The 144179-nt window shown below is 46.9% G+C and overlaps 2 protein-coding genes and 1 long non-coding RNA gene across 4 annotated transcripts; 1 reads left to right on the top strand and 2 right to left on the bottom strand.

Annotated features, from left to right (window-relative positions):
- Positions 1-26879: 26879 nt before the first annotated feature.
- On the top strand, positions 26880-110485 carry DPY19L4 (dpy-19 like 4). Of its 2 annotated transcripts, XM_040433052.1 has the most exons (20): positions 26880-26937; positions 28166-28311; positions 33392-33505; positions 36734-36858; positions 55050-55140; positions 58440-58561; positions 59348-59493; positions 61531-61654; positions 62932-63066; positions 73642-73773; positions 80869-80967; positions 82030-82103; positions 82194-82352; positions 88826-88945; positions 91580-91700; positions 92480-92536; positions 94375-94457; positions 103809-103941; positions 105655-105813; positions 109443-110485. In XM_040433052.1, the coding sequence occupies exons 2-20, from the start codon at positions 28299-28301 to the stop codon at positions 109605-109607; spliced, it is 2172 nt and encodes a 723-aa protein (XP_040288986.1). In that variant the 5' UTR covers positions 26880-26937; positions 28166-28298; the 3' UTR covers positions 109608-110485. The 2 variants fall into 2 exon arrangements, with proteins under 2 accessions (XP_040288986.1, XP_040288988.1); XM_040433054.1 differs by lacking the exon at positions 92480-92536.
- A 144-nt stretch (positions 110486-110629) lies between these two features.
- On the bottom strand, positions 110630-120336 carry LOC121001841. Its single transcript, XR_005779153.1, has 3 exons — positions 120326-120336; positions 119080-119083; positions 110630-112647 (listed from the first exon to the last, which is right to left on the bottom strand). It is a non-coding gene; the product is annotated as an uncharacterized LOC121001841 (long non-coding RNA).
- A 4016-nt stretch (positions 120337-124352) lies between these two features.
- Positions 124353-129137, bottom strand: CCN3 (cellular communication network factor 3). The gene is made up of 6 exons (XM_040433055.1): positions 129006-129137; positions 127340-127559; positions 126496-126747; positions 125947-126152; positions 124705-125101; positions 124353-124554 (listed from the first exon to the last, which is right to left on the bottom strand). The coding sequence occupies exons 1-5, from the start codon at positions 129063-129065 to the stop codon at positions 124805-124807; spliced, it is 1035 nt and encodes a 344-aa protein (XP_040288989.1). The 5' UTR covers positions 129066-129137; the 3' UTR covers positions 124353-124554; positions 124705-124804.
- Positions 129138-144179: the final 15042 nt, after the last annotated feature.

Raw genomic sequence — 144179 nt, 5'->3', positions numbered from 1 at the left:
TTTATAACATAAAAACGCAATGGCTGTTTGACGCTCACACAAAGCCTCTGCTCCAGGATCACACACACTTTCCCCAGACTGACATTCTGGCCTGATTACAGCAGGCCTCACCTGCGATCACCTCAGGTAGAAGGGAATACCTATGCCGGAAGGGTGTGGATTGTCAGATCCCACTGCCAAGCCTACCCGCCAATCCAATAAAAATCCAGCCCAGAATTATTAAACAAAACTGCTACTGCAACTCTCTGGTTTTTAGTTGTCTCACCCATCTGAGGTACCTGAGTGGGACATACACTCCTTCCAGCACTGTTCACATTACCACAGTGGTAATGAACACAACCACAAATGCTGGAAACCTGCAATAGATTTACATACACCTAGCCCGAAGGCTGAGACCCTTATGCTGCACAGCGCGGAGCCCTCCGATGGATGCAGGAGGAAAGTGTGGTATTTTACCTACTGGCGGGCATGACTAAACCGCCACACCTTACCTGTTATTACCCTAAAAAAAACAAGAATAACTGTATGGATGTGTGGTACGGGTTAGCCTGTGGTGCAGCACAACAGCTTACAATCTTACAAAGCTCTACAGGATTCCCCCTCTCATAACTGGTCTTGTAGCACGTGCCTGAGTATTCCTTCTGAGCAAAACGTCAGCCTGGCTTGAGTTTGTGGGAAGTTTATCAGCTCTCCAATGTGAAATGTCACTTTAAATTATGAAGTCCTTGCAATGAACAATAGCAACACTTGTGGCCTGACACAAAAGGAGACCCTATCTAACTACAGGCCTGATCTCAGTCTCTAGGAGCCAACACTGTGGTGAGGTGTGTGCACGATCTTACCGACCCGGGTCTGCTCTGCATCCGCTGGTGACTCGGAACCAAACAAATGCCTCTCCAACAAGCATGCGGTATCGCAGTGTATGTAGCTTTGCTCTCATCAGCGTTCCTGGAAGCAATCTTCGTTCCTCTGGACAGGATCAGGGTCTTGGACACGATCAGCTTCACTTAGGTGCAGTTCTAGTCACTGAGGGATGCCATCGGATCCTATGTTCACACAGTTCTTTAGTATCAACTCCCTCTAAGATGGCTGCTCCCTTTCTCTTCCTCTCCAGGCTCTGTGTAACCCCACCTCTCATGAATATGGAAATATATGCAGTTTGTTAGCTATGTTTAGGAAACAGTGGCATCTTGTGGCCAAACAGCAGAATGTCAGTCCAGATTTAATTTAATCTACACAAACAGTGTTCAGACAAGGAGAGCTGTTTCCCCATCTCACATATGTAAAAAACAAATTAAAGCAGCTAAACTAGAGACCGAAAGATTAATTGCCAAAGAGAGCAAAACTAACCCTAAAATGTTCTTCAATTATATAAATGGTAAAAAGTATAAATCTGAAGGTGTCGGCCCTCTACAGAGCAATGAGGGGGGAGTTGCAGAGAGCGACGAGGAGAAAGCAAGCCTATTAAATACTTTTTTCTCCACTGTATTCACTGAGGAAAATAAACTGTCTGACCCAGAAAGAAGTACAACAGCGACTTAAAAAGATTAAAATAGACAAATCGCCAGGGCCAGATGGCATACACCCCCGTATCCTAAGAGAATTAAGTAATGTCATAGCCAGACCCTTATTTCTGATATTTACAGACTCTATAATGACAGGGAGTGTTCCACAGGATTGGTGCATAGCAAATGTGGTGCCAATATGCAAAAAGCAAAACTCAATGAGGCCAAGTTGGACGACTAGACCTATTTACTCCCAAAATAATATAACAAATTGCACTGATCTCCTAGGGGACAAAGGGGTAAAACTTAACATTTAATATAAATGCTTCTGAAAGTAATAGACGCTAGAGGATAGACCTCTATAACAAACAACAATGAGACAGCCCAAAGGGCCTAGACTGGACATGCGCAGTATGGTGAATAAAACCAATAAGCAAACAGGAACGTTCTCACCCAGGTGTGGAGGTGGACCAAGAGTTCTCTCAGGCGTTGCTGAAGTCGATGATGGACTTTATTGGTAGGTCGCCATGCTGGATAGTGCCAAGCGTATTAGGCCTTGTATAGCTGGAAGTCACAAGGCAATAGCCCTAGAAAACCTTATATAAGGGACAGGGGCTAGTACGCACTACCTATCTATACGAGGTACTTGCCCCGCAAGGGACGTCCCCATCCGGATACCTTTCCCTATGGGGGCGGAATCCCTAGTAAACCCTCTATGGGTACTCCCGACGTGTCACGTTTTATTCAGTGAACTCTTCAGGGGAGATAAATTTAAGTAACAGGAAGTCACGTGTCCGGTGGAATGCAAGGAAGTGAGCCGGCCTGCCAGGGCGGCGCACTCCGGAGTATGCGGCGCCAAAAGATGACGTCACAAATCAGCGGCAGCGTTTGGGGCCCATAGTTGGAGGAATCCCCTAGTAACATCAATGTTAATAAAACTGAACCATTAGAGGCAGGCTTAAGGAGACACCGGCCCCAGGAGGAGCTGGCTGACTATTTGCCTAGAGAGCCTAGATACAAGGAATAGAAGAAGGGAGGGTGGGGGGAGAGAGAAAGGAGGGAATTATATGTAGCAACTGAAATTCAACTGCTCGTTTAGGCCCAAAGGGGCCATGGTTTTTAGGTAATAAATCCAGCGGGTCTCCCGCTGTAGGATAGCGCGATCCCAGTCTCCCCCCGTCTTGGGGGCAAAATCTGATCAATGCCCATAACTGAAATGCAGGCTTTTCCATTATGGTGGTTATGGATATGGTTAGCCACAGGGGTGTCTTTGGCCTTGGCTATGTCGTTTAAATGCTCCCCAATTCGTCTGCGGAACTCGCGGATGGTCTTACCCACATACCCTCTGCCACACTCACATGACAGAAGGTATATGACACAGCGAGTTCGGCAGTTAATGAAATGATGGATAGAATATTCCTTGCCCGTGACTGCACTGCTAAAAACCTTCCCATTAGATTTTAGCCAAGTGGGTGATTATCCACACCTCACCTACCGCCGTGGCCGCAGTCTCCACGACAGGCCGGTGTCCAGTGAGTTCACACCCCCCACTCTGTCTGATTTCACTTGGCTAAAATCTAATGTGAAAGGATGTTACAGGTGCAGTGGCTGCATCGCCTGCCATTATGTGAAAACTGGGAAGGTTTTTAGCAGTGCAGTCACGGGCAAGGAATATTCTATCCATCATTTCATTAACTGCCGAACTCGCGGTGTCATGTGAGTGTGGCAGAGGGTATGTGGGTAAGACCATCCGCGAGTTCCGCAGACGAATTGGGGAGCATTTAAACGACATAGCCAAGGCCAAAGACACCCCTGTGGCTAACAATATCCATAACCACCATAATGGAAAAGCCTGCATTTCAGTTATGGGCATTGATCGGATTTTGCCCCCAAGACGTGGGGGAGACTGGGATCGCGCTATCCTACAGTGGGAGACCCGCTGGATTTATTACCTAAAAACCATGGCCCCTTTGGGCCTAAACGAGCAGTTGAATTTCAGTTGCTACATATAATTCCCTCCTTTCTCTCTCCCCCACCCTCCCGTCTTCTATTCCTTGTATCTAGGCTCTCTAGGCAAATAATCAGCCAGCTCCTCCTGGGGCCGGTGTCTCCTTAAGCCTGCCTCTAATAGTTCAGTTTTATTAACATTGATGTTACTAGGGGATTCCTCCAACTATGGGCCCCAAACGCTGCCACTGTTGTCTGAATTCACTATCAGACACTGCGGCCGCTTAGTGCCCAGTCCCGCCCTCTGTTTACACATACAACCGCTCCTACTACGGCGCACTGTTGGTGGGCGTGGCGTGCCGGTGGCGCTGCGCTCTGGAGTCGGTCTCAGTCCGATCACGTGCTACGTCACCTGATTTGTGACGTCATCTTTTGGCGCCGCATACTCCGGAGTGCGCCGCCCTGGCAGGCCGGTTCACTTCCTTGCGTTCCACCGGACACGTGACTTCCTGTTACGGGCGTCACGTGACCGGAAGTGGGGCGGCACAGGGATACTGGCGCGAGACTCGGCACGTTTAAAAGGCGCTGACAGGTAGGCACTTTTTGCTGACAGCCAAATTGGATTATACATATCCTGGGGTCAGACCTTGACTCTGACAGGTATCACCCACTGGTGAACTTGTATTCTAGCTAAGAGGGTTGCAGTGGCCATTCAAAGGCGTTGAGTCCGACTGACTATCCACCTGTGATTACATTGAATGACCTCCAGCAAACTCTACCTCTATCATCTTTGTAATGCAAGCCCCATCCATAGTCTTGACATTACTTAAATTTATCTCCCCTGAAGAGTTCACTGAATGAAACGTGACACGTCGGGAGTACCCATATAGGGTTTACTAGGGATTCCGCCCCCATAGGGAAAGGTATCCGGATGGGGACGCCCCTTGCGGGGCAAGTACCTTGTATAGATAGGTAGGGAGTACTAGCCCCTGTCCCTTATATAAGGTTTTCTAGGGCTATTGCCTTGTGACTTCCAGCTATACAAGGCCTAATATGCTTGGCACTATCCAGCATGGCGACCTACCAATAAAGTCCATCATCGACTTCAGCAACGCCTGAGAGAACTCTTGGTCCACCTCCACACCTGGGTGAGAACGTTCCTGTTTGCTTATTGCTTTTTTTCACCATACTGTGCATGTCCAGTCTAGGCCCTTTGGGCTGTCTCATTGTTGTTTGTTATAGAGGTCTATCCTCTAGCGTCTATTACTTTTAGAAGCATTTTTATTAAATGTTAAGTTTTACCCCTTTGTCCCCTAGGGATCAGTACAATATGCAAAAAGGGTGCAAAAACAGACCCCGGAAAACTATAGGCCGGTAAGTTTAACATCCGTTGTGGGTAAACTGTTTGAAGGTTTTCTAAGAGATGCTATCTTGGAGGATCTCAATGAAAACGAGCAAATAACATCATATCAGCATGGCTTCATGAGGGATCGGTCATGTCAAACTAATTGAATCAGTTTCTACGATGAGGTAAGTTCTAGACTTGAAAGCAGCGAATCAATGGATGTCGTATATCTGGACTTCTCCAAAGCATTTGACACTGTACCACATAAAAGGTTAGTATATAAAATGAGAATGCTCGGACTGGGAGAAAACGTCTGTATGTGGGTAAGTAACTGGCTCAATGATAGAAAACAGAGGGTGGTTATTAATGGTACACACTCAGATTGGGTCACTGTCACTAGCGGAGTACCTCAGGGGTCAGTATTGGGCCCTATTCTCTTCAATATATGTATTAATGATCTTGTAGAAGGCTTGCATAGTAAAATCTAAATTTTTGCAGATGACACTAAACTGTGTAAAGTAATTAACACTGAAGAGGACACTATACAGCTACAGATGGATCTGGATAGATTAGAGGCTTGGGCAGAGAAGTGGCAGATGAGGTTTAACACTGACAAATGTAAGGTTATGCACATGGGAAGGAATAATGCAAGTCACACGTACATACTAAATGGTACAACACTGGGTAACACTAACATAGAAAAGGACCTAGGAATTTTAATAAACAGCAAACTAAGCAGTAAAAAACAGTGTCAGGCAGATAATAGGTTGCATCAAAAGGGGCATAGATGCCCGTGATGAGAACATAGTCCTACCACTTTACAAATCACTAGTCAAACCACACATCCAGTACTGTGTACAGTTCTGGGCTTCTGTGAACAAGGCAGACATAGCAGAGCTGGAGAGGGTTCAGAGGAGGGCAACTAAAGTAATAACTGGAATGGGGCAACTACAGTACCCTAAAAGATTATCAAAATTAAGGTTATTCACTTTAGAAAAAAGACGACTGAGGGGAGATCTAATTACTATGTATAAATATATATCAGGGGGCAGTACAGAGATCTCTCCCATCATCTATTTATCCCCAGGACTGTGACGAGGGGACACCCTCTGCGTCTGGAGGAAAGAAGGTTTGTACACAAACATAGAAAAGGATTCTGTCACGGATGGTGTTGCAGAAAACAAGAAGTAACAAATAAAGATCCGACTGACTTGATCCCAAACTAAGGAACAAAAGGGTGAGCCCTATTAAAGCCCTAGAGCTCTCCCTGACTGCTCAGCCCATGCAAAGATCTCAATGATAGAAAGTTGCATGTCCACGTACCTCGACTGAGTGACACCTGAAAACCCTATAATAGTGAGGGGACACGGCCACCGGCTCCCTGCACTAAATACGGAGGGAGTCAGGGTCACCTAGAATCAAGCCAACAGGAAAACACAAAATAAAGACTTATCTGAGGAACCAGCAGTAGCAACTTCTACCAGTGAGCACAATCCAGGAAGTAGTATAAACCGTAAAGTGATGCAGTATGGGAGGGGATATAAAGGGATGCAATCAGTGCAACTAGATGACAGCTGAGAGAGGAAAATGAGATGACAAAACGAAAGCAAAACAAAAGAACCTCAAGCAAGAGGTACTGAAGAACGTCTGTCAGAACTTCTCAGATATCTGGCGGTGACAGTACCCCTCCTTCTACGAGTGGACTCCGGACACTCAGAGCCCACCTTCTCAGGATGGGACCTATGGAAAGCCCTGATGAGACGAGTGGCCTTAATGTCCGTCACTGGGACCCACATCCTCTCCTCAGGACCATAACCCTCCCAATGAACGAGGTACTGGAGAGAACCGCGGGCAATACGAGAATCCAAAATCCTAGAGACCTGAAATTCAAGATTACCATCAACCACAATCGGAGGAAGAGGCATCACAGTCTTCCCCGAGGAACGAGGCAGGTCCGTAATAAAGTTCATGGACATATGTGTCCAAGGACGGGAAGGAATGGGTAACGGGAGGAGAGTACCTGATGGCCGTGAACGAGGGACTTTGGCACGAGCGCAGGTCTCGCAGGCTGCCACAAAACCCTCAACCGACTTACGAAGAGCCGACCACCAGAATCTCCGAGCAATGAGATCCACTGTGGCTCTACCCCCCGGGTGCCCAGCAAGGACAGTATCGTGGTGCTCCTTAAAAACCTTGTGTCGTAAAGCGAGAGGCACAAACAACCTCCCAGGAGGACAAAGATCAGGAGCCTCTGCCTGGGCTGCCTGAACCTCTGTGTAACGGTCGCGTACACACACACACAGGGGGGAGGGAAGTGACCACTGCGCTCCACCCTTACCCCTGGCCCTGCCTACTTGCCTCGCGAGTCCTAATGACAGGGGACAACTGGACGGCAATCCCTAACTTGGAGTAAGTGCAGGGATGACAGACAGACAAACAACAGGACGTGAACGGACCGAGTCAATACCAGGAAAGCTGCAAAGTACAAATGGAGCAAGCAGAGAATTGTCAGGAGAAGCCGGGGTCATAAATACCAGGAGAGCAGAGAAGTACAAGAGGAGTCCTAAGAGAGTAGTCAGGTGGGAGCCGAGGTCACAATACCAGGACGGATGCGCAGTACAGGAGGATCAGGCAAAAGGATGGTCAAGGAACAGGATCAGGTAAGTATTCAGCAGTCCAACAAAAGCCAGGAACCTAGAAATTAACAGGCAACCTGTAGCCAGCAGGCTGCCTGTATTTATAGTGGGGAGTGAGGGTCATGTGACGTGGCCAGCGTCACATGACCGACAGACCAACCAGTCGAGCACCGAGTGATCAGCTCGGCGCTCAAGGCAGACTTAGGAGCAAGGAGCCACCCAGCTAGTAAAGCCGCCCTGGGAATGAGGTCAAACACAGAACCTCATTCCAAAAGCTAAGCAACAGTTCTGCGGGCAATGGGGGACCGAGTGCACCTTCGGAACCCTGTGACAGTACCCCCCCTTTTACGAGGGGCCACCGGACCCAAGTCTTCAGGCGATGGCTTTTCAGGGTGTTCTAAATGAAATTTACGAACAAGTCTAGGAGCATGAACCTCCCTGGCAGGTACCCAAGATCTCTCTTCAGGTCCATACCCCTTCCAGTGAATCAGGTACTGCAAGGAATTACGCACCTTCCTGACATCCACTATTTTAGACACCACATACTCGACAGCATCATTAACAAGAACTGGCGGAGGCGAGGCTTTTGATGGTACTACCGGTTCAAAATATTTTTTAAGCAGAGATTTATGGAACACATTATGAATGTGGAATGACTCAGGCAGCTCCAACCTAAAAGATACCGGGTTAATCACTTCCGTGATCTTATATGGTCCAATAAAACGAGGAGCAAATTTTTTAGAAGTTACCTTGAGAGATAGATTCTTGGAGGACAACCATACTTTATCCCCAACCTGAAAGTTTACCCCCCTTGAACGTCTCCTATCGGCCTTGAGTTTTTGAGAACATTGAGCCTTTTCTAGGTTCGATTGAACCCGGGCCCAAACTGTGCACAGTTCGGAGGAGAGTTTATCAGCTTCAGGGTTAGAGGAGGAGACAGACGACCCAGAATGAAAACGGGGATGAAAACCATGGTTACAAAAGAAAGGGGAGACCCCAGCAGAAGAATTGACACGGTTATTCAGAGCAAATTCAGCCAACGGAAGGAATTTGACCCATAATTGCTGGTCATCAGCAACATACAACCTCAGGGATTGTTCCACAGACTGATTAAGGCGTTCAGTCTGCCCATTACTCTCAGGATGGTAGGCAGAAGAAAAAGACAACGAAATTTTACATCTTTGACAGAAGGCCCTCCAGAATTTGGACACAAACTGCACACCCCTGTCCGAAACAATATTTTCCGGGATACCATGCAATCGAACAATTTCTTTCACAAAAATAGACGCCAGGGTTTTGGCATTCGGGAGTTTAGACAGGGGAATGAAATGGACCATCTTGCTAAACCTATCCACCACTACCCACACTACAGTCTTACCCTCCGCCAGCGGTAGGTCAGTTATAAAGTCCATCGAGATATGGGACCAGGGTCTACTGGGAATGGGTAGGGGTCGTAGGTTACCAGCAGGGCGAGTCCTAGGTGTCTTGGACCTGGCACAAACCTCACAGGCTGACACATAGGACTTGACATCCCTAGTTAGAGTGGGCCACCAATAAGATCTAGAAACCAGATCCTTAGGGCCCTCAACACCCGGATGTCCACAAAAGGCAGAATCGTGACACTCACCCAACAGCTGGAGACGAAATTGTACGGGAACAAACAACTTATCTGTTGGGGTGGATACCGGTGCCAGATGTTGTTCCGACCTAATGCGAGCCGAGATATCCTGGGTAAGAGCTGCTAAGAAGATTTTTGCTGGTAGGATGGATTCAGGTGGTACCTCAGTAGGTTGAAAAGCCTGGAAGCTCCGAGATAATGCGTCCGCCTTCACATTTTAACTTCCCGGCCTGAACGTGATGGAAAAATCAAAACGAGTAAAAAACAGAGCCCATCTGGCTTGACGGGGATTCAACCTCTTAGCAGACTCGAGAAACATAAGGTTTTTATGGTCAGTGACAACAGTTACACAATGCCTTGCCCCCTCCAGAAAATGCCTCCACTCCTCAAATGCCCATTTAATGGCCAGCAGCTCCCTATTCCCTATGTCGTAGTTTCTCTCCGTGGGAGAGAATTTCCTGGAGAAGAAGGCACATGGTCTCAGATTAGTGAGGCTGGCAGGACCTTGTGAAAGGACTGCTCCTGCGCCGTCCTCGGACGCATCCACCTCCACAATAAAAGGTTTCTCCTGATCAGGCTGGATCAGAATGGGAGCGCTACTGAATGCCTTTTTTAATTTTTCAAATGAAGAAATGGCCTCAGTAGACCAATTCTCCAAATCCGCCCCTTTCTTAGTAAGGTCGGTCAACGGTTTAGCAATTACGGAAAAATTCATAATAAATTTACGATAGTAATTGGCGAAACCTAAGAACCGTTGTAAGGCCTTTAAGGATGAAGGTCTTACCCATTCCTTAATTGCTAGTACCTTACCAGGATCCATCTTGAAGGCGTGAGGAGTCAGAACATGCCCTAGAAACAGAATCTCCTGCACACCAAAGACACATTTCTCTTGTTTAGCGGATAGCTGATTCTCCCTCAACACCTCTAATACTTGTCTAACATGAGACACATGGGATTCGAAGTCAGGAGAGAATATCAAAATGTCGTCAAGATAGACAATAACAAATTTACCTAAGAACTCCCTAAGAATGTCATTCATGAAGTTTTGGAACACAGCTGGGGCATTGCTGAGTCCAAAAGGCATCACCTAATATTCAAAGTGTCCTACCGGAGTATTGAACGCCGTCTTCCATTCGTCTCCCTCCTTGATTCGGATTAGATTGTATGCCCCTTTCAGGTCAATTTTGGAAAACCAGGTTGCCCCCAGGACCTGGTTAAATAAATCCGGAATCAATGGGAGGGAGTATCTATTCTGGACAGTGATTTTATTTAATCTCCGGTAATCGATACATGGCCTAAGACCACCATCTTTTTTCTTAACGAAGAAAAACCCCGCCCCCATAGGAGAGACAGAAGGTCTAATATGCCCTTTACCAAGGCTCTCCTTAATATAATCTTCCATGGCCTTGCGTTCGGGCATAGAAAGATTATAAATTCGTCCTTTAGGAAACTTGGCCCCCTCTACTAGCTCTATGGTACAATCATAAGGTCTATGGGGGGGGGGTAGAACCTCCGGGGTTGGTGATGAGAATACATCAGAATATTCTCTAACAACAGAGGGTAAAGTATAAGACTTTACTGAGACCCCAGCCTGTACCACGGACAGGCACGAGTCACACTTAGGCCCTTATCTCACCAACTCCCCATTGGACCAATCTATAGTGGGGTTATGTAGTCGGAGCCAAGGCAACCCTAGTACCACCTCAGCAGGTAGGTTCTCCAGGACTAGAAGCGAACATCTCTCTGAGTGGCACACACCCACGGTTAGAGAAATCTCCGAGGTACATAAGCTCACCGTACCACCAATAAGAGGAGTAGCATCAATAGCCATGACATGGATAGGAGTTGGTAGGGCAAACATAGGAATACCCAATCTAACAGCATACTCAGAGTCAATAAAGCTAGCCGCTGAGCCAGAATCAATAAAGGCCTTACCCGGCCATTTATCTACTCCCAGAGAAATCGTAATGGGTACCGAAAGCTTACATTTAGAAAATTCAGGGTGTACCTGGTCTTTAGGTTGCCTTGCCTTAGGAGACTTGACAGAGAGGACCTTCTTAGGACACTGGTTGATCCAATGGTCAGAATCTCCACAGTAAAAGCATTCTCCACGTCTGCGGCGAAGATTCCCTCGGGTCATGCCAACCTGCATGGGTTCCTCGGTGGAGACCTCAGCATTGTCTCTGGGATAGGCCTCTGGCTGGACCACCATCTGGGAAGAGAACTGTTGTTCCTGTCGTCTCTCTCTAACCCGTCGGTCAAGTCAGACAACAAGGGTCATCATCTCCTCTAAGGTCTCTGGAAGTTGATAACTGACCAGAAGATCCTTTAATTTATCAGACAGACCTGACCTGAACTGACTCTTCAGGGCTGGTTCGTTCCATCCTGAGGGGACACACCACCTTCTGAATTGGGTGCAATAATCCTCCGCTGGTAAATTGCCCTGAACCAGTGCCTTTAGAGCCGTCTCGGCTACTAGAGGCCTGTCTGGTTCATCATAGAGGGTACCTAGGGCCTGAAAGAACCCCTCCACAGAATATAAACAACTGGCGCCAGCAGGTAAAGAGAACGCCCAGTCCTGGGGATCACCCTGTAATCGGGAAATGATAATGCCCACGCGTTGACTCTCGGGGCCAGAGGACACGGGGCGCAAACGGAAGTAAAGTTTGCAACTCTCCTTAAAAGAGAGAAACTTCTTCCGGTCTCCAGAAAAGGTTTCTGGGAGCTTAATCTGGGGCTCAAAATGCGGACTGGAGGCCTGAGGAGTGGAAGAGCCTTGCCCTAACTCAAAAGAGCTGAGTTTTTCCCCTAACTCCTGCACCATCTGCATCAGATTAGAGACATAGTCAGTCAGGGTCACCAGAGGATTCATAATACAGTGGTTATTGGGCCTGTTAATCTGTAACGGTCGCGTACACACACACACACACAGGGGGGAGGGAAGTGACCACTGCGCTCCACCCTTACCCCTGGCCCTGCCTACTTGCCTCGCGAGTCCTAATGACAGGGGACAACTGGACGGCAATCCCTAACTTGGAGTAAGTGCAGGGATGACAGACAGACAAACAACAGGACGTGAACAGACCGAGTCAAACCAGGAAAGCTGCAAAGTACAAATGGAGCAAGCAGAGAATTGTCAGGAGAAGCCGGGGTCATAAATACCAGGAGAGCAGAGAAGTACAAGATGAGTCCTAAGAGAGTAGTCAGGTGGGAGCCGAGGTCACAATACCAGGACGGATGCGCAGTACAGGAGGATCAGGCAAAAGGATGGTCAAGGAACAGGATCAGGTAAGTATTCAGCAGTCCAACAAAAGCCAGGAACCTAGAAATTAACAGGCAACCTGTAGCCAGCAGGCTGCCTGTATTTATAGTGGGGAGTGAGGGTCATGTGACGTGGCCAGCGTCACATGACCGACAGACCAACCAGTCGAGCACCGGGTGATCAGCTCGGCGCTCAAGGCAGACTTAGGAGCAAGGAGCCACCCAGCTAGTAAAGCCGCCCTGGGAATGAGGTCAAACACAGAACCTCATTCCAAAAGCTAAGCAACAGTTCTGCGGGCAATGGGGGACCGAGTGCACCTTTGGAACCCCGTGACACTCTGCCTCCAACTCAGGATAAAGAGCAGAGACAACCACCCCTTCAGCCAAAATGGGACCCGGGTCTTGAAAGTTCCCCCCTCCTGGAAAACAACGTGACAGGGCATCCGCCTTCACATTCTTAACCCCAGGGCGGAACGTGACAACAAAATTAAACCTTGAAAAGAATAAAGACCATCTGGACTGTCTCGGGTTCAGACGCTTGGCTGACTCCAAGTAGGCCAGATTCTTATGGTCGGTAAACACGGTAATAGGGTGTCTGGCTCCCTCTAGCCATTTCTCAAAAGCTAACTTGATGGCCAACAATTCCCTATCCCTATTCCCACATCGTAATTTCTCTCTGCGGAGGAGAGTTTCTTCGAGAAAAAGGCACACGGTCACCATTTGGCAGGAGAGGGACCCTGAGACAAGACCGCACCCACACCCACCTCAGAAGCGTCCACCTCAACAATGAAGGGCAGAGAGACAAGAAGCCCAACAGGGATCCGGAGGGTAGCACTCTGGAACGACAACCAGGATTCACAACTCCAGTGGGTCAGTATAGATGTCCAGGCAGGAAGCTCTATAACTGGCAACTAGAGAAGAGTGAGGGGAGAATATAAGGAGGTTGGGAGTGGCAGACAAGAAACAGCTGAGGAGGAGAAGCTACGGATCCCTGATTGAGACAAAAAGGATAGCAAGGCAAACACAGAAAACAATCACTAAGAAACAACGTGATCTTTAGATATAGAGCGCGCAGCCACCCGCTGCGACCTCCTGACCCCGGGTATAACGGAGTCAGACGTGGCTCTTGATACCCTCGTGACACCCTCCCCATACAAAGTCATCCTGGGCATAGCTCTGTGGGGGCACACCAGCATTGGGCCTGGTTGACCTTCGCATAGTTATAGGGTCAGAAGCACTGGGGACGTCAGGCATATCTAATGGGGGAGGAGCTGCCGACTGCTCAACATTTTCCCTGGGTGGCAAACTTGCCACAGCCGAAGCCTCTGTGAGTACCAGGGCAGGGACAACCCACCATTCCTCCTCCTCTAAGGGGATTTCCTCTGTACTCTGAGCAGGAGGAGGCATCTCCTCTACGCACAAGGGCTCATCAAAATTACACCGCCTCAACATGTTACGGTGAAAGTTTTGTGAGGGCCCCCAGTCCCTACTGGCTCTACCTCATAGACCGGGATGGCAGGGTCTACCCTCCTCTTCACCGTGTATGGGACCGCTTCCCACAGCCCATCCAACTTCCCAGACGGTCGTTTGGCTTTGACCATCACTTGATCACCCGGGGCATACCCATTCCTCTGCACTGGTCTTGGGTTAGGGGGTACCACTTGTCCCTGGCACTCCCCCACAACCTTGTGGATTGCTCTCAGCCGGCGGCGGTGCTCTTGCACCCGTGCAGTGGTACTTCCCGGTGGTGGCTCCATCGGATCAGGCATGTGGAGGTCTTCAATCTCCCGTCTGGCTCTCCGAAACATGAGCATATGTGGGGAGTATTCAGTGGCACTGTGTACCCTGTTGTTATAGGCCCACATCAGTTCGGGCAGGAACTCGGGCCACAAAGCCTTTGGGCTGTCCTCCAGAGTCTGCAGCATCTGGAGCAAAGTGTGGTTGAACCGCTCACACGCCTCGTTTCCCTGGGGGTGATACGGGGTGGTGCGGGAACGTTTGATCCCATACAGTTGGTACAGCTCATTCATTAGAGTACCCTGAAAACATGTACCCTGGTCCGAATGTATCCTCCATGGACACCCGAATACCTGTATAAAGTGTTTGCACACCGCTTCAGTGGCCGACTCTGCCATCTGGTCTCTGGTGGGTACAGCCACCGCATACTTTGTGAAATGATCTGTCATGACTAGACAGTACGAGTGCCTTGAGGTAGAGTACCCAATCTGTACATAATCGATCATAAGAAGCTCTAGAGGCACTGAGGTCCAGATGGCCAGGACAGGAGCCCGCTGTTCAGTACTCTTATTAAGCTCGCAGGGTCGACACTTAAGACATGCCTCGGCCGCCATGTCTGCCAGATCTGGACAGTATACCGGCCGTTTGAGCCACTTGAATGTTTTGTCGCTCCCGAAATGGGCACCGGGCGGCCTCCGGTCCCAATGACATGGGGATTACAATCTGTTGCCGGTACTGCAGCTCTGACTATAAGTATATGGTCCGACACAGAAGGCCCTGGGTAACAGTCAGCTTATCCCACTGCCTCAACAACTTTTTGCCCTCTGGAGTCAGACGGGCCAGCTCTTCTGGCCGAGGCCAGATCTTGGTCCGGACCCATTCTTTCACTTTCCACAAGTCTGGGCAGCCATTTTGGACTCTCTCCCAATCAGCCAACATCTTTCCCAGCATTGTGGGCATCCTAGACGCCAACCCCACTTGAATGTGCCACATACTGGAACATGGGTAATCGACCAAGGTCAGGAGTTTCAGTGTCCTTTACCTCTTCATTGGCACTCTGAGTCGACAACCCTACAGGGACTCGGGAGAGTGCATCGATGTTGCTGTTCTCCCTGCCTCACCGGAACTTGATGCGGTATTGGTACTTAGAAAGGCGAGCCAACCATCTCTGCTTAAGCGCACCGAGCATGGCATTCTCCAGATGTGCTAACAAGTTGTTGTCAGTCATCACAGTCACCTCTGCACCCGTGAGGTACTCCGTGAACCTTTCGGTTATGGCCCACACCAGTGCTAGTAGTTCCAATTTAAAGGAGCTATAGTTGTCAGGGTTGCTCTCTGACTTCTCTGACTGCTATAGGCAATGACTCTCTCACGTCCATCTTGGACTTGGGATAACACAGCCCCCAGACCATGTAGACTTCCGTCAGTGTACAGCAGGAATGGGGTGTCGAACCGCGCATAAGCCAGAATTGGGGCACTGGTCAGAGCCTCCTTCACTGCTTCAAAGGCCTCATTTTGCTGGTGTCCCCACTCGATGGGACGATTCTTTAGGCCCCTCGCAGTGCCCCTTGATAACTCGTTTAACTGGCCCACCAAATGAGCAAATTTGGGTATAAACCTCCTGTAGTAGCCGGCCAGTCCCACGAATGCCCGCACCTCTCTTAGTGTACGCGGCTGGGGCCACTTCTGGAAGGCCTCCATCTTGCCGGAGGCCAGCTTTACCCCCTCCTGGGTGACCAAATGTCCCAAATACTCTATCTGCTGTCTGAACAGTTGGCACTTCTTGGGCTTGATCTTTAGCCCATGGTCTCACAACCGTCCTAGGACCTGTCACAGCTTTTGGAGGTGATCCTCAAAGGAGGCCCCAAACACTACTATGTCGTCCAGGTATATCAATACGACTCGAAGTGGAGGTCCCCCAGCCAATGCTCCATCAACCGCTGGAATGTTCCCGGGGCATTGGACAGGCCAAACGGCATCAAACTTTTAGAGTCCCATAGGTAGGATGAAGACCGTCTTTGCTTTGTCCTTCTTGGCCACCGGTACCTGCCAATACCCAAGAGTCGAGAAGAACTCGACGGTCTGGGCATTCAGCTTCCGGTAATCCACACAGAACTGGAGACTCCCATCTTTCTTCCGCACCAAGACTACTAGAGCAGCCCAAGGACTTTGACTCTCCTGGATCACCCAGTACATCCTGGCCACCATATCCTTCACCTCCTGGTACATTTTAGGTAGGATTTGCCAGTAACGTTCCCTGATTGGTGCAGCATCGCCGGTAGGGATTTTGTGCTCGATGCCGGAAGCACACCCGAAGTCCTCATCATGTCTCGAGAATACCTCCTGAAATTCCCAAAGGGTGTCTTCCAGTGTTGCAGTCCACCCCCATCTTGGCCATGATCACTTGACCATTCCACCGCTGTCGAGGTCTCTCTTTGATGGACCTCTACAGCATAGGTCCAGGCTGAACTCCTATCTGGCTGTAGCGTGAAGCTCCTTCGTCGAGGGATATCCCCTTCGGACACATAAACTTTGGCCAGCAAGGTATTCCCAGGAACGGTTAACTCGCAGTCTTCAACATTGAGGCAGCATATAGGCACACATCCATCCTTTACAATAGCGAGGGCCCGGGCTACCAGTGGGCGAGTCTGTGTTTCCTCTTGGTAAGCGGGCTTGATCAGGACCTCCAGTCCATTCAGTTGTCGTCCAGCCCCACTGACGGCCCAGCCTAAGGCCCCTTATACCTCGTTTCCACTGAGAGGATCGGTTCGGGTCGGCACAGTTTGGAAGATTTTGGTCCGGTCTATTTAGGTGAGCGTTTCCACTGCAAGTCGGGCTGCCGGGTCCATACGTGGTTTAGAAAAAAATGCGTAGCGTGACGTCACACTAGTGCGATAACAAACGCGACGCTACAAACAACAAAGATGGAGGTCATCCAGCAGCTCGTGTTTTCACTACTTGCATTTTGGTGTATGGTAGTTAAAATACATGCTGTTCTGTATGAGAGAAGGTTGCGAGCGGCAAAGAGAAATACAGCAGAAAAGAGACGAAAACTTCGATCTTGGATCTTGAGCCGGGAGGAGAAATACAGCCTTGTGCGACAAAGACAAAGACGGCAGAGCTATAGGGTAAGCATCAACTGTATGCGTTACTGTATGCACGCGTATGTTAAATTGACATAGTATTCTACATAAAATACTCCTTGTTATTTGTTGCCCGCTTTTATAAATGATGCAATCTGACCCTTTGTTTTTTTAACTTGTTTTTTAGATGCTTCTCCTTTTGTTAAAGCAGCGCCGCCGACCAGTCATTTGGGCTCTACCCCGTTCCAATGAGTAGTGGGATGTGACCGTCCTCGGATTTACACACACACAGTGGCTGCGCAATTTCAGAATGTCGGAAGAAACCTTTGGATACCTTTGCGCAAAGGTAAGTCCAGCAATGGAGAAGCAAAGCACCAACTTCAGAGCTAGTTTGCCAGTGAGGAAAAGAGTTGCCATTGCACTGTGGAAGCTGGCTACCAACAGTGAATAACGAAGTATAGGGCACCTTTTCGGTGTGAGCAAATCAACAGTGTGCCGGTGTGTGCAGGACTTCTGTAAGGCTGTCTGCACATTGCTAGCTCCTGAGATTGTTCATTTTCCAGACAGTGAAAAGCTAAAAGACATGGCTAACTACTTTGAGGACAGGTGGGGCCTTCCACAGTATGTTGGTGCTATTGATGGTTCACACATACCAATAATAGCACCACAAGTATACCACACTGACTATTTTAACCGAAAAGGCTGGCATTCCATCATTCTCCAGGGAGTAGTGGATGGAAAAGGACTATTCTGGAGTGTGAATGTGGGAAAACCTGGAAGTTTGCATGATGCTCGAGTTCTAAGATTGTCAACATTTTGGGACTGGGTTGGGCAGGGAGGCCTGTACTCTGGCCACACTAGGAACATTTCAGGGGTGAATGTTGGCTATTATGTGCTCGGGGATTCTGCATACCCTTTACAAAATTGGCTCCTGGAACCATTTGCTGACAATGGCCGCCTGACACCAGAACAGCAAATCTACAACAGGAAAACATCCAGGGCAAGGGTGGTTGTAGAGAATGCATTTGGAAGACTAAAGGGTAGATGGCGGTGTCTTATGAAAAGGAATGACAGTGACATTGAACTTGCAAAAGCCATGGTGCTTACTTGCTGTGCTCTTCACAATATTTGTGAAAGACATGGAGAAGACTTCTACCAGGACTGGAATACGAATGCAGAAGAGCCAGTACGGGTAGTAGCACAGGATATGGAGGAAGAGTGCAATGAAGTACGTCAGGCTCTGATGCGACACCTTAACGCTTAATTTTTAGTAATTTTTATTGCAGTATTAATTTTTTAATGTTCAAATAAAGTTTACCTTACATTAGACACAACCAGGGTCTCTCATGTCTTGCATTTTAAAAACAAAAAGTAATCTTGCTATATACTAAGAAATATACATATTTACATCAAATCTTTACATCAGAACAGTGCTGGCAGAGAGGGACTACTCCCTTGGTGGTGGTCTGGGATCATGACTGGCTCCTAGCACTTGAACAAGCTGTCCAAGGACACCCAGGAAGGCCTGGTTGAATGTAGCCAACTGCTCCATCTGCCGCCGTGCAATTTCAGCCTCCTGGCGCATAGCTTCCTGGGCATCCTGACGCAGTGCCTGAAACCTCCGCTCAGAAAGGTTATCCAGCCTTTCCAGCTGCCTTTCCTCAGCTGCCCGCATATCCTCCATGACTGTGCGCAGATCCAGCTGCGAGCGTCTCCTTTCACCTGGAATATACAACAGAACAGAATAGTGTTTTTGGTAGAAATTGGTATGTCTAATATTAGATAATAAAGAAATGATTTAACACATATGTCTTACCAGTTTGCCGGGGTGCATTGGGCGTACTATGTGGTTGGCTGGAAGGTGGTGATGCAATAGTGCTGGTGCTGCTGAACGACATTGACGGACCATCATCAGACAAGTTTGACGCATCATTGGAGAGTCCTTCAACTGTATCTGAAAATGCAAATATGGTTATATATATATATTTTTTATAACGGTTAGCAGAGCGAAATGATATGCAGAATCCAAAAAAAATCCACTTACCAACAGGTTCTATCATAGACTCGAGAAGTGCAGTAGCAGAGTCCAGACCTCCCTCCCTGCCTTGGTTTGCCAGCCTATGACCGTAAATGGCGTCCATGGCATCGTACCACTTCCAGGTACTGCGACTGTTTCCACCACGGCCGTTGGCATCCTTAATTTTTTTATATTGTATTTTAAGCTTCTTAAGCTTTGCCCTACACTGACCCGACGTCCGTTCAAATCCTTCGGCCGCCATCCGCTGAGAAATATCTTTGTACACCTTTTCATTTCTCACTGATCCATCAAGCTCACTCTGAATAGCGCCATCCCCAACAATAGTTTAAAAAGTGGATAGCTCCTGAGACGACCACAGCTTGCTGTTGTTTGCAGGCATCCTTCTCCTATTATGTAGTAGTGTTGAGCGTGAATATTCGAATTGCGAATTTTTTTCTCGAATATCGCAATTTCGAGATTTCGCGAATATTTAGAATATCGTTCTATATATTCGCGAAATCGAATATTCGTTTTTTTTATTTTTTTTTTATTATATTTTTTTCTTTCCCACTTCCCTAAAGTTGTTCTTACCTGTCCTTTGGATTCCTGGCTTCCTGGCTGCTCCAGTCAGTGGCGTTTTCAACTTACTGCTATATTCCATATTAGCTAAATTACAATCTAATCTATATGTGTATTTTACGAAATTTCGCAATAGTCGCAATTGCGATGCGAGTAATATAGCACGAAATATTCGCATGAAGATTTCAACTTAGCACTGCTATACTCCATATTCTAGCCTAATATGGAATATAGCAGTGCTAAGTTTAAATCTTCATGCGACTATTTTGTGTTATATTACTCGCATCGCAATTTCGACTTTTGCAAATGTTCTTAATATTGCTCTAACTTCGTCTTTTAGAATATTCGTAATATTCTAAGAGACGAAGTTAGAGCAATATTACGAAATTTCGTAAAATACACATATTAGCCTAGCCATAGTCATTAGCATAGGAACGTTGCCTTATACTATCAAGATAAATTTTCGCAATATGCGAAAAAATAATTTCGCGATAATTGGAATAATTGCGAATATTCGATTTCGACGAATATAACACGAATATTCATGCGAATATTCGCGAAATATCGCGAAATCGAATATGGCACCTCCCGCTCATCACTATTATGTAGTACTACTATATGTAGTAATGGCGGCGTGGTGTTTATGTTGCGCTTACGTTTGACGTTATTCAGGCCGCCAATTAGGAGAATGTATGTATTGTAGCTCCGCCCTAACCGTACCGTTCCATTTTTCTATGGCCCTACATCTGAAGCAGGACCCTGAATGGTGCGGTACGGTTCGCTTGTATGGATCGCTTTCATAGTGGAAACACCCAAAATAGCGAACCGTACCGTACCGACCCGAACCGATCCGCTCAGTGGAAACGAGGCATTAGTGACCGTCGTAAAAAGGCGTATGGGTGGTCACTAAGATGTTAAAGGGTTAACAACATTTCTAAAACCAGTTTTGAATAGTTTGAGGGGTGTAGTTTCTAAAATGGGCTATTTATGGGTGATTTATATTATGTGAGCTCCTTAAAATGACTTCAGAACTAAACTGGTCCTTAAAAAAAATGGAAACTTTCTTAAAAATTTTAAAAATTGCTTTTAAAATTTTAAACCTAACATACTAAAAAATAAAATTACATTACCAAAATGATGCAAACATAAAGTAGACATATCACACTCTAAATAGAATTATAAGCGGCACACTCCACGTCTCTCCTCCAACTTTAACCCGGAATTGCAGATCCCACACGGTTCTCCTCCAATACCGCGATCTCAGCGGTGCACAAGCCCAAACAAAAATTAGTCCAAGACAATATTCTTCTTAGTAGAAAGAAAGCGGGCGGCACTCACCATCGTGAAGATATGAAATATTTCTTTATTGCCACATAAAGCAAAGCACACGCGGCACCGGAGCTAGGAGTCACTTCCCTGCACACTGGATGCAGCGACGGCCGTTTCACGCAATATGCGCTTCGTCGATAAGTAAAAGCGTACCAAAGTTATTACCACACAAAGTGACACATGTCAGATTTGCAAAATTAGGCCTGGTCAGGAAGGGGGTAAATGGCCCAGTCTGGAAGTGGTTAAGATCATTTTACAGGTTTCAGTGAGATTTGAACCTCAGATTCCTGGTATTCAGTTGAAAAGCTTTGTTACCAGTTCGGTGGACTTGGGTGGATACAGGATACACCTTATTCTGGCAGGTGCTAATCGGATTACAGCAGGGCATGTTTATTCCTGCTCCCAGCCATACAGAACCCAATCTCAACGGGGCCAGATGTGTTGCTAATTTGATTACAGCAGGAATCTTCACCGCCACAGTGTCTCCATTTTCACATTGAGTCCACTTTTCCCCACACCGGGTTCACTGAGCGGCGGTAAGGGTCTTCCTTGTTACAGACAATATTACACAATGGTGACATCAAAGTATACAGACTCACACCACATATTGTATTTTTCACCCTATAAGACGCTTATAAGGTTTTAGGGGAGGAAAATAAGAAAAAAAAAATTTGCATCAGACGTCAGCTTAAACCCCCAATGTTAATAAATTCCCCAATCACACCTCAGGTCAGACCTCCATGTCAGACTTCCAATCAGACCTCAGATTAGACCTCATTAAGTCCCCCAAATTAGACCTCAGATCAGACCTCCATGTGAATGACCCCCAATCAGACCTCAATAAGTCCCCCAATTAGACCTCAGATCAGAGCTCCAGGTTAATGACCTCCAATCAGACCTCAATAAGTTCCCTAATCAGACCTCATATCAGAGCTCCAGGTTAATGACCCCCAATCAGACCTCAATAAGTTCCCCAATCAGACCTCAGATCAGAGCTCCAGGTTAATGACCCCCAATCAGACCTCCATAAGTCCCCCAATCAGACCTCAGATCAGACCTCCATGTGAATGACCCCCAATCAGACCTCATTAAGTCCCCCAATTAGACCTCAGATCAGACCTCCATGTGAATGACCCCCAATCAGACCTCAATAAGTCCCCCAATTAGACCTCAGATCAGAGCTCCAGGTTAATGACCTCCAATCAGACCTCAATAAGTTCCCTAATCAGACCTCATATCAGAGCTCCAGGTTAATGACCCCCAATCAGACCTCAATAAGTTCCCCAATCAGACCTCAGATCAGAGCTCCAGGTTAATGACCCCCAATCAGACCTCCATAAGTCCCCCAATCAGACCTCAGATCAGACCTCCATGTGAATGACCCCCAATCAGACCTCAATAAGTCCCCCAATTAGACCTCAGATCAGAGCTCCAGGTTAATGACCCCCAATCAGACCTCAATAAGTTCCCAATCAGACCTCTTTTTCCTGCTGTGCTGTGAACCGACACGCACAGCGTGAGGTCACAGCATGCTGACATCCTCACACTGCACAGTCACAGCACAGCGAGTGGCCGAGGACAAGTTAGCGGTGAGTACAGAGCCTAGGGAGCGCTGCATTCACCGCTCCCTGATCCTCCTGTACAAATGAGCGCTCCCCCCCCACTTGTTACAATGGGTCCGCAAAACAAAAACGGTTGCAACAGGAGCGTCATTTTTTGTGGATCAGCGTTTTGCGGCCAGCAAAATACATATTGTGTGAATGCCCCCTAATATCGCTAAAGACAATATAGCACCATGAGGTAACACACTACATTTACATCATACAAGATAATACAACAGATATTAGAGACTACAAGGTAGGCCCCTGTTTATCACAGTGACAGAGTGTGATTGACTGGAGGACGTAGTCAGGTGGGTCAGTGAGACATGGTGTAATTGACTGAAGGATGTAGTCAGGTGGGTCAGTGTGATCCAGTGTGATTGACTGGATGACGTAGTCAGGTTGGTCAGTGAGATACAGTGTATTTGTCTGAAGGACGTAGTCAGGTGGGTCAGTGTGACGCAGTGTGATTGGCTGGAGGACGTAGTCAGGTTGGTCAGTGAGAAGCAGTGTGATTGACTGGAGGACGTAGTCAGGTGGGTCAGTGAGGCGCAGTGTGATTGGAGTTTTTTGTGCAGAAATTAGAGGTTACGGTGACTACACGTGCAGGACTGGGGTGCCTGAGGCCACCCAGAGGGCCTGATTCTGATCCTAAAGCTACATGGAAATATTGCATGCAGGGGGTGGACTGGCCATAGACCCTACAGGGAAATTTCACGGTGAGACGATGCCCAGGGTCAGCCCAGGGACGCCTCATGGCTGCCAGCTGGAGACATGATCGTGTGCTCCCTGTAGTAATTAATGCCAGGAGGTCAGGTACTTATACACTTGGCTGGCAGCTGCAGATGCCCTTCTGAAGTCAGCTGTATTGTCGTCCTCAGGACTGTAATTAGGGTGGCTACTTGCTTTATTCCAAAAAGGCGGACATTCTAGGCCCTGCCCCCAACCCCGCTAAGCCGCACCCTCTCCCAGTAATGGTGTTCGGCAAAAGAAACATTTTGTGTTGCACTGTGGTATTTGGTTCCGCTGGGGCAGCATATTGTTATACTTCCCAACTGTCCCGGATCCGGCGGGACAGTCCTGGATTTCAGTGGCTGTCCCGGCACGGGGAGGTATGTCCCGCTCTCTGGCAGCTGTCTCTGCTCTTCCTGTAATGATAAAGCAGAGAGCCGTCTGTCCGCTCTCTGCTCCATCATTCCTTCGCGGGGACGTCCGGGAACTCCGTGTGTATCATCCTGCTGCTGCTGCTGGGGAACGAGGTGAGTATGGGGAGTTTATTATTTTTTTACTGCCTGTCAGGGGGCATAATCCTGGGCATATTACTCTGAAGGGGCTTAGCTGGGCATATTACTGCAAGTGGGCTCAGCTGGGCATATTACTTTGAGGGGGTCCATATAAGGGTATATTACTGTGAGGGGGCACATATATGGGCATATTACTGTGAGGGGCACAGCTGGGCATATTACTGTGAGGGGGCACATATTTGGGCATATTACTGTGAGGGGCACAGCTGGTCATATTACTGTGAGGGGGCATAACTGGTCATATTACTGTGAGGGGGCACAACTGGGCATATTACTGTGAGGGGGCACATATCTGGGCATCTTACTGTGAGGGGCACAGCTGGTCATATTACTGTGAGGGGGCACAGCTGGCCATATTACTATGAGGGGGCACAGCTGGCCATATTACTGTGAGGGGGCACAATGTGAGCATAAATACTGTGTGGTGGCATAAAGGGAGAATAATTACTATGTGGGGGCATTTAGGGGGCTGGGTGGGATTAGATGTTTAGATATGTTTTGGGCGGAGTTAGAGGCATGGCCTAGTGGTGCGACGCACAGTGTCCGTTTTTTCAAAAGTATGGTATGTATTGTGTTGCACTGTGGTATTTGGTTCTGCTGGGACAGTATATTGTACTGCACTGTGGTATGTGGTTCTGCTGGGACAGTATATTGTGCTGCACTGTGGTATTAGTTTTTTCTGGGGCAGTATATTGTGCTGCACTGTGGTATTTGGTTCTGCTGGGACAGTATTGTCACGGATGGTGTTGCAGAAAGCTGGAACTTATAAATAAACATCCGACTGGCTTGATCCCAAACTAAGGAGCATATGGGTGAGCCCTATAAAACCCCTAGAGCTCTCCCTGACTGCTATGCCCATGCAAAGATCTTTATGGTAGACGATTGCATGCCCACGTACCTAATACTATGTGACACCTGAAAACCCTATAATAGTGAGGGGACACGACCCCCGGCTCCCTGCACTTAATACGGATGGAGTCAGGGTCACCTAGTATCAAGCCAGCAAGGAAACAGAAATAAAGTTAAAAGACCAGCAGTAAACACAATCCAGGAAGTAGTATAAACCGCAAAGTGAGGCAGTATGGGAGGGAATATAAAGGGAGGCAATTAGTGTAAATAGGTGACAGCTGGGAGAAGGAAAGGAGATGACAAAGTGAAACTTTGTCATCACAATATACTGCTGGGGCAGTATATTGTGCTGCACTGTAGTATATGGTTCTGCTGGGGCAGTATATTGTGTTGTACTGTGGTATCTGGTTCTGCTGGGGCAGTATATTGTGCTGTACTGTGGTATCTGGTTCTGCTGGGGCAGTATATTGTGCTGTACTGTGGTATCTGGTTCTGCTGGGGCAGTATATTGTGCTGTACTGTGGTATCTGGTTCTGCTGGGGCAGTATATTGTGCTGTACTGTGGTATCTGGTTCTGCTGGGGCAGTATATTGTGCTGTACTGTGGTATCTGGTTCTGCTGGGGCAGTATATTGTGCTGTACTGGGGTATCTGGTTCTGCTGGAGCAGTATATTGTGCTGCACTGGGGTATCTGGTTCTGCTGGGGCAGTATATTGTGCTGTACTGGGGTATCTGGTTCTGCTGGGGCAGTATATTGTGCTGCACTGTGGAATCTGGTTCTGCTGGGGGCAGTATATTGTGCTGTACTGTGGTATCTGGTTCTGCTGGGGCAGTATATTGTGCTGTACTGGGGTATCTGGTTCTGCTGGAGCAGTATATTGTGCTGCACTGGGGTATCTGGTTCTGCTGGGGCAGTATATTGTGCTGTACTGGGGTATCTGGTTCTGCTGGGGCAGTATATTGTGCTGCACTGTGGAATCTGGTTCTGCTGGGGGCAGTATATTGTGCTGTACTGTGGAATCTGGTTCTGCTGGGGCAGTATATTGTGCTGTACTGGGTTATCTGGTTCTGCTGGGGCAGTATATTGTGCTGTACTGTGGAATCTGGTTCTGCTGGGGCAGTATATTGTGCTGCACTGTGGTATCTGGTTCTGCTGGGGCAGTATATTGTGCTGCACTGGGGTATCTGGTTCTGCTGGGGCAGTATATTGTGCTGCACTGTAGTATATGGTTCTGCTGGGGCAGTATATTGTGCTGCACTGTAGTATATGGTTCTGCTGGAGCAGTATATTGTGCTGTACTGTGGTATCTGGTTCTACAGGGGCAGTATATTGTGCTGTACTGTGGTATCTGGTTCTGCTGGGGCAGTATATTGTGCTGTACTGTGGTATCCGGTTCTGTTGGGGCAGTATATTGTGCTGCATTGTGGTATCTGGTTCTGCTGGGGCAGTATATTGTGCTGTACTGTGGTATCTGGTTCTGCTGGGGCAGTATATTGTGCTGTACTGGGGTATTGCTGGTCCCATCTACTTGTGATGCCCGCCTTCTGTCAGTTTGGACCTACCTACAGCAGGGGGCCACTTTTCGGTTTTCCCAGGGCCACTTTAAATTCCCAGTCCGCCATTGATTGCATGTGACTAGAATTATAGCAACATCTGGGACCCTCACCTATGGATAGGACGGGGGTCCTCCGACCTCCATTCACCAATTTCCTCCAAGCTGATTCCGCGTGGAATGCAATCTGCTGCTGGGAGTTGTAGTCCTCCAAAAGATGGAGGAGTATAGAGCAGCAGCAGGAGAAGCTCTGCAGCCATACAGGACACCCTGCAGAGCAGGCAGACTATACATAATGTATGGGGAAGGGACCATTACTTCATTCAGAGCCACTGGTTCCTTCCATCAAAAGGACACGGATCCGCTATACGGACTGCCCCGCAAATCACGGACATAACTGTGTACAAGACGGGCAGCCCTTCTAGCAGATCCCCGATGAGTCAGGCTCAGTCTTTTTTAGAATGATCCTTGAATAGGCGTTTGATTGAGACGGTCTACTTCCTGCTTTCGCAGTCTGTGAATGGAGGCGGCCGTGCGGGGCGCAGTCTGCGGGAGGAGCGGGACTTGCAGCTGGTAATGGAGGGGGGAAGCCCTTTGCCCGCAGAGACTTGACCCTGTGGGTGACATTACAGCCCCTGTGACCCGGGGGACTCGTTAGAAGGGACTGCTCCATGTCTCCTAGTCTAGGCTTTCACTTTGCACTTTTGTTTCTATCCTCAGAAGATCCAGTTTGCATCTCTGCCCTTGAGATTCCCTCTTCTGCGACCTGATCCCAGTATAGGAGGCGCAGCGGTGGTAGATTCTGTATTCAGGCACCTGGGAAAGCTGGGTGACACCCCTGCGGGAGCTCAGGGGGCGCGCGCACACAGCGAATCTTCATGCGTTGCGCGCTGCAGACCGCCGCAGGTCAGTTCCCATGCACGTGAGATTTAGAGAATCTCCTTCACTTTGCTGGTCCCGTATTACGCTGCGGATTTTCAGCGCGGAAATCCATACGTAATCTGCACCGCGCGCTTGGGACCTAAGGATCTGTTATTTTTTTTTTTTCCTGCGGTGGAAATTTGGCACAACATTAATGCAACGTCCTTGATTTGGCTTCCGAGTTTCCCCTTTTGTTTTGCAGCTGCCACCTGATATTCATGCAGAAATCCGCCGTGGAAAAATCCCTTCCGTGTGCGCCGGCGTTTTGGAAACCCCCTTGTATTATATCAGGGGTGCGCAACCTGCGACGGTCCAGCCGGTGTAAAACTACAACTCCCACCGTGCCCCTTCATTCTCCTTTCTTCACCATTTGAAGTCAGTTTTGTGTTTTGGAGAATAAGATTTTCAGCCGTTCTGTAATCTAATTCTAATACAGTATCATTTGTACGGAGAAGAGTACGGAGAAGACAGGCTGCCATGGTGTCTGCATTCTGCTGCTGTCACCTCTGCGCCCCCGCTGATCAGCAGTTTGAAGGGGTGACATGACTTGGATGAGCGCCGCGGCCTCTTCGTTGTGTACATTGGTCCTTGGCTTACCTTACAATGAGCGGTTGTGCAGAATATTAGCTAGGGATGAAACATCCGAAGTCGATTCGCATAAAACTTTGTTCTAATACTGTACGGAGCAGGACGTCCTCTGTGTTTTGCGGATATGGCCGTGTGCATGAAGAGCGCAGGCACTGAGGGGCGCAGAACGGGCTGATATTGATGGCCTGTCCTAAGGATGGTTCACCCACTGGGTGCCTCCCCCGTGTGCGTGCTCTGTACAATCTCCACAGCTGCTTGTGTATAATATGCGTATTATTTGTCATAATTCCAGGTCTGCAAGGGCTGTTCGTGGCCGATATACTACGGTGTCCCCCAGCCAGCGCCCCGTCATCTAATGCTGTGCTCCATAGGCACCTACGTAGGACTGCAGGGCAATCGCTGACCGGGCCGCCTCTCGGAGAACGATGGAGGATGAAGGTGAGCACAGGCAGCTTGACCAGTTCTTTCCGTGTACTTGGTTGTATGGTGGAACTCCGACTCCCAGCATGCACACTTTATTGGCTGTTCTCAGAACTCCCATTGAAGTGGATGGAGCATGCTGGGTGTTGTAGTTTCACATCAGCTAGAGTGCCAGAGGTTGCTGACCCCTGTTGTATGGCGTCCCTTTCTTTTTTAGATACTTAGGTACAGGGCAGAGCTGTGTTTGTGTTCACTGAGCCGGTCTGTCCCCGTGGCTCCGTATTACGTGGTTATTCTGGATCGCTGATGGGTCCGGTCACTCAGATATCCCACTTGCCTGTTATCGTAAAGAGCACAGTGATTTTAGGCGCATTTTTTTTTTTTTTTTTTTTACCTGCGACAGCTTGCCCTGATTATTTCCTTTTTGTGGGGTTTGTTGTGTCCCCCTCCCCCACATCGACTCCCGTGTAGAAGAAGAAGAAGCCACAATTGGGACCACACGTGCAGTTTGCGTCTGATTTTCATGTGGCTCCTGTACAAACAGTTCAAGATAATAATAATTATTATTATTATTTTTTTTAGAACGGTTTGTGGGATCTTTTTTCTTCTGCTACGCATCTTGTAACCCGGCCCTGCCCTTCTGTAGGAAGAATGTTTCTGTAAAGCCTCATTCACACCTGTTTTGGTCAGTGATTGTTGGCCAAAACCAGGAGTGGAGCCTCCACAGACATAAGGTATAAGGGAAAGATCTGCACCTGTTCTGTGTTTAGAGCTGCACCTGGTTTTGGCTCAAAATCACGGATGGAAATCACTGACTGACGTGTGATTGAGGCTTAAAGGGAACCTGTCATCAACTTTATGCTGCCCATACTAACGGCGGAATAAAGTAGAGACAGGGGAGTTGGTTTCAGCGGTCTGTCATTTATAAGTTACCAGTAAGTGGTTTCCGAGAACCAACATCACAATCATTGCAGACTGGGCCTGGAAAAGAGTCCCGACCCCCTGAGAAGAGTCCTGGTTATTCATGAATTCCTGCTCTCCTGCCCACCTGCTGATGGCTGACAGTCTTCTACCTAGTTTTCTCCCTTTCTCTCTAGGAGAGAACTGCCAATCATCAGCAGATGGTGAGAGAGCAGGAGATTATAATAACCAGGACTCTTCTCAGGTAGATCTGACTCTTTTCACGCCCTGGGCTGCAATGATTATGATGCTGGGTCTCGCCAACCACTGACTTTTAGCTGATGAGTGACACACCGCTGACATCAGCATTTCTGTCACTATTTAAGGCTCCATTCACACGTCCGCAAATGGGTCCGCATCCGTTCCGCAATTTTGCGGAACTGGTGCGGACCCATTCATTTTCTATGGGGACGGAATGGATGCGGACAGCACTCAACAATGCAAGAGACGTTTCCATTCACACCTGGAAAAAAGTCCCTGGTAATTCTTACGGCACATTGCAGAATTTCAAATCCAGACACTGAAAACATTGTCACATTGGACATGGTGTCTGAGGTGCAGGCAGCCGCTTATAGAGCAGGAGGAGCAGAGCAGATTGATATATATAAAAATGTATCTGCCCACTCGCGCTACCGTGGCCACTTGACACTCCTCACCCGTAAGGGAATCGCTGCTAGGTTCCCAAACACAGTCTGCTGCTTGGACTGGTGAAATCTGAGCACACGTATATAAAAGGAGTCTGGTTTCTGAAACAACCAGAGTGGGAACCTGCGCTGATTACGGTGCAGTCAAGGGTTTAGAGACACAAATATAAAGTGGTATGGATTGGTACCTTATAGGAGAGCGATCTATACGTGGAAGATCCTGCTTGTTATTGCAGGGAAGCTGGTGTCCGGACGGCTTCTGGTTCAACCTTCCCGCGTGAGTGATGCTCCTGCCGGCAGCAAATCACTCGTGCGAGGGAACCACCAGTTTGAAGTCCGGGAATTTCGGCGTGTGACGTCACCCTGCAATAACAAGGAGGATCTTCCGCGCATAGATCGCTCTCCTATAAGGTACCAATCCATACAACTTTTTATTTGTGTCTCTAAACCCTTGACTGCACTGTAATCAGCGCAGGTTCCCACTCTGGTGGTTTCAGAAACCAGACTCCTTTTATATACGTGTGTTCAGATTGATCTATAGTTTTATGGGAAGAGATTCAGTAAAACTTATATTTCATAAATTTTACGGATCATGCACATGACCATGTTTTTTGTCCACATCCAATCCGCATTTTTTGTGGGTCGGATACAGACCCATTCACTTTACTGCATGCTGTCCGCATCCATATGTCCGTTTTACGGACAAGGATAGGACAGTTTATAGAGAGCAGAACATTCCATTCATAGATGGAAGGCTGTCAATCACTGATAGGACCGACTCCTCATAGAGGGAAGGCTGTCAGTCACTGATAGGACCGCCTCCTCATAGAGGGAAGGCTGTCAGTCACTGATAGGACCGCCTCCTCATAGAGGGAAGGCTGTCAGTCACTGATAGGACCGCCTCCTCATAGAGGGAAGGCTGTCAATCACTGATAGGACCGCCTCCTCATAGAGGGAAGGCTGTCAATCACTGATAGGACCTCCTCCTCATAGAGAGAAGGCTGTCAGTCACTGATAGGACCGCCTCCTCATAGAGGGAAGGCTGTCAGTCACTGATAGGACCGCCTCCTCATAGAGGGAAGGCTGTCAGTCACTGATAGGACCGCCTCCTCATAGAGGGAAGGCTGTCAATCACTGATAGGACCGCCTCCTCATAGAGGGAAGGCTGTCAATCACTGATAGGACCTCCTCCTCATAGAGAGAAGGCTGTCAGTCACTGATAGGACCGCCTCCTCATAGAGGGAAGGCTGTCAGTCACTGATAGGACCGCCTCCTCATAGAGGGAAGGCTGTCAGTCACTGATAGGACCGCCTCCTCATAGAGGGAAGGCTGTCAATCACTGATAGGACCTCCTCCTCATAGAGGGAAGGCTGTCAATCACTGATAGGACCTCCTCCTCATAGAGAGAAGGCTGTCAGTCACTGATAGGACCGCCTCCTCATAGAGGGAAGGCTGTCAATCACTGATAGGACCTCCTCCTCATAGAGAGAAGGCTGTCAGTCACTGATAGGACCGCCTCCTCATAGAGGGAAGGCTGTCAGTCACTGATGGGACCGCCTCCTCATAGAGGGAAGGCTGTCGGTCACTTATAGGACCGCGTTCTTAAAGGGGTTATCCCATCTTAGACAATGGGGGTATATCGCTAGGATATGCCCCCATCGTCTGATAGGTGCGGGTCCTACCTCTGGGACCCGCACCTACAAGGAGAACGGAGCGGAGAAACTTGAGGAGGGCGCACTGCGCATGCGCAGCTGCTCTCCATTCATTTCTATTGAGCCGCCGAAAATACGCTCGGCTATTTCCGTCGGCCCCATAGAAATGAATTGGAGCGGTGGCCGCGCATGCGTGGTGCGCTCCCATTCACTTCAATGGGAGAGGCAGGGAGCTGCGCCTGGTGGCCTAGCGATATGCCCCATTGTCTAAGATGGGAATACCCCTTTAACTTCAAAGCCCAGAATAAGCAGGAATTTAAAGTAATGAAATACAAGTTTTACTGCATCTTTTATAGGGGGTGTTCCAGGACTTACTTACTGATGACCTTGGCACCTCTGCCTATCAATTGTTTCCAGAAACCCTACAGATGTTGGTGCTTACTACCTAAAATACGGAAAAGATAGGCAATCCAGCCAATGTAGTGTGTTTCTTTTGGTCAGAACCAAGTACTTTATGCTAATAGATATACCAATTATCATTAATAATCGACAGATCGCTCCCAATAAACCACATCCCAGTGTCATTTTAATAAGATACTGCAATAGCCGCGGTTCGTCCAGCTCGGCTTGATTCACAGGTCATTCCGTGTACACAAGCTGATCTTTGTGGTAGTAGCCAGGTATTAGTTTCACAGCGGACTCTTCTCTCTGTTCTTGGCTTGTTTTTAATCTGGAAGATTCCAGATTCCAGTGTTTCAGAGTAATTCAAGGGGTTATACAGGATAAGAAAAACATGGCTGCTTTCTTCCAAAAACAACAGCACCACCTCTGGCCACAGGTTGGGCTTGGTATTGCTACTCCATTCAGTTCCATGGAGATCAGCTGCAGTACCACACACAACCTATGGACAGGGGTGGTGCTGTTATTGGAAGAAAGCAGCCAAGTTTTTCCTATCCTGGAAAACCCGTTAAAGAGGTTTTCCGAGATATTTTAAGTGATGATCTATCCTCTGGATAGGTCATCAGTATCTTATTGGTGGGGGTCTGACACCCAGAACAACTATTGATCAGCTGTTTGAGAAGGCTTAGCCTGAGCCATGTGACATCACGTTCATCGGTCACATAACCTAGGCGCAGCTCAGCCCCATAGAAGTGAATGGGGCCGAGCTGCAATACCAAGCACAGCCACTACACAATGGATGGCGCTATGCTCGGTGAGCTGAGAGAAGCCCGTGGTGCTTCAGCGAGCGCCGGTGCCTTCTCAAGCAGCTGATTGACGGGGGTCCAGAGGATAAGATATCAGTATAAAAATCTCGGATAACCCCTTTTAGGGTCCATTTAGACATCCGTAGTGTTTTGCGCTCCGCAAAACACTGACGCCGCACATCGCCGGCACTTAATAGAGCTGCTACGGACAAGAATAGGACATGCTATATTTTTTTTCTGGAGCCGCAGACCGGAAATGCGTATGCGAACAGCACACTGTGTGCTGTCTGCATTTTTTTCGGCTCCCCATTGAAAATGAATGGGTCTGCACCTTCTGCGGAAACGGATCCGGACCCATTCTACGGACGTCTGAATGGACCCTTACAGTTGTCGGGACTTTGTGCTGTCCATTTTCTGAGCAGCATGAAGCTCCTGATGGATTCCCTTTCGTTTATTTGTACATTTTCAGGAGGAATAACAGTGGAGAAATGCCTCCCCGGTCCTGCTGTGCAGACAGCGCTGGACATGGGCGAGCCTCGCCAGTCACCCTGGTCTTGCTAGAATTACCTAGATCGGTCTGGCCAGATCAATGCCTTCTTTGTCTACGTGATAAAAGTTCCCTTTCTTTTGCTTTAAGGTTCTCAAGAAGAAGAGCTGAGGCAGAGAAGAAAGGCTCCTTCATCAGAACCTCAGGACGGCGAGCAGGACAAAAATACCAAAGACGATAGAAAAGCAGGAAAATCTGCAAAATGTAAGTCGTCTTCTTTACGTATTCTACACGGTATACATCATAGACCGACCACTCGCCACCACGTGAGGGACCTCTGTGAAGCCCTCACGGATCCGTATTATGTCAGAAGACGTCGTTTAGAGCAAGGCTACAGCTTAGGGGCCCCGTTTTCTCTGGAAAACCCCACATTTCTTGCAGGGATACGCCTATAGAGCAAATATGGAGCCTAATTCATCCATTTAGCTGCTGAATTCTCTTCTCATGTTTCCACGACCCCCCCCCCCCCTGTAATTGTATACATCCTGTAGTTATGTGGCATAGTTGTATCTGTGTGTGACGCCCACACTCGCCCTATACACTGCCTCATGTCATTTAAGAAGGAGTAGCAGGTGCCTCTCACCTTACGGGGCCTTTCTCTGCAGACACAGACCACCGATTGTACATCTGAGCTCTAGATATCCAGCTCGTTACACTTCAGCAATTTCTAGGAACAAAAATCTGTCATTGAGAGCGGCCTATTTAATTCCGCCATGATATTAAGCTGCTGGGTGCTCTTGCACCCATTGACCAGCGCCCCGATACCTGTACCCGGTCAGTAGTGCCCTCTGTAATCAGCCTGTCCCTCTTGATGATTGGCCGAGGAGGATCAGCTGATCTGCTTTACAGTTTTATTCTCTTCACCAGAGGCAAGCATTGACTGGAACACATAGTGGGCCCTCTGACCAGGGTTTGGGGGGCTCTTATAGGTTACAGTGGCACCCACAAGTTGCTTTTACCAAAGGAATTTTTTTTAGCAGTCTCCATCAGGGTGGGAACACCCTGTTCTTGGGATCGTCAGGGGTCCAGCGATCGCTCTGCAACCTGTTAGTTGGCATAACCACTTTAACCCCTATTATTTTCAGTTTTTGCCTCTCCATGTTTAAGCAGCTGTAATTATTACCGGATTATTTTTTTTGTTTATTGACATGACTGTATAATGTCTAATTTTATGCAGTAGAAATATAAAAAATTTTTTTTGGTGCTGTTTGCGAGTACGTATAAATTACGGTCTCTCTTTTTCTCTCTATATACAGTCAGTGCTGCCCATAATTAGTCATACCCCTGGCAAATTTTGACTTAAAGTCACTTTTATTCAACCAGCAAGTAATTTTTTGACGGGAAATGACATAGGTGTCTCCCAAAAGATAATAAGACGATGTACAAGAGGCATTATTGTGGAAAAAAACTTTTCTCAGCTTTTATTTACATTTGAGCAAACTTGCTGGTTGAATAAAAGTAACTTTAAGTCAAAATTTGCCAGGGGTATGAATAATTATGGGCAGCACTGTAGATATAATCAGAGAGAAACATTTTTTTCATAGCAAATATAGAAAGTGTTTTTTGACACAGCCTTTTTTACTTTATTGTTTATGCAGTACGTATCTCCCACTGAATAACCTGTTAAATTGGTTATTTTGTCCTGTAGATACCTATTTTCTGGTGAGCTTTTTTTTAAAGAAAAGTTATTGCGGTACATTTAAAAAAAAATCCCCTTTAAAGGGGTTATCAGAGTTATGAAAAAAAATTAATATAGCACTGAATATCTGATATATAACTGAGCTAAGCAAGTTTTATGCAAAAAAAAAAAAAATATATATTTTCCCTCATTTCCCAGTTCTTTTCTGGCCCTTTGTTTACATGCAATAAAAACAATCTCTGCCCCTCCCCCTGCTCTGCTAAGGGAGTGGATACAAGAGCTGTCCTGAGTGACATGTCTGCCTGCTGGGAGACTCTGCAGCATGTTGTATGTGTAGGACTACAAGTCCCAGCTGTATAATGACACTGCTAAGGGAGTGGTTACAAGAGCTGCCCTAAAGCTGGGAGAAAACAGCAACTTTTAAGTGTAGAACTACAAGTTCCACTTATATAATGACACTGCTAATACACACAGGATCTTCCTCCTACCTGCAATGCTCTGCAGAACTTCTCTTTCAGCTCCTGTGCCCAGCATTTGTCTCCTCACTGCCTGCAGCTACACAGTAAACACTTCAGCCCTGACTCTGTGCAGCTGAAAGGGTTAAGAATCCTAGGACAGAGCAGCAGGCAGTGAAGGGGGGCGTGGCCAGCACAGTGACTTCTGGTTTACAGGCCTTTATCAGAGCAGGGAGAGAAGCTGACATCACAGGTCATGTGACCCTCAGTGAAATCTGAGAAACCAGTCACCGGAGATAAAGTGAGTGAATTGGAAAGCTGTTATATTTGCTTAGTTAGGAACATGGAAAGAACAAAAAAATAACTCTGACAACCCCTTTAAGGAATTCTTTTATACTTATACTGTATTCGCATACTCCTGTATGCTAATACATTATGCTCTATGGCACAGGCTGTGGTTAAGATGACCGTGTGGCCTAACAGCAGGATTACTGAATGTATGGTCCTGGGGTCATTTCTAGGTGCCCATGGCTGACTGCAGAGGGCTTATGATCAGACCAACGGGACCCAAAAAGAGGCGAAAATACCCTTTGATCATGCCGCGGTCACAGACTGCAGTAATCAAAGGGTTAACAGTTGCGCTTGGATCTACCTCCGATCCTCGCTGTACAGCAAAAGTTTGCTGTTAGCTACAGTTGGTCTGTAGAACAGGCACACTCGCAGAAGCGCTCTGCTTCCTATTAAAGAGTGACAACAAAAGATAGTGGGTGGTCATTAACGGGTTAAGGGTCTTGATTTTTGGAGCCCCTACTTCAGTAGCATGTGAATATTGGTATCCATTGCTTTGGACACCTGGACAAGGGGTTGTCCTGGAATACAGAATTTCTAAAAGCTCCGGTCCTTCCCGCTGGCTCTCGCGTCTCCATCTTGCGGTCCAGTATTTGTTGTCTTCCTCCCTGGCATGGACATGGTCACCTGATCCTCTTCAGCCAACCACTGGCTTCAGTAGTGACGTGTCTCTTGTGGACCCATCACCACATTGGCTGAAGAGGATCCATTAAAATTAATGGTTCAATTCACACTTTGCAGTGTGCCTTATTCTTGTCTTGCCCCCCCCCCCCCCCCCAAGGCTGAATCATTCATATTAATGGGTGCGCCAACCATACGGTACATTCTTACTGCCGATTTCCCATCCTCCACATCTTTCTGTATATGCGCGGGCAGAGGTGTTTAGAGGTGGTTCATGGCATACATGGCACAACCTACCCCAATCCCAGAGATCAGGGCACAGGAAGGAATCTCCGTTTCATACATGTCATGCCTTCCTCTTTTTCCTAGGTGTCGCACTGCAGCGGTTTGCAAAGCTCTTTGTTGGCTGCCTTGTAACGGTTACGAGCGGCATGATGTATGCGGTCTACCTGTCCACCTATCACGAGCGCAAGTTCTGGTTTTCCAGCCGCAGGGTAAGATGTCTTCTTTGGACTTTTGTAAGGCTCTAGACTCGCTGGCTAATAAAACTTGACGATAAACTCGCCGACCTGTATAAGTGAAAGGGAGCGTTACAAATCTGATTCTGTAAAAAAAAAAAAAAAAAAAACGGAACCCATGATATCTGTGTGTCCGTGGTCATTGAAGTCTTTTCTATAGAAATAAAGCTTGCAGTATTTTAAATTTAAGATACGCCTGCTGGACATTTCTACTTTTGGATTATTTCCACAGCTTCTTTCTCCCTTTCTTGCTTGTGTGTGCTCCCATAAGGTGTGCAAGGTCTCGCTGGCTCTTAAAGGGCCAGTACGCACATTCACTAATCTGTCACCGTCTGTGACAGAATTTCTTGGAATATGTATGGCACCTTCTCCTATGAGAGGGTGCTTAAGCAATAAGATTCCTAGCTTGGCTAGTTCCTGCGAAGGTGTGCCGCTATTGTGTTTTCTGACCTTCTGTGCCTGTTAAAGAGGACCTTTCATCTGTTTAGCCCTAGTCTAATTAGGGTCTTACCTTATAGGGCGGCCCCCACTGATGTCATCGCACTTTTTTTTTCAAAGACTACCCCCCCCCCCCCCCCCGCTCGTCCGCGGTTGTCCCACGTTGATTTCGGCGCCTTATATTCTAATTAGACGACTTGGTTATACTAGGCGGAGACTGGAGCGGTTCTTTTCTCCTTGGCTGTGAGCGCATCCAATCAGAGCTCATTCTCCCTGGCTATGAGCAGTGCGCTCTGATTGAAAGTGCGATGACATCAGTGGGGGCCGCCCTATAAGGTATGACCCTAATTAGACTAGGGTTAAACAGATGAAAGGTCCTCTTTAACCGTATTGACCCGGTGCTGTCTGTTCTGACCTCTGCCTGATTACTGTATTTTTCCTGTGTAACCTTTCCTGACCTGTTGCCTGTTTCGCTGTATTGTACAAGCTCTGCCTGTCTTGACCTTGGCTCACCCCCTGACCAGGCTACTGCCTGTCCCCTTGGTGCCATCTCTTGACCCACCTAGGTAAGCAGCCTCTGAATGGAGACCACTCCTGGAGGTAACAGCTTGGTGGCCTCTGCAGTGAAGTCCAGATCCCTGTATGGGGGTAATGGGGGGAAAACCAGGAGACCACTTATAATGTCCTCAGGAGTAGCCCAAAGTCAAATCCGTTCATTACCACAGTGGGGTACACACCCGCTGTGCTACATTGTTCCTTTGTGACAGCCGGAAAAGTGTAGTCTTCTGTGTTGTGCTTTCTTGTAAAAAATATATTGGATACGTGACAGATCCATTACAGGTCAATGGATCAGTCCTGTCTCCTTTAATAACTGCAGCCACGATGTTTGTGGGAACATAGCAAAAATAAATCTGCAAAACAAAAAAACGTAAGCATGAGCCCAGCCTAAGTGAGTGTATAATGCTGATGTGTTGTACAGGAGCTAATGCCCTCGGCCGGATGTGACTATAGTTGTAGTGGAGGAAGTGGTCAATGCCGTGACTACAGTACTGGGGGGAAAATGCAGAAAGCTGCGTCAGTCCTTCTGATGATAATACATTTGAAAGATGCAATAACTTCTACATCAGTATCGGCCATAATAACGATTGCTTTACTTTTCCCACTTTACAAAAATGGAAACCAGTATATGATGTGTATCTGCCCATATGTAAATCTAGTTGTCCAGGTCACTGACAAAGGTTTTACTCTTAAAGGAGGAGTTCAGTTTCCGGTGTTGATGACCTATCCTCAGCTGTTTGAAGAAAACTCAGCGCTCCTGTTAACCTGCTCGCCGTGCAGGCGTAATTACAGCTCCTTCTTCCCATTCACTTGAATGGGACAGAGTGAATGGACAGAGGAGCTGTAATTACACCTGGTTGTGGCTGCATAACTAACAGTGAGCAGGTAAACAGTGAAGAGTACAACCCCCTTTTAAAAAAGAAAACGATAAATATCTGCTAAAAGGATTTTTTTCCATGCAAAAAGTGCATGGCATGCAAGAAATCGCAGAAGAACACTACTAAACTGACGCAGATAACAAATGGGGACGGCACATATGAGTATAGCATCAGAGACTATATAACGTGCAGTACAAAAGGAGTTATTTATGCAATAAAGTGTCCATGTGAAAAACTGTATATTGGACGTACAAAGAGACAGTTAAAAAAAGTGAACATCTGTATAATATTAACAAAAAATCTGAAGGGCATCCTCTTTCAAGGCACTTTAGAGAAAAACATAATGGGAAGTTTGAGGGGTCTTCATTTTTTGGGCTAGAAATAGTTAAAATGGATACACGGGGAGGAGACTATAATAAAAGTATGTCTAAAAAAAAGAAACACAATGGAATTTCAATATGAATACATTGGTTCCAAAGGGTTTAAATACAAGTTATTTGGTTTTGAATAGAAAAACTATCGGATTTGTGACGCTGGAGGTAATTAACATCGAAAGCAGGGACAATAAAAGGAGGCCATCAATAGCACCCGAATGATTCCCTGATGAAGAGCAGAGTTTTTGGGTGCTTACAGCAGCCCGTAGCTCAAAGTGGTGACGTCACCGGCTCCCTTTGCGAGCGTGAGTGTAATCGGAGTTTCGCTACCGGCCGGGGCGAACTCCAAACAGCCTTTTACCTGCAAAACCCTCTGCGCAGAAGAATCCGCATAGATCGATACCTTGGACAAAGCGGTACTTCAATTCCATACATCAGAAACAAGGTAATCTTGATGTCAAGGCTGATGTGGAACGGTACTACATGGTCCTAGTAAGTTGACAGTAAGGCTGGGTTCACACGGGCGTTGCGGGAAAATGTGCGGGTGCGTTGCGGGAACACCCGCGATTTTTCCGCGCGAGTGCAAAACATTGTAATGCGTTTTGCACTCTCTTGAGAAAAATCGCATGTTTGGTACCCAAACCCGAACTTCTTCACAGAAGTTTGGGCTTGGGATCGGTGTTCTGTAGATTGTATTATTTTCCCTTATAACATGGTTATAAGGGAAAATAATAGCATTCTGAATACAGAATGCATAGTAAAACAGCGCTGGAGGGGTTAAAAATAATAATAATAATTTAACTCACCTTAGTCCACTTGATCGCGTAGCCCGGCATCTCCTTCTGTCTCCTTTGTTGAATAGGACCTGTGGTGAGCATTAATTACAGGAACAGGACCTTTGATGACGTCACTCTGGTCATCACATGATCCATCACCATGGTAAAAGATCATGTGACGTACCATGTGATGACCGGAGTGACGTCATCAAAGGTCCTGTTCCTGTAATTAATGCTCACCACAGGTCCTATTCAACAAAGGAGACAGAAGGAGATGCCTGGCTACGCGATCAAGTGGACTAAGGTGAGTTAAATTATTATTATTATTTTTAACCCCTCCAGCGCTGTTTTACTATGCATTCTGTATTCAGAATGTTATTATTTTCCCTTATAACCATGTTATAAGGGAAAATAATAATGATCGGGTCTCCATCCCGATCGTCTCCTAGCAACCGTGCGTGAAAATCGAACCGCATCCGCACTTGCTTGCGAATGCTTGCGATTTTCACGCAAACCCATTCACTTCTTTGGGGCCTGCGTTGCGTAAAAAAAGCAGAATATAGAGCATGCTGCGATTTTCATGCAACGCACAAGTGATGCGTGAAAATCACCGCTCATCTGAACAGCCCCATAGAAATGAATGGGTCGGTATTCAGTGCAGGTGCAATGCGTTCACCTCACGCATCGCATCCGCGCGGAATACTCGCCCGTGTGAAAGGGGCCTAAGGGTTATCAGTAGAGTTGAGCGAACACCTGGATGTTCGGGTTCGAGAAGTTCGGCCGAACTTCCCGGAAATGTTCGGGATCCGAACCCGAACCGAACTTCGTCCCGAACCCGAACCCCATTGAAGTCAATGGGGACCCGAACTTTTGGGCACTAAAAAGGCTGTAAAACAGCCCAGGAAAGAGCTAGAGGGCTGCAAAAGGCAGCAACATGTAGGTAAATCCCCTGCAAACAAATGTGGATAGGGAAATGAATTAAAATAAAAATAAAAAAAATAAAAATGACCCAATATCAATTGGACAGAGGTCCCATAGCAGAGAATCTGGCTTCACGTCAGCAGAGAATCAGTCTCTTCATGCCATAGCAAAGAATCTGGCTTCATGTCAGCAGAGAATCAGTCTCTTCATGCCATAGCAGAGAATCTGGCTTCATGTCACCCACCACTGGAAGAGGCCACTGTCACATATTTAGGCCCCGGCACCCAGACAGAGGAGAGAGGTCCCGTAACAGAGAATCTGGCCTTATGTCAGCGCAGAATCTGTCTTCATGTCATAGCAGAGAATCAGGCTTCACGTCACCCACCACTGGAACAGGCCACTGTCACACATTTAGACCCAGGCAGAGGAGAGAGGTCCCGTAACAGAGAATCTGGCCTTATGTCAGCGCAGAATCTGTCTTCATGTCATAGCAGAGAATCAGGCTTCACGTCACCCACCACTGGAACAGGCCACTGTCACATATTTAGGCCCAGGCAGAGGAGAGAGGTCCCGTAACAGAGAATCTGGCCTTATGTCAGCGCAGAATCTGTCTTCATGTCATAGCAGAGAATCAGGCTTCACGTCACCCACCACTGGAACAGGCCACTGTCACATATTTAGGCCCCGGCACCCAGACAGAGGAGAGCGGTCCCGTAACAGAGAATCTGGCCTTATGTCAGCGCAGAATCTGTCTTCATGTCATAGCAGAGAATCAGGCTTCACGTCACCCACCACTGGAACAGGCCACTGTCACATATTTAGGCCCAGGCACCCAGGCAGAGGAGAGAGGTCCCGTAACAGAGAATCTGGCCTTATGTCAGCACAGAATCTGTCTTCATGTCATAGCAGAGAATCAGGCTTCACGTCACCCACCACTGGAACAGGCCACTGTCACACATTTAGGCCCAGGCACCTAGGCAGAGGAGAGAGGTCCCGTAACAGAGAATCTGGCCTTATGTCAGCGCAGAATCTGTCTTCATGTCATAGCAGAGAATCAGGCTTCACGTCACCCACCACTGGAACAGGCCACTGTCACACATTTAGGCCCCGGCACCCAGACAGAGGAGAGGTTCATTCAACTTTGGGTTGCCCCGCAATATAATGGTAAAATGAAAATAAAAATAGGATTGAATGAGGAAGTGCCCTGGAGTAGAATAATATATTGTTAAGGGGAGGTAGTTAATGTCTAATCTGCACAAGGGATGGACAGGTCCTGTGGGATCCATGTCTGGTTCATTTTTATGAACGTCAGCTTGTCCACATTGGCTGTAGACAGGCGGCTGCGTTTGTCTGTAATGACGCCCCCTGCCGTGCTGAATACACGTTCAGACAAAACGCTGGCCGCTGGGCAGGCCAGCACCTCCAAGGCATAAAAGGCTAGCTCTGGCCACGTGGACAATTTGGAGACCCAGAAGTTGAATGGGGCCGAACCATCAGTCAGTACGTGGAGGGGTGTGCACAGGTACTGTTCCACCATGTTAGTGAAATGTTGCCTCCTGCTAACACGTTCCGTATCAGGTGGTGGTGCAGTTAGCTGTGGCGTGGTGACAAAACTTTTCCACATCCCTGCCATGCTAACCCTGCCCTCAGAGGAGCTGGCCGTGACACAGCTGCGTTGGCGACCTCTTGCTCCTCCTCTGCCTTCGCCTTGGGCTTCCACTGGTTCCCCTGTGACATTTGGGAATGCTCTCAGTAGCGCGTCTACCAACGTGCGCTTGTACTCGCGCATCTTCCTATCACGCTCCAGTGTAGGAAGTAAGGTGGGCACATTGTCTTTGTACCGGGGATCCAGCAGGGTGGCAACCCAGTATTCCGCACACGTTAAAATGTGGGCAACTCTGCTGTCGTTGCGCAGGCACTGCAGCATGTAGTCGCTCATGTGTGCCAGGCTGCCCAGAGGTAAGGACAAGCTGTCCTCTGTGGGAGGCGTATCGTCATCGTCCTGTGTTTCTCCCCAGCCACGCACCAGTGATGGGCCCGAGCTGCTTTGGGTGCCACCCCGCTGTGAACATGCTTCATCCTAATCCTCCTCCACCTCCTCCTCATCCTCGTCCTCCAGTAGTGGGCCCTGTCTGGCCACATTTGTACCTGGCCTCTGGTGTTGCAAAAAACCCCCCTCTGAGTCACTTCAAAGAGACTGGCCTGAAAGTGCTAAAAATGACCCCTCTTCCTCCTCCTCCTCCTCCTGGGCCACCTCCTCTTCCATCATCGCCCTAAGTGTTTTCTCAAGGAGACATAAAAGTGGTATTGTAACGCTGATAACGGCGTCATCGCCACTGGCCATGTTGGTGGAGTACTCGAAACAACGCAACAGGGCACACAGGTCTCGCATGGAGGCCCAGTCATTGGTGGTGAAGTGGGTCTGATCCGCAGTGCGACTGACCCGTGCGTGCTGCAGCTGAAACTCCACTATGGCCTGCTGCTGCTCGCACAGTCTGTCCAGCATATGCAAGGTGGAGTTCCACCTGGTGGGTACGTCGCATATGAGGCGGTGAGCGGGAAGGCCGAAGTTACGCTGTAGCGCAGACAGGCGAGCAGCGGCAGGGTGTGAACGCCGGAAGCGCGAACAGACGGCCCGCACTTTATGCAGCAGCTCTGACATGTCGGGGTAGTTGCGAATGAACTTCTGCACCACCAAATTCAGCACATGCGCCAGGCAAGGGATGTCCCAGAGCTGCAACGAGATTTCGCCCATTATCGCACACCACCAGGCCGGGCTTGAGGCTCACCGGCAGCAACCACTCGTCGGTCTGTTGTTCTATACCCCGCCACAACTCCTGTGCGGTGTGGGGCCTGTCCCCCAAACATATGAGTTTCAGAATGGCCTGCTGACGTTTACCCCGGGCTGTGCTGAAGTTGGTGGTGAAGGTGTGTGGCTGACTGGATGAGCAGGTGGAAGAAGAGGAGGAGGAAGCTGAGTAGGAGGAGGAGGAGACAGGAGGCAAAGAATGTTGCCCTGCGATCCTTGGCGGCGGAAGGACGTGCGCCAAACAGCTCTCCGTCTGGGGCCCAGCCGCCACTACATTTACCCAGTGTGCAGTTAGGGAGATATAGCGTCCCTGGCCGTGCTTACTGGTCCACGTATCTGTTGTTAGGTGGACCTTGCCACAGATGGCGTTGCGCAGTGCACACTTGATTTTATCGGACACTTGTTTGTGCAGGGAAGGCACGGCTCTCTTGGAGAAGTAGTGCCGGCTGGGAACAACATACTGTGGGACAGCAAGTGACATGAGCTGTTTGAAGCTGTGTGTGTCCACCAGCCTAAATGACAGCATTTCATAGGCCAGTAGTTTAGAAATGCTGGCATTCAGGGCCAGGGATCGAGGGTGGCTAGGTGAGAATTTACGCTTTCTCTCAAATGTTTGTGAGATGGAGAGCTGAACGCTGCCGTGTGACATGGTTGAGATGCTTGGTGACGCAGGTGGTGGTGTTGGTGGTACATCCCATGTTTGCTGGGCGGCAGGTGCCAACGTTCCTCCAGAGGCAGAGGAAGAGGCCGAGGCGGTGGCAGCAGCAGCAGAAGAGGCCGAGGCGGTGGCAGCAGCAGCAGAAGAGGCCGAGGCGGTGGCAGCAGCAGCAGAAGAGGCCGAGGCGGCGGCAGCAGCAGAAGAGGCCGAGGCGGCAGCAGCAGAAGAGGTAGCAGGGGGAGCCTGAGTGACTTCCTTGTTTTTAAGGTGTTTACTCCACTGCAGTTCATGCTTTGCATGCAGGTGCCTGGTCATGCAGGTTGTGCTAAGGTTCAGAACGTTAATGCCTCGCTTCAGGCTCTGATGGCACAGCGTGCAAACCACTCGGGTCTTGTCGTCAGCACATTGTTTGAAGAAGTGCCATGCCAGGGAACTCCTTGAAGCTGCCTTTGGGGTGCTCGGTCCCAGATGGCGGCGGTCAGTAGCAGGCGGAGTCTCTTGGCGGCGGGTGTTCTGATTTTGCCCACTGCTCCCTCTTTTGCTACGCTGTTGGCTCGGTCTCACCACTGCCTCTTCCTCCGAACTCTGAAAGTCAGTGGCACGACCTTCATTCCATGTGGAGTCTAGGACCTCATCGTCCCCTGCATCGTCTTCCACCCAGTCTTGATCCCTGACCTCCTGTTCAGTCTGCACACTGCAGAAAGACGCAGCAGTTGGCACCTGTGTTTCGTCATCATCAGAGACGTGCTGAGGTGGTATTCCCATGTCCTCATCATCAGGAAACATAAGTGGTTGTGCGTTAGTGCATTCTATCTCTTCCACCCCTGGGGAAGGGCTAGGTGGATGCCCTTGGGAAACCCTGGCAGCAGAGTCTTCAAACAGCATAAGAGACTGCTGCATAACTTAAGGCTCAGACAGTTTCCCTGATATGCATGGGGGTGATGTGACAGACCAATGGGCTTGGTTTTCATGCGCCATCTGTGCGCTTTCTGCAGAAGACTGGGTGGGAGATAATGTGAACGTGCTGGATCCACTGTCGGCCACCAAATTGACTAATGCCTGCACCTGCTCAGGCCTTACCATCCTTAGAACGGCATTGGGCCCCACCAAATATCGCTGTAAATTCTGCTGGCTACTGGGACCTGAGGTAGTTGGTTCACTAGGACGTGTGGCTGTGGCAGAACGGCCACGTCCTCTCCCAGCACCAGAGGGTCCACTAACACCACCACGACCATGTCCGCGTCCGCGTCCCTTATTAGATGTTTTCCTCATTGTTCCCGTTCACCACAATTTTGAGAATGGCAAATTTGGGAATGCTTTTTCAACCCAGAACAAAAAGTCTGCTTTTACGGTCACTACAAATAACTTGACCAGCTAAAACAGTACAGATTTGGTTGAATAGAGATGTGAGACCTGTTTTTTTTTGCACTGTGTGACAGTTATAGGTTTATTCACAGAATCACACTTCTATCAGCACGCTAGCGTGTGTCTTAGGTTTTTCTGAATGACACTATCAATACCTTCAATGTAAGATTTTCTTTTTGGGATAGATTTCAAGTAGGCCTCAAATACCAGAAACTAGTTATTTTGAGAATGGCAAATTTGGGAATGCTTTTTCAACCCAGAAAAAAAAGTGTGCTTTTACGGTCAAAACAAATAACTTGACCAGCTAAAACAGTACAGATTTGGTTGAATAGAAATGTCAGGTCTATTTTTTAGGCGCTGGGTGACAGGCTCAACTTGCCCCTGATGTAGTATATGGCCAAAAAATAACCACACTATTGATGGTTAAATGCACTTGGGTGACACAGGCTCAGCCTGCACCAGATGTAGTATATGGCCAAAAAATAATCAGACTGTTGATGGTTAAATGCACTTGGGTGACACAGGCTCAGCCTGCAGCTGATGTAGTATATGGCCAAAAAATAACCAGACTGTTGATGGTTAAATGCACTTCGGTGACACAGGCTCAGCCTGCAGCTGATGTAGGATATAGCACAAAATAACCACACTATCGATGGTTAAATACACTTGGTGATAGCTCGTGCTGGCGCACCACAAGTCACAAAATGGCCGCCGATCACCCCAGAAAAAAAGTGATCTAAAAACGCTCTGGGCAGCCTCAAAAAAGTGAGCAAGTCAATAATAGCACTTCAATGATCCACAGCTGCAGATCGATCACAGAATGAAGTCTTTTGGAGGAGTTAATCTGCTTAATCTCGCCCTAACGTCGCAGCTGCAACCTCTCCCTATACTGATCATAGCAGAGTGACGTGCGGCGCTACGTGACTCCAGCTTAAATAGAGGTTGGGTCACATGGTGCACTGGCCAATCACAGCCATGCCAATAGTAGGCATGGCTGTGATGGCCTCTTGGGCCAAGTAGTATGACGCTTGTTGATTGGCTGCTTTGCAGCCTTTCAAAAAGCGCCAAGAAAGCACCGAACCCGAACCCGGACTTTTACGAAAATGTTCGGGTTCGGGTCCGTGTCACGGACACCCCAAAATTCGGTACGAACCCGAACTATACAGTTTGGGTTCGCTCATCCCTAGTTATCAGTGATAGGCTGAGCGCTGTGTCATTGTATCTACATAAAAAGTGATTTGTTAAGTTTTCTGTGGCAGCTATTACGGAGCTGTGTAGACACTGCTGTTTGCTTGTTGTAATTAGCGCTGGTGGTTAATTTATTCAATAATTTAAATACAATCAAAAATTAATCAATGTAAGTTTCAATGATCTACAATGATATGCAGGAAAACTGTAGTACCCAAAATCTGCCACTAGATGGTGCCAACAGGACATTAATAACACCAAGATCAGCATCTCACACTATATTATCCAACCCGTACAAGAATGCAATGCTGCTTAAAATTATGAGAGCTATATATCAATTAAGCACAGAAACTCAACCAAGAAAATGACAGATACGAGCCCTTGCTCTGCCCAAAATGATGACCAATCTCAGATTGTATAAGTAGTTTTGCAATGAAACTTTTAAATTATCGGCTTGATATGAAACTACGGAATATAAAGATTCCCAACAAAGAAGCTCTCTTGTTATCAATATTAGATCATGTATTTAGTGATATGCATATTCACTGAATGTCGCTGATACTGAGTATCAAGCCAATTAATTTATACCAATACTACATAAAACAAAATATACATTACCCAAGGGTCAAGTGATGTGCAGAGTTTTGGGGAAGTCTGCTCTCAAGAGTTTTCCCGATAATCAAGATCTTTCTCGTGCATGGCATTGGGGGACACAGCACCATGGGTATATGTCCAACTACCACTAGGAGGCGACACTAGACATAAAAAGTGTTGGCTCCTCCCCGTTGGGCTATACCCTCTCCACAGACACTAGGAAGCTCAGTTTTGTTCTAGTGTCCATAGGAGGCAGACCTGACCTGCTTTTTTGTGCAGGTCATCCTGCTACCTTTTTTATTTTATTTTTTCTTTAATCATTTTTTCTTTCTCTGCAGGTTTCGGCCTGCGGCAGGGGTGGCTCCATCGTGTTCCACTTTAGTTGCCCCCCTGCGGGCGCGTACTCAGGTACCTGGCAGCCACCCAGTCCCCAAATCTGCTTCCGCAGTGGAATTCCGGCAGTCCCACGGTTCCCGTGTTGAGTCTGCCGAGGGGGTGGTTACTGCTGCGCCTGAAGACGTCTGAGGGTGAGTATGTTAGATTAGGGATCCCATCCTCCTTCCCGGGCCTGGACGCGTTCCCCCCTCATGTTCCCTACCCGGATACATGATACAGCTTTTATTGCTGTGGGACAATGCCTTGCCTCTGATAAGCTGCCTTGCCTCTGCTGCTGATAATTCAGGCAATATCCTGGCCCCTGAAGCCCCTGGCCTTCCGTTTTTTCTCTCCCTGGGGGTCTCTTCCTCAGCTCTCTCCCCCACCTGGCCCCCGTTCGTCGCGGCAATTCTGGGGCACTATCGCGGTCGCGGCCGTTCGCTCCCGGCCGCGCTCCATTACTTTAGTCCCCGGCTTTTCGGGCCTACTAGACCGCAACTCCCCGCCCACTTTCTCTCTTCCCGGGCTTTTCTCCGTCTCCTCCCCTCCGTGGGGGGAGCCTGGGAGGGGCCTCTTCTGCCTGCCAAGCCGGCCCCAGGTTCTCTGCTCTCTCTCTGAGGGGCGGTTCTTTCTCCGGCTGTCGGCTCCTTCTTTCTCCGGTCGCCGGCTCCTGCTATCTCCGGTCGCCATCTTCTGCGCTCGGTGCGCAGCACAACTCCTGGGGTCCGGTAGGCAGCCTCTGGCTGAATTGCTCCACAGGCCCCTTCCCTCTCTCCCCTCTCTATTGCTGCATTTTCCTGCAGCCCTGCCACCTGAATGTGGTTTCCTGCCTACTATATAGCTGCTGCAGCACCTCTTGGGAAATGTTGTTTCCGGGGTTAGATAGGTCAGCCCTGCTGCTCTATGGGGCCTCCTCTCCCAGCCTCTGTATCGGATCGCCACGATTTCGTGCGTCCGTTGTCTACGGAGGTTTCCACGTGGTAGGGCCCCCCCCTCCCACGCGAATGGGCTCTCTCCATGGCGATCCTTCAGTCCCTGGCGGATTCGCTGGAGCGCTACCTACAAATTGCGGTCTCCTTCCCCCCTGAGCCACGCGCACGCTAAGATACAGGGTCCCGCAAGGAGTAGCCCATGGACCACCCTTGGGTGGTCTCAACTAGCTTCCACCCCTCCCCGGCATCCTCGGGTCCCCCAGGACAGGCCGGAGCCTGGTGACGAAGCCTTCTCTGTCAGTTGCCTCTGGGGACACCTCTGCACCGATTTCCTCGGAACAGAGCATCAGGCGGTCTTCCACCGTGCAGAATCCCTCTGCGTGGTCAAGTCAAACGTGCATGGTGGTACCTACCCTACCAGGTTTGGTGCCCCTCTGGTGGACTTTCTGATGGCGCCCTCCTGCCTGCACAGGTAATTACCGCACAGGTAAGGCAGCCGTCACCGTGCTTAGCAACTGGGACACCTACGCGGTGTCTCTGGTATGTACGCCCTCGTAGGCTGTGCACGACAGACCTTCCTGGCCCCTATCCAGGGGCTATGTTCTAGGCAAGCTGATAATTCAGGCAAACGCCACTTGTAGGGTTGGCTCCCCTTCTCGGCCTCTAAAGGTTCTTTTGTAATGCCTGTACCAGAGAATACAGGCCGGCTTCTATGCCGTGGCGATTACATCTGTCTGTTTCCAGCTGCCTTATTACTTTCATAGGTAGAGCTCCTGCTGACTGGTTAGGTGTTCCATGCGGCACTATTTCCCCCTACCGGGCGAGATATACAGGCCGCCTTCAATTGCCGTAGCAATTGCACCTGTCTGTTTCCAGCCACCTTGCTCCCTTCCTGGGCAGAGTCCCTACACCATCTCCTGATGCTGTATCCAGTATCCCTGGCGGGCTCTATTGTTCTGTGCGGCACTATTTCTCCCTTCCGGCGAGATATAGAGGCCACTCTCAATTGCTTTGCAATTGCCTCTGTTTGGTTCTAGTGGGCACCAGGCTGCCACCTTGTGCCCTTCATTTTTATTTAACCTCTCTATCTCCAGGAGCTGTTGCCGTTGCTTCTGTCTGGCCTTATGGTGTACCTTGCGGCACTATTTCTGCCTTACTGGACGAGATATTAAGGCCACTTTGTAGTGCCGTTGCCACTGCAACCTCATCTAGAGTGCACCAAACAGCCATCTTCCTCCCTTCTTAGGTGAGTTCCTGCACCGTCTCTGATGCTGCAGTCGTTACGCCTGTCGGGCTCTATGGTGTGCCATGCGGCCCTGTTTCCCTCTTTTTAGGTGAAATAGAGGGCATTCTTCAGTTGCCATTGCACTTACCTTGTTGTGGTGTGCACCTGTCGTTCCTTGTGGTACCATGTGGCCCTATTTTTCCCTTCCCGAGCGAAATATAGGTGCCATAGCTAACGTGGCAGCCGTTGTACTTCTTCTCTGGTCCTAGGGTGCTCCATGTGGACCCATCGCTCTAATCTTAGACCTAGTACCTCGGCCATCTCCAGATGCTGTACCCTTTGCACTGGTCTGGTCGTATCTCTACACTACACAGCCTCATTTCTACCTTACAGGTTGAGGACCTGTACCCTCCAAATGCGGTCGCATTCCTGGATGCTGTGGCTTTGTTTCCACCCTCCTTAGTGTGCAACATGCAGCCACCTTACCTCGGTTTTCGGCGTGTATTTTTAGTACCCACGTGCTGGGTCCTATGGTGCAATCTGTGGCCCATACGGTTTCTGTATTACTGGGTGCTTCCTTCCCCGGGCTCTAATCTGTGCTGCGGATGTTGGTTACTTCCCTTTTCGGCATCCTGGTTCAGCACGCATATGGTAGCCATATCTGGCAGGGGTGGGCCAGCCCAACCTCCTCCTTGTCGGTCTATTTCTACTTCTGGTGTACGTAGCTTGCTGAGCACCGGCCGCTGCAGCGGTTTTCGGCCATCACTTGATGTCCTCCGCCACACGGAATCCTCCTGGGGTCAGCGACATATCCTCGCTGGACAACCTCGCTGGACGTCCTCCCTGATGAGTTAGGGACAGAACCACTGAGCGTCACACACCTGCCTGGTAGGTGAATTTTCTGCTGATTGCTCTGACATAGGACAGGGTTCCGTAGTTCCTTCTGGGTCCGGGTGTTCCCTTATTTCTATGCTTAGTTGTACTATCTATCAGAGGGCAGTCCTTTGGGACCTTGCTATTGTCCTCGCCCATCTGGTACTCTCTCCCCCTGGGAGCCTTCTGTATGTCGGTCGCAGCTGGTTTCTACATTTCGTGTAGTCACTCCCGCTTCTTTTATTGCGACTTCACCATTCCTTATGCATATGGGCGTCTGTTGTTTTAGTGGTACAACCCAAGCCGCTGTATTTGCCCTCCCCGGGATAATGTATGCTGATTGCTAGCCACTATTCTTTGAATGGCTAGTTGTCCATGGCCAATTCCTTCCCATGGGGGGGTTCTTTTCATTTTTTCTTGGATATTCTGGTTTTTGTTGTCCTCTGGTGGTTCAGTTCCTGGTTCCTTGTGAGCCCATTGCGGGTTCTCCTTTCTGGAGTTCCTGTCACCGTTCATCTGTTCACACAGATTCTGTAGGATTATCGTTGTTTGGGAGGGGCCTGGGTTGATTGTTTCCCTTGCGGGTTCCAATAGCCTCTTGGACCTCATGGGATTCATGTCTGTCTTCCCATCCTCCCACTTCAAGTACCTGGTGTTGAGTGGTTTAGTGCTACGGTTTGCATTTCCACCTCATGGTCTCCTTCGGGAGGGACTGCCTCCTGTTTGTAGAGCCTTCCTCCTTAGACTTTTGGGAGTACTCTCCTTCTCCTCCCATGTCTCTCAGTCCAGTGTATCCCTGCTGAGATTTCCTTGCCCTGCATCTCCCTGATACTTCATTTGGCCGGAGTTCCTCCGGTCTTGCGCTTCTCAGCGATTATTTTATTTTCAGGGGCTCTTTCCTCGTCTCCTGGTTTTGGGATGCAGGTCTTCTCTTATTTTTTTCTTTTTACCTGGCCTTTACTTCGTACCCCCTCCCTTTCCAAGGGTTGGGGGTTTCCCTTAGCGCCTTTGGGAGTTTTCTCTCTCCAATAGGACGTTTATCTTCATCACCTGCTTCGCGGGGGGGGGGGGGGGAAGTCCTGCTCCCTTCATATGTGAGCCTTGCTATGGCTTCCCTCTCTCCAGTGTGCCCCTGCTGAGATTTCCTGGGCTTGCATCTGGTTCCCTGATAATGAGTTTCGCCAGAGTTTCTCCGGTCTTGCGCTTCTCAGCGATATTTTGTTTTCAGAGGCTCGTTCCTCGTCTCCTGGTTGGGGATGCAGGTCTTGTCTTTTCTCTCTTCCTGGTTTTTACCTACAACCCCCTCCCCTTCCAGGGGTTGGCGGTTTCCCTTAGCGCCTTTAGGATCTTTTCCTTTCAATAGGGCGCTTAGCTTTTTCACCTGCTTTGCGGTGAGAGGAGACCTGCTCCACTCACATGTGAGCCTTGCTATAGCTTCACACTCTCGTTTGGCCTTCAGTGATTCCAATTTCCCTTGCTCCCCTGGCCCTTCAGGGGTTGACCTCACGGTGTTTGTGCTTTCGCCTGAGACAATTGGGATGTTGGGTAGATCCGATACGCGATGCTGTCCTACTTTCACTCCAGCCTTCGGCTGAGCTGGGTGTTCCTTTGCCTTCTTCTTGCATTTGGGACCTTCTCCCAGGCATTTGGCCTGGGGTGCTGGCAGTCGTCACTGTGGCCTCCTTGGAGTTTCTCCCTTGTTATGAGGCTTCCTGCCTATTCCGTGCTTTTCTCCTGTTGGGTCACATGGTTCTCCCGCACCTGTATGCCCACAGGTGGCATGGTTGTTCTTCCCACCCTCGGGGACTGCTTTGGGACGTCCCATGGTGCTGTGTCCCCCAATGCCATGCACGAGAAAATTGGATTTTTTGTACTCACCGTAAAATCCTTTTCTCATAGTAGGCATTGGGGGACACAGATCCCTCCCTATGTTGTTTTACTTCCGCTTCTCCGGGCTGGTCTCTTGATCTTTCCCGGTACGGGAGTTGTTGGTTCCTTGCTTTTCTTCTCTCTCCTACTGCTTTTGGTACAAACTGAGCTGCCTAGTGTCTGTGGAGAGGGTATAGCCCAACGGGGAGGAGCCAACACTTTTTATGTCTAGTGTTGCCTCCTAGTGGTAGTTGGACATATACCCATGGTGCTGTGTCCCCCAATGCCTACTACGAGAAAAGGATTTTACGGTGAGTACAAAAAATCCAATTTTTCCAGGGGTCTCCCTTTCTTTCTTTGTTTTTCCCTCCTTCCTTTCCTTTTCTTTTTTTTCTTTCTTACCACCTGTATGTGGTTTCTTAACCAAAAACTTATCAGATGAACACACATTCCTAGTTTGGAACTTTCCAATCATTGTCGGATAGGCATGTACATTGATAAGGGGCGTGATGTCAAAACACTACCCAGAATGCACTTGACTTATAAAACCTATAATAATATGAATAAACCTTGTTTTCTCACAGAGATATCCGTGCCTCCTCTGCTACACCAATGGTTAACTGGTTGTTAGTAAAACGCCACATCTTTATAAATATAACAAAGTCCATACTTAAACTGTTTTGATTGTAGGAATATATACGTCCCTAAAATATATACGATAATGGATATATAAATGTCCTTAAAAAGACGTAATAATATAACCCAATACATATGTCTTATTGATTTTCTTATACAAACCTAAGGTTGATTATAAGTGTCCATAGATATCACAGACTTTCTGCTTATTAGCAAATAGCAAACTGTAGATGTAATTAGCACCACCTGCGTCCATGGAATCCTTATCTCAGAGCTGAGAGACAAACTTTGATACATGAATATATACTTTGAGGAACATCTTGACAATTCTCACACTGTGGAATTCATGTTCAGATAAGAAATTCAATGAAGCCTCTACTTCTGCAGGTGTTGTGTATCTTCTAACTGTCTAAATATATAATTAATTGTTACAATAACATTAGCTCTCTTGAACGACGCAGTAATCTTCCCATGCACTTACTTCGGCCTACATTAAAAATCCATACAAAATAGTGAATATAAACCAACATTGCTCTTAAAGGCAATGAATATCCATTATAACTAGAATAAGTAAATATAACTCTTTACACTTCCGAAAAGGCATAACATAGTGGACATTACAGAATTTAGATGCCATGTGATCATTGCAGCTAAAGGATGAAAAACCCAGAAGTACATACTTCTGGGTTAAGACCGGCATCCCCGTGCGGCGATCGGGGAAGCTGGTCATTATTTCTAATAGGCTTGGTCTCTGTGTAGAGACCCATCGTATTAGAGCTGCAGTTACTATGTTGGGCAGGCTTAGGAAATGAGTAGGGTTTTTTTTGTTTTCTCCATGCTGTTTAGCAGCGTAAGAAAGAAATGTACAGGTTCTCCTTCAGGTGTGTCAGGCCTAACAGTGTATTGTATGGCTGAGTGCCTAAAACATCCTGTCTATCCCAGGCACTGTAGATGTATGAAAGCATTTTGACATTTGTTTGATTTGGCCAAGTATGGCTCCATACTGGTTTGGCTGATAACCCTAGCCATGTTTCAAGACTTTTTAATGGGTCAGACACTGACTTACAGGGTAGCTCTGAGTAGATGGCACTGGAGAGACCATTTTTCTGCTACTGGAGTACAGTTAAGGCCTGTTTCTCACTTTTGTTTTGGTTTCCAGCTTTGAGATCCGACAGGGGATCTTAAACCTGGACCAAAATGGTTTGATGTTTACACACCAGGATGCAACAGTTCCATTAGGATGCAGTTGTGTTACATTGAAACAGAACACACCAGATCTGGCACTAAAATCAATGTAAGTCAATGATTCCGGATCTGTTTTTTTCAGATCTGAAAAAACAGATCCAGCATCATTGAGTTACATTGATTTTGCTGGTGGATCTGGTTTGTTCCGTTTTGCAGACCGGACACAAAACCGCAGCGCTTTTGAGTCCAGTCAAAAAATGCAACGCGTCCTGATCGGTTCTGTCCCCATTGATAATGAATGGGGACAAAACGGAACTGTTTTGTGCTCTGCCGGATCTCAAAACCAGAGTGCCGCAACGCAAGTGTGAAACAGCCCTAATTTACATACTTTTTCCAGGTGTCACTGCCCTAATGACCTACTACACCAGTGGGATCTCCACAAGGAGAACCAGTAGCTTCCTGTACCGAGGACTCAGATAAATGAATTGCTTCTCATTATTTTCTCTTCTCTAGGATCTTGAGCGGGAAATCACTTTCCAGGGGGATGGAGCTGTTTACTATTCTTTTTATAAGGACATGCTGAGGGCACCGTCATTTGAAAGAGGTACAGAAGATTAATGAGTTTTCTAAGGCTTGGCCTCCACAGGGTCACCTGCACATTGAAGGTTAACCAAGGCCGAAACGCAAGCTAATCCTCTTAACAGAGTTGGCATAATTGTGTAGAGATCACATACTGTTTGACAAGTGTAGACTGACGGCAATGACACAAACTGTGTAAAAAAAGAAATAAATCCAAAAATAGAGGCTAGAGATTCAGTGGTGTGTGTGAGTTTTTTATGTCCTCAAAAGTCCATGTTATTTGCACACAACACAGCGATATAGTACATTTTCAAGGGAATGTTTGCAGGATTTCTTACTTGGCCAAAAATCTGGATCAAGTTTGGCGCATTTTAAGCCACACAGTTTTCAGCTTAGTCGCACCTAGTTTCTGCAAAGCTGGAAAAAGCATTTAAAACCCTTAAAGATTCCGGTTAAATAAAATTTTCCCCTATCCACAGGATTGGGGATAACTATAAGATTGGTGGGGGTCCTACTGCTGGGACTCCCATGGGTCATGAGAACAGGGACCTCGTACCCCCTGGAGCCCCGAAATGACAGGAGTGGTTGTTCGGCCATGGGCTCAGCTGCTCCATTTATTTTTGTTCCAAATTTGGCTATTTCTTTGGAACTCCCATAAAACTGAATGGAGCAGCTGCCCGACCAACCTCGAAATTCATTTTGGGGGGCTCCACGTGGAACAGTGTCCACATTCTCATGATTGGTGAGGGTCTCCAACAATCTAATAGTTATCCCCTATCCTGTGGACAGGGGATAACTTTGCATAACCAGAATACCTCTTTAGGGTTCATTCACACGTCCGCAAGTTTTTTTGCAGTCCACAAATTGTGGATCCGCAAAATAGGGACACCGGCCATATGCGTTCCGCATTTTGCAGACCGCACATGGCCGGCACTATAATAGAAATGCCTTTTCTTCTCAGTGTCTGCGGACAAGGATAGGACATGTTCTATTTTTTTGCGGGGCCGTGGAACGCAAGTGCGGATGCAGACAGCACACTGTGTGCTGTCCACATCATTTCCGGCCCCATATTTTTTTTCGTTTACATTCCGTTTTTTGCATTCTGTATACGGAACTATTCATTTTAATGGATCCACAAAAAAATCAGAAGGTACTCCGTATGCCTTCCGTTTCCGTATTTTTTTCGTTCAAAGATAGAACATGTCTTTTTATTGTCCGCATAAGGCTTCCTTAACACGAGCGTATGGATTTTTTTGTATTTTGCGGGCCGCAAAAAACGGATCCGCAAAAAATACGGATGACATCCGTGTGCATTCTGTTTTTTGCGGAACGGAACATCTGGCCCCTAGGGGTACTTTCACACTTGCGTTAAAGTTTTCCGGTATTGAGTTCCGTCCTCGGGGCTCAATACCGGAAAAAAACTGATCAGTTTTATCCTAATGCATTCTGAATGGAGAGCAATCTGTTCAGGATGCATCAGTTCAGTCACTCTTAATTTTTTTGGCCAGAGAAAATACTGCGGCATGCTGCAGTTTTCTCTCCAGCCAAAAATCCTGAACACTTCCCGGAATGCCGAATCCGGCATTAATTTCCATTGAAATGCATTAATGCCGGATCCGGCCCCAAGTGTTCTGGCAAAACAGATCCGGTTTTGCGGTCTGCGCATGCACAGACCTTTAAAAATGGAAAAAAAATAAATACCGGATCCGTTTTTCCTGGTGACAACTGGAAAGACGGATACGGTATTGCAATGCATTTGCTAGATGGATCCGCATCCGGATCCGTCTGACAAATGCATCCGTTTGCATCCGGATTGCCGGATCCGGCAGGCAGTTCCAGCGACGGAACTGCCTGCTGGAATCCTCTGCTGCAAGTGTGAAAGTACCCTAATAGAACAGTACTATCCTTGTCCGTTATGCAGAGAATAATAGGACAGGTTCTATCTTTGAACGGAAATACGGAAACGGAAGGCATACGGAGTACCTTCCGTTTTTTTTTTTTTTTTTGCAGATCCATTGAAATGAATGGTTCCGTATACGGTCAATTCCGCAAAAACCGGAATGCAGACAGATTACATCCGTATTTTTTGCTGATCGTTTTTTTGCGGACCGCAAAATACAGAAAAAGACATACGGTTGTGTGCAAGAGGACTAAGGCAGCTGTACCAGAATTCTGGTTCGGTCTGAAAAAAAAATGAAAATAAAAAAACCACATGACCTGCATAAAATTTCTAAAGTGTCACTAAAGCCAAAAATACCTCCAGTACTAGGCCCCTTTCACACGGGGAGTATTCCGCGCAGTGATTTTCACGCATCACTTGTGCGTTGCGTGAAAATCGCAGCATGCTCTATATTCTGCGTTTTTCACGCAACGCAGGCCCCATAGAAGTGAATGGGGTTGCGCGAAAATCGAAAGCATCCGCAAGCAAGTGCGGATGCGGTGCGATTTTCACGCACGGTTGCTAGGAGACCATCGGGATGGAGACCCGATCATTATTATTTTCCCTTATAACATGGTTATAAGGGAAAATAATAGCATTCTGAATACAGAATGCAAAGTAAACTAGCGCTGGAGGGGTTAAAAAAATAAAAAAATAAATAATAATTTAACTCACCTTAATCCACTTGATCGCGGAGCCGGCATCTCCTTCTGTCTTCATCTTAGCTGTGTGCAGGAAAAGGATTTGTGGTGACGTTACTCCGGTCATCACATGGTCCATCACATGATCCATCACCATGGTAAAAGATCATGTGATGGATCATGTGATGACCGGAGTGACGTCACCACAGGTCCTGTTCCTCCACACAGCTAAGATGAAGACAGAAGAGATGCCGGCTCCGCGATCAAGTGGATTAAGGTGAGTTAAATTATTATTATTTTTTTAACCCCTTCAGCCCTATTTTACTATGCATTCTGTATCCAGAATGTATTATTTTCCCTTATAACATGGTTATAAGGGAAAATAATAGCAATCTACAGAACACCGATCCCAAGCCCGAACTTCTGTGAAGAAGTTCGGGTTTGGGTACCAAACATGTGCGATTTTTCTCACTCGAGTGCAAAACGCATTACAATGTTTTGCACTTGAGGCGGAAAAATCGTGCATGTTCCCGCAACGCACCCGCACCTTTTCCCGCAACGCACGTGTGAAAGAGGCCTTAAGGCACTGAATAGTTTCAGAATGTGCTGTCGTGTACGCTCGTACAGAGCCGGTGATGTAAGGCACAGCTAAGTGGCGCCACGAAAAATAAATTTGTGCAGTGATTTGTGGCTTGTATTTATAAGTGCTGTGTTAGCTTTTGTGTTTCTTTGGTGTTTTTCCAGGTGTATTTGAGCTGGCGTACAACAATAGGACTGTACCTATGAAAACTATTAATGCCGTGCAGCAGATGACTCTGTACCCGGAGCTCTTAGCCAGTGCCCTGTACCAGTTGTCTGGAAGTCAGGTAAACGTACACATTGTTAGCGTTTGCATCCGGCTTGAGTGATCCTGTGTTACCATATTACAGTTGCGCCTCTCTCCCTCCCTATGAGATTGACAGGATCAGTCCTCCTCACTGCTCCGATGCCTGGCCCTGAAATCTCATCCATGTGCCGGTGGTAGTAATTTCGGCGCATGCTCAAGATTTCAACAATTGCATCTAGCTTCTACATTCCTCTGACTGCTTTATTTGCATAAAGCCAGAATACCCCTTTAGGCCTCATGAACATGACTGTATCCATTTTGCAGTTTGCAGACTGTGGATCTGCAAAATACAAATTCCGACCGCGTGCATGCCACATATCCCTCTTGTCCACAAAACGGGCATGAATTGGACATGTTCTGCAATTTGCAGGATTTACCGACCTGTAGAAGCCGAATGGATCCATGTGTGATCCGCAAACCTTTAAAGGGGTTTTGCCATCACATACAATGGGGGCATGTCGCTAGGATATACCCCCATTGTCTGATACACGAGAACGGAGTGGGGAAATTAATGTAGGGCGCACTGCGCATATGGGAGCAGCGCTTTGTGGTGGGGTCCTCCAGCCACTGCTCTCCCCGCTCCGTTCTTGTAGGTGCGGGTCCCAGCGGTGGGACCTTCGCCTATCAGACAATGGGGGCATATCTTAGCGAGGTGCCCCCATAGTATGCGATGGGAATACCCCTTTAACTACGGTTGTGTGCCTGAGGCCTTTTATTGTGCTGGCTTAGGCACCCGTCGCCTTACCTGTTGTCTTTCCATTTGTAGGGTGCTGTGGATCCTGTTTATTTCTACATCGGGATCATATTTGGTCTGCAAGGAATTTATCTAAGTGCCTTGTTTGTCACCAGCTGGATAATGAGTGGCACCTGGCTGGCTGGGACACTGACTGCTGCCTGGTTTATTATTAACAGGTACGATTTAACATGCGGCCGGGTTTACTCCCACGGGCAAAACCCCAGGCGAACAAATTTGTGGGTAAAACTGAGCAAATGACTTAAAAATCATGTAGCCATTGATCCGACGCAGTTCGGTGGGATTTCAGCGGTATGCGATAGCCAGTTATAATGTCTGACCACACGCTGTCTTAAAGGGTTACTCCAGCTTTTTATAAGTTTTTAAATTCACCTCCCGGTCTGACCTGTGAAGTCAAGCATGCCTACATCCTCCCCGCCACTTGTTTCCGGCTCCTTGGATCCACCGCTCTCTTGGCTGCACTCCGGTCTCCGCATGTAAACTTCTGACGGAGACGGAGTCATTTGGCTGCAGCGGCGATGTGTCCCTACAAGCAGCACATGACCCAGTGACGTGCCATTTCGGGGGACACATCGCCGTTGAGACCAGTCATTGGCTGCAGTAGCACTCATGTCCTTGTGAGTAGTTTACATGAATGGACCGGAACGAGGCGAAGAGAGCAGTGGAGAAGGTAAGTTTGCTTGACTCCACAGGTCCGGCAGGGAGGGGGAGAATTTAAAAAAAACGTATAAAGTTGTTGTCCCGTGCGGAGTACTTGTCTCCTACCCACAGTCGCCGCTCTTTGTTACCTGCTCAGGTTAGTGGGGAGCGAATCCTGAGCAGAGGATCCCCCTCTATGATGTTCATATCACCTAACTGGGCAAAATGGGACAGCTACTTTTAAAGAGCATCTGTCAGCAGGATGGGTCCTATTAAACTAGGCATTACTGCCTCACTAGGTCATCCTTATCTCATCGTTGGGGGGTCTGACACCCTGGACCCCCGCCGATCAACAGTTTAAGAAGGCAGCAGCACTCCTGTGTGCACCTCGGCCTACTCTCCTTCTCTTATCTCTTCCTAGACCAGTGATGGCACGTTCATCTGTGGCGTGGCAGTCCCTGGTGTCGGACCCCCGGCGATCAGATACCGAAGACCTATCTTCAGGGATAGGCCATCAGTATAAAAATCACAGCAAACCCTTTTAAATCTGTGACCCTATTTTTGAAGAATCTGTGTTGTACTTCAAATGCTAATGAGGTATTCACAGCACTGAGAGCATCAGAGCATCGTTTCACTGGCAATGTTTTTGGTTGGTGGTGGGAATTTTTATTTTTTATTTTATTAGTATATATATATTTTTTTTCACTTTTTATTATATTTTTGCCATATAATCGCCAGGTCCAATAGAGGAAGCGGCGTAGCCGCTTCCTCTATTCACTCCCTTAGGACAAGGCATAAGTGGCAATAAAGCGCTTCTGTCTTCTTGGATCCCTAGCGGTCACTGACAGCGGTGGAACCAACCTGCTCCTGCTAGAGTGCAATCCACCCTGCGGCACGCCAATCAGAAACACAACTCATCGGTTGTGCACCCTAAACACACTCGACCAAATGGATCTCTAATAGGAGAATCGGTACCTTTCCGAGAGCCTGTTGTAATGCAGCATTTGTACTAGGGACCGTACTAGTTGACATGTCTCAGGAGTGGGGGGGATACACTCCGTCGGGAATCTCATGGGCCAAATGCTTGGACAAGTCTGTGTAATGCAGAATGTGCAGGTTCCTTGTTTAAAGGGGGTTGTCGCACTTCACAGGTTAGTGGATAAGAGGGTGATTGGTGAGGGTCTGATTGCTGGGGCCCCTGCTAGTCACCAGAACGAGGGCCCCTGTTTGAACGGAACGGTGATCACGCGTGTGTGCTGCCTGTTGATTTGGCTCTGTGAAGTCTTGTAGGCTGCTATCTCCAGCAGTCTCTTAGAGCTGAATGGTTGTCTGCGGCTCCACTAAAACTGGGGAACTCTGCTCCCGTAGTTGTGACTTGCGGGGTCTCCAGTTGTCGGACCCCACTGATCAGACACTTGTCCCCTATCCTGTGGACAGAGGATACGTTGTTGTAATTGGACAACCCTTTATAACAAATCAGGACCAATAACGTTCTACCAGTGAGGGGTAGGAGAAGAGCGGAAAGCTAATGACTCCTCTGTCTGTCGTTATTACAGGACGGACACCACGCGGATGGAAGACTCCATTCCACTAAGGGAGAACTGGGCTCTCCCCTACTTTGCATGTCAAGTCGCTGCACTCACTGGGTTTTTAAGGAACAGCAGTAATTTGTCTGCAGAGGTAAGTGTGCCAGGCTTTAGTGTTGTTTGAATTAATCATTAAAGGGGTAAGGCTACTTTCACACTAGCGTTGTTTTAATCCGGCGTTCAATTCCGACACCGGAACTGCCCGCCGGATCCGGAAAAACGTGTGGAAACGGATTACATTTGAATCCTGATCAGGATTTTGATCACAATGAAAAAATGCATTGGGAAAAAACGGATCCGCCATTTATGGACTTTAACTTTTTTTAAACATTTTTCGGGTTTAACATGCAAAAGCCGGATCCGGTTTGACTGAAAACACGGCGTTAATGCAAGTCAATGGGAAAAAGACCGGATCCGGCGTTCAGTCAAAGTGTTCAGGATTTTTGGCCGGAGGTAAAAATACAGCATGCTACGTTTTTCTGAAAAGCCTGATCAGTCAAAAAGACTGAAGTGAAGACATCCTGATGCATCCTGAACGGATTACTCTCCATTCAGAATACATGGGGATAAAACTGATCAGTTCTTTTCCGGATTTGAGCCCCTAGGACGGAACTCAGCGCCGGAAAAGAAAAACGCTAGTGTGAAAGTACCCTTATTCAACCGCTATAACGACCCTCATATTGATTATACTTACCCCACTCCCCAGCACCTACGTCGCTTCTGATCCACACACGGGCACCGCTTCATCCCCCCGCGTCACCCGCTAAGCTAGGGAGGCTCGTCCTAGTCGCAGCCTGCTATTGGCAGCTCCACTCCCCCGGCGGATGTTTTTATCTGTGTGATGGGGAAATGCTGCAGCAGCGGCCGTGTGGGGATCAGAGCATTGGGGAATCATTAGAGGGGTTGGATAACCGTTTTAGTAAACCATAAATACATAAAATATCTCTGAGTGTTTCTGGTGAAGGATTCATGTAGTTGTCATCCAGTCTTGTTTTACGCCTGTGCATTTCGCGCTCTCAAATCCCTTCATACTAACGCAGATTTGCATTTTTTGTCAGTCTAGAAAAGCTAGGTGACGTAGGACACTTTTACACAGGCCGATGATTGGGAACGTATGACGCTCATTGCCGATCGTTGCCCCATATAAACATGCCACGGTCACTTGACTAACAAGAAAACTCTGTTATGTGGCACTGAATATCATCGCCTGTGTAAACCGGTGGTGTGCGGCTGACAAATGAAAACCGTATGGGAACAATCACCACATATAAGCTGCACTAATTGTACCGATTGACTTGCTGTATCGCCGATCAGCACTTGTTAACAGGCTGAAGTCTTCCTGTGTAAATGACTTGTGTATTATCTTTTCAGAGGATCTGCTACCTGCTTATGTGTGCGTCCACGTATACTTTCATAATGATGTGGGAGTACAGCCATTACCTGCTTTTTATACAGGCCTTATCCTTGTGTCTCCTTGATGGACTCTGTCTGGTCAAGAAAGAGAAGGTAAACGCTTTACTGTATGTACATGTGCGACTACACCTGGTTAAAAAGATGACACTGAATATAGTACATATCAATGCTTGAGCCAAGTTCTGTCACAGCACTGGACCCCTTTAATTGACCCCCAATTAAGACCCTTTTACACGGGCTGACAGAGAGGCCAATGATCGGGAATGAAGGTTTATATGGACGCCCAATCCCAGTCATTGCCCACTTGTTATTTGCATCTACATGCAGCAATGATTGGGGGTGTATTAGGAAAAACAATCATTACTACGATCATTCATCCCCATACAGATTTGATTGCCAGCTGCACATCCCTGTTAACAATAATCGACTAATGAGAATTTTAGGTGGTGCATGGACATTTACATGAGGCAGTCACATCAGGAACAAGTGTTCATAGGAACGTTCGTTCCTGATCCTTGGTCCATGTAAAATCACCCTTAGATGCCCTTATGAAGGAGCATCAACCGCTGTAAGCGATTTCCAATACTTCATTTCAGGGGAAAGCTTTGCGCCAGATGCAAATGGCTAAGGGTGCTGCCACACAGGCAGTTTTGGAAGAAAAAATCAGTAGTGGATCATAAAAGGAGGGAACATATATAGGACAGATACGACTTCTCTTTTTCTCGCCCATATTCATAGGGGGACACAGAGACTGTGGGTATAGCTATGTCCTCTAGGAGGCGCTGACACTAGTAAAAGCTGTTAGCTCCTCCCCTGGCAGCTATACCCCCTCCAGCCTGGAGAGAGAGCTTCAGTTTTTTCTAGTGTCAATAGGAAGCTCCTGAAGATATTTTTTTTATTTTAGTTTATTTTTTTCCTTCTTTTTCAGATGGGAAAACAGTGGACGCCTCGCCTCCCTGTTCTCCCGGGGTCAAGTTGCGCCAGTGCCGGTCACCCGCACTGCTGCCTCCACCACAGAAGACAAGGTTGACCAGGGCAGACTCACTCCCCTGCATCCCGCCAGCCATGGGGTCACCCATCCAAGCCCCCCTTTCTCGCCCAATTTCCTTGGGGGACACAGAAGACCTTGGGTATAGCTCATCTCCATAGGAGGCGTGACACTAAGTGAAAGCTGTAAGCCCCTCCTCCACAGCTATACCCTCAGCCTGGAGAGAGAGACTGCCAGTTTTTGCTTGCTGTCCAAGGAGGCAAGACACTCCCTGCTCTGCAGGGCTGTTTTCTCCTTGTTTAAATTTTGTTTAAATTTAGATTTTTACTTTTTTCTTTTCTTCCCATCAGGGACAACAGAGACGCACTAGACCTCTCTGCTTCTCCCGGGGTTGAGCTGCGCCAGTGCCGGTCACCCGCACTGCTGCCTCCCCCACAGAAGGCAAGGTGGATCAGGGCAGCTTAGCTCCCCTACATCCCGCCAGCACAAGGGTCGCCCGCATGCCAAGTCCCTCTTCCAGCGTCCTGCCACTACGGTGCCAGTAGCTGAAGGGGCGACTCTGCTCGAACGGACCGAGGGTGAAGACGGCTATGGTGAGAGAGTGGCTTCTCCAGCCCTACGTCCCCCACCCCCCCACTCTGGTCTCCTGCGTGCCTGACCCCCATACTGTGCTTCTGGACCCTTCTGTCACTGCTGGACCTAGGCTGGCCCATGGGGTGCCGCAGGGCGACAATCTACTCCCTGCTCCCTCTCCTCCCTTCCTGGCCTTCATAGGACATTACAGCTCCCACGCTAGCTGCAGAATGCTGCGACATAGGTTCAGCCACATCGCCTCCCTTCGCCTAATGGCGTCCCTCCTGGGAACGCTGCACTCGCATCCGCACGGGCACCCGGTCTCAGGGCCCCCCCATCCCCTTACCGATGCGCTGCTCTGGGCCGGGGGCCCGTTCCTGACGGCAGTGGCGTAAATTTTGCAGGCTTCGCGGCCTGCTGGGCCGCACCTCCGGCGCTCCTTCCCGGCCCCCGACTGTTCTGGCCTGCGGGGTGGACTCCCGCGGCCGGCATTTGGCTTGAGCACGATGCTCCAACGATCCGGGCCGGCCGCCGGCGAATTCCGGTCGGACGGGCGCCGCAAAATTTGGCCCAGGCTTCGGGCCTACTGGGCCGCATTCCGGCGCTCCACCCGGGCCCCTGACTCTCCGGTCCGCGGGGTGGGCTCCCGCGGCCGGTATGTACAAGCAGTCCACTCCGGTATCTCTATTCCTGTGCGGCCTTCCCGCCTGGAGGTTTCCCCGCCCCCAGGGGATCGCGGCGCCGCGCCCCCCCCCCCCCCCCCCCAGGTCGGATCCCTGTTAACCCTTCGGGTACCGGCGGCTCCTGATGGGCCTGTATGGCTGGCCCCCCTTTTTTCCCTGCTTCTCTAAGATGCTGTGCACCTGTATGGTGGCCCCCCTTTCTGCCTCAGAGAGGCTGTGTTATTTAAAAATAAATAAAATAGATGCTGACCATGTGCACGAGAACGCTGCACTCTCACTGGATTCGCTGCCGGTCATGTGCACAACCCCCTTCCATAGGCATGGCCCTCTTCTGGGCGGAATATGGTATGTCCTACTTCTCTGAAGTAGGTACTGGTCTTGGACATCACCCCCTTGTGGGGCGGGCCTTGCACGCTTGCTGTCTGCAATGTTTGCTAAGTACATTTCCCCCTCTTCTGGGCGGACTGCTTGCGTTCCATCGCATGCCATACTAGTCTTGTGCATATCCCCCTTTCTGGTTGCACTTTGCACTTCCGTAGATTCTGTGGGACTCTGTGGCTGGCCCTCTTCGCTGAGTGGCTATTTTGCAGTGAGCGGACGTTCTTGTGCGCTCTGTGCGTTGTTGGGCCGTGTATGCCTTCTCCTTCCGTAGGTGGGTTGGCTTTCTCACTGTTTATGGGGCTGCTCGTACGTATGCCTCCATTCCTCCTGCGACATACCGTTTTTCTCTTGGGATACGATGATTGCCGCAAGCCTGGCACTCTTCTCTGAAGAGATCTTTCTGTTCACCTGACCTGGACGGGCTCTATTTGCTCTCTACTGCAGCGAGCTGGGTGGTATCCATTCTCTGTTCGGAATGTATATTGCGTTTCCGTTGTGACGGTATCCACCATGTTCGTTGGCCCTTCCGCCTGGGGAGTGTTTGTGGTTCCTAGATGCGTACCCATTCGTCCCCCCGCGGCATTGCTTCCCTGCGCAAGCGGTCATGGTCGAGAGTGCTGTCTCCAGCGCCCCTCGAAGTCTACGTTGGTTCTGGCGGGATTATGGTTCCCTCGCCTATTGCCATTCCTCCTCTTCGGATGCATTTTGGTATGAGTCCTTCCTGTTGGCACCCTCTGTGCTTCAGTCTGTTCTGCTACCAGGTTCGAGACGCTCTTCTCGAGCAGGTCGCCCAACTTCTCTTGGGTGCTCGATTACCCAGGTCCCAGGGACCTCCACTTTGGGTTCATTAGGGTATTCGCCTTCTGCGAAGCGGTGAGCCGGGCGTCTCGGAGTAGCGGAGTTCTGCTTTTTAGCGGTCCTATGGCTTCCCTGTTGCCCACTCCTCCTTTCGGTTGGAGGGTGTCATCCGGTCTCTGTCTCGACTGTTTTTTCTAGCCGGCTCTGTTTTGGCTTTCGCTGGGACAGATTTACTCCGATGTGGCTTCTGCCCCGGCCAGGCTTCAGGGGCTGTTCCTTCACTGCCCTCCCCTCTGGGAAGAACATGGTTGTTCACATGGATGGTTCCGGTGTTCCTTATGGCCTCGTACTGTCTCCATCGTTCACACTGGCTGTACTAGCTGTGTGCCTATTTACCGGGTTTGCCGCGTTCTGATGAGCTATACCTAAGGTCTTCTGTGTCCCCCAAGGAAAGAGCGAGAAAGAGATTTTACTGGTAAGTTATACAAAAATCTCGTTTTTCCAGCGTCCTGCCACTACGGTGCCAGTAGCTGAAGGGGTGACCCTGCTGGACCAGAGGAGGGGTGAAGATGGCGGCAGGAAAGAGAAGAGAGGTGAGTACACGGGACTAGGTGAGTATTTATCCCTCTGGGTTGGTCTCCCCCTCCCTCGTGGTGGCAATAGTCTGCGACCAGACAGGGCTTCAGCATAGCCCAGCACCTGCAGCTATTCCAGCACCCCTGAAGCATTCCCCTCCGGCACAGGCCGTTTGGTTGAGTGAGTGGAGGACATAGGGGGTTAATAGTGTGCTGTATGCATTACTGGCGCGAATTAGGTGGACTAAGTGCAAAGATAGGTGGAGTAACTGCAACTCCCTAGTGCTATATTCCGTATTAACATGCAGGGAGCTGCGCTCCGCTCCCCGACAAGGCGGCATCTACCATTCTCCACCCCTTCGGGAGTGGACGCTCTGGGTGGGGGTTAACCGCCCTGCGTTCGGCCAGCACCGCTTCGGTGCTCCGGCCGCGATTTTTGTCGCCCCACTCAAAAAATATGGCGGCCAGCAGGGCAGATGGTCACACATGCGGAGGAGACTCCCGCTCCCCGACACCTCCCACATTTACACCCCTTGGAGCGGACGCCGTCGCGCCGCTCCGGAAGGGGTTAACTGCAGCGCGATCGGCCGTGCACCGCATCGGTGCTCCGGACCGCGCCTTCTCTGCCCGACCCGCGCTATCAACGGCCCGGCCAGCGGGGTGAACACCCCCTGTCAGTCCGGCCGGTCTGTGACATGGCCGGTGCAGCATTTCGGTGGGGTGGGGAGGCACTTTGAAAAGCCGTGCAGCGGCTTGCTGGACCGCAGCCTTCGTCCCTGGGGGGGTACTCTGGCGCGAATTCTTCCTGCCCTTCTCCCCCTCCCCTAGTCGCCTGCTGAGCCACTGCCTTAACCCTTCATGGCCACCCACCATTCTTAGGCTGGCACCTGATTATCTGGGGCCCTTCCCCTAAGTACACTGTGCATGAGTGGAGGTTTTAACCCTTTCCTGCCTCTTGTCATTGAGGGCGGCTTCCTAGTTTTTAGAAAAAAATAATAATAATAATAAAGGACATGTGCGTCCATACGGGTCCCCCTCCTCAGCCACAGGACCACCCGGTCTGTGTGGTCCCACACTGGGCCGTGTCCTATCTCGGGTAAGGGGGACCTCGCATAGTTCCCAATCCGCCCTCCGGGGCCGCTTGGTTGATGATTCTCCACATGCGCAATCCAGTGACGGACCGCTGCAGGATCCCAATCCGTCCTCTGGGGCTGTTTGGTTGATGATTCTCCACCTGCGCAATCCAAGGAGGGACCACTGCAGGATCCCAATCCGTCCTCCGGGGCCATTTGGTTGATAAATTCTCCACCTGCGCCATACAGTGGAGAACCTCTGGGATTCCCAATCCACCCTCCTGGTTGTTGGTTGATAATTCTCCACCTGCGCAACCCAGTGGGGTCCGCTGGAACCTCCCATCCACCCTCTGGGGTTTCTTTGGTTGATAATGCACCACCTTTGCAATCCGGTGGAGAGACCTCTGGGAGTTTCCGTTCCACCCTCGGGTGGTTTGGTTGATAAGTCCCCGCCTGCGCAGTCCACAACTACCAGGGGCGAGATTCTGAAGGGTAGCTCTACGTGCAAGCGAACCGCAGCAGGATATTTTTCTCCTTGAATATCTCTGCTACCCCACTCTTCCTCCCTAAATCATGCTCAGACACACCCTCCCTCACTGGGGCGGGTCCGTCAGGGAAGGGGGGAGAATCTCTGATTCGGACCCTGACATGAGTCTGAAGCAATCTTCCAGAGATTGCGTCTAGGTGGCCAGCAGTACTGTCGTATGCATTACCCCCTTCCTTTGGTGGAGTAACTGCACTACTTCAGGATACAGTACCTGCCTTATACATTGTCCCCTGCCTTAGGTGGACTAAGTACAATGACTTGGGGTTCGGGACCTGCCATATGCAGATCCATCGGTGGCGCGATGACATTATCACTGGTTACATTATGTGCTGTATGCATTACCCCCTTAATTAGGTGCACTATCGCACTCCACGGGGTACAGGACTCGCCATATGCGCTAGTTCTCGCTGTGGGCATTCGCCCCCCTTCATAGGTGGGGTGTTCTCCCTACCGCTGACCAGTACTTGCCGTATGCTTACACCTTCCTTAGGTAGCTAATTACACTACCATTGATTACGGTTCCGACTGTCGTGCTATACATTCCATAGGCGGAGTGTTGCACATCACCGTGCTTCTGTCGCATTTCCCCCTTCCGCTAATGATCCACTAGCGGGGAATAACTAAACCTCTTCTGCGGCACCATTGCTCTAGGTGCCTTCGCTTATTTCCAAGAGGAAGTGGCTACAGTTGGTTCTCGCAGGTGCCCGACACTCTTACCCTAGTGTTTATTTAGGTGGCTATTCATCATTGCATCCTTCTTTTGGTTCTGGTTTCGCGCCTGATTATAACATCCTCTGTCTTCCCAGGGGGTTCCTAGCATCACTTGTGTGTCCTACAGACCCCCCCTTTCCCCATCTCCATGGGCCTCCGTTGCTCCAGTTGCGCCTGTTCAGTGCCCTTTTTAAGGCTAGCTCCACGTAACTGGGGCAGTGTGGCACGTGGCTTCTACGGATAGTATCGGGCCTCCCCCGATACTATGGCTGGCTACCACTGTGGTAGCGGTATTACGTTTCCACTACATGCTTGGGTTCTTACTGCACAGCCCTTCACTAGGCGGTGGACTCTTTAGCACCGAATCGGTGGCTTCTACGGGTGTTCCCTCCTCTGTTGGGATATGGGGCTAGCATTGCAGTGTGACTTCCCTTGCCTGGCTTCCTTCTCAGGTGGAGTTTTTTGCACGGCCAATTGATCCTTGGCTACTTCTGTATAGCGTCGGTCTCTTACAGGGTATGGGCTTAGACCTAGCCTATTCTTCTCTTGTCTTTTCCTCCTCTGGCTCATGGTTCATTGTCACCCCGTATGCCTTGGTAGTTCCTGCGTTGCACGAAGTATTCGTTTGGTGGCTTTCCATTCCAGACATGATCCGGTCCCAACTGGTGGGCTGTGACGCCCTCCACATTCTTCCTCCTACAGGGGCTCTTCCATTGGTCCGGGTGTGCTAACGGTATCTACACAAAAGCTTCCTACCTTCTCGCCAGAGTTCCGGAAGCATGCGCCATGGAGGCCCTGATTCTCCTTGGCAGAAGTCCCCCCCGTTTCTTCCCCTCCTTCTCAGGGTTCTATGGAAGATCTGGATGGAGGACATTCAGACATATCTTAGTCGCTTTGAACTGACTTGTCGCGCATGGTACGCCGACCTCGTTTTCCTAGAGACGTCCCTTGGTCACTGCCACTCAGAGACGTCCTTCTTTCAAGGGGTTCGGTCTTACAGGAACTTTTCAATGACGGCGTGGCAATTGAGACCGCCGTTCTAACATGGAGAGGGTTTTCGGCGGATGTCTTCCGCACTATGGTTCAGGCCAGGGAGCCTGCATCACCCAGGATCTATTATGGGACCTGGAGGTCCTTCCGGGGCTTCTTTGAAACCGAGACGTCCCCTCACTTTGGGGTTTTCTCTCTCCTTTCTACTTTCAGGGTTGGACCTTTGTTTAGCCCTTGTTTCCTTGATGGGTCAGGTGTTGGTGCTTCTGTCTTGGGGCAGCTTTCCAGCGTCCTCTGGTACCCTGGTGCCCATGGGAATCTTCCTTCAAGGAGCGGCACATACGGTTCCTCTGTACCGTCCTTACAGCCTTGGGATCTAGTATACAGTCTTGTGAAAAAATTAGGACACCCTTTGAAAGCATGTGGTTTTTTGTAACATTTTTAATAAATGGTTATTTCATCTCCGTTTCAACAATACAGAGAGATTAAAGTAATCCGACTAAACAAAGAAAACTGAAGAAAAGTCTTTTCAAGATCTTCTGTAAATGTCATTCTACAAAAATGCCTATTCTAACTGAGGAAAAAGATAGGACACCCTTGCCCCTAATAGCGAGTGTTACCTCCTTTGGCTGAAATAACTGCAGTGAGACTGTTCTTGTAGCCATCTACCAGTCTTCGACATCGGTCTGAGGAAATTTTACCCCACTCCTCAATGCAGAACTTTTTCAGCTGTGAGATGTTTGAGGGGTTTCTTGCACGTACAGCCCTTTTCAAGTCACCCCACAGCATCTCAATGGGATTCAAATCTGGACTTTGACTTGGCCATTCCAGGACTCTCCATTTCTTCTTTTTCAGCCAATCTTTGGTTGATTTACTAGTATGTTTTGGGTCATTGTCATGTTGCATGGTCCAGTTCCGCTTCAGCTTTAATTTTCTAACTGATGGTCTCACATGTTCTTCAAGCACCTTCTGATACACAGTAGAATTCATCGTGGATTCTATGATGGTGAGCTGACCAGGTCCTGCTGCAGCAAAGCAGCCCCAAACCATGACACTTCCACCTCCATGCTTCACAGTTGGTATGAGGTTCTTTTCTTGGAATGCTGTGTTTGGTTTACGCCAAACATGTCCTCTGCTGTTGTGTCCAAATAATTCAATTTTGGACTCATCTGTCCAAAGAACATTATTCCAGAAGTCCTGGTCTTTGTCAACTTTATCGCTGGCAAATGTCAGTCTGGCCTCGATGTTTCTCTTGGAAAGCAAAGGTTTCCTCCTTGCACACCTCCCATGCAAGTTAAACTTGTACAGTCTCTTTCTGATTGTAGAGGCATGTACTTCTACATCAACAGTAGCCAGCGCCTGCTGTAGTTCTCGAGATGACACTTTAGGGTTTTTGGATACCTCTTTTAGCATCTTGCGGTCTGCTCTTGGGGTGAACTTGCTGGGGCGACCAGTCCTGGGCATGTTGGCAGTTGTTTTGAAAGCCCTCCACTTGTAGACTATCTTCCGGACAGTGGAATGGCTGATTTCAAAATCTTTTGAGATCTTTTTAAATCCCTTCCCAGACTCATAGGCTGCTACAATCTTTTTTCTGAAGTCCTCTGACAGCTCTTTTGCTCTCACCATGGTGCTCACTCTCACTTCAACAGTCAGGAGCACACCAAACTAAATGTCTGAGGTTTAAATAGGGCAAGCCTCATTCAACATGCAGAGTAACGATCTACTAATTATGTGCACCTGGTGTGATATACCTGTGTGAGATCTGAGCCAATTTAAGAGGGAATACATGTGAGGGTGTCCTATCTTTTTCCTCAGTTAGAATAGGCATTTTTGTAGAATGACATTTACAGAAGATCTTGAAAAGACTTTTCTTCAGTTTTCTTTGTTTAGTTGGATTACTTTAATCTCTCTGTATTGTTGAAACGGAGATGAAATAACCATTTATTAAAAATGTTACAAAAAACCACATGCTTTCAAAGGGTGTCCTAATTTTTTCACATGACTGTAGTTTTCTCAGTGTTCCAGTCCTCTCCCCTGGAGCCCTTGCGGGAGTTCTCACTCCGGCTCCTGTCGTAGGGGTAGTTTTTTCTTGTGGCTATCGCATCCCTCAGGCGGGTGTCTACGTTGGGGGGCTCTCTTGCAAGATCCCCTACCTGGTTCTTCCAAGGCTAAGGCGGGTCTCTGGCCCATCCCTTCTTCTCCTGAAGGGGGTCTCTGACTTCCATATCAATGAAGCAATTGTCCTTCCTTCACGGTCCCTTCCTTCGCACCCTACGGAAGGGAGTTACATTATGGACGCTGTCAGTGCTCTACTCATTATTAGGGTCCTCGCTGGGGATTGGCGGCCTCCAAAGGGCGATTGCACGTTGATTCGGTCTGCAAGTGCTGCAGCTTACCGCGCTCGGAGCGGGGTTCCACCCTTAGGTGTCACGGCTCACTCCCCCAAAGCGGTGGGCGCTTCTTGGGCTAGTAGGAATCGCGATTCGGCTGCACAGTTGTGTAAGGTGGCTCCGGTCCTCCTTATACATGTTCGCAAGAAGTTACCAGGTGCATACTTATGCATCGACGGTCGCTGCGTGGGCCGCGTGGTCTTGCAGGCGACAGTTCTTAGTTGCCTGCAGGGGCGCTTGCTCCAAGGGTCTGTGGTTTTTCCCTCCCCGTGGACTGCTCTCGGACGTCCCATGGTCTCTGTGTCCCCCAATGAATATGGGCGAGAAAACGAGATTTTGTAAAACTTACCAGTAAAATCTCTTTCTCGCTCTTCATTGGGGGACACAGCACCCACCCAGTATTGTTGTTCGGCCACAGTTGTGGCTGTTGCTGGTTAGAACCCAGTTCGGTTCTTGGCATTGTTGCTGTTCCACGTTTTTTTTCGTTGGTTTACTTGCTTCTCCTGCTGCTTCTCACAAACTGGAGCTCTCTCTCCAGGCTGGAGGGGGTATAGCTGCCAGGGGTCCCCCAATGAATATGGGCGAGAAAGAGATTTTACTGGTAAGTTTTACAAAATCTCGTTTTTGAATTCACTCTTGGTTTTGGCTTCCAAAGCTGCATCTAGAAACCTGGCCGTACCGTAAGAGGGACCAAGCCATTCCTTGAGGTCAAGCTCAGCTATGAGGGCAGTACTATTAGCATGTCATGCATGCAGGGAGCGCTCGCAAACATTGGCTTGTCTTTATAAGAACATGTAAAGGAATTGTCACATGATGATGATTTTTTTTTTAAAATTTTTTTTTAAGAAAATGAATCAAATGAATGCACTATAGCTCCTTACTTGAAAGATCATATAGTCTCATCAGCCTATACATGATTTTTTTAAATCGTATTAATATATATATTTTTCGTTTTGCAGGTTCATAAAGTACATAAAATGTACTTATTCTCTGTATTTTTGGGATATTTACTCCAGTTTGAAAATTCATCGCTGCTAACGTCTCCTCTGCTAAGCCTTGTGATAGGTTCTATGATTGCCAAAAGCCTCCAGGTAACCTATTAAGAACTGTTGTATTATTATTAGGATTATATCTGTTAGGCCTCCTTCACATGTAGTTTTTGTAGTGTTTTTAAGCGCATGTAAAGAATGAGGGAAAAACACCATGTATGGAGCTTGCCGTACTTTGATAAGAACACAACTGACCCAAAAAGCAGGCTAACAAGCCACATCTGGCTGCAGTGTTATAAAAAATGCAGTTAATAGTTGCACTCAAAGGGAGTGAGTACTTGTAATTACATTATGTCGCCGCTCCACAGGAGACGACGCGTAGTATAAAGACCAGGAATCGGCGCTCTTCAAACAGCTGATCGGTGTGGGTTGCGGGTGTCGGACCCTCGCAGGTCAGATATTGATGAGCTATCCTGAGGATAGTTCATCATTATAAACTGCTGCACAACCCCTTTAACTGCTATCCGTTAATGACCATCACGTGGTGCTGTATGTCTTCTAGATGCCCATACACCTTCAGTCTGTCGGCTGCACGCTCTTTTGGCTGACCGCTATCTCTCCTAACTCCCCAATCCACATACAGCTCAGTTTGACTGTTAATGTGTTGTCAGTGGGGAGAGGGGAGAACGCTACTGCCAGGCATCTTTGGAGACGGCTTCTCTCTCTGTAGGACAAAAGAATGAGGCTTTAAAATTCAAAGTGCCCGATACTTTTGATGATGATGTCAAAGGAGAGTAGGGAGTCCCACTTAGGCTACTTTCGCACTCACCTATTGACTTTCCGTTTGTGAAATCTGTCATGGGCTCTCACAAGCGGTCCAAAACGGATCAGTTTTGCCCTAATGCATTCTGAATGGAAAAGGATCCGCTCAGTTTGCCTCCGATCAGTCTCCATTCCGCTCTGGAGGCGAACACCAAAACGCTGCCTGGGATGCTGAGCGAGAGTCCTGACACTCAATGTAAGTCAATGGGGACGGATCCGTTTTCTCTAACACAATAGAACACGGAACCGTCCCCTTAGACTTTCAATGGAGTTCATGACGGATCTGTCCTGGCTATAGAAGACCTAATACAACCAGATCCGTTCATGACGGATGCATGCGGTTGTATTATTGTAACGGAAGCATTTTTGCAGATCCATGACGCTAGTGTGAAAGTAGCCTTACGTGTTAGACCTCTACCTAGTCCTGCCTTTGGACGACGATAACGTAATGTGTGTGGGTTCTAAAAGCTGGCTTGTACTTAAAAAAACTGTTTGTCTTTATGATACTACACCTTTAAAGAAGCCCAAGTACTTGTGAAAATCAGACAATTTATCTGTCGAAGACCAAGCTGGCCATTCACATTCAATAGCTATTTCTCCCGTCTCCCTCCCAGGTTCGCCATTCATATACGCATTCAACATGTCCGTAAATGTCTGTGTATGTGATGAGGATAGCAGAAAAATCTCCCCAGAGAACGAACAAAAGGATTGTGAGAAAATATAAATTTCGCCCAATCCTTGTTTCCCCTTCTTGTTTCATCATCTTTCCGGGGAGAGTTGGAAGCTCCCCACACATTGGTGTGTTGGCTGACCGTTCTTGACGGTTTTGGCGGACAAAAGTATAGTGTGCATGGCCAGCTTAAGAGGAGCAGTATTTTTCGACCTCATTAGTTTATACACACAGCAACACTCAGAAATCTTCCCTTCTCCAGGAGCCTGCTGAGCTCCGCCCCCCGCCTCTCTGTCCGAAAAAGCAAAACCCTTACTTGCCTGCCACCTTACTGAGGCTGGATTCCCCATTACATGGCTGTGTAGTTTAAAATTAACCCCTTCTTGCCTTTAGTTGGGGCTAGGGGTGTCTGTTTTTGAATACACGACTATATGTTTATATTAAAATAAATAATAAGTTACCCTGGCTCTATCAAGTGCTGAGTGTGGTGTCTGTTGCAGAATTAACCCCCCCAGCGGCCTGCGCCTGCGCGATCATCAACCTCCTGAGGGCAACAGCCTCAAAAGTCTCACTGGGCATGCCCCGAGCCCAGTGATGTGACCTGAGCGCTGTTGCCCTCAGGACGTTGATGATCGCGCAGGCCGCTGGCAGTACTGCGCCTGCGCAAGTTTTCTGGCTGCAGACAGGAAGAAGGACGGGGCATTTCTATAAGGTAGACTATGACGTGGGGAGGGGGCGGAACCGTTTGCCGGGGCTGTGGGAGGTTATTTGATGATCAGGAGGCGTTCGTGGAATTCAAATTAAGGCGGGCTGGGCACTGCAGGGGGGCGTCACTGGGCACCGGAGAGGGGAAAAAACGCCCCTCTGGGCACCTTGGACCCTAATTAGCATAACAGAAAAAGCGCTTTTATATCAAAACTACAAAACGAAATAAAGTAAAAAGAAGACTGCTGGAAATAAGGTACTTTAGTCAACATAGCGATGGTGACAGCTTAAAATGGTAAAAGCAGGTGACAGATTCCCTTTAAAGAAGACCATGTTTTGGAGGGAAAAACCCAGACTTTTTTTTTTTACCACCAAAAAGCAGACAGCCTGACCTTTTTAAATGTCTGGTTTAGCTATGTTGTTATGTCTGAAAAACCTGCTGTATCATTATCATTGCGTATCATTGAAGCTCTGATGTAAGTCTATACCAGGCGGGAGTTGAAACCATGTATTTGTTTGTGCTGAGTTTCTCCCCTCCCCCCTCCCACTAGAAGGTTCTAGTCTAACAAAAACTGTATATAAGGAGAGCAGTCAGAGACCCTAGTATGCTACAGTTAGGGAACAGTGCCTGGAAGAGGAGACTCTGCCAGACTACTGAGTGACCAGAAGAAGACCCTGGTACTACTGGTGAACAGGGTACCAGCCTTCTAAAGAGAAATAGGGACAGCTAGCCCAGGCCTTTCCTCATTATCAAACCCTTCTTCTGCCAGGGAGGAGACTGGAGAAGCCAGCCCAATGCCTTGCCTCTATCGTTTTGCATCTGAATTCCTCCAGTAAAGAAGCTCACTGGTTTACTGCAGACCCTGACTCTCTGGACTTATTTCCCATTGGGGTGCACCACGTCTTACCATCCCTTCCAGAGAGCAGAAACACGTGGTGACACCTCGACAGTGTCCAGGGGACCCAGCGTAGCGTTGGGGCCACCCCAAACCCAGCCACTGCACTACTATTACCCGATCCTCCCCCACAGGCGGAATACGGGCACAACCACTGGATACGGCAGCTACTAATGCATTATCCCCTTCGTTAATGGTTGTTGGTTTTGAGTGCCAACATGGCAGTCTCTGGCCTCCCAGTGTGTGTACCCACAAAACCGTTTAAGTCCCACCTTCTTAGGTAGTGTATCTGCCCTAGAAGAGAATTCGGTGGTTACTACCAAGCGAATTGAGTATTACACTGCCTCTGAATACTGTTTCCACTTCTAGCTCTCCTCCTTTTTCAGGTGGCGTATTTAGGCTAGTACTCTATTCCATGGCTGCTACTGTATGTCCTCTTCCGCAGGTGGATTATTTACGCTAGCACTAGAGATCATAGCTACTACTGTAGGGCCTGCTTACCAGGTGACGTGTTTACCCTGACTATGGCTTTTGTGGCTACTACGGTATAGCCTCTTTCTCAGGTGGAGTCTTTATGCTAGTGCTACATATCATGGCTACTACTGTATGGCCTTCTCAGGTATTGCGCTAGCCCTTGTTTCGGTGGTTACTATCTGTATGGGCTTCTTCTCAGGGGAAGGATTTGTGTTAGCACTCCATGCCATGGCTCCTACTGAACAGTCTCCCCCTCGGGTGGAGTATTTGCATTAGTACTACATACCATAGCACCTTCTGTATGGTCTCCTCATCAGGTGGAGTATGGTGCTATCACCGTATACTATGGCTTCTATGTTATGACCTCCTCCTCAGGTGGAGTATTGCACCAGCACTAGTTCCTGTGGCTACTGCTGTCTTGCCCCATCCTCAGGTGGAGAATTTGCCTTAGCCCTAAGTGCCTTGTCTACCACTGTGTGGTTGCCTTCTCAGGCTCGGGGCTTATGTTCCCCCTGCAAGCCATGGTGGCACCCTTGTTGCTTTCCTCCTCTCTCCCTGCATTTGCACTGGATATGGTTCTGTGGTTTCTACCACATTGCCTTCTGTTCCGTTCCATGTTTCGGCACTGGCTCTGTATGCTGTAGCTTCTTCCGCTTCTCTCCTTCTATAGGTGGAACCCTCTTACTGGTCCTAGGTGTGGTGGTTGTGTCTACAGTTCCTCTCAGGTTGATCTCTGGCGCATTTTACGCGACTAATGGATGCCATTGCACCAATAGGTGGGGTCTTTATGCTGGCGCTTGCAGTTTTATCTGATTTGTCCACTCATTCCTGATGACATGGTCATCTGCAGTACTTCCATTCTCTGACCAGGTATTTGCATTAGTATGCATGCTATAGCTGATGAGCCATTCACTTCTGGTGCGCACTATTGCGGGGTTCTCCCTGGTTGGCATAACTCCCTTGTTTCTATGACATTGGTCTACCATATGGTTCTCATTTAAAGTAAGACATTGGCGCTAACTATTGATCCTATGACACCATCAACACCAGGGGCGGACTGGGAACTTAAAGTGGCCCTGGAAAAAAATACTAAAAGTGGCCCCATTTTGTAGTTGGATCTGCCTGGTCCAAGCAGTTTGTGGAGTATCATGCAGCTTCTTTTGTTAGAAGTCTCACGACAAGCCTCTATGGCTCTCGGGGCATCTGTCTTCCACGGTACCTGCTCCTTAGGGGGCGTTTCCTTTTTAAGAAGAGATGTATGCTGCGATCCTTACCTTTTTGGTTAGGCTTCCATGAGTGTATTCCAGCAAGTGTATATGCTCTCTCTCGTGTATTGTAACCTGCTCTCTTTTAGAGTGCGGTTGTTCAGTTTCCTCAGGCTGTCTAATGCCAGTCTTGATATGGTCCTGGATCCAGCATCACTCGCAGTCTTCCTTTTGTCCAGTGGCAGAGGTTGCTTTGGCTGCACTCTTCTGCCGCATTGCTCTCTGCTGCACGGTTGGGATGCTATTGATCCGGGGACACAGTCTTTTCCTCTTAGACTACTCCCCATTTGTCTATGGTTTTTTATTTTCTTCCTCTGATTGGTTCCCGTTGTGGCTTTTTATCCCCCTTGGCCATCCCTTATCTCGGTCTTGATGAGTGATCCTATTCCATACTTTTTAGTCTCTTCTCGTGCTGGATTCTTTACAAGGGAGTGGCTACTCGCTATTTTTTTTTACAAATTGGCCCACAGGGGTCTCCTCACTTACCTGGGAGATGCCTACAGGACTAGTCCTCTGCCAGTTGCCCAGTAATTCCTTCCAGTTTTCCTAGTTTTTTCCTAGGTTGAAGTATCCCATCCTTATACTTACACATTTGGTAAGGTCGTGTCTGGGTTTTCCTGTTGCTCGTTTGCCAGGTCTTGTGCATACCCAGATTCTACAGGTTCATTTCTGTTGAGTAAACTCCCCTGGGTTTCCAGTCCAGGTCCCCGCAGCAATTCTGTGGTCCTCGTTATCCAGAAGTACCTTCCGCACATCATCTTCAGTCGTCAGACATACTTATCCTTCTTGTGGATATTATGTGCTGCTATCCACATCTTCTAAAGCCTCTCGAGTTCTTGGGCTTAGTTTAACTGGGTTTTCCTCTTTTTGCCCAGTCTAAGACGCCGTGCGTTCTAGGCTGTCTGGCTGGCCGGCCTTCCCGGTTCATGCTCATTCTGTTCTATTCAGGGTTCCTGTGCATCCTTTCCCCACATTTCTGTGCGGCATCCCATGGCCAGCCTGATATTTGTTCTAGTCTTTTGTTCCCTCCCCATGGTACTGCATTGGAATGTCCCATGGTCTTCTTGTCCCCCAATGATACGAGCGCGAATATAGGATTTTTTTGTGCTTACCTGTAAAATCCTTTTCTCGCTGAGTTCACCCAGTAAGTAGATTGCTGGTTCTTTTTGGTGGGTCTCACCTGTTCTTGGTTCTGACCCATCTCCAGCTCTCTTTAATACAATTGGTTTCTGTTGGCTTCTCCTGTCTGTGGCTACTGCTTTTGTACAAACTGATTAGCTCAGTGTGTGCAGGAGGGATATAGTGGAGAGGATGAGCTAACACATTTTTTTGCCTAGTGTCGCCTCCTAGTGGCGGCAGCAGCTATACCCATGGTCTCCTGTGTCCCCATGGTCTCCTGTGTCCACCAATAACCTCAGCGAGAAAATAATTTTACAGGTCATCACAAAAAATCCTATTTTTGCGGTGCTGATGGATCATGGACCCATTTAAGTTGAATGGGTCTGGATCCGTCTGCGGCAAATTGCACGGAAGGGCCGGCACATGTTCATGTGCATGAGCCCTAATCCAGTTTAGGGATACCAGCAGAGATGGGGAAAGTGGGTGTAAACACAGCAGATTAGGGTGTGGAGAAGGAAAGGAAAGCATCCAAGTCTTCAGGAATGGCGGTCACACAAAGGTTCCCTGTCTGTCTGTCCGTCCTCCATGCTGCTTCTCATAGTGTGCTGCAGAGATTTCGGAGAGCATGATGTTCTCTTCTATGTGTGTGCAGTGTATGGGAGGCATCATATCAACTAGTCTACACCTACTAGCGTCAGAACCGCCATTTAGAGAGTGCCTTCAGAGAGAAAAACTGGTGATAGATGCAGGATACAAGCATATATTGGCTAGACTTACTGCTATTCCTCATGTACACACACTGCGAATAGCAGTAAAAGCCTCCTAAAACCAGTATTTTCTTAAAATGTGTTCCAGTGCCTGGAATTAGTAAAAAAAAAAGGTTGTGCTTTCTTAGAACCAGTTCAACACTTGTCCATGGTCAGTGTCTGGTGGTGGAACTGAATGCAACACCAGACACGGCCCATTGACAAATGTGACAAAGACCCTTTTTACTGACTATATAGAACAGCAATGTATATTGGATCACAGCAACAATGATTGATATGACATAACTTCCATATTAGATGGTGATGTCAGATGGAGACATCACCGATTGAGGCTTTTCTACTGTACACGGCTAGTGACCAGGCGCAGGATTCAGGAAAGCAGATGACAAATCATTAACTGAACGTTCCTGTGCACGATTGTACACCCGAAAACCAATACTTTTCATGAGTATTTACTTCGCTTTCTGTCATTCCCTCAGATTAGTGTGAAGAAGGGCACCTTCAGAGCAAAAGTGATGAAGATGATGTACTTTTATTTAGCATTTACGATTGCAGTATCCTTGCATTTTTTAATAAGGGTAAGTGATTTGGCGTTAAAGGGGTCGTCCGGGATTAGATTTTTTTATTTGTCTGTTGGAACGAGAAGAAAGGACGCTTGACTGTTTCGGTCGAACGTATGGACAGTAGGAGGCGCACTATCACAACTGGATAATTAGTCACAAATTATCCAGTTGTGATAGTGCGCCTCCTACTGTCCATACGTTCGACCGAAACAGTCAAGCGTCCTTTCTTCTCGTTCACACTGTCCTAACCCGAGTGGTGGGGTGGCTCCCACCCAAGGGATTCGGATAGATTTGGCTGCACCAACTGTGAACAGTCTACATACAACCGCTACTGGGGTTGCACCCAATTAGGTGCAACCTTAATAGGTGAGCATACATTAAAAACTTTTTTTTAGTGGATTCTCCACTTATTGAACACTCGCCCTATGAGCGCCTTTCTCTACCCTCTGGCCATCATTTACATCTGTCTGTTGGCTGTGACTGGAATTGCAGTTTAGTCCCATTTCCTTCAACAGGGATGTACTGCAATATCAGACACATCCCATGGAGAGTTGGGGGATGTTGTCACTGGGTTAAAAAAATAAAAAGTACCATTGACGGGTGGACCGGTTGACTTGCAAAGGAGCTTTGCATAAGAGGCTCCTGCTCCTACCATTGCCTAAGCATCCAGACTGTACCCTGTAAGTGATTTGCTTTTGTTTTTTGTCCAACTTGGTGACAAAAATGAAATTTCTTTCCTGGGAATACAAATGGGCCAAAGAGGGCACTTGTTAATTCTCCACTAGGTGGAGCTGCACTCTTCACACTGGTTTGGAATTGCCCCCGTTTTATATGGCAGCGAATGGTACTGTACGTAGTCTCTATCGGGGATGGCCAACCTGAGGTTCTCCAGCTGTTGCAAAACTACAACTCCCAGCATACCCAGACTGCATACAGTTATCAGCCTACAGCAGGGCATGTAGGAGTTGTAGTTTTACAACAGCTGGAGAGCTGCAAGTTGTCCATCCCTGGTCTATATACTTATCCCCTGTAAAGATCTACAGATCCTCCTGTACATATGTGACCTTTATTCTTCAGACCGTCATTCCTCATAAAGAAAACCATCAAATCCTAAAGTCTCTTGAAGTAAAATTTGGACTGAGTATGACAAAGTAAGTTAAACTTGAAATGTACCTTTTCTTACATTTGGCGGTTTAGTTTGTGCTCCGTTCCTAATTGTCTTGCCTGTTTTTGTGGCGCAGGAATTTCACGGTGAACTGGCTGCTGTGTCAGGAATCATTCCAGCCGCCGTCTCAGGACTACCTCTTAAGGCTTACACAGTCCTCACTTTTACCCTTTTACCTCCTGGTCTTAATTATATGCCTGTTCTCCATATCCCAGGGGATATTTAAAAGGTTTCGGTAAGTAGTTCATCTTTTCTTAGCCCAACCCAATAATGTTAAAAAGGATGTCTTGCCTGCGTCCATTTGCCTTATTAGGATGTCATAGTGGGACCCCATTTATATGCCAGAATGGAGACCATTCTGCATCATTTGAAGAGGGGTGGTGATCGCCATGCTGGCTTCTACATGAGAGAACCCCCGCCTGGCTGCAGTATTTGGCAGATGTGCCATTTATTAGTTAGTGTGAAAGTTAGGTGGCAACCCCTAAGGGATATAGGTTTTACTTGTTTTGTGAAACATTTTGTTCAAAGCCATATTCACACCAGACATTTTTGTTGCATTTTTTTTCACTTTTGCGAAACCACATTGTAAAATAATAAAAATAAATGTGTACTCACCATTCCGAACCTTCTACGATCCACCACTCTTACCCTCTCTGCCTGTAGCGATAACATGCCCATATGCCACACATGACCACTGTAACCAATCGCTGGCCTCAGCAGTGCTATGGCATGAGACCACTAAGGCCAGTGATTGGCCGCAGCTGTCATGTGCAGTATAAGGGCACTTCACTGCTACAGTCTTGAAAACAAAGTCTGGATCAGAGCTGTGGCACTGGAATGGAGGGGGTTCAGAACGGTGAAAATAAGGATTTTTATTATTATTTTATTCCTACCTTGTCTTTTATAAGAAAAAAAAATCAACTTGGACAACCCCTTTAACCATTTCCGGACCTCCACTGTACATGTAGTGGCGCCCTTTCCTGAGTGCAGTGGGCACCATAGCGGCTGGGTTTCTGCTGTTTTAACAGTGGACACCCTGGGCTAATGTCTGCACCAATTACGGAAATTTACCTGTGTAATAAACCGGTGTCCAGCAGCAGGGCAGAGGGAGAGTTTTGGATTCAAAGCACCTGGCGGGACGCGGATGGACTGGCTGGCTGGCTGCTTGGAGGGACACAGGCTAGGTAAGTGCTGTTTGTCCCTTCTTAGGGCCTAACCTTCCCCTCTACCTCGGCGCCAGGATTGTCACTATGTCCCAGACCCCAGGTCCCGAAGCAGGCGGTCCCTTTGGTGCATCATTTTGCTTGTGCATTGTGTCGCACAAAATTTCCATTCCCTCAGTCAGACTCCCTCTGCTTTGCGTTCCCGTCAACAGGGCTCCAAGTCCTTTAACCCTAAGAGCGCCGCTGCATGACAGGCGGCTCCGTTCATGTGTTTCGGCATGTTTGGCTGGCTCACGTCTCAGATGCGTGAGGGAGGGAGGGAGGTCATTTCAAATCCTCCCCTCCATCAAGTTTTTTTCAGTCGTCTCCTCCGGCCTCTCCCGCAGCTGCAGATTCTTTTTTTTTGGCAATTCGCACGCTGCTGCAGCAAGGTGTGATTGTTCCGGTTCCTGCGCAAGACCATTTTCAGGGGTTTTACTCCAATCTCTTTGTGGTTTCCAAAAAAGAGGGGACGGTCCGTCACGTTCTGCACCTCAAGGCGCTCAACCGTTTCCTTCGCGTCCGTAGATTGGATTCACTGAGGTCGGTCATTGCGTCCATGGAACCGGGGGAGTACCTGTCCTCGATAGACATCAAGGACGCTTATTTTCACGTGCCCATATGTGTCAGTCATCAGAGGTTTCTCTGGTTCACAGTGGGTCTATTTTACTACCAGTTTGTAGCCCTCCCGTTCGGCCTGGCCACGGCTCCCAGGGTCTTTACGAAGGTTCTGGCGGCAGTCATGGCCTTGCTCCATGCCAGGGGGATCGTTGCGATCCTTGCTTATCCTGGTGAAGGGTCTGTCGTTCCAGGGGACGGCTGACAGCTTGAACATTGTTTTAGACACCCTGGAGCGCTTCGGATGAATCCTGAACAGGCAGAAGTCTTGTTTTTTTCCATCGCAGCGGTTGACTTGAATGGTACTGGACACTTGCCAGACCAAGGTGTTCTTGCCTCCGGAAAAACTCAGCTCTCCGTCTTTAGATTCTCCCCTTGTTGCGGCAAGCTCCAGTTCCCATTCGTCACTGCATGCCGGCTTTGGGGCACATGGTCTCTGCCTTTAAAGCAGTTCCCTATGCTTAATTCCATACCAGAACGCTTCAGCGAGCCATTCTGTCCAGCTGAGATCGCTCCCCTACCTCCTTGGATCGGCCAATACGTCTCCTTGCCCCAGTGTGCTGGGCGCTCAGATGGTGGATGGTCTCTCCGATGTTGACGTTGGGTCGCTCGTTCCTCCCTCTCCGTTGGCAGGTGTTAACAACGGACGCAAGCCTCATGGATTGGGGGGGGTGAAGGTGTTGGAAAATCTCTCTGTTCAAGGGGTATGGTCACGCAAGGAGAGCTCCCTTCCAATCAATGTTCTGGAGTTGAGGGCGATTCGGCTCTCTGCGACATTGGGCTGACCATCTCAAGGGTTGTCCGGTGCGGGTTCAGTCCGACAACTCCACGGAGATGGCGTACATCAATCACCTGGGCGGCACCCGGAGACCGGCAATTATAGCCGAGACGGCACTGATTCTCAGCTGGGCGGAGAAACGTGTGCCGGCACTGTCGGCAGTTTACATACCCGGCGTCGACAACTGAATTGCAGACTTCCTCATCCGGGAGCGTCTCAATCCCGGTGAGTGGGCTCTTCACCCGCAGGTCTTTCGGGCCATCTGCAAGAGGTGGGGTCGGCCGGATGTGGATCTCATGGCCTCACGGTTCAACAAGGTCGAGGACTTCGTCGCACGGACCAGTGACCCTATGGCCCTGGTATGCGACACGCTGGTGATGCCGCGGAGTCGGTTCACGTTTCCTTACGTGTTCCCGCTTCTTACTCTCATTCCGCGCCTTCTCCGGAAGATCAGGTCCGAGGGACTGCCCGTCATTCTTGTGGCCCCAGATTGTCTGTGCAGGGTGTGGCACACGTCCCTAGTCACCCTTCTCGTCGACAAACCTTGGCGTCTTCCTCTCCGTGAGGACCTGCTGTCGCAGGGAACAGTCTTCCACCCAAATTTAGGGTCACTACATTTAACGGCATGGCTGTTGAAGCCGCTGTACTGAAGGCTTGGCGTTTTTCGGATGCGGTGGTCCAGACTATGATTCGGGCCAGGAAGCTGTCGTCTTCCAGAAACTACCACTGGACCTGGAAGTCCTACTTTAGTTGCTGCGAGCGACGACAGCTGTCTCCCGTTCATTTTTCTTTATCGTGACTTTTGGCTTTCCTACAGTCGGGCATGGACTTGGGGCTGGCTCTCGGCTCTCTCCATTCTTTTTCAGCGGAATTTAGCTTCGCTTTCGGTGTTTCGGACTTTTCTGCAGGGGGTGGCCCATGCTGCGCCCCCTTTCCGTCCTCCGTTGGATCCTTGGGATCTTAATCTAGTGCTCAACGCTCTCCAATATTCTCCATTTGAGCCTTTGCAGCATGTGTCGCTGAGCTTCCTGTCTTATAAGGTGGCTTTTTTGGTTGCAATTACTTCTATCCGTAGATGTCACGGTTTTGTTGCTGTTAGCCATGCATGCTGTTGCCAGGGGCAACGTGTCATTCTGTCTGCATGTGTGTGCACGGCCCCTTATATCTTAGTTCCTTCCCTGTCTGGTGCTGGAGGGGTTAACTTCCTTGCTGGGTGTGGCCATTTGGCCATGTGGCTGGCAGGCTGGAGTCAGTTGTCCTCCAGCCTCGGTGTGTGCTGGAGCTTGCTCTTGTCCAGCTTATTCAATCTGCCCAGTGAGGGCCACCTTGTGGAACATAGAGTTCTCATCTATGTCTCTCCTATGTCATCCCGGTGTCTCATTCCCATCACTACCCTACTTTCTGTGTGGTGTCGTTTGTATGGGTAGGTGTTATCTCTGGTCGTTGTTACATGTCTGGTGGTGTTTGGTGTCCAGCATGTTTGCTAGACATTCCCCTGTCTATCGTTGTGTCCTCCAGAAGGGGATGTAAGGGTTCCCCGGAGGGGGAACTACAAATCTGTATGCTGCTTGCCTGCGGCTGCCATGCATCCTGTTTTGCATGGGAGTTTCCAGGCAGTAACTGGTGTGCTGGATACCTGGGTGTGGTTGTTTCTACTGTGTCCTGTATGGTTTGTGGGCACCAGTACTCATACTCTGGTTCCAGTCGGTGTTGCTGCGGCAGGTAAGTGTGTTTGGTGTGCTTACCTGCCGACCCAGTTACTGTATGCGGTCTCCACTTTTTTTTCTTGCAGCTATGCCGGTAGAGACTCCTGTTCATCGGTGTCTGGGTTGAACAGGTCGTCTCTGTCCTTTCTTTATTTGAGGGATTATCAGGACGACTCAAGGTCCTAGGTTTCCTGGGTATGAGCCGTCCTAACATCCAGGTCCGCTCATACGGTGAGGAGTTAGGGCGGGGACTATTGATGCAATAGGAGGTGACCTGCTCCTTTATCTCTGCCTCTGGCCTAGTTGTTTTTCCACTGTGTCCACATTGTACGGTGGGGAGTTTCCCCCCACTCCCCACCGTGACAGTAGAGTGTCGGAACTAGCGGCTCTGTTATGTCGGTCGCCCTTCCTGATCCTTCATCAGGATAAGGTGGTCCTTCACCAAGTGCAGTCCTTCCTGCCGAAGGTGGTCTCGAAATTCCATCTAAATGAGATTATTCTCCCTTCAATTTGTCCGGACCCGTCTCATACACTGGATTTGGTACGAGCTGTTCGGATCTATCTGTTCCAGACGGCAATTGTCCGGTGAACGGATTGCTGTTCATGATTCCAGAGGGACCGAGACGAGGGCTGGCAGTGTCAAAGACTTCCATTTCCTGATTGATTCGTTTGGCTATTGTGGAAGCGTACCGCGTTAAGGACCGGGCCCCGCCCTTCCGGGTGACTGCTCATTGGGCTCGGGCAGTGGGGGCCTCTTGGACGGTGCATCATGGGGCTTCGGCCCTCCAGGTGTGCAAGGCAGCTACTTGGTCGTCTTTGCATACTTTTCCCAAGTTTTATAGAGTGCACACCTTTGCGTCTGCTGACGCGTCTCTGGGGCATAGAGTTTTGCAGACGGCGGTTCTCTGATTTGACGGGAGGGTTGCTTGTTATGCCCACCCTTGGGGACTGTTCTGTAACGTCCCATGGTCAAAGCCTGTGTCCCCCAATGAGACGGATGAGAAAACTAGATTTTTGTACTTACCATAAAATCTGTTTCTCTTCCGTTCATTGGGGGGACACAGCTCCCACATATTTTGTTTAAGGGCCTTTTCGGGCCTGTGTGGTTCTGGGTTTGTACATAGTGTGATTTTCTTGTGTCTGGCTTCTCCTACTGTTTTTGCACTAACTGATTTTAGCTTGGCCCCTGTAGGAAGGGTATAGCTGAAGAGGAAGGAGCTTACACTTTGTGTGCTTAGTGTCTGCCTCCTAGCCGCAACAGCTTTACCCATGATCAAAGCCTGTGTCCCCCAATGGACGGAAGAGAAACTGATTTTACGGTAAGTACAAAAATCTAGTTATTACAGCCGTAGTTCCTATGGAGCCTTGCAAGTGGCAGGGCTTCATAGGAACATAGCGAATCTTTCATATTCACTTCAATGTTAATTCATTGCAGTGTTTTGGAGAAGTGATCTGAAGATCTCATATTTAAGTTCCCTAAGAGGAATTAAAAAAAGGTAAAATAGGTTAAAAAATAAATAAAAAAAAGTTCTAAAAATAAAAAAATTTAAGTTACCCCCTTTCCCCATAAAAAATAAACAATAAAAAAATAAAGATTATTTGTACTGCCGCATCTCAAAATGCCCATACTATTAAAATATAAATGTATTCATCCCATACAGTACCAACATTGTAACGGAAAAGAAATCTAAATTGCTGATTCGCCATTTTTTTGGTCATTTCACCTCCCCAAAAAATCGAATAAGTGATCAAAAAGTCATACGCACTCGAAAATGGTATCATTAAACATTACAGATTGTCCCACAAAAATTGAGCCCTAACACAGCTCAATAGACATAAATATAAAAAAGTTCTGAGGGTCAGTATATTGCAATACAAAAAAAAATAGTTTTTATTTTTTTTGTTCAGTATTAAAACACGATTGTATGACACATATTGTTTTAATAGTGTTGACCCAGAGAATGATGGTAACAGGTCACTTTTACTGCATTGGGAATAGCGTAGAAACAAAACCCATAAAACTGTGGCAGAATTGTGTTTTTTCCAGTCACGTCCCATTTGGAATTTTCAGCAGCTCCCCACTACATTGTATGCAATATTAAATGGTGCCAGTAGAAAATACAACTTGTCCATCAAAAAGAGAAGCCTTCATATGGCTATGTAAACAGAAAAAAAAAAAAAGGCAAAAAACAGAAAATAGAAAGGTCTTGAAGGGGTTAATCATTGCTTTTAGATTCCACTGCAGGTTGTACATTTTCCTTCTGCATATGTTATGGCTTATACTTCCTTTACCAGAATGCACTGTGCAAAATCTGATACTGGTTGATTTTTAAAAAAAAATTTTTTATTTAATTTCAAGCTTTGTTGCCTTGACTCTTAACAAGACTGTTGTTCTTCCATATAGTGGTGAGCCAGCCAGCTCTAATAATACTCCTGAAGATGGGCGAGTTGGAGAAAGGCCTGAGGTCATCTATCATGTCATCCAAAGTCTTCTCCTTGGTTTACTGGCCATGAACTTTGAGGGGTGAGAACGCTCTTTGGGCTACTTCACTAAACCGATGTTAAAAAAGAACATAAACATCACTTACCTTATGAAAGTCCCGCCATTCCATCTCCCATCCGGTCCATATGCAGACTCTGCCGGACTAGAAGAGATGGCGTTCTGTACCTATTCATATTCAATGGCTGGGATGGGAGCCGCATCGATACAATTGCTGGACTTAAAAAAGTTACTTTTTTAAAACCCTTTCCTCTCTGCCATTTATTTTTCATATGTCAGACAGCCCCTTTAAGGAAATCGAAAAATGTCTGATCATCAGGAAATTCTAGTGATTGGCTGAGGAGCTAGACCTAGCTCATTACTTCTCTGTTACCCATTGACTACATCATCTGTATTTTCAGTGATGGAAGTCAGTGGGAGCAGTGCTTGAGTAACAAAGTCCTCTACACTGTGTAGTTCCGGTGGTGCAATTCGTCGGAACCTCCTGCCATTCAGATAGTAACGGCCTATCCTGAAGGTCCTGGACAACCCCTTTAAAGGAAGTCTGCATGGTTTGCCAGACAGAATTTTTCTGGACAACTTATCTCAAAATAATGGACAGCCAACATTTTTTACGGACAGACTGGAAAACCATAATGAATGATAAAGATTCTAAGTAATCCATGTCTATAACTCATTATACTCATTACTGTAAATGATGATAATTACCACCAAAATAATCTACTCAAGTACCACCAGCCTCAAAACAATCATGGACACATCCTTTTTTCCCCCCACAGACACAAGAAAAAAGTCATCTATTTTTACGTACTGTCCAGAGATTTCTGGTTGTTTGGCACCCCTGGAAGTCTGTCAGTTCCCTTTCTGTGTATTAAACTCCTTACAGCACCAGCTAGTGGACTAAAACAGCTCAGTGCTCAGGTTCTCCTCTGTAAACCTTGCCCTGCGTCTTCCCTTGGTCTTGATTGACAGGATAAAATTTCTATAAAATCCACACAAATTATTACTATAGGATGTGCTAGATAAAAAAGAAAATAGCTGCACACCATTATACATACAAACAATAAAGCTAAGAAATGGGGATCATTCTAAATAAAAGTGGTATCATACCTACTATAAATGAGTCAATGGAAGCTCTTAGCGCACATATTTGATCAAATGTGTGTCGGGCCCATCTACCAGGCGTCAAGGTGACTTCTGCCTGGTAGATAGGCTTGACACACGTTTGATCAAATATGTGCGCTAAGAGCTTCCATTGACTCATTTATAGTAGGTATGATACCACTTTTATTTAGAATGATCCCCATTTCTTAGCTTTATTGTTTGTATGTGTAATGGTGTGCAGCCATTTTCTTTTTTATCAATCATGTTTGCTTGATGGATATGCACCTGTGATTCTGAATGTTCTAGTCTAAATTTTCTTGTAGTATAGGATGTGCTATAAATTCATGTGTTGTGCGGTATGCCTCTGGGATTCTCACCAAATAACCGACTCTATGTACCCCTCCCCCATACATTAAAGCAACCCTCCAGTTCAAGATACAAAAATAATCACGAACTGGGGAACAAACAGAACATTTTCCTGGTGACCTCCTTTTTAGCTGCGGGTCTGACAATTTTGGGCTTCTCTTCCGTCATCTAAGATGTCCACCACTTCTCAGACTACCCGATGCATACTGTTCGTTTGATAGCCCGCGACACTTCCTGCTGCCCTCACATTGACCACCACTGATCACGGGAACATCGTTGGCCATTCCAAGACCAGGACTGGACAAGCAGGAAGTGGCTTGTGCAACAGATGCACAGTCTGCACCACATAGTCTGAGAAGCAATGCCGCCATCTTGAACGGCAGAAGAGAACCTGAGACTTAGCGAATCTGCAAGTAAAAAAGATGAAAAGGAGAGCACCAGGTAAGTGTCCTAATGTCCCTCCAGATTAAAGTCTTTAGGAGTCAGAGTCAAGCAAGCATCCTATGGGGGTTGTCACTCGGCGCTCCTCAGGCCGAGGATTCTTTATCCCTTTAAGTTCTTTTTGGACTTTACTTTCTTGGCACCTACTTTAAGAAGCTTGTTTCCCCAATATCACCGAACTGCTTGTTAACTTAAAGGGGTTGTCCCATCATAGACAATAGGGGCATATTGCTAGGATATGCTCCCATTGTCTGTCTGATAAGTGCGGGTCCCACCTCTGGCACCCGCACCTGCGCAGAGAATGGAGCGGGGAGAGCTGTGGCTGGAGCACCCCAAGTTTCCCGGGATCCGTCCATCGCCAAGCGCTCTCCCCATACAACTGGATGGGAGCGCACTGCGCTTGCCTGGCCATCGCTCCCATTTATTTCTATGGAGCTGACGGTAATAGCCGAGCCAGGGCTTGGCTTTTTTTGGCAGCCCCATAGAAATGAATGGAGGGCGGCTACACATGTGCAGTTCGCCCTCCACCCCCTTTCCCTGCTCGTCCTCTGCTACCAGCACCTATCGGACAATGAGGGCATATCGTAGCGATTTACCCCTTTGTCTCAGATGGGAAAACCCCTTTAAGTGCCTGTTGTTTTCTGCTGTATCAGAGTTATATCCGTTTCCAGGAAAGCTGCGTACGAATCTTCTAAAACTACTTAATGTTACCTACAAATCAGATTGAAATGTGGTGTCTTGTTTTAGGATGAAGTACCTGTGGACGCCTTATGTCTGTGTTCTCGCTGCCTTCGGTGTTTGTTCTCCGGAACTTTGGTTGACGCTTTTCAAGTGGATTCGTCTGAAAACTGTGCATCCGGTTGTGCTGGTGAGCATGCAGTGTTACCTACCCGTGTAACGTCGGAGGCACCCAGATTTACTAGAAAGCTATGCCGTTATTCATGATGACAAGCCTCCAGTGATCATCATTTGCTCTGTGCTCCATTAATTCTGATTCACATGATTGGTTATTCACGGCACTGAATTTGTGGGTGATTCTCCCCTCACAAGTAAAAGCCTACAGTATTTCTTGGGTTTTGCTTGACTTAGATTATGAAGATCTTCCAATGTGAATATATTATGCCATTGTTTAAAATATTTTTTTTCTGCAATCCAGTCAAATCTATTACATTCAGTCCTGAAGACACGGAGTCTGGTCATAATGCAGTTCATATAATCCATTAATTGATGACTATGACTAAATCTAAAACCTTTTATACAGGAAAATGATAAGAATTTCCACTCCTGTACCATCTCCCCTCTGTCTTCTGTACCATTACCCCTCTGCGCAGCCGTCTCCCGGAGACGTCCCTCTGCGCAGCCGTCTCCCGGGGACGCTCCTCTGCGCGGCCGTGTCCTGGAGCTGTCCCCTTCCACCTTTCCTCTGTTGCCTCGGCTGTTTCCTGGGTTGCCCTTTTTCTCCATTACTCTATCCACCACCATATCTTTGCATTTTTCCATGCTTCATATTTGATCTTGGTATCGGTGGCCAGCATTATTAAACTTCCAGCCACAAGTCCCAAAAGGCGCCATTTTATTCAGGCTACTAAATACACCATAGTGTCTGCTTCCACTGTAACACTCTTTTCATTTTCCCTTCTTCCACAGGCTTTTGTGTTAAGTGCTGTAGTCCCCACTGTAATTGGCTTCAGTTTATGGAGAGAGGTATGAAAAACATGGCAGAAATGTCAGTGGATGTTCTGTGTGGATTGCTCATCCTGCTCAACGCTTTATTCTATCCCATTGGTGGAGGTCTGACCTCGCCAATCACAAGAATTGATAGTGGGTTAGAACAGCATTGTACCACTTTCCTATCGCCTGTGCTGTGATTTTCTTTCTTTTTTCTTTTTTTTTTATGCCACAAGACATTGACTTTAATGGGCTGGGCTATTCGTACAACCTCTGAAACCAGCCTAGGGGACCCCGCTTCTTAGTGCAGTTGCCACTGTTGTAGTTAACTGGGGTTAAAGAGGCTCTATCACCAGGATCAACCCTATTAAACCAGGCATACTGCCTAGTAGAGCTCATCATGCTGATTAAAACAATACCTTTCTTTTGTCTGTATGCTAAACAGCTGCTGAGGTAAATGCATTTGTAATAAGATGCAACCGAGCAAGTTGGAACACAGAGGGCGGGGCTGAATACTTTGAACACTGCATTGTAACACCCCCTGTGCTCTGCACACTCCCTTTCCTCTTGATTGACAGGTCTAGACATCAGCATGGTGAGGGAAGCGCTGTGTCCTATAGCTGTTTCCTAGCATGTACGTATCATATACTCTGCTTACTATAGACTTGCCAAGTTGAGAATAGAGGATTTCTATGCTTAGAATACTAATACATATTACTGCTTTATTCACAAGCACAGTATATGATTTATGATTTAGCTTGGTGGTAAGTGGTCAGCCTTGTATGTATATAAATCCTGAGTTCAAATCCGAGGGGAGACTTATATATTATTTTTTTTTTTGTTTTTTTTCTCTGACATTTAACCCATAATAAAAGGCTATAGCCTTACTATATTGAGAATAGACTTTTTTATATTTAGAAACCTGAAACAGATTACTGGTTTATTCACAGGCACAATATATGATAATAAATAAAATAAAAACTTTCTAGGTATAAAACACATTATTCTCAATATGATAAGGCTATAGATTTTATTATGGGTTAAATGTGGAGGAGGAAAAAAAAAATATCTGGAATAAAATGACAGTCTCTACCAAGATTTTAATCTGGGATCTCTACATGCAAGGCTGACCACTTACCTCCATGCTACAGCCTTATCATATTGAGGACTGTGTATTTTCTCTACTTTAGAAAACTAACACATATTACTGTTTTCATTATCATATATTGTACTTGTGAATAAAGCAGTAATATGTATATTAGCTTTCTAAGCATAGAAATCCACTCTTCGCAATGTCATAAGGCTCTAGTAAGCAGAGCATATGATATATACATGCTAGGACATGCTCTGCCCTCAATATGATGAGGTCTAACCCTGTCAAGGGGGGAGTATGCAGAACACAGGGGGTGTTACAAAAGCAGTTCTCTAAGGATTGAGTCCTGCCCCCTGGTGCTCCAGCATGCTCACTTGCATATGAATAAAAACACAGATATCTCTGCAGCGGTTTGCATGATGAGCCCTACTAGGCAGTATGCATGGTTTAATAGCGTTGATCGTGCTGACCCAGCCTGTTTAATGGTAGATGATAATCCTAGCTATTACTTTAGTGAGGTAATCACTTTGTATGCCAGGTATTGATTTGTAGTGATACGTATTTCTGTAGTACATTGCCTTTAATCTAATCTTGGACATAACTTTCCTTTGTCTTTGGTAACTGTTTATTGCACTTCTAACAGTCGAGCAATATGGCCACATAATTGCACATGGCTAGAGCCACTGTGAGCAGTCGACAAGATCTTACACCTGTGTGAATGTGGCCCTGTAGTTCGGGATCACAGTACCATCATATGTTTAACGTTTTCTATGTTCCACAGTTCTTACCCATGATTGTTAGTGAATTTTCAGAGCTGGAGGAGCACTATGAGTCTGACACAGTGGAGCTCATGAACTGGATAAAGTAAGTGCCAGCTGACAATACCCTGCCCATATTACAATACTCTGAACAGTGTTACATAGGTGAAAGCTACACAGACTCTTGAGTATTTGCCATATACTTTCCTGTACATACACTATATGGAGAAAAGTATTGGGACACAATTTTAAATCATTGAATTCAGGATTCATTTGGACCTATCGCCACAGGTGTATTATATCCAGCACCTAGCCATGCAGTCTGCCTTTACAGGCATATGTAAAAGAATGGCTCGCTGTAAAGAACTCACTGAATTCCAGAGTGGTACTGTAATAGGAGGTCACCGCTGCCAGAAGTCAGTTCATAAAATTTCTTCCCTCCTAGATATTCCACCATCAACTGTTAGTGGTATTATTGTAAAGTGGAAGGAACCACAGCAACTCGGCCATAAAGTGCAAACCACGTACTGAAGAGGGTTCACCAAGTGCTGAGGAGCATAGTTCGTCAAGTCACCAGCACTCTGCTGACTCCATAACTGTAGAATCTAAACCAACTCTGGCATTAACATAAGCACAAAAACTGTGCACCGGGAGCTTTATGGCATGGGTGTCCATGGCCGAGCAGCTGCATGCAAGCCTTACATCACCAAGCACAATGCCAAGCGTCAGATGGAGTGATGATGTAAAGCACATCACCAGGAAGCGTATTCTGTAGAGTGAGGAATCGCGCTTCTCTATCTGGCAGTCTGATGGATGAGTCTGGGTTTAGTGAATGCCCGGAGAACGTTACCGGCCTGACTGCATTGTGCCAACTGTAAAGTCTGGTGGAGGAGGCATAACGCTATGCGCTTGTTTTTCAGGGGTTGGTTTTGGTTCCTTAGTTCCAGTGAAGGGAATCTTAATGCTTCAGCATACCAGGACACTTTGGATAGTTGTATGCTTCCAACTTTGTGGGAACAGTCTGACTGTTCCCCACTGCACAGAGAAAGGACCATAAAGGGATGGTTGAGCGAGTTTGGTGTCGAAGAACTTGACCGGCCACACACCTCCTCCACCCTAACGAACATCTTCAGAATGAACTGGAATGGAGATTGCGAGCCAGACCCTTAGCTGCCAGGGGAAACCAACTCCATATGAAAGCCTATGTACACTGCTCAAAAAAATAAAGGGAACACTTAAACAACACAATGTAACTCCAAGTCAATCACACTTCTGTGAAATCAAACTGTCCACTTAGGAAGCAACACTGAGTGACAATCAATTTCACATGCTGTTGTGCAAATGGGATAGACAACAGGTGGAAATTATAGGCAATTAGCAAGACACCCCCAATAAAGGAGTGGTTCTGCAGGTGGTGACCACAGACCACTTCTCAGTTCCTATGCTTCCTGGCTGATGTTTTGGTCACTTTTGAATGCTGGCTGTGCTTTCACTCTAGTGGTAGCATGAGACGGAGTCTACAACCCACACAAGTGGCTCAGGTAGTGTCAGCTTATCCAGGATGGCACATCAATGCGAGCTGTGGCAAGAAGGTTTGCTGTGTCTGTCAGCGTAGTGTCCAGAGCATGGAGGCGCTACCAGGAGACAGGCCAGTACATCAGGAGACGTGGAGGAGGCCTTAGTAGGGCAAAAACCCAGCAGCAGGACCGCTACCTCCGCCTTTGTGCAAGGAGGAACAGGAGGAGCACTGCCAGAGCCCTGCAAAATGACCTCCAGCAGGCCACACATGTGCATGTGTCTGCTCAAACGGTCAGAAACAGACTCCATGAGGGTGATATGAGGGCCCGACGTCCACAGGTGGGGGTTGTGCTTACAGCCCAACACCGTGCAGGACGTTTGGCATTTGCCAGAGAACACCAAGATTGGCAAATTCGCCACTGGCGCCCTGTGCTCTTCACAGATGAAAGCAGGTTCACACTGAGCACATGTGACAGACGTGACAGAGTCTGGAGACGCCGTGGAGAACGTTCTGCTGCCTGCAACATCCTCCAGCATGACCGGTTTGGCATTGGGTCAGTAATGGTGTGGGGTGGCATTTCTTTGGAGGGCCGCACAGCCCTCCATGTGCTCGCCAGAGGTAGTCTGACTGCCATTAGGTACCGAGATGAGATCCTCAGACCCCTTGTGAGACCATATGCTGGTGCGGTTGGCCCTGGGTTCCTCCTAATGCGAGACAATGCTAGACCTCATGTGGCTGAAGTGTGTCAGCAGTTCCTGCAAGACGAAGGCATTGATGCTATGGACTGGCCCGCCCGTTCCCCAAACCTGAATCCAATTGAGCACATCTGGGACATCATGTCTCGCTCTATCCACCAACGTCATGTTGCACCACAGACTGTCCAGGAGTTGGCAGATGCTTTAGTCCAGGTCTGGGAGGAGATCCCTCAGGAGACCGTCCGCCACCTCATCAGGAGCATGCACAGGCGTTGTAGGGAGGTCATACAGGCACGTGGAGGCCACACACACTACTGAGCCTCATTTTGACTTGTTTTAAGGACATTAAATCAAAGTTGGATCAGCCTGTAGTGTGTTTTTCCACTTTAATTTTGAGTGTGACTCCAAATCCAGACCTCCATGGGTTAAAAAATTTGATTTCCATTTATTTATTTTTTTGTGTGATTTTGTTGTCAGCACATTCAACTATGTAAAGAACAAAGTATTTCAGAAGAATATTCAATTAATTCAGATCTAGGATGTTATTTTTGTGTTCCCTTTATTTTTTTGAGCAGTGTATTTAGAATGGGATGTCATAAAAGCTTGTGTAGGTGTAAGGTGTAGGCGTCCCCACACTTTTGTCCGTATACTGTATGTATCTTGTCCTGATGATTTTTGGCTACTTGTTATTTTCTTTATCACTAGTACCCAAAGTGAAGGTGCAAATTCTGCAGGTTCCCAAATTTCTTTGACATGTGGGCTAACTGCTTAAAGGGATTCTGTCACCTCGTTTTAGCTTATAGAGCTGCGGACATGCACGGCTAGATCGCCGCTAGCATGTCCGCAATATACCTGTCCTATAGGGCTGTGTTCTTTTATTGTGTTTAAAAAATGATTTTATAGATATGTAAATGAGCCTGGTAAGGAGCCCAAGGGGCTGTACGAACCTTCTTGCTGCCCAGCCACCCCCTCTGTGAAGGAGCCCAGCACAGCCTGTGTCCTCCGAATCGCCTCCTTTCTTCACAGTTAGATTGCAGCAATCTCGCGATGCGCAGTTCCTATCCTGAGGCTGATGCCAGCACAGGGAAGGAACACTATGCTGACACTGCGCATCGTGAGATTACGGCAATCTAACTGCAGAAAGGAGGAGATTCGGAGGACGCAGGCGGTGCTGGGCTCCTTCACAGAGGGGGTGGCTGGGCTCCAAGAAGGTTAGTGCAGCCCCTTGGGCTCCTTACCAGGCTCATTTACATATCTCTAAAATAATGTTTTAAACACAATAAAAGGAAACCGCTTTATGGGACAGGTATATTGCGGACATGCTAGCAGCGATCTAGCCGTGCATGTCCGCAGCTCTATAAGCTAAAACGAGGTGACAGAATCCCTTTAAGGCTACTTTCACACTGGCGTTTTGGCTTTCCGTTTGCGAGATCCGTTCAGGGCTCTCACAAGCGGTCCAAAATGGATAAGTTTTGCCCTAATGCATTCTGAATGGAAAAGGATCCGTTCAGAATGCATCAGTTTGCCTCCGTTCCGCTTTGGAGACGGACACCAAAAATGCTGCTTGCAGTGTTTTGGTGTCCGTCTGATGAAACTGAGCCAAACGGATCTGTCCTGACACACAATGTAAGTCAATGGGGACGGATCCGTTTTCAATGACACAATCTGGCAGAATAAAAAACTTTCAATGGTGTTCAAGACGGATCCGTCTTGGCTATGTTAAATATAATACAAACGGATCCGTTCTGAACGGATGCAGATGGTTGCGTTATCTGAACGGATCCGTCCATGACGGATCCGCACAAAACGCGAGTGTGAAAGTAGCATAAGCGGTGCTAACATTTGCGCTGTTGTTTTCATTTCTCGTACTTTTTTCCATTGGGGGACACAGACCATGGGTATAGCTTAGAGGTATTAGTAGGAGGGACACTATGCAAATATAAAAGAGCTCCTCCTCCTCGGGCTATACCACCAGACTCCACCAGGAGGAACTCAGTCTTTGCTTAGTGTCTGGTGAAGGAGGATGACACTTTTTGACTACTCCTTTTTGTTATTTTCTCCTAGATGGGTCCTTTGGACGCTGCATGGCTGCCTCCATTCTCCCCCAAGAAGACAAGTGGATCCGGGCTCGACCTGTTAGCTCCGGCATCCCACCAGCCCTTGGGTCACCTGCTGCTGCCCTCCATCCAGAGCACTGTACTCAGGGAGTCAGATGTCTGAAGAGGTGAGCCCTGCTGGTACGGAACAGAGGGAGAAGACTGCAGGAGCATTTCCAGGGCCTGGGACCGCCCTAATCAAAAGTTTTCTGCCACCAAACACATGGATACGCTTTATCCTTTTCCGGCTGACAGTGTGGAGAAGTGGTCTTCTCCCCCTAAGGTGGATCCCCCGGTGGCCAGGTTAGCCAAAAACATGGCCCTCCCGGTCCTAGACGGCTACTCTCTGCAGGATGCTGTGGACAGGCGACTAGATTCTCTTTCCAAGTCCATCTTCTCACTGGCAGGCACGTCCCTGCGGCCTGCCTTTGCCTCCGCTTGGGTGGCCAGAGCTCTTTCGGTGTGGTTACAGCGCCATCACCAAGACCTGGCGGAACAAGATTCTCCTGACACAATGGATTTGGTTCTCCAGAGGTCTCAGGCTTCTAAGTTCCTCTGTGAGGCTTCCATGGACGTTGGTTCCCTCTTCGCCCGCATTTCAGCCCTCTGTCATTCAGCGCAGAGAGGTCTGGTTGAAGGTTTGGGACGCCGACTCTTCTTCCAAGCGTTCTCTGGCTAACCTTCCCTTTTGAGGGTTCCAGACTGTTTTGAGCTCAACTTGATGAGTTCATATCTGCCGCTACAGGGGACAAGTGTACTCATCTCCCACAACCTAGGGCCAAGGTCCCCTTTCGGACCAGGTCTTCCGGTTCCAGTCCTTTTCGACGCTTCTCTTCTAGCAGGACGTCTTCTGCCTCCTCCACTGTGGGGTCACAGGACTCCCGCAAGAAGCCCTCCTTCAAGCCCCAGCCTTCCTGGCGCCCGAGGGCGCAGTCGGCCCGCCCTGCTGCTCCCAAGCAGTCTTCCGCATGAAGGGACGCCCCCACCCCTTGAGGTGGGGGGCCGCCTGCTCTCTTATCAGCAGGTTTGGAGGGCTCATGTTCAGGACGCCTGGGCTCTAGAAATTGTAACACCGGGTTACAAGATAGTTTGCGTCCAGGCCGCCGGAACGTTTTTTCCCTTCTCGCGTTCTGGGGGATCCGGCCCGAGCCTCGGACCTCCTGATGGCAGTTTCCTCCCTTCTGGACCGGGGTGTTATTACCCCGGTTCCCCCAGAGGAACAGGGCACAGGTTTCTATTCAAACCTGTTCGTGGTCCCAAAGAAGGAAGGGTCGGTGCGTCCGATCCTGGATCTAAAGCTGCTCAACAAGTTTCTGGGGGTGCGGAGGTTTCGAATGGAATACCTCCGATCCGTTATTGTCTCTCTTCTTCCAGGGGAGTTCCTCGCGTCCGTAGACATCCAGGACGCCTATCTGCATGTCCCGATCGCAGAATCTCATCAACGATTCCTACTCTTCGCCATTGGTGGTCGACACTATCAGTTTGTCGCCCTTCCTTTCGGGTTAGCGACCGCCCCTCGGGTCTTTACCAAGATCCTAGCGCTGCTCATGGCGCTTCTTCGCACCAGGGGCATTCCTTTGCTGCCCTACCTGGACGATATCCTGATAAAGGCCCCCTCACTTTCGCAGGCCGAGGACAGTGTCCGGATCACAGTTCAGACTCTGGAACAGTTCGGCTGGCTGATCATTCCCAAAGTCCTCTCTCCTCCCATCCCAGAAGCTCTCCAGAGTATTCCTTCCAGTCTCCAAGTCCTCCCGGATCCAGGGGGCAGTGTCGCACCTGCTGCGCTCCCCGTGGCTCTCCATCCGGGAGTGCATTCGGGTCCTGGGGCTTATGGTAGCCTCTTTCGAGGCCGTTCCATATGCCCAGTTTCACACTTGTTTGTTGCAACAGGAGATCCTTTCCCTCTGGGACAAGACCTCTCGCGGTCTGGACGACCGCATCCGCCTGTCTCAGCGGGTTCGGGCTGCTCTCCCTTGGTGGCTGTCTCCGATGAACCTAAGGTCGGGAAGATCCTTCCTCCTGTTCTCCTGGACGATCGTCACCACCGATGCTAGTCTCCTGGGTTGGGGCGGCGTTCTCCAGTCTTGCACGGTTCAGGGGGTTTGGTCGGCGACGGAATCTCGCCTTCCGATCAACATCCTGGAGCTGAGGGCGATTTTCCACTCCCTCTCCTTGCCGGCCACCCGGTGAGGATTCAGTCGGACAATGCCACGGCTGTGGCTTACATCAACCATCAAGGCGGGACTCGCAGCCGGATGGTGATGCAGGAGGTGACGAGAATTCAGCTGTGGGCGGAGTCGCACGTTCCGATGTTGTCAGCGGTATACATTCCAGGAGTGGACAACTGGACAGCGGACTTTCTAGGCCGCAACAAGGTGGATCCAGGCGAGTGGTCTCTGCATCCAGATGTATTCGAAGACGTCTGCCGCAGATGGGGCTGTCCGGATGTGGACTTGATGGCGTCCAGGCTCAACAACAAGCTACCAGTGTTCCTGGCTCGCGCCCCTGATCCGAGGGCGTACGGGGTGGAAGCGCTGGTGTCTCCGTGGCAGGACTTTAGCCTCCTCTATGTCTACCCTCCGCTTCCTCTGCTACCGAAGGTTCTACGCAGGATCGAGGCGGAAGGGATTCCGACCATTCTCATCGCCCCAAAGTGGCCTCGCCGCACATGGTTCTCAGACGTGGCTCGGATGCTGGCGGACGCCCCGTGGCCTATTCCTGACAGAGAGGATCTACTGTCTCAGGGCCCGCTCTTCCACCGGAATTTTCAGTTTTTTTCGTTTAACGGCGTGGCTGTTGACACCGCCATCCTGAGGAAGAAAGGGTTCTCGGATTCAGTGATTAGAACCATGCTCAGAGCGAGGAAGCCGGCTTCCTCCCGGATTTACTATTGTACCTGGAAGGCCTTCCTGACCTTTTGTGAGAACTCAGGTTTCCCTCCCCTTCGTTTTTCCATCCCTATGGTGCTATCTTTTCTTCAGTCCGGACTTGAGATGGGACTGTCGCTGAGTTCCCTGAAAGGCCAAGTTTCGGCTCTGGCCGTCTTTTTTCAGAAGTCCCTTACTCTTCTGGGTCCTGTGAGGACTTTTCTTCATGGGGTGGCGCATTCGGTTCCTCCGTATGTCCCCCCTTTGCCTCTTGGGATCTCAATTTGGTCCTGCGCGCTCTACATACGGGCCCCTTCGAGCCTCTGAGAGAGGCCTCCCTGATTTTTCTCACCTGGAAAGTGGTCTTCCTTGTGGCCATAACTTCCATCAGGCGGGTATCGGAGCTGGCCGCACTTTCCTGCCAGGAGCCTTTTCTGGTTTTTCACCAGGATAAGGTGGTGCTCCGTCCGGTTCCCTCCTTTTTGCCCAAGATAGTCTCTCCCTTCCACCTTTAACGAGGATCTTGTCCTGCCCTCCTTTTGTCCTTCTCCGGCAAACCCCAAGGAACGGGCTCTCCATTCCCTGGATGTCGTCCGGGCTCTGAGGGTGTATCTGACGGCTACCGCCTCCATCCCCCGTTCAGACTCCCTCTTTGTGATTCCTGAGAGACCTCGTAAAGGTCTGGCGGCCTCCAAGGTCACTGTGGCGCGATGGATCCGCTCGGCTATCTCCGCAGCTTATCGTGCTCGTGGTAGGGTACCCTCAGCTCGGATTACCGCTCACTCCACTAGGGCGGTGGGAGCTTCCTGGGCAAGGCACAATCGTGCCTCTGCGTCTCAACTGTGTAAGGCGGCCACTTGGTCGTCCTTACATACGTTTACGAAGTTTTATCAGTTGCATTCGCTGGCTTCGGCTGATGCTGTCTTTGGTCGCAGGGTTTTGCAGGCTGTGGTTCCTGTTTGACAGTTTGACGTTCCTCCTGGCGGTGCTGATATTTTTCCACCCCATGGACTGCTTTAGGACGTCCCATGGTCTGTGTCCCCCAATGGAAAAAAGTACGAGAAAAGGAGATTTTTTGTGAAACTCACCTGTAAAATCTTTTTCTCGTCTTTTTCATTGGGGGACACAGCTCCCACCCATTTTGCCTGTGGCAGGAGGGGTTTTTCAGTTCAGTTCTGTTATGGTAGGCCCTCATGGGCTTGGTCTGATGGCTTCCATTATTTTTTCTGGTCTCCTTCTCCTACTGCTTTTGCAATGCCTGAGTTCCTCCTGGTGGAGTCGGGGGGTATAGCCCGAGGAGGAGGAGCTCTTTTATATTTGCATAGTGTCCCTCCTACTAATACCTCTAAGCTATAAACCCATGGTCTGTGTCCCCCAATGGAAAAGACGAGAAAAAGATTTTACAGGTGAGTTTCACAAAAAAATCTCCTTTTTTTTTCTATTCCATTATAGGAGAAACAAACATAATGGCAGTGCCAGATTTGTCACGTGACTGGCACCAATAGGGGCGCACTGGCCATAGACCCTACAGGGAAAGTTGCGATGCCCAGAGGACCACCCAATCCCTCCTCATGGCTGCCGGCTGGGTACATAACTATCTCATGCTCTCAGAATTAATTAATGTAGGAGCCTCAGGTACTTATGCACCTGACCAACAGCCGCAAGTTGCAGATACCCTTCTGAATTCAACTGTATCATTATCCTCAGGACGGTGATACAGTTGAATACTGTGGAGAGGGCGGCAGTATTTTGTGCTGCACTGTGGTATTTGGTTCTGGTGGGGCAGTATATTCTGCTGCACTGTGGTATTTGGTTCTGGTGGGGCAGTATTTTGTGCTGCACTGTGGTATTGCTTTCCCAGAGTACTTATGCTGGCCCTATCTATTGGTGTTGCACCTCCTTCAATCACTTTGAACCATCCTACAACATGAGGCCACCGTTAGTTTTTTCAGGGCCACTTTAAGGTCCCAGACCATCCCTGGACACCAACGGCACCAGGCAGACTTCATTGACTATAATGGCGTCTGTCAGATTTCCGTCATTTCCCCAGAAACACATCAGATGCAATGCATAGCTGTGTCTTCTAAAATTGCAAGTATCCAGCCATATATTCTGTACCTTCCTGTCATTATTACAGGTCTGATAGCAGCATTACTACAGCTGACCTCTGTCTATAGGGCTGTGTGCAGGGTGGTTCCCATAATTACAGAATTCATGAACGATGGGATTCCTTAATGTACAGCCATCTCATACTGTGCTATTTTCTTCTCTCTCCAGAAGCCAGGCTCCCCTTACAGCAGTGTTTGCTGGAAGCCCTCAGCTGATGGGTGCTATAAAACTCTGCACCGGATGGATGGTGACGAGCTTACCCGTTTACAACGATGAAGACCTGATGCGGAGAAATGAGAATGTAATTCCCAGAATTCATTTATACATTTAAAGGGGTTGTTTCTCATGAAGACAACCTCTATACGTGTGACCTACATGGGACCCCTGTCTGTGACCCAAAATGTAGATCATTTTTGTAAGACGCTTTCCCTTTTGGCTGCCTCGAACCACCCTTACTTAGTGACCGTTGTATGACATTATACTTCCCCTGATGCAGATGTCTGTTTTAATAGCTTTATGCATTCCCCATGTAATAACAATTACATAGCAATTCATTCATTCATTCATTCTAGATGATAGCAGTCTGCAGTAAGGGTACAGAGGGGAGGTAACCAGTTGGAGGTGTGTACCTTCATAGTCTGAAAATGGCAGCACTGATTGGATAGAGTCAGACTGTGCAGGTACACCCCCCCAACTGGTTACCTCCTCTCTGTACCCTTACTGCAGACTGCTAGCAATTCATTCAGAACTTCTTCAAGAAATAATAAAGGAATGGCACAACATAGAGCCATAAGAATAGATGCTCCAGAATTATTAGTACACGGGGAATGCATGAAGCTATTAAAACAGGCAGATCAGGAGCGGTGACAGGTCCGCTTTAAATAGATTTTGCTGCCGGATCCAGTTTGTTCAGTTTCACAGACCGGACACAAAGTCTCAGCTTGCAGCGGTTTTGTGTCCGGGTTGAAAAACGCAAGAAAACGTAAAGGAATGCATCCTAATCAGTTCTGTCCCCATTGACATTGAACAGGTACCATTTTGGGGCGAGTTTTGAGATCCTCTACCGGATCTCAAAACCGGAAAGCCACAACGCAATTGTGAAACGGCCCATACTGTAAACTAGTATATCATAGCATCACGACGAGAGAGAGATTTGTGCTGCTTCTGTATTCTAGCAAACGGTCAGCACCGAGAAGGCAGTAGTAGCCTCAGACTGTTAACACACGTGTTCCTATTTAGTGACCTCAAACAGAGGTCCTGAAAATGGTGCGGATTTAAGACACATTTTATTAGGAAGGTCGGAACTTTTCATTACGCAATAACTGAGCTTTATTTACATCGAACCGTTAAAGCCCTTTAAATAACTTCACAAAGCGTTGTTCTTCATGTGTCCACTGGAGGGCGCCAGTTCACATTGTCTGGTCATGGTAGTGTCTCCTCCTAGATGAATCTGCTCATTATTATGGGGGATCGGGCTGATGATTGTCTGTAGATGCCCATATGACCCATGAAAGGTTATGACTGTATATGTGAATTAGCTGCTCACGGGTAAGACTGCTTTCACACTTGCCATGTTTTCTGGTATTGAGATCCGACAGAGGATCTCGATACCGGAAAAAAAAAATTGTTTCCATTCTGAATGGAAAGAGATCCGTTCAGGATGTCTTCCATTCTGGCAGCATTCAGTTTTGTGGACTGGACACACAACCGCTGCAAGCTGCAGTTTTATGTCTGGTTATAAAAACGGAAACGGCCCTGAAAACAATGTAAGTCAATGGTGACTGATCTGTTTTTTTAGGCTCCTAAGAAAAACGTCACCCATTGACTCTCAATGTATTTAGTGACAGATCCGGGGTTTTTTTACACTTTGATTTCACACAGCCTCATCCTAACGGAACGGATGCGTCCTGATGTGCAAAATCAAAACGGATCTGTATAATTCCGGTATTGAGTTTGAAAGTAGCCGAAGTATGAATGGAGTAATAACTGAAATATCTATTTTATTTTCTTGTAGATGTATCAGATCTACAGTATGAGGTCAGCAGAGGACATCTATAAGATTCTTACCTCTCATAAAGCCAGCTATGTGGTGGTAGAAGATTCGATCTGCAATGAGGTGGCCACAATGCGTGGCTGCAGAGTGAAAGATTTGCTTGATATTGCAAATGACCATGTAAGTTACTAGTAGATAATGCCACAAACTCTACCTGTCACTCCTTTTATTCCCCCTTAAAACTAAGAAAGTGGTTGCCTTAAAAATGCAAGTGACAAGAGTAGTAGCCAAATTCCCTTTTGCATATACAGTGGCATACATAGGAGGTACAGTTGCAAGAAAAAGTATGTGAACCCTTTGGAATAATATGGATTTCTGCACAAATTGGTCATAAAATGTGATCTGATCTTCATCTAAGTCACAACAATAGACAATCACAGTCGCCTTAAACTAATAACACACAAAGAATTAAATGTTACCATGTTTTTATTGAACACACCATGTAAACATTCACAGTGCAGGTGGAAAAAGTATGTGAACCCCTAGACTAATGACATTTCCAAGAGCTAATTGGAGTGAGGTGTCAGCCAACTGGAGTCCAATCAATGAGATGAGATTGGAGGTGTTGGTTATAGTTGCCCTGCCCTATAAAAAACACGCACCAGTTCTGGGTTTGCTTTTCACAAGAAGCATTGCCTGATGTGAATGATGCCTCGCACAAAAGAGCTCTCAGAAGACCTACGATTAAGAATTGTTGACTTGCATAAAGCTGGAAAGGGTTATAAAAGTATCTCCAAAAGCCTTGCTGTTCATCAGTCCACGGTAAGACAAATTGTCCTATAAATGGAGAAAGTTCAGCACTGCTGCTACTCTCCCTAGGAGTGGCCGTCCTGTAAAGATGACTGCAAGAGCACAGCGCAGACTGCTCAATGAGGTGAAGAAGAATCCTAGAGTGTCAGCTAAAGACTTACAAAAGTCTCTGGCATATGCTAACATCCCTGTTAGCGAATCTACGATACGTAAAATACTAAACAAGAATGGATTTCATGGGAGGATACCACAGAGGAAGCCACTGCTGTCCAAACAAAACATTGCTGCATGTTTACAGTTCGCACAAGAGCCCCTGGATGTTCCACAGCGGGACTGGCAAAATATTCTGTGGACAGATGAAAGCAAAGTTGAGTTGTTTGGAAGAAACACACAACACTATGTGTGGAGAAAAAGAGGCACAGCACACCAACATCCAAACCTCATCCCACCTGTGAAGTATGGTGGTGGGGGCATCATGGTTTGGGGCTGCTTTGCTGCGTCAGGGCCTGGACGGATTGCTATCATCGAAGGAAAAATTAATTCCCAAGTTTATCAAGACATTTTGCAGGAGAACTTAAGGCCATCTGTCCACCAGCTGAAGCTCAACAGAAGATGGGTGTTGCAATAGGACAACGGCCCAAAGCATAGAAGTAAATAAACAACAGAATGGCTTAAACAGAAGAAAATACGCCTTCTGGAGTGGCCCAGTCAGAGTCCTGACCTCAACCTGATTGAGATGCTGTGGCATAACCTCAAGAAAGAGATTCACACCAGACATCCCAAGAATATTGCTGAACTGAAATAGTTCTGTAAAGAGGAATAGTCAAGAATTACTCCTGACTGTTGTGCACGTCTGATCTGCAACTACAGGAAACGTTTGGTTGAAGTTATTGCTGCCAAAGGAGGTTCAACCAGTTATTAAATCCAAGGGTTCACATACTTTTTCCACCTGCACTGTGAATGTTTACATGGTGTGTTCAATAAAAACATGGTAACATTTAATTCTTTGTGTGTTATTAGTTTAAGCCGACTGTGATTGTCTATTGTTGTGACTTAGATGAAGATTAGATCACATTTTATAACCAATTTGTTCAGAAATCCACATCATTCCAAAGGGTTCACATACTTTTTCTTGCAACTGTATATGTCAGGAAATACTCCTAACATATGCCTTTGACTGAAGGCTCTGATGAGATGTTAAAGGGGTTGTCCCACGAAAAATATTCTACTTTTTTCAAACCATCACCTGGATCTGAATACCTTTTTGTGATTGCACTGCCTTATTCAATATAGTAAGTGTAGCGCCACCTGCTGTTCGTTCTTTTACTTATTTCTCTGTCCACCTCGCCGAGATGGCCGCACATGCTCAGTTCCATCCTTCAACTGCCTCCTGAGCTGTGATAGGTAAAGACTTGCAGCAGACAGGACATGCCCCCTCAGCCGGAAATGCCCATGAGCAGCCAACTTGATATAAATCTAGCAGAGCGACTGGAACAATGAGTGGGGAGATCTTTGTATCCAAGTGAGGTACAGGGCTGGTTCTAGCAAAGAGACTATACCATGTCTGATTTAAAATTTTTACATTACTTCTTCACAACTGATCCTGTTTCAGTATTTTACTTACAGCCTTAGGGCTTACTCAAACAACCGTATGAATGAGTCCGATCCGTTCCACAATTTTGCGGGAACTGGTGCAGACCCATTCATTTCAATAGGGCTGCAAAAGATGCAGACAGCACACCGTGTGATGTCCGCATCCGTTGTTCTGTTCCGCGGCCCCTCATAAAAATCATGTCCTATTTTTTTTGTCCGGAATAGGCATCTCTGTAATGGGCCGTCCGTTCAATTTGCGGAATGCACACAGGCGGCATCCGTGTTCTGCAGAGCCGTAATTTGCAGACCGCAAAACACGGCGCCCTTGTAGTAAATGCATGTAAAATTTTTAAAAAATGAAGCAATTTTGCAAATAGTGTTTAGAAAAACATAATCTACAATTTGGGTACGCCGCTAATGTGCAGAGCAATGTGCGTCTCTGTGGTTATAAACTACAAACCCTATGTACTCACATCCTGCAGTCCATGGTTAAAAGTCTTACATTTGGGCCCATGATCGGCTGAAAGGAACGCTCATCGCTGACCTATGTAAGAGACCCAGCGATCAGCTCCTAAAAATGATCTGTTGCTGGCAGCACGTTGCCCTGCATCGGGCCCTCTCCAGTCATACTTGTATATCGTCAGTCGGCGCTTGTTCGGGGCTGAAACTAGACCCTCGGACTACATTCACACTACAGTGGAAAGAAATGGCCATTAAACACCTGATCACTGTCAGTTTTTCATTCTGCATCCATTTTCTGGCCTTTTGTCTGTTTTTAATGGCTGTCTTGCATCTGTCTTCATGGTCATTAAAGGGGTTGTCCGGGCTTTTAATATTGATGACCTATCCTCGGATAGGCCCCGTCTCTCTTCCTCTCCGCTGTATGTCTATGGCTGCACGCTGTCTCCTCATACGGCTGATCGGCCTGGTGTCGGACTCCCTCCGATCTGATAATGACCTATCCTGAGGATAGGTTATCAATATTAAAAGCCCAGACAACCCCTTTAAAAACTGCCATGAGAAACGGATGAATTTCATTGGTTTATTATTTTTTTAAACCATCCAAAAACCCTGCAGTGCACTCAGTATCTATAATAGTGCCCAGGTATCTATAATGCCCCGATCGTAGCCCCAGTATATATAAGTCCCCCCCTGTATATAAAATGACCCCCTAGTATAAAAATCCCCCAATAAGCCTCCAATATAAATTAGATCCCACATGTCCTGTTTTTTTGACGGCCGCTTTTCACTGGCCATTAAAAAAAAAAACGCCATCTGGATAGACCCCATAGACTTTGATTGGTTTGAAAAACGGTTGTGTGAGTGTAGCCTTACCCTTACCTGTCTCCTCTTCCTACCCACCTGAGACTGTGCTCATTCAGATGTCTGTTCCCTGTACTTGACAGGTGGTGAATGAAGATGGCGACGTCTATGCCTATTCCAAATACGGACGATTCTGCCACGAGATCAAAATGAACTATTCTCCGTACGTGAACTATTTCACCCGGGTGTTTTGGAACAGGTCATATTTCGTGTACAAGATCAACACGATCATATCCTTCCAATACTGACGAGCCCAGCTCTGGAGGACGTCCCGTGTGGTTTTCTGCACGGCGCCAATCTTCCTCTTCCTGCACAACGCCACTGAGACGGTTTTGATACCCGGCGTAACTCTTATGCAATCGTTGGGTTGATGAGCAGCCCTGCCGGTAACGGGGGGGGGGGGGGGCCACAGAGGAGCACAGGGTTTGGAGCAGGGTCATCCCGAAAGGTCATGAAACCAGAAGAGCCCAAAGACGGCCCTGATCCAAGTCATTTTACTTCACTTCAGCTTTAAATTATGCAAAGAACTTATTTTTTTTACATTTTTCTTTTTAGTTTCCTTTTTATCTTTTTTGTTCTTTTAATGGTGATCTGTGTGTTTTCCATGGCGGCAGTATGGAAGCGTAAACGACGAGTGTTGTCTTATAAAACCTAAGCAGATTACTTGTGGACATTGGTGATCTCTTTCCTGGAATCCAGGAAGATCATCCGTCGTCCCCTTGACGTGTCTGTTCTAGGAAATACTTGGGGCCAACGTGATTTTGAAAAAAAAATTGAAAAAAATATTGGCACTTTTGCGCCAATTTTATTTTTTAAAGGTGCGCCACTGTTAATAAATTAGGAGCATTTTGATCTGTCTAAAAATCAGAGCAGTCATAGATTTGGTCCAAAATGGGCGCCATTTTCTCTCTGTCTTCTTAATAAGGGTTTATAAAATGCCCTTTCTTTAAGTCACACCCACTTTCCAGTAAACCACACCCCTTTTCAAATACGTCAAAAACCTGTAGAAACCCTAGATGGGCCAACATGCGCTACTTTTTTGGCGCAGGTACATGAATAAATCTGGATCCGTGATTTGTGGGCGTAAACTGTTGGCCTTGGGATTCTCCATGTAATCACAATTCTGTAGCATTTTTTTTCTATTTTTTTTTTGCATTGCTCTGTTCCCGTTATTCCTCCCGGAAATATCTACATTTGTTTACAAAAGGGTATTACCTCTACTTTTGTCAGTAGGCAGTGTCTCTACACACTCTGACCACTGTAATCAGCGCTGTGACAGTATCATAATGTGTAGGGCCACATCCTATTTCCAAGGGGATAGGTGACAGTCATTCATTTTTATATATATGTATTTCCAGGAGCAATAACAGAGGAATTGCACAATGTGCATTTGTTTTAAAAGCTGCTCCAGCGTTAATAGTTCGTGGAGAATACAAGTATTTACAGAAACAGACATGTCAGGAGAGGCGAAGGGTCCTTTATAGTGTGCAGATTTATCTTTGATGAACCCACACAAATATATCCGGAAAGTGTCCAGGTTCCGGTCCAGGTTTTGATAGTACGCATGTAAGACTGGTATTGGGGTACTACTATTTATGCAATCTATTTATGTAGGGTAGTGCCAGATATACCGGAGTCTGACATGCTCAGTATTCTTTACCAAAATGAGTCAGACCGCCGCCATACACATTACATCGTCGACTTACATCTAATATGTATGGCCCACTGAAGGTGAATGTCCATATTTGAACACAAATTTTCTTTATTCAGAAAAATAGGTAGAAAAATCTGTGCTGAATAATTTCTTAATATATCTCTATAGCATTGTAGGTCAGTTTTTTTAATACGGAGCTTCAAATTCCCTGTGTAGATAAATACAGGAGTTGAATGATGTCTTTCCTGCAGCCGCCACTAGAGGGAGCATACTGCCTTCTCGATTATAAAACAGTGTGCAGTAAGCTTTACTCCCCCTAGTGGGAAGATGACTCTAATGAGTTATACATAAGAAAAATGAAGTTGTGCCCGCCAAAAAAATATCAGTAGTTCAGCACTGAATGTCAGACTTAAAACCAATATAATGTAAAAATGTGAACATTCACTTTAATGGCTCATTCAGACGGCCGTAGTGCTTTGCGGATCCGCAAAACACGGATACCTGCCGTGTGCGTTCCGCAATTTGCGGACTGCACATGGCCCAACCATAATAGAATTGCAATCAAGAATAGTAGAAGCTCTATCTTTTCTGCGGAGCCGTGGAACGGAACCACCATGTGCTGTCCGCATCTTTTGCGACCCCATTGAAATGAATGGGTCCGCACCCATTCCGGAAAATTGCGGAACGGATGCGGTCTCATTCATAAGGCCGTCTGACTGAATCCTAAAGAGGACCTGTCACTGCTTCTGACATGTCTGTTTTAGTAACTACTTGTATTCCCCATAAAGAAATCTTGGATATATTTTCTTAGTATTCTCTTTTACCTCTTATTCCTCTTAGAAATTTATGAAAACATTGACGAGTAAGTGTTAACATTTGGTGGTGTGTCCCTAAACAGCCTGGCATTGTCCAATCACTGCTGACAGAATGGGGACACACTTCTTAGACGAGGGGAATAATAACAACCAGTTGTCAATTTATACATTTTTAGAAGGAATAACAGAGGAACAACAAATGATGATCCAGACTGTTGGGATTTCATGCTACCCCCGTTGTTCAGGCAGCATGAAAATGACAGGTTCTCTGTAAAACGTAATGTTCTGACTGCTTGCAGCCACCACTAGAGGGAGCTTAGAAGCTTACTGCATACTGGACTCAATAATAAAATAAGCTCCCCTGCTCCCTCTAGTGGTGACTGCAGGAAGCCTAAGCATTGTGCCTGTGCTGCATCAGTGCAGTGGATTTGCAGCTGTGTGATGGAAAATCGGACCCGTATATTCTGTGCATTGTACTGCTCACACAAATGCAGTTGTTCCCTATGGATTGGAGGACATCCTCTTGTAAACTAGGAGAAGCAGGTCTTTCTGGTTGTTGTCCATTTTTGAATCTTCTGAAATTGCGGTATTGCTTACTTGTTTTGCCTTAGTAGCCCCTCTCCTTCCAGCCGCAGTCTACCTGTGCTTACCACTGCTTTCTGACGGACACCACCATCATTACTGCAGTCACTGAAGCAGAAGTGCCAACAATGGGAGGCAACATTTTTTGAACGGAGATGCCCTTTAAAGGGGAATTCCTCACATATTATGTAAGAGGCCTTTCAGCAGACAGAAATAAATGCAAGGAGATAAAAATAGCTAAAGAGATCTCCATGTAGATTAAGCTGACTTTTACGTACCACCCTTTGACGGGTTCTGTCACTTTAACACCTCTTACCATAGAATGCAGCCCGTGCCCTAGAGAGACAAACAGATATTGGTCTTTTAAGGAATGTGTCCCTTTTATTTTTATTATAAAACCAGTTTTTTTTACACCTTTTCTGTCTAAACTGTTTTTATAGTTTGATATTTTAGACTTTTTAGTGAATATTTTACATTTTCTAGATCTTTATCGGTCATCTTCTCATCAAAGGATTACAATGAGAACACACACAAACGCCACAATTCACAAAAACAGCCTATCTCCTGCCCATCCCTGCACAATGACCGCTGCTTAGCTCACAGAGCATGCCCACAACACTCTCCCATAGAAGTCCATTTCTCATCCCCCAGTTTACAGGTTCTTATGGTCCATGTGGCTGCTTTGAAATACCTTTAAATACTATTACTGTAGCTTAGCCAAGATGGCCACCCCATAATCAAGTACAGAAAATAGAAAAAAAAAAAAATCTACAAACCAAAAATATGTACTAGTATCTGTTTTTAATTAGTAAAAAATATAAATGAAAAATTCCCATTAAACTGGGAGTCACTACAAAGGGTGTTTCCAGGATTCTGATATTGATAGCCTAGCCTCGGGATAGGCCATCAATATCAGAACGGTGGGGTCCAACACCCCGCCAATCAGCTGTTACCTTGTAGCTCTGGTGCTGGAAGTCGGAGCCAAAATTACACAGCTGCGTCCATTGTGTAGTGGATGGCGCTGGTCACTGCAGTGCTGCTCCCAATCGCTTTAGTGCTGCAGTTACCAGCTCCGTCCACTACATGGTGGATGGCGCTGTGTAGTTCTGGTGCCGACCTCCAGAGAAGCTGATCAAGTGGGTTCAGGGTGTTTAACCCCCTCTGATCTGATATTGATGGCCTATCCTACAGATGCCCCATTCTGTAGGAGCTCCAGTAGTACTATATATTTATACATATACAGGCCTTAATCGCACAGTGGAGTTTTTCGTGCCTTGGGGTAAGGTATATATCAAACTGGTGTAAAACGAAAAGTGGAGCAGTTGCCCATAGCAACCAAGCAGGATTTAGTTTTCATATTATCCCCTTAAAGGGGTTTCCCAGGAATAATTAACTGAAGGCCCCTAGCCTGCAATGCCTACTGAAAGATTGACAGCTGCAGCCACATACGTGACCATGTCCATGCTGCGGCCTGGAGAAAACAAGCCAGGGGCTGGAAGATGGAGGAACGGGAGCCAGCATACAGGACTGGGGGAAATTGGGTAATGACGCAGGATAGGGGCCTTTAATTATTCCCGGAAAAAAACCTTTAAAGGGTTATTTCCATTTGAGGTGCTGAAGCAACATAGCTTATTGTGTTATTATATATACATAGTGTGTTGTACTAGTTTCTGTAACTCCTATTCACTGTCATCGGAACTCAGCTGTTTCTGTAGTTCTGACCACCCCTCGCGGCTGCGACCATGTGGGGGGTGGGGCCCAAGGAGGAGTGTTCTAGAGATAGCTGCCAATCCCAGCGGTAGCTGTGTAGGGGCTTGACTTTTGCAGGATAAGATGTTTATTTTTGTTTTTTTAATACAACTTTTTTGCATATAATGTATTGTTTTAACTTTCAAATCGGAAGCTGGAATTTGATCGGTCGACATGGACAACTGCTCTTCTTTGGCTTTGCGCTGGTTTCATGTCATATTTCAAGTTTTGTTGAAAATTGGAGTTTAACTCCTAGAGAGCCACTTCCACAAGGTGGCGCTAGTGAGATGGTTCATTAGTTTGCATATTCCTTTCCCATGGAGCGCTGCTAATAAGTCTCCTTACAGGACTTTAAGGAGATCCAGCACCCTGCCTACACTGGTTTTGATAAAACTTAAAGGCTAATTACACCTTTGGAGGCAATTTTTTTTTATGATTGCATTTAACTTATTTTGGCTAAAAATCATATTTTCAATTGGCCTTTATTACTAAAAAATATTGATCCATTATTTCACAAAGGGTTAACTGTTTTTTAACTGTGTGAATGGTACTTTCACTTTGTGCTGGTTATCTAATAAACCTTATTTCTAAACTACTGAGAGGTCATAAACACTTATTTAATCCACATTCTTAGGCCTCTTTCACACTTGCGTTGTCCGGATCCGGCGTGTACTCCACTTGCCGGAATTACACTCCGGATCCGGAAAAACGCAAGTGTACTGAAAGCATTTGAAGACGGAACCGTCTTCCAAATGCGTTCAGTGTTACTATGGCACCCAGGACGCTATTAAAGTCCTGGTTGCCATAGTAGGAGCGGGGAGCGGGGGAGCGGTATACTTACAGTCCGTGCGGCTCCCGGGGCGCTCCAGAATGACGTCAGAGCGCCCCATGCGCATGGATGACGTGTCCAATGCGATCACATGATCCATGCGCTTGGGGCGCCCTGACGTCACTCTGGAGCGCCCGGGGAGCCGCACGGACGGTAAGTACACTGCTCCCCCGCTCCCCGCTACACTTACCATGGCTGCCAGGACTTTAGCGTCCCGGCAGCCATGGTAACCACTCTGAAAAAGCTAAATGTCGGCTCCGGCAATGCGCCGAAACGACGTTTAGCTTAAGGCCGGATCCGGATCAATGCCTTTCAATGGGCATTAATTCCGGATCCGGCCTTGCGGCAAGTGTTCCGGATTTTTGGCCGGAGCAAAAAGCGCAGCATGCTGCGGTATTTTCTCCGGCCAAAAAACGTTCCGTTCCGGAACTGAAGACATCCTGATGCATCCTGAACGGATTTCTCTCCAATCAGAATGCATTAGGATAATCCTGATCAGGATTCTTCCGGCATAGAGCCCCGACGACGGAACTCTATGCCGGAAGACAATAACGCAAGTGTGAAAGAGCCCTTATCATTAAGATAAGGATTGAGCTTTTAATGAGTGTTTATAATGTCAGAGAACAGAGATAAGGAGCCCGTCTGCTCCTCAGATAACGGAAAAGACAGCATCTCAGCTCTGTACAGGAAAAATGGTTCCATATTGTTAACAAAGAGCAATTGCAAAAAGTATTTTTAACTCTAAATAAGTATAATGCAATAATTAAAAAAAAATTGCCCCCAAAGGTGTACATAGCCTTTAAGACATGTTCACAAGGGAGAGATTCACCGCAAATTCTGCATTGAAAATCTGCAGCAAACTGCAGTGCAATGTAAGCTAATGAGAGTCTAACCATCACATGCCCTCTATGCAGAAAAGGGTTCCTTCAGCTACAGAAATTAATGATCAAATTTGTATCCATATGGCAGTGGCTTTTTTCCCCAAAGCAAATCTGTATGATGTGAACATAGCTTTAGGATACAATGTTGACTTCAAAATAAAGAAATAAAAGATAAATAAAAAAAAAAGTGGCACGGTGTGAACCTCGTCTAATAGAGTCCATGGAAACTCTTATAGAATATACCTTGCATTTTTTAGACTTTTTTTTTACTGTCTGCTACTTAGGTGTCCATCACACAGGATCACTGATGCGCTATGCACTGTTTATTACATTCGTTTTTGTTTGGAGGACTGGTGTACTTATGCTGTATTTTTTTGTGCCAAAGTCAGCACAATGTATGTTATAGATGTGGGAACCTGTGGGCACGACATGCACTGCGATGCTGCCCTTGGTCGCGACTTACATCACGTGAGTCTCCTTTGTAAAGCTACAAAACATGGAGTGATTGTTAATAAAGAAGTACGGTATGTTTTTTTTTTTATTTACCCACGAGTTCTGCTGTTTTGTGTACCCTTCCTAAGAGATTTGTATTTTGGGGAAAGCTAGGCTGCTTAATTTAATAACTTAAAGGGGTATCTCTCCAATTTAAAGGCTATGTACAGTTGTGGCCAAAAGTTTTGAGAATTACATAAATATTGGAAATTGGAAAAGTTGCTGCATAAGTTTTTATAATAGCAATTTGCATATACTCCAGAATTTTATGAAGAGTGATCAGATGAATTGCATAGTCCTTCTTTGCCAGGAAAATTAACTTAATCCCAAAAAAAACTTTCCACTGCACTTCATTGCTGTCATTAAAGGACCTGCTGAGATCATTTCAGTAATCGTCTTGTTAACTCAGGTGAGAATGTTGACGAGCACAAGGCTGGAGATCATTATGTCAGGCTGATTGGGTTAAAATGGCAGACTTGACATGTTAAAAGGAGGGTGATGCTTGAAATCATTGTTCTTCCATTGTTAACCATGGTGACCTGCAAAGAAACGCGTGCAGCCATCATTGCGTTGCATAAAAATGGCTTCACAGGCAAGGATATTGTGGCTACTAAGATTGCACCTCAATCAACAATTTATAGGATCATCAAGAACTTCAAGGAAAGAGGTTCAATTCTTGTTAAGAAGGCTTCAGGGCGTCCAAGAAAGTCCAGCAAGTGCCAGGATCGTCTCCTAAAGAGGATTCAGCTGCAGGATCGGAGTGCCACCAGTGCAGAGCTTGCTCAGGAATGGCAGCAGGCAGGTGTGAGCGCATCTGCACGCACAGTGAGGCGAAGACTTTTGGAAGATGGCCTGGTGTCAAGAAAGCCAGCAAAGAAGCCACTTCTCTCCAAAAAAAACATCAGGGACAGATTGATCTTCTGCAGAAAGTATGGTGAATGGACTGCTGAGGACTGGGGCAAAGTCATATTCTCCGATGAAGCCTCTTTCCGATTGTTTGGGGCATCTGGAAAAAGGCTTGTCCGGAGAAGAAAAGGTGAGCGCTACATTCAGTCCTGTGTCATGCCAACAGTAAAGCATCCTGAGACCATTCATGTGTGGGGTTGCTTCTCATCCAAGGGAGTGGGCTCACTCACAATTTTGGCCAAAAACACAGCCATGAATAAAGAATGGTACCAAAACACCCTCCAACAGCAACTTCTTCCAACAATCCAACAACAGTTTGGTGAAGAACAATGCATTTTCCAGCACGATGGAGCACCGTGCCATAAGGCAAAAGTGATAACTAAGTGGCTCGGGGACCAAAACATTGACATTTTGGGTCCATGGCCTGGAAACTCCCCAGATCTTAATCCAATTGAGAACTTGTGGTCAATCCTCAAGAGGCGGGTGGACAAACAAAAACCCACTAATTCTGACAAACTCCAAGAAGTGATTATGAAAGAATGGGTTGCTATCAGTCAGGAATTGGCCCAGAAGTTTATTGAGAGCATGCCCAGTCGAATTGCAGAGGTCCTGAAAAAGAAGGGCCAACACTGCAAATACTGACTCTCTGCATAAATGTCATGTAATTGTCGATAAAAGCCTTTGAAACGTATGAAGTGCGTGTAATTATATTTCACTACATCACAGAAACAACTGAAACAAAGATCTAAAAGCAGTTTAGCAGCAAACTTTGTGAAAACTAATATTTGTGTCATTCTCAAAACTTTTGGCCACGACTGTACACCTTTGGGGGCATTTTTAAAAAAAATTATTGCATTGTACTCATTTTGAGCTAAAAATCTTTTTTTTTTTGTCTTTATTACAAATATAGAGCCCTTTTTTCTGTTCTCTGACATTATAAACACACTCATTATAGCTCAGTTAATATCTTAATATCTTCACAAAGTGAAAGTAAAGTACGATTCCCACAGCTAGACAAACGGTTAACCCTTTGACAGAGCTGCTCAATATTTTTAACAAAGACCAATTAAAAAAATAGTTTTTAGTCCAAAATGAGTAAAATTAAAACATTTGCCTTCAAAGGTGTACACAGAATGTATTGGCAGAATGGGGTGGCTCTACTAATCAATGGGGATGGGATGGTGCTCTATATCTCGGTGTGAACTCCACACACCAAAAGATTAATACAAAAAGATAGTTAAGAAAGATATGGCACTCATATATCCGGAAGACTGCTCAAACATTTAATTTTATTACATTCAAATATTCTGCAGGTCACAAATTACTAAAAATCATACATCTAAAATCAACATACAAGATACGTAAATTTTGGGAATTGAGTCAGCACAACCTGTATATAGGTGCAGATCACTATGGCGAAATACATATACACACGGGGAATACAAATGTGATCGCACTCTATATCCAGCATTCTGCCCTGCCTCCATGCTGGATGAGACATTGGTGTACATTTTGGCCAAAGCGTAATAAGCCACTCACCACGTCAAGGTCGCCTCCATTTGAGTGGTCCCTATCACTAGTTCCTACCTGTTCATGGGCCATGACAGCCACACAAAGTCCAGGGAATGCAGGTCAGCGTGCACGCCAAGCACACTCTGCTTTTAACCCCGTCCGGTGCCATTACAGCTTTCATCGGATCCAGGGATGCAAGTACCAACATGCACGCTGAGCCCACCATATACTTCTCCTGGAGCCAAATGGCCACTGGTCGGTTCTATATAAGCAGACTCAGTTTTATACTGACTTTAAAACCAGCCTCCAGGACAGATTAACTGGTCAGGTGTGCTTGACTCCAAGGAGATCGCCACGCCTCCAATACATACTACAAGGAAAAAAATTTGGGAATTGAGTCAGCACAACCTGCATATAGGTGCAGATCACTATGGCGAAATACATATACACACGGAGAATACAAATGTGATCGCACTCTATATCCACGCACGCCTATGTCCTGGAGGCTGGTTTTAAAGTCAGTATAAAACTGAGTCTACTTCTACAGGGCCTACCAGTAGCCATTTGGCTCCAGGAGAAGTATATGGTGGGCTCAGCGTGCATGTTGGTACTTGCATCCCTGGATCCGATGAAAGCTGTAACGGCACCGGACGGGGTTAAAAGCAGAGTGTGCTTGGCGTGCACGCTGACCTGCATTCCCTGGATTTTGTGTGGCTGTCATGGCCCATGAACAGGTAGGAACTAGTGTTAGGGACCACTCATAGAGGCGACCTTGACGCGGTGAGTGGCTTATTACGCTTTGGCAAAAATGTACACCAATGTCTCATCCAGCATGGAGGCGGGGCAGAATGCTGGATATAGAGTGCGATCACATTTGTATTCTCCGTGAAGATACGTAAATTGTCGATCAGACCATCACCATATATTCGATAACCACAAAAATTCAATAACCGCAATTCACAATATGCTCTGGTTAACAGATATAATAGTCATTCAAACCAGAATCTCGATTGGATAGTCACCAAATATTCGGCATTAATAGTCGCCATTAAACATGTTGGAATGCATTTGTATAATTTTCCCAGATAGCAGGACGTGGTTTCAGTTTGATTATTGGCTGTGAGTTACAGGTGTTGTATCGATCCAACACTATATATTTGTTCGGCTCACAAAGTTAATATTTCGTTATAGAAACACTGTATCAATTTCACAGATTAGCTTGAATAATTCAGGATTCCAGCTCTCTGGTGGCGTCCCACCTCTTTATGAGCTGTACTACTCCCTTACCTCCAAAGCGCAATAAAGCCTTTCCTCTGGTCTCTGCTGTTTCAGCGTCCCTCGTGCTCAAATCCTGGGTTGCTCCAATTAAGGTGGAGTGGAACCGTGTAGCTCCAGGGAATTCTTTAGTAGGCACGGGACGATCTGTTCTCAGCCAGCAGATAAGAGAGAGGTGCAGATCCTGGTGGTCTGTAGCGTACGCAGAAATGGTGGTATTGGAGGGTCCAAATTTCTCTCAGACGCGTTTTGAAGTCTTATGGGTTCTGACTTCTTCCTCAGTGGACCACTGAGGAAGAAGTCAGAACCCATAAGACTTCGAAACGCGTCTGAGAGAAATTAAATGTTAAATGTTCTATTCATTGCATAGAAATACTTTAGATAACCCCTTAAAGGGTGGTGTCACGGACAGAAGTTTTTTGAGCCAAAGCCAGAAGCAGAGATGTCAACCTGAGAGCTTTTCACAGGGCGATACTTGTACAAAGAGTGGCAGCATAAATGGGAGTGGCCTTTTTGAGCATCAGAACCAAGCTGATTATGTCATTATAGCACAAGCTAAAAAAACGGCACAATACAGATACAATTTTCATCGGCAGAAATTGGTCAGAAAATGTGATCTGATCTTCATCTAATTCACAACAATAGACAATCACAGTCTGCTTAAACTAATAACACACAAAGAATTAAATGTTACCATGTTTTTATTGAACACACCATGTAAACATTCACAGTGCAGGTGGAAAAAGTATGTGAACCCCTAGACTAATGACATCTCCAAGAGCTAATTGGAGTGAGGTGTCAGCCAACTGGAGTCCAATCAATGAGATGAGATTGGAGGTGTTGGTTACAGCTGCCCTGCCCTATAAAAAGTACACACCAGTTCTGGGTTTGCTTTTCACAAGAAGCATGTCGTGTCATGATAGCATAAAGCTGCCTGCATCTAAAAAACAAACAAAAAAACACCTAATCGCTGGGCAGGTAAGTTATGGTTCCTTTGTCTCACCAGCACAGTGGGTGAATTGACCCAAAGACCAGGTGCCCAAAACCCTGGTGACTCCTGGGAAAACAGGGAGAGTTGGCAGGTCTGCATCTTCCAGGACTATGGCTTTTCTTCTAGTGACAGCTTTAGCCTTAAATGTTCGATTACTTGATCCTCACTAGAACTGAAAACACAATTTATAGATATAATCCAGCATGAAACATTTTCATTTCCACATCCAATTTCAGTGCGTTTTCATCCCCACCTTCCAAGAGCCGTAAATTTTTTACTTTTCTGTGCACATAAGCACATTTAGTTTTTGTAATGGGTAAAAAATTCTTTCAGATTAAATAAAAAAACAAAACAAAAAACAATGACACCAAATGGGGGGGGGGGGGCAGGGATTTAGTTTTCTGTTCACTGACATGATGGCTTTTTCTGTACAATTACTACAATACCAAATTTCTCTCGTTTTTATTTTACTTTGCGTCACAATATTATGACACCCTTAATTTATTATATTTTTATCTACAGAGTTGTGTGAGTGGTTAATTTTTGCAGGAAAAGCTGTAATTTTTATTTGTACTATTTAGTGGTACATATGACTTTTGATCACTTTCTTTTCATTCTTTTTTTTGGGTGCAAGGTGGCCAAAAAAATGGCAAATTCTGCATTTTACTTTCTTCTATTGCAACATTCTTTGTGCAGAAAAAATATTATTAGGTCTGCAGTTTGTGCTCAACGCCCTCCTTCTGTCCCTTGTGGGTGTGGATGCCTGCCACTCACCATGCTATCTGGCGTCCTGGCCGTTGGCATCCTCTCCATGTTGCTGCCTCCATCATCCTGCCTAGTGTGCGCCCATCCAGTTTGTTAAAGGGCCAGTATGCGTGTTCATTAAACCTTCCCCAGCGAATGGCTGAGATAGTCCTGGGGTATATAAAGCACTGTCTCCAGGCAGAGGATGCCGGAGCTTTGAGGCTCACTGTGACCAGCAAAAGTGTTTGGAAGACTTGTGCATCAGCGATGCTCTTGCATTGTTCCTGCGTTATCCAGTCTGTGTTCCCATCTATGTTCCTGTTGTGTGCCCATCCTGTCTGTGTGCTCCTGACCTTTTGAGTTCAAGTCCGTGTTTAGGTTCTCCCAGTCTGTCCTGCCTGCCTTGTTCCTGCATCCACCACTACCCCGCAAGTGCTCCTAGTGTCTCCTCTCCAATGTTGCCAAATACCTGTTTCACACGGTCAGTATTTTGCATCAGTATTTGTAAGCCAAAACCAGAAGTGGAACAGAGAAAAGGTATCATAGAAATATTTATGCCTCTTCTGTGTTTTGGGCCCACTCCTGATTTTGGCTTACAAATACTGATGCAAAAATACTGACTGTGTGAAAGAGGCTTTAGAGACTGTCCAGACTGCTTCCGCGATTGTGGCGTGGTTTTCCCCTCGTCTAATCCATCCAGTCTAGTTTCCTACAGTCAAGTTCTGCCAAAAAACCACCTGATCACTGTACCCTAAAGGGACGATTTGTATTGGTTCACATCACACATGATATAAAAGGAATACAAAAAACACCATACAATAGTAGCTCATATAACATCTGATTTATTAGAAAAAATAGAAATTTTCCTTTACATAATATTTAGACGTAAAATAAAAAATTTTCTCCAATAAAACATCAAGCTGCTTTATAAATATGAAGAATCGGCTGAAAACACACAACGGCTATTTACATGTCCAAGCGCTCAGTCTGGTGTATGCCACTAAGGAGACGCAGCACATATCACCGTATGTAGCCCTCCAAAAAGGACTAAGATTACAGGAGAACATGCTCCAAAAATTCCTGAATACGCGAATATCATCACTACAGAGACAACTCCACCTATAGAAGTCTACTAATATGTGGTCTAATACAGGGATGGGCAAACTGCCGCTTTCCAGCTGTTGTAAAACTATAAATCCCATCATGCCCTGCTGTAGGCAGACTGGGCATACTGGGAGTTGTAGTTTTACAACAGCTGGAGAGCCGCAGTTTGCCCATCCCTGGTCTAATACATTCTGTGTTACATCTGGGAAAGCTGGGTGACAACCAACAGTTCCGTCATTGCAGCTTCCACAGGGTGGTCACTCAGCTTCCCCAGATACCGTAATATCAAATCAAGTATTCCTTATTCGTATATAACTAGAAAGTCCTGTCTTTAAGTATCCAAGAAAAGGAGGATGACAACCCCAGTGAGACCTGTAATAACAGCCATATTGGTTGTCATCCAGCTGACGAGGACATATATACAGGTGATTGCTCTGACTTTAGGTGGAGTTTACACAGATAAATACCGTAATATTTCATGATATAAAGAGGACCTGTCATCTCTCCTGACCTGTCTGTTCTAGTAAATATGATATAATTCGGGATTATAATGACTTATAACTCTGCATTCTATTGTTCCTTTGTTATTCATCCTAGAAATGTATGTGTAAATTGACAACTCAGTGGTACCAGTGAAGGATGTCCAATCAGCGCTAACAGTATCACGCTGTGCGAGGACGCATCCCTTGGACAGGGGGAAGGGTAGCACTCAGTTATCACTGTAGTCATACATTTCCAGGAGGAATAGCATAATGCAGAGTTTGAAAACAATATATATAGGCTCCAATATTGTTATATATATTTTTTTTTGCTGAAATTTACTAAAACAGACATCTTAAGAAAGCTGTTATATCCTCTTTAAATCTTTGTCACACAATCGAAAGTCTATTGTGTGTTTTCACCAGCCAGGTAGCAATCCAGACATTCTTAATATTTAGCAACAATATACAATAATTTACAGTATTTACAAGCAACAAGAACAGTCCATAAATCACTAATCTTATAAAACATTATATAAAAGTGTCATAATAAAAAAATACACAATAAAAAGTTCATTAGGCTCTTCAAGATCAGAGAGCCGATCTTTTCCCTCTGTAGCGCTATTATTTCTTATCCCGTCATCCGATACTTTCTGCAGCCTAAGGCCTCTTGAACACAAACGTTGTGTGGCCGTATTGCATACGGCGGGTCCGCAATACACGGGCACCGGGCCATGTGCACCCCGCATAACAGATGCAGATCCATTCACTTGAATGGGTCCGCAATCACAGAGATGCGGAACGGAACCCCATGGAACCACTACGTAGTGCTTCCATGGTGTTAATGTCCGTACATCTGCACCACAAAAAAATAGAACATGTTTTATTTTTTGCGGTGCGGACGGATCACGGACCCATTCAAGTTGAATGGGTCTCGATCCGTCCCGGCCTCCGCACGGATGTTGCCCGTGCATTGGGGACTGCAAATTGCGGTCCCCAATGCACAACGTTCATGTGCGAGGGGCCTAAAACAAGTCTGTGCAGCCTGGAGGGGCACTGTACTGTACGGCAGGTGCAACTTCTGTCACCACTATAGCACATGAAGCCATAGGTAATAAAAGTCATGGTGCAAAGGAAACGACACATCCTGCGGAACATACAAGGCAGTGAGAAAATAAGTAACTACTGCAGGGATGGCCAACCTGAGGCTCTCCAGATGTTGCAAAACTACAACTCCCAGCATGCCCAGACTGCCAACAGCTATCAGCCTACAGCAGGGCATGGTGGGAATTGTAGTTTTACAACAGCTGGAGAGCCACAGGTTGGCCATGCCTGAACTACTGAGTCTGCAAAGGTGGGAAATAATAATCACACCACAAGGGTGCAAATACTGCTGTGAAGATCGACCTTAAAGTCCCATAATAAGTAAAAACTAATATCTTCTCGGGCTGGGGAACTTGGCGTTGTCAATCTGGAGGAGGCTGGTGTCCCGGGGACAGTTATTATGACAGACGCATGTGTTAATGAACATCACTGGTTTCTTCATTATTCTGTAATTAGGACAGAGGAACTCCACCTGGGCAGTCCTAGTGCTGTGGGGGGTGCAGCATCGCCCATCAGTGCATCCACCACAGAATTTGGGTTTGTAGCTGTGTACACTGACACAGTTGTTATCTTCAAAATGGATGGCTTTCTCGGATTTCTTCACTCTCACGCATCTTTTCCCCTTCTGAAGAGAAAAAAAGGATAAAAACTTGAACACACAGGATACTTTCACAATGCATGTATAAAATAGATCACTATATACGTCAGTATGATAAAGCTGACAATCTAAGCTTTAAAACAAGACAGGGATTGTAGGACTAAGGCTACTTTCACACTTGCGTTGTTGTTTTCCAGTATTGAGATCCGGCAGAGGATCTCAATACCGTAAAAAAAACAATTCCGTTTTGTCCCCATGCATTCTGAATGGAAAGAGATCTGTTCACCCATTGACTTTCAATGTATTTAGTGACGGATCTGTTTTTTTTTCCATTTTGATTTCACACAGCCGCATCCTACGGAAAGGATGCATCCTGATGTGCAAAATAAAAACGGATCTGTTTAATTGCGGTATTGAGATCCTCTGCCGAATCTCAATACTGGAATTACAAACACAAGTGTGAAAGTAGCCAGAGATAGAGCCTATACAGTAGAAGTGATGGCTAACCTCCGGCACACCAGCTGTGGTGAAACTACGACTCCCAGCATGCTCCATTGATTTCTATGGAGTTCTGAGAACAGCCAAGCAAGTGTACATCTTGGGCGTTGTACTTTTACCACAGCTGAAGTGTCGGAGGTCAGCCATCACAGGCCTATAGAAACCAGTCGGGAGTAAAATCTGCAGGTATATAAAGCTCTCACTTCACCTGGATGTATTTCAGGTTGATATCTCTAGCTGCTATGCAGCCTGAGCTACAACCATCAGAAGCAAGGACGTATGAAGTTCTTCCTAGCCATATCTCATATCATGGAGAGGACAAAAAGATCTGAGCTTTATCCATCTCATGTCAAGGTGAATACATGAATAGATACCTTTTCTATGAGTCCCTCGGTCTCTTCATCACATGGTCGCACTATACACAGGCGGATCTGTTTCTGCATTTCACAGCGGCGATTACGATTCGTCACCCTGTATGAGTGTCCCATGCCACACGTCTTAGAGCACGCGCTCCACTCCGTCGTCTGCTCTATACAGTTGGCGCCCATATCTACTCCAAACGTGGCCTCAGGTCTATAAGCTGAACAAATACAAAAAATTATTATTGTAATTATTATAATAATAATAATTATTATTATGTTTGATATCAGGAATGTGCAATTTTCTGTGACCACTGTTTTATGACGTTAGTAATGTGAAAGTCCCATCGCAGCGAATGGAGCCGCGCATGTGCGATAGATAGATAGAACGATCCTCACCCCTTCAGTGAAATATAAGCTGTTAGGGGCGGTTTGTTGACTTTTGGGTGGACCTATCTGCTGTAGATCCCCCCTGTCCTTCTAGGATACTTGATCTGCTTAATTTTTTTAAAATGTTTTTTGAACATCTCTAAAATAAATCATATATGTAGACTTATATCTTACCAGCCATAGCGAAGCCTCCGAAGGCCACTTCTTCTTTCGAGTCGCACACCCACTTCTCACAGCATTCCCCGGGGACGGTTACTTTTCTTGGGAAGGGACAATCAGGCCCTGGGAGCTGTAGGTCCAGGTTACATCTAGGAACACATCCAATCTGTCCATCCTGACATCTACAGTGGTATTTGCAGCTCGGTTGGAAGCTTTCGCCGTTGTTGTACAGGGCCCCGTTGAACATGCATTTACCTCCTTCCAGTGCTAATGTGAGAAGATGATAAAAAGAATTACCGACCTGATGGAGAAAAACAGCAGCACGTCTATCCCTGTAATTTATAAGAGAGCACTAAGCTGAGGGGACTAATAAAAGCGGATTCTCCTGGAAACCATGACTTATACTCAAGAGCTGCATTCAAAATTCTGCTGGCTGGTAACTGGTTAAGGCACTTATAGGATATTCAGATGTACAGAGGCCGTATCTCCCACAATGCATCACAGCAGAACAGTCTCGGCACGAACACTAATAGGGGATAGATATTAGATTAGTGGGGTCCAACTGCTGGGACCCCCACTGAACACATAACAGCACTAAGCCATCAAGGGTTGCTGTGAGATGTGCGTTCATGCCATCAAGTGGGAAGCAAGCAGAGATGTCGGTGCAGCTCTGGATGTGAATGGAGTCCTAAATGGGTGTACCCAATGTACTTAGTGAGAAGACACAATAATGGAGGCCTAGTAAAGACTAAGCCATGGGTGCCAATGGGCAATAATACATATATTTTTTTTTTATTGCATACAGATATAACACGCGTATATAGCGCCAGCCCTTTGCCGTTTTCCGCCCTGCACTTACCCCTGCATATGCCCACGTCACTCTGTGGCTCTGCACTGAAGTCACAGTACAAGCCCAGGTCCTCTTGACATGGCAGCACCTCGGAGCAGATCTCTTCTTGCTGCCTGGCACACACTGGACAGCAGGCACAGCCGTCCAGCACAACTGGCACATCGGGAGCACAGTTTGGCGGTTCCTCCGGGCACGTTCCACACTGTGCTGGGCATTTCTGACAGACCACCTGCAGGAAAAAGAGAGAGAATTTACATATAGGGTTCAACATCTGCATGCCAACATATATGTGTAGAAATATGACGCCCTCCCCTAGGCCAATGCAGCTCGGTGAGGCAGCGCTCTCCTGGATTTCAGGCTAATTGGCCTTTGGCCCACTGATACATGGTAGCGAGCAACAGCTGTGTGAAAGTAAAGCCTACTGCACACAACTGCATTTTTTGTTATCCGTGTCTCATTTCTATGGGTCCGCAAAAAAAAAAGGATGCCTCTGTGCGTCCGGGCCACAAATGATAGAAGCTGCCCTATTCTTGTCCGTTTTATGGACATGAATAGGCTTTTTTACAAAGGTTTCCCATGAAACCTCGATTTGCTGGATCGCAAAACGGATATAGTCGTGTTCAGGAGGCCCTAACCTTTATCTTCAGGGTGCTATTACACGTGCAGCACCTGGGACTACACTTTTGTTTCAGGTGCCAAGGTGCCAACTAGCGGGAACTGCAGTGTGGTATAAGTAATAGCCCTGTTGGGGTAAAAACACACACAGGCAAAAACCCGCCTGCCCATGGGAGCCAATGGCCACTCTATTTTGAAGGTAATACCTCAGTTTTATTCAAAATGTATTCTGTCATTGTCATGTGTTTTCTGCAATATGTGTAAAGGCTCTATAACACAGGGACGGGGGTGAAGAGATTTATCAAAATTAGTGTAAAGTAGAACTGGCTTAGTTGCCCATAGCAACCAATCAGATTCCACCTTACATTTTTTCAGAGTTGCTTTGGAAAATGAAAGGTGGAATCTTATTGGTTGCTATGGACAACTAAGCCATTTTTCCTTTACACCAGTTTTGATAAATCTCCCCCACAGTTTACTGCTAATTGCAGATTATTCGGAGCAAGGACATGTGGTAAAACCACGTGACTTTTTTTTCTGATGAGGTTTTTCCAGTGGCTCCTCAAAAATGCTGCATGAAAGCCCAGCCTCGCAGTTTAAAAAGAATAAATAAATGTCTCGTTCTCTGACAGCAAGTAGAGTTCTTGAAAAATGAACTGTAATGGAACACAAAGGGGGGTAAGATTCAGGACAACTGTATAAAAGAAGAAATTGCCGTGGTTGTCCATAGCGACCAATGACAGCTAAGCTTTCATTTGTCACCAGTAGAATAAGAAATGAAAGCTGTGTTGTGATTGGTTGCTATGAGCAACAAAGACAGTAGATCTTTTAAACCGTTTTATAAATCTCTCCCATAGTATTAGTACATTTCAATGATTAAGCTGTGGTAGAGGGAAGTCTGAATACTCTGCATATTTATGTACTTATGGACCCCAAATATACACCCTAATATAAGACAATAGAGTGAAAAACTCAAAAATAACTAAAATAGACAAAAAAATCGGGAAAAAAACCAAAATATTAAAATAGCCCCCTGTTCAGTCTGCAGCATACAATGACTTACTGTGTGAAGGAGCAGGAATGTGCACAGGGCAGGGAGCAGGCTGCGTCCACACATCATCATCTCAGCAGAGATTTGCAGGTTTCCTGCTTCAGAGGATTAGAATTCTGTGTTCTTCATTCGCCTTCGCCCTGCTCTTATATAGGGCACTGCTACGGCCGGTGCCATCCTATTGGTTGCGCTTCTTGGGATGGGCGATGACGATTCCCAAATACTTTCCTCCCACTGCCTTTCCCTACGGAATCCCTGGGTTATGGACACTAGATGGCAATGTAATAGTTTTCCGGAGGAAAGAAAAGACATGTAATTCTTGTGAGAAGGAATGTGTTTTCCATCCCACTCATGGAACTGATTTGTGTCAGAGGAGCCGATTACTCATCTGCGCCTGAGGAATGTCTCCTATAACCACATCTCAAGACGTCTCGCATAGTCTGAAGGGACGTGCGGGCGCAATCTAATGCACTCCCTGTTAGGGATGAGCGAATGGACTTCCGATGAAACATCCGAACTCGATTTCCATAAAACTTCATTCTAAAACTGTACGGAGCAGGAGCTCCGTACAGTATTAGAATGTATTGGCTCCGATGAGACCGAGCCCATACATTGGAACCGAACCCGAGTTCGGGAAATGTTTTTTTACAGTACAAATTAATTTATGAAGTTATTACCCAAAGTCTTGCGAGACTTCGCAAAGCAATAACTTCGGCTCATCGGAGCCAATACATTCTAATACTGTACGGAGCTCCTGCTCTGTTCAGTATTAGAACGAAGTTTTATGCGAATCGACTTCTCCCCGTGGTGGCTGATACTGTTATGTAAGAGCATTCTGACTTATAGCCAGGAAGATGTCCTCGTTTGAAAGGAAACTGGTCATGTTGAACATGGTATCTGAGGTGCAGGCAGCAGGTTACAGAGCAGGAGGAGCTGAGCAGATTGATATATAGATTTATGAGAAAAGATTCAGTAAAACTTGTATTTCATTCATTTAAATTACTGCTCATTCTTGGCTTTGAAGTCCATGAGACGGTCCTATCAGTGATTGACAGCCTTCTCTCTATGAGGGGGCGGTCCTATCAGTGATTGACAGCTATCTCTGTCTTAGAGTGAAGGCTGTCAATCACTGATAGGACCTCCTCCTCATAGAGGGAAGGCTGTCAGTCACTGATAGGACCTCCTCCTCATAGACGGAAGGCTGTCAATCACTGATAGGACCTCCTCCTCATAGAGGGAAGGCTGTCAATCACTGATAGGACCTCCTCCTCATAGAGGGAAGGCTGTCAGTCACTGATAGGACCTCCTCCTCATAGAGGGAAGGCTGTCAGTCACTGATAGGACCTCCTCCTCATAGACGGAAGGCTGTCAGTCACTGATAGGACCTCCTCAGAGGGAAGGCTGTCAATCACTAATAGAACCTCCTCCTCATAGAGGGAAGGCTGTCAGTCACTGATAGGACCTCCTCCTCAGAGGGAAGGCTGTCAATCACTGATAGGACTGTCTCATCATAGAGGGAAGGCTGTCAATCACTGATAGGACCACCTCCTCATAGATGGAAGGCTGTCAGTCACTGATAGGACCTCCTCCTCATAGAGGGAAGGCTGTCAATCACTGATAGGACCTCCCCCTGGACTTCAAAGCCAAGAATGAGAAGGAATTTACATTAATGAAATGCAAGTTTTGCTGAATCTTTTCCCACAAAACTATATATCAATCTGCTCAGCTCATCCAGCTCTTTAACATGCTGCCTACAAATTAGGCTACTTTCACACTAGTGTTTTTTGCGGATCCGTCATGGATCTGCAAAAACGCTTCCGTTACAATAATTCAACCGCATGCATCCATCATGAACGTATCCAGTTGTATTATGTTTTCTATAGCCATGAAAATGGATCCGTCCCCAATTGAATTTCAATGGTGTTCAAGACGGATCCGTTTTCTATTGTGCCAGATTGTGTCAGAGAAAACTGATCCATCCCCATTGACTTACATTGTGTGCCAGGACAGATCCGTTTGGCTCCGCTTCGTCAGGCGGACAGCAAAAAGCTGCAAGCAGCGTTTTGGTGTCCGCCTCCAGAGCGGAATGGTGACTGAACGGAGGCAAACTGATGCATTCTGAGCGGATCCTTTTCCATTCAGAATGCATTAGGGCAAAACTGATCCATTTTGGACCGCTTGTGAGAGCCCCGAATAGATCTTACGAAAGGAATGCCAAAACGCTAGTATGAAAGTAGCCTTACTTTGCAATTTCATACTGACAAGGATATTAAGGATATTAAACATTGGGTAATGATGGTCCATCTACTGTGCAGGTCCATCTAATCTGCTGGTCCATACAAGTCAATTACTGTAAAAGTCTGCTCCATCAGGTCTGCAGGTTCATCTAATGTGCATGTACAGACATGTCCACCCTTAACATTGACTTTAATTTCTCAAAAAAGAAATGTCATACTATATGAAGACATGTTAGAAAAAAAACTCTGGACAGGCTGCTATCCACATGACAAGCACTAGTTGACTACATATACAGTCAGGTCCATAAATATTGGGACATCAACACAATTCTAACATTTTTGGCTCTATACACCACCACAATGGATTTGAAATGAAACGAACAAGATGTGCTTTAACTGCAGACTGTCAGCTTAAATTTGAGGGTATTTACATCCAAATCAGGTAAACGGTGTAGGAATTACAACAGTTTGCATATGTGCCTCCCACTTGTTAAGGGACCAAAAGTAATGGGACAATTGGCTTCTCAGCTGTTTTATGGCCAGGTGTGTGTTATTCCCTCATTATCCCAATTACAATGGGCAGATAAAAGGTCCAGAGGTCATTTCAAGTGTGCTGTTTGCATTTGGAATCTGTTGCTGTCAACTCTCAAGATGAGATCCAAAGAGCTGTCACTATCAGTGAAGCAAGCCATCATTAGGCTGAAAAAACAGAAAGATAGCAAAAACATTAGGCGTGGCCAAAACAACTGTTTGGAACATTATTAAATAGAAGAAACGCATCGGTGAGCTCAGCAACACCAAAAGAACCGGAAGACCACGGAAAACAACTGTGGTGGATGACCGAAGAATTCTTTCCCTGGTGAAGAAAACACCCTTCACAACAGTTGGCCAGATCAAGAACACTCTGTATATGTGTGTCAAAGTCAACAATCAAGAGAAGACTTTACCAGAGTGAATACAGAGGGTTCACCACAATATGTAAACCATTGGTGAGCCTCAAACACAGGAAGGCCAGATTAGAGTTTGCCAAACGACATCTAAAAAAGCCTTCACAATTCTGGAACAACATCCTATGGACAGATGAGACCAAGGTCAACTTGTACCAGAGTGATGGGAAGAGAAGAGTATGGAGAAGGAAAGGAACTGCTCATGATCCTAAGCATACCACCTCATCAGTGAAGCATGGTGGTGGAAGTGTCATGGCGTGGGAATGTATGGCTGCCAATGGAACTGGTTCTCTTGTATTTATTGATGATGTGACTACTAAGCATACCGCAAAAGCAACCAAAGAGTTTTTTAAGGGAAAGAAGTGGAATGTTATGCAATGGCCAAGTCAATCACCTGACCTGAATCCGATTGAGCATGCATTTCACTTGCTGAAGACAAAACTGAAGGGAAAATGCCCCAAGAACAAGCAGGAACTGAAGACAGTTGCAGTAGAGGCCTGGCAGAGTATCACCAGGGATGAAACCCAGCGTCTGGTGATGTCTATGCGTTCCAGACTTCAGGCTGTAATTGACTGCAAAGGATTTGCAACCAAGTATTAAAAAGTGAAAGTTTGATTTATGATTATTATTCTGTCCCATTACTTTTGGTCCCTTAACAAGTGGGAGGCACATATGCAAACTGTTGTAATTCCTACACCGTTCAACTGATTTGGATGTAAATACCCTCAAATTAAAGCTGACAGTCTGCAGTTAAAGCACATCTTGTTAGTTTCATTTCAAATCCATTGTGGTGGTGTATAGAGCCAAAAATGTTAGAATTGTGTCAATGTCCCAATATTTATGGACCTGACTGTAGATACATATAGCATAGACATCTCGTGACAGAGTATCGCAAAATCATGTTTTTTTATGTTGAGCCAAGAACAAATGTTAAGAGGGACATACTGTATCTGTACATGTAGTCTATTTAGAAGTTTCCATTCCTATTATGCTGATATATTGCACAGCATTAATAAATTTGCTTCCTTTTACCACTTTGACTCGATTTCTAGACACTTTATATAAACTGTCAAGAAAGATGTACAAAAAAACCCCCGCTCATTCAATGTAATTCTGTACCTCAAGCAAACACCACATTGAGGCCAATTTTTGTGGAGAAAATGATAATCTAGGAAAATGTTTAGCATTTGAAAGGAATCTGGAGTAGATGCTGTAAAGCCATAGAGCAATAGAGAAACTTGTGGCAAATATTTCAATGATGGGATTGAGCTCAGGACCATCAATGACTCACCAACAATTTTGCCAATTTCCAGATTTTCAACCTTAGGCCTCCTGCACATGAAAGTAGGTGTTCCGTTTCCGTATTGCGGACCACATATGTGGATCCGCAATAAACGGACACCCTTCCGTGTGCATTCCGCATCACGGATGCGGACCCATTCACTTGAATGGGTCCTCAAATCTGGAAATGCGGAACGGAAGCACCGAACGTATCCCTATGAAAGCACTACAGGGTTCCGTTCCGCAAAAAGATAGAATTTGCTCTATCTTTTTGCGGAACGGGCGGATCACGGACCCATTCAAGTTGAATGGGTCTGGATCCGTCCCGGAGGCCGCACGAACGTTCTCCGTGCATTGGGGACCGGAAATTGCGGTCCCCAATGCACGGAACGGAACACATACGTTTGTGTGCAGGAGGCCTTATTCAAAAGCCTGGTTTGCTTTCTTTTTTATAAAAAAAAAAGTCCTATCATGAAAAATAAGTTCACTCAAGAAAGAAGGCTTCCAACCTATTCTCCAACCACCCTAGCCAGAAGGCTCTACGAGGTTAAAGGACACAAGGCTCCCCCTCTTAGGTACACCCATCCATGCTCCAGTTGGGGTGCTGGCATCACCCAGAGCGCAATTATTTAGGTTTGACTCACTCAGAAGGGGAGTAGGCTTGCAAGGGAACTGAAAACCTGAGGGCTACTTTCTCAGGACATCAGAAGCTACATCCAATAAGAACTACTCAGGGACGGTTTGGCCATAGACCTTACAGGAAAATTTTCCGGTGGGCTGGTGCCCAGGGGGCCACCCAAGTCCTCCTCTCTGCCGCTGGCTGGGTACATAATGATCACTTGACAGTAATTAATGCTCTGAGAATCAGGTACTCATGTACTCCACCAGCGACCGCACATGCCCTCCTTAATTCAACTGCTGTCGCCCGCACCTCACCCTAAGCCCCCTGCTCCATAGACAACTGAAGAAGGAGGACAGAAGATGGTAACTATTGATGGCCACTATAGAGGTCCAGCTTTTGGGGCAGTATATTGTGCTACACTGGTTTATTTGGTTCTGCTGGGATGGTATTTTGCACTATGGTATTGTTGACCCTGCCTACTTGTGTTGCTGTACCTTCTGTTAATTTGGACCTGCCTACAATATGGGGTCACTTTTTTTTTTTTCCAGGGCCACTTTAAGTTCTCAGTCCGCCCCTAGAACTACTCAATAAAAGTGATCACATGGTAAAAAACACAAGTAGATGAGAGCCATGAGATTATGGCTGGAACATCTAACCAGAATTCAAAAAATTCCTAGATGTTAAACCTAGCTAGAAGACCTAGTCGGGGAAAAATAGGATGTTGTGCTCAGTAATGTAGGGCACCTCCTGAGCACCACCTTAGGGGCAATTTTACCATAAAGCTATCAAATCCCTAACGATTATTATTATTTATAAAGATATAAACCCAGAGGTCCACCTGGGCTGCTATGTGCCGACTTCCTAGTACCTCTTGGCAAATGCTCAAGCGCTTATCCCATCAGTATACTTTGAAATTTCTGTGTTTGTAGCCAACGCGTTCGATTTCCCGTACAAATAGAGACTCCACCATATCGACTTCCCAGCATCCTTACTTGAGCTTTTGAATTTGTTATGTACAGTATTTATTCATCCAAACATCTGTAACCTATACCAAGCTCAGAATTATGCTTCTAAAATGTAGTAAGGGAGCATTTTGCCAGTTGTACTCAGCATACCACGGGGACTGAGGTCATAGCTCCTCGTTCCGTGTACTGAGCTGTTTCCCTTAGCAATTTAATCATACTTCCCATTCTAGGAGACTTGCATGCCAGGGATAACAAATGCTTTCAAAGTGAAATATTTTGGTTGCTTTGACTTTTCCATTACTCTAAGTAGATATTATAAACCCCCTTTGGAGCCACAGACAGCGGTTTGCTTGTCCAGAAGCCCGCGCACTGACTTTCCAGCTAAGCAATCTCAATTAACTCGGCTTCCTGACTTCAGATACAGGAGCGACTGAGTTCTAGTTAAAATAAGCTGCAGTAACTGGTGTCTGTGCTGAAAACATTTCCTAATGGGATTTACGTGCAAATACTAAATGCCATGGTAAAAGGTGGAACAGGATTTATCAATACCGTCGCAGGAAGAATTTGTGAGTAAAAAACTGTATTAAATTTGCACAAGCGATTAATATTAATTCATTACATGTGCAGATTTTATGTGTCATCAAAAATTTTATCTGCCAGTTAAAATCACATAGTAACACATCTTTTCTTCTCATCTGTTTTTATTTTCTGATTACAGATATTTTTATTCTATTATGGGGGCGGCCATCTTGCCTGAGCTGTTCCTACATAGCATTAAAAAAATTATTTACGGCACAATGGACAGGAGGAACCTCACTGACTTCTATGGGAGAGTTTTCTAGGAATAGATAAGCTCTGACAATCACCTATTGTAAATGGTGGATCCTGTCTTATCTATACATATAGGTGGTATCATTACAGGCAGGATTAGAATGATGGATAAGCAGATAACTGCAGTAAAGTGATCTGTACAGACCAAAATGTGGCGCCAATTATTAGGCTTAATGGCCAGTGCAAAAACTGCAGAATGTTATGATTTTTTATTTTTTATTTAGATATTGACATGGAAAATTTAAAATAACAGCACCAAAAATTCTTTAAAATTATGTTAAACATAAAAACATGATTCAAACAATTATTCATTTTCTAAGGAGACGTTCCCTTTAAATTTAACAAGGACTGACCGCTGTAAATGTGAAATTCTATTTTCATATAATGACATATTGTATATTACAGTTAAAAATAATTAACATATTTATTGTAATTTATTAATACATATTTTAATATAAAATGAGCACTATCTATGGAATAGCGGTATTAGCAGACCGTATCAGTCTGTATAACAAATGATGAAATAATTAAGTCCTCCAATGGCATGGGAAAACCCTTTTAAGGATGCAGCCAATGTTTGCCTTAAAGAGGTATTCCCATCTGAGACAATCGGGGCATATTGCTAGGACATGCCCCCATTGTCTGATAGGTGCGGGTTCCACCATTGGGACCTGCACCTACACCGAGAATAGAGTGGGGAAGGTGGGGGCCGGCCACCACCAAGCGCTATCCCCGTAGTAGTGAATGGGAGCGCACCGCTCTTGCACGGCCACCGCTCCCATTCATTTCTATGGGGGCGACAGAAATAGCCAGCACTCGGCTATTTTCGGCGGCCCCATAGAAATGAATGGAGGGCAGCTGCCCATGCGCAGTGGCCCTCCATAACTTTCGGGGCTTCGTTCTCACATACATGTATGGACACCTGATTTTTTATTTTTTTTGCAGGATGATTAAATAATGCAATTTAATAGCATGGTTTTGGAGAATATATATCGTAGAGGGATTGTTCACCCCCGGGGGCCTTTCGGGCAGACCCTCCAACATGGTCAGACTTGTACAGGAAATCATAGGTACGTGCGTCTTGTCCCTGGATCATGTGACAGATGGGAATATGTCACTGCTACCGCCAGTCATTGGCTGCAGTGTCCACGTGAGCCGCGTCAAACTGGATGTTGATGTGGGGAGACCTGAGAGCTGCAGCAGCGGTGGGGAAGCACAGAAGCCAGAACTCAGCCGGGATCAGGTAAAGATGATTACCTTCACGAGTCCATTCATATTGAAGGGTCTGTCCGAAAGACCCCTTTAATTGCCCTTACTTTGTTAGAGACTGGGACCTGCAGAGGTTCCTCTAGTATTCTGGTTGACCAGTCTGTACTTGGGTATATGAGCATCTACAGTCAGTGGCGTGCCTGGAAAGGGGGTTGCAGGGGGTGCCAGAAGCAATGAGCGCTTCCATCAATACAGATGGAAGCGCTCATTGCTGGAGCGCTGACGCCCACATACCGCGGCGGGGCACGGGAGTGCATAGTTCCCTGCCCCGCCGCCGATCACCATAGGCTTCAGGACTAGTAGGCCTGAGGCCTATGCAGTAGTGAAATGTCGACACAGACGTGCGTGATGACGTCATTGCGCGCGCCTGTGCCGGGACGCAGCTGCACAGTGAAGTGTGCGCGCCGTCCTCTCCTCTGCAAGCGCAGGTGAGTATTTAGCTTTTATTACTATGGGATTACTATGTGGGGGAAAATTATTATGGGAGGGATTACAATGTGGGGGGAAAATTACTATATGGGGGAAGTGTGGGGGAAATTACTGTGGGGGGGCAGTGTGGGGGAAACTACTGTGGGGGGCAGTGTGGGGGAAATTACTGTGGGGGGCAGTGTGGGGGAAATTACTGTGGGGGGGAAATTACTGTGGGGGGGGGCAGTGTGGGGGAAACTACTGTGGGGGGGAAATTACTGGGTGGGGGGGCAGTGTGGGGAAAACTACTGTGGGGGGGAAATTACTGGGTGGGGGGGCAGTGTGGGGAAAACTACTGTGTGTGGGGCAGTATGGGGGAAATTACTGTGTGGGGGGCATGGTGGGGGAAACTACTGTGTGGGGACAGTGTGGGGGAAATTACTATATGGGGGTAGTGTGGGGGAAGATAGTCATACACACACATCTGTCTCCTTAGTAGGATTGCTAGAACAGATTTGGTTTGATATTGGAAAGGTCCATCGTAGATCAGAGAAGCAAAAGTAGCCCCTTCTCTAATGCCTTAGGCCTCATTCACACGGCCGTTGTTTGGGTCCGCATCCGAGCCGCTGTTTTTGCGGCTCGGATGCGGACCCATTCACTTCAATGGGGCCGCAAAAGATGCGGACAGCACTCCGTGTGCTGTCCGCATCCGTTGCACCGCGGCCCCACAAAAAAAAAAACATGTCCTATTCTTGTCCGTTTTGCGGACAAGAATAGGCATTTCTACAATGGGCAGCCCGTTCCATTCTGCAAATTGCGGAAGGCACACGGGCGGCTTCTGTTTTTTGCGGTTCTGCAGTTTGCTGACCGCAAAAAAACGGAATGGTCGTGTGCATGAGGCGTTATCCTTAGTTAATTTCTTCTTCCATTACCCATTCATTTGTTCACACAGAACGAATTAGAAAAAAAAATATATAATTTCGATGCCATAGAGAGGACACTAAGAAGAAAATATAGCTGCCAGGTCGAACTCATAAAAGACAAGTGGGTGGGAGAGATATGAATGGAAGGAACAAGAGCTTTTCTTAATAAGGTTTCTTATTCATGACTCAAACCTCCAAGGCTCTTATGCATTATCTTACAATCGGAGCATGAAAGTCACTTGCAGTTCTGCCATATAAGTCACTGCAGTGGCTGTTCACGGATCTTGAGGTCATTCCCTATACTTTAAAACAAACCTCATTGTGTTACAAGACATTTAATCTACCGACTTCCACCAAAGAATGTCTCAGAAACAATATCCATTTATGATGCAAGTAGATGCATTCTAGGTAATGGATGTCTGCAGTGATGCAATGGAAAGGGGAATAGTGCATGATGTTCCTGTGTGTGGACTACAATGTATCTGAAGACTGGTTCATTACAGAACTATCCCGAGAACAATGCAGGTTGTAAATGTAGCTCTACCCCACGCAGAAGACTTCTAAGGAGACATTGTACTTGGATGATCATATGCATTCATTGGAAAAACTCAAACCCTGAAAATTCATTCACTGTTGTACTAGTTCATTCCAGCATCAAGAATTATATCTTGAACTGGGAAAGTGTAGGTTCACCATATGGACCGAGAAAGGAAATATGAACTACTGTACCTATGGTTGGGTGACTATACAGTAACACAGGCGGACGGTTTTGTGTCACGATATGCTGAGGCCAAGCATAAATGACATGATTTTTGGGTCATCTATATTTCTTTTTATTTGTGTGCTGTACATGTTTGCTGACTAGTTAATCTTCGTTCTGTATAATTTTCTCCTATGAGAAGACCATCTAATAAAAGTCCGTCTTCCTGGGTGGTTGGCTCAGAGAGGTTTTACTGTATATGCCACATGGAACAATTATGATGAGACATTGGATTTGAATGATACAATCACAATACAAGTTAATCTTAGTAAATCATATGCCTTGAAGTTAACTCAAAACCTGAAAATGAAGACATTATTAGGGGGAAAAGAGAGAGAACGCTTGTCCAGGACCCGTATTTATTAGAACAACACTGACCGTGGTTTGAACAAAGCCTACCCGCCATGTTTTGGATCTTTTCCCACCCTGTTTCTTGAAATATTAAAAAGCTCCCTGTTCATGTTTACTGAGTGAGTAGCCTCTGCCAGGTGTCATGTGTCCTGAGAAACAATCGGATGTCTCTCCCTACTACCCCCCTTCCCTTCTCACATCATGTTGTTTTACTGAAACACTGAAGCAGAGTTAGGCCCTTTCACACGGGCGAGTATTCCGCGCGGGTGCAATGCGGTAGGTGAACGCATTGCACCCGCACTGAATACCGACCCATTCATTTCTATGGGGCTGTTCACATGAGCGGTGATTTTCACGCATCACTTGTGCGTTGCGTGAAAATCGTAGCATGCTCTATATTCTGCGTTTTTCACGCAACGCAGGCCCCATAGAAGTGAATGGGGTTGCGTGAAAATCGCAAGCAAGTGCGGATGCGATGCGATTTTCACGCACGGTTGCTAGGAGACGATCGGGATGGAGCCCCGATCATTATTATTTTCCCTTATAACATGGTTATAAGGGGAAATAATAGCATTCTGAATACAGAATGCATAGTAAAACAGCGCTGGAGGGGTTAAAAATAAATAAATAATAATTTAACTCACCTTAGTCCACTTGATCGCGTAGCCGACATCTCCTTCTGTCTCCTTTGTGGAATAGGACCTGTGGTGAGCATTAATTACAGGAACAGGACCTTTGATGACGTCACTCCGGTCATCAAATGGTACGTCACATGATCTTTTACCATGGTGATGGATCATGTGATGACCGGAGTGATGTCATCAAAGGTCCTGTTCCTGTAATTAATGCTCACCACAGGTCCTATTCAACAAAGGAGACAGAAGGAGATGCCGGCTACGCGATCAAGTGGACTAAGGTGAGTTAAATTTTTATTTTTAACCCCTCCAGCGCTGTTTTACTATGCATTCTGTATTCAGAATGCTATTATTTTCCCTTATAACCATGTTATAAGGGAAAATAATACAATCTACAGAACACCGATCCCAAGCCGGAACTTCTGTAAAGAAGTTCGGGTTTGGGTACCAAACATGCGCGATTTTTCTCACGCGAGTGCAAAACGTATTACAATGTTTTGCACTCGCGTGGGAAAATCGCGGGTGTTCCCGCAACGCACCCGCACATTTTCCCGCAACGCCCGTGTGAAAGAGGCCTTAGGCCTCGTCCACGTCACGTCCGTGAAAAAAAGTGTACGTGTTTCATCCGTGAAGATGTCCGTGGTTCGTTTTTACCATCCGTGTGGCACCCGTAATTCATGGACGTTGCTTAGCTGAAAATTGATTTCCAAAAAATCTCCTATCAGTCTTCAGTGAAAAACAGACACATCTGTGTTGTGTCCATGTTGCATCCGTTTTTCACTGAAGACTGATAGGAGATTCTTTGGAAATTCATTTTCAGCTGAGCAACGTCCATGAATTATGGATGACACACGGATGGTAAAAACGGACACATGGACCAACCACGGATCCCTCACTGACATCTTCAAGTTTGAAACACGTAGGTTTTTTTCACAGACGTGACAATGACACAGAAATGTGGACGAGGTCTCAAGGCGCATTTACACTGCCCGAGAATGCAGAGTCATTCCCACCAATCTGGCCATGTAAATGCGCCACCGATCACCAGATGAACGAGCAAAACATTCATTCATCGAGCGATCCTGTAATCCGTGCAGGCACCAGTGATCATTGCTTCTGGGCAGCAGTTTGTGCTGTCTAAACAGTGATCTGCTGCTCAGAAACCATGATTCTGTATGAAGACGAGGGATCACAATAGCTATCCCTTGTCCTCATACAATGAAGGAGATCGCTGCATGTAAATACAGCGGTCTCCTTCATTGAACGAGCAGCTGACTCGTAAAGAAACGGGCCGCTCAATCGGCCCATGTAAATCCAGGTGTACTGAAGCTGCATCTCCCTCCTCCCCCTCTTCCCTGTCCTCTATTTATCCTTTCAAACTAGTTGGAGTATTTGTTGAGTGAGAAAGTTTCTAAACATTTACAGAGAGCTTGTAATAGGCTTCTTGAAGGAGAGAAACATGGCACCTTTACCCTAATTAGATATCTATAGCTTGCATTATTCATTTCAACAATGGGTTTCAGGTGTAAAACATTCAAGGCCTATCATTAGCAATCACATGAATTGGGTTGAGCTGCAATACCAGGCACAGCCTCGTGTAAACAAGCTGTGACCTCTATTATCTGCTGGCCGATAGGGTTCCTACGGTTTGACAAACATTGATGGTCTATCATGACCTAAGCATATTCCACTAATGCTTTACTCTTGGAAAACAACTTTAAGCTGTAAATAATTATGCAACTACATTCTGGGTTTGACAATAGATGGGCAATAGGCCAATGTTTCTGTTCCTGATATTTACTTGGCACATTGGCACTATGACCTAACACGTAGACGGCTAGTGAGACAAAGGATCCAGTCTACTGTCTGCATCAGAAAAGCTGCACAGACTGTGACTTCATGAAAACATGAAGTATTTTTTATGTTGTGCCTGTAAGAGATTCATAACAAGCAATCAAGAAAATAAGCCCTATTGTTGTAGTAACAAGAACACCAGTTGTAGCAACCGAAGAGAGCCATCTGCTCTGAGAGTTACAACATGACAATAATATTCTGTGAAGAACTTGGCTCTACATGGTTCTGTTGTCCTGTGTATAAGGACATTGCATTTCTTTGCACTGATTTTTTGTATAGTTTATTTGCTTTTTAATGCACATTTGCAAAATTCATTAAAGATTTCCTGCCATTTTGCTGCTGTAGAGTCTGTGTAACGCCTGTATATAGCTGACTGTCCTGCTGTTTCTGATATACAGTCGTGGCCAAAAGTTTTGAGAATGACACAAATATTAGTTTTCACAAAGTTTGCTGCTAAACTGCTTTTAGATCTTTGCTTCAGTTGTTTCTGTGATGTAGTGAAATATAATTACACGCACTTCATACGTTTCAAAGGCTTTTATCGACAATTACATGACATTTATGCAAAGAGTCAGTATTTGCAGTGTTGGCCCTTCTTTTTCAGGACCTCTGCAATTTGACTGGGCATGCTCTCTGTAACGGACCGTTTCAGCAGACAAGGGGTTCAAATCCGTTTAGGCGATATGCCCCTTTCTGAGAGACAGGCACAGCTACTATAGGACACCAACCTCCCGAACTGGATACAAATTAGCACTCCAAACTGGAACCTCACGAATAGCTGCTAGCAGACGAACAGGTATCAGCTTACACTCCTGGCAATCAGTCTCTAACAGCATACAGCGGATCCCCCCAATAACGAGACAAGGCTCCGTGTTGAGGGTCAAGCAGTGGTCTGAGGTGCTGGCACACCCAGCCTGGTTTTTATTACAGTTGTTTGCAAATACAGGTCCGCCCACAGGGAGGTATAAAACAACCAAGCCCATCTGGTGTACACGCCCCTAGGGGACCAGAATGAAGACTGTGACATAGGACAGATACAACATATCCCCACAATGCATCATGGTTTCCTCCTCTCTGTCCCGGAGACACCCGAGGCGTAATCCAATTATCTCTCAGGACAAAGGGAGATCGCCAATACACATGTGTATACAACAGGACAGACATCACCATTTAAACACACAATGGGACAATGGCACAATAGAAACCCACCCAGCATATTCCTCCCAAGCTGACAAGTTACACTTATTATAAATTGTTACAACTTTGTGAGTTTACATTGGCCATACATATAACTTACATGAATTTAAACAGTATAACTTGGAGACAAACCTATCCAAAATTCACTTGAATAGGTTCAGGGGTTTAAAAGTTAGTATGGGCCATAATCCTGAGGCAAGAGGCGGATAAACAGGCCTCTCCAAAACCCAGTGGCGAGGTTGGTTTCGCCACACTCTCAATCAACTTCTGGGCCAATTCCTGACTGATAGCAACCCATTCTTTCATAATCACTTCTTGGAGTTTGTCAGAATTAGTGGGTTTTTGTTTGTCCACCCGCCTCTTGAGGATTGACCACAAGTTCTCAATGGAATTAAGATCTGGGGAGTTTCCAGGCCATGGACCCAAAATGTCAACGTTCTGGTCCCCGAGCCACTTAGTTATCACTTTTGCCTTATGGCACAGTGCTCCATCGTGCTAGAAAATGCATTGTTCTTCACCAAACTGTTGTTGGATTGTTGGAAGAAGTTGCTGTTGGAGGGTGTTTTGGTACCATTCTTTATTCATGGCTGTGTTTTTGGGCAAAATTGTGAGTGAGCCCACTCCCTTGGATGAGAAGCAACCCCACACATGAATGGTCTCAGGATGCTTTACTGTTGGCATGACACAGGACTGATGGTAGCGCTCACCTTTTCTTCTCCGGACAAGCCTTTTTCCAGATGCCCCAAACAATCGGAAAGAGGCTTCATCGGAGAATATGACTTTGCCCCAGTCCTCAGCAGTCCATTCACCATACTTTCTGCAGAAGATCAATCTGTCCCTGATGTTTTTTTTGGAGAGAAGTGGCTTCTTTGCTGGCCTTCTTGACACCAGGCCATCTTCCAAAAG

Source organism: Bufo bufo, chromosome 5 (assembly GCF_905171765.1).
Source record: "Bufo bufo chromosome 5, aBufBuf1.1, whole genome shotgun sequence".
In the NCBI taxonomy this organism is placed as follows: Eukaryota; Metazoa; Chordata; class Amphibia; order Anura; family Bufonidae; genus Bufo; species Bufo bufo.
The sequence above is the reverse complement of the archived record's forward strand: the minus strand, read 5'-3'. Positions and strand labels throughout refer to the sequence as shown.

What these genes read in the sequence shown, in the direction of transcription:
- CCN3 (XM_040433055.1), bottom strand. Translation starts at nt 129,065, where the DNA reads ATGATGATGTGTGGACGCAGCCTGCTCCCTGCCCTGTGCACATTCCTG. An exon ending in CGGAGGCTTCGCTATGGCTG is followed by an intron (nt 126,153 to 126,495) that starts GTAAGATATAAG and finishes GTATTTGTTCAG; the next exon opens with CTTATAGACCTGAGGCCACG. An exon ending in CCGAGGGACTCATAGAAAAG is followed by an intron (nt 125,102 to 125,946) that starts GTATCTATTCAT and finishes TTTTCTCTTCAG; the next exon opens with AAGGGGAAAAGATGCGTGAG.
- DPY19L4 (XM_040433052.1), top strand. An exon ending in AGCAGGAAAATCTGCAAAAT is followed by an intron (nt 33,506 to 36,733) that starts GTAAGTCGTCTT and finishes TCTTTTTCCTAG; the next exon opens with GTGTCGCACTGCAGCGGTTT. An exon ending in CCTTGCATTTTTTAATAAGG is followed by an intron (nt 80,968 to 82,029) that starts GTAAGTGATTTG and finishes TTTATTCTTCAG; the next exon opens with ACCGTCATTCCTCATAAAGA.